We start from the raw sequence: 144,179 nt of genomic DNA on the forward strand, positions 1-144,179 counted from the left end.
GTATCAAACATCAAAAAATAAAACAGAAAACAGCTGAATCTAGCCATTCACATGACAAGCTGACCTCAATCATTTAAATATTATTCAAATAAGAATTTATTTATTTCTTCACCCCTTAAAATGTTTCCAGAGCATACTTATTGCAGAGGCGCCCTAGGATCATTGTGCAGTCAATTAAATGCAGTAGCACCTGGGATCTTGTTGAGCAGAAGGAAGGATATGAGGTTTTTCCAAGACTGAGGATCAAAGTGGACCTCAAAAGCATATTTGTCTAAGGCATGCTCATCACTGCATGGTTCTGAGTAGACTGCCTGAAAACTCTGTGACTGCACATCCCACAGAGTTTTACATCACATGAAAGAACATTCCAGGGAGATACCAGAATAGCTTTCTTGATGCTATGACAGAGTATCTGACATAATCCACTAAAGGAAGGAAGGGATTGTCTTGGCTCATAGTTTCAGGGGATACAGACCACCATGGCAGGAAGTCATGAGGTCAGGAGTCTAAGCCATGTAAGACAGCTGGACACATTGCTTCTGTGGTCAGGAAGCCGGGAGAGAAGAATGCTGGCATTCTGTTTGGCCTCTCCTTTGATCCCTTTCAATCAATTCAGCACCCCAGCTCATAGAATGGTGTTGTCTACATCAAGGTGGTGAGTGAGTTGGCTGATCATAGTTATCAGCTTGACTGGATCTGGAGTCAACTAAGAAACATGCTTCTGGGTAAGTATGTGAGGGTACTTAACGTAAAGATTAAAGAAGAGAGGAAGACTCTCCAAGTGGATAGTACCTTCTGGAGGTGGCCCAGATGTAACAAAGTCTAAGAGAAAAGTGCTGCTACTTTTTACCTGTCTACTTTCATTCCTTGCTGTTAAATGCTTCTCTTCTATTGTCAATATTGCTGATATCCTTTTGACATCCGAATTCACCTTCTTTGGCCTTCTACCATGAACTGAAGACATACAGCTTTTTAGAAATCTATCAGACCTTCAGTGACAGATTGGGACTGCTGAGGTATCTAGCCACATGGATTTGGAAACTAGTATATTAACAGCTTCTCCAATGTTCAACCAGCCATTGTTGGATGACCCAACATATTGTGTAAGCCAACAAATCCCCTTTGAAATATATTCATTAAATTGTTTTTATTCCTCTAGGAAACCCCAACTAATGCAGGAAATCTTCCCTTCTTGGTTAAACATTTCCAGAAACAACCACATGGACTTTGCTGGGATAACCATCACAGATACACACTGTTCACATGTACACCATACACATGAAATATGTGCACATGTAACATGTACTATGTGCAGACTAAGCCCCTTTTTCCACATACTTGCACATTACACTATAGATGAGAACCCATGTTTAGTGGTTTCTCTGAAGGGATTCAGCAACCCTTCTGAGGTCTAGTTGTGTCTCTGTCATTAGTGTGTGGAAGACTCAATTCACAGACTCATATAATTCATGGTATCTTGGGTCAGAAATTTGTGAGATGTTAATATTAGATGAAGTCATGAGCGTGGAGCTCCCTGGGTAACATTGGTGGCTTTATATGAAGAGGAGAGAACTAGGTGGGTGTACTTGCCATGTGTCCATGTAAGATATCCCCCTGACTAGGACACTATACAAAATTCTCACCAGAGGCCTGTGCTGGGCTCTTGAACTTCTATGCAATAAACAGACCTCCTTTCCTTACAGATTATCCAGTTTATGTTATGCTGTTAATAACAGCATAAAGCAGAGGAAGCCAAACCCTTGACTACATCATACTCACTGTGGACTTTAGGTCTACCTGGAAAGGGGAACATCTCTCAGGCATTTCTCTTTGGCCCTGCTTTCCTGTGTAGTTCTTTGCCCCAAGTTGCACTTTGGGGTTTGTACAAAATCCATCTCTAATATTGTCGAGACTTATCTCTGCCAGGGTCATGATTCTGTATTGTTAATGTCAATAACACTACATTGATGATCAGATCTGAGGCCACCGTACCTGCACTGGACAAAGCTTTTTCTATCATACTTGCCTCTTAATCTAGCATACCCAGTAGATCTGGATGTTCTTAGCGTGGACTTAAATGGGCTGTAACCTTCACAGGGAATGGCTTTGAAGAAAAATCTTTTAACTCTCTCCACCTCTCCCAGCTCCACATTGGCCTTCTGTTGCTCTCACCACATGGCCTTTCAATTTCCGGTTTGCTTGATACTAGCTTCTCTTTATATTTTCAAATCGTTCTTTATAAATCAAAGAACCATTAAATATTGTTCATCTTTAACATGTCCATAGCATGCTCAAATCATAACTGTAAATTACATGAACTTTCACAATGCACTGTTCATATCAATAAATAAAATAACCAGAACACTGGCCTCTCTCTGCTCTATCCATATATACTCCTCTAAGGCAAGGTTAGATTTGAGGTAAAGCTGGCTTGTGCCCTGGATAATGTTGTACTTTTGTTTAGTTTCATCTCTTGTGGGTGGTAGATGGTGACACTCATCAGAGCTCAGCCTTCCCAGGCTGTGCTCAGTATATTTGCCCTCAGGCTTTTGTCTGTTGAGACTCATTTGGGTTCTCTTTCAACTGGATATGAGCTCCTGCATAAAGCCTATTCTAATTTGTCTTGTTTTCACATTTTATTGGAAAGGCATTTGTGTGCTAATAGTCCATTGTTACGTTTTTATGATACTATCTATCACTGTTGTTTTATAATGCATTACTGTGGCTGAGTGACCTTCTGCAGGCTTTGCAGGTTACTCTCCCCTACAGCTGAATCTATTTAAGGATCATGTTATATTCTGCCATGAGGGTATTGCAGTGACTCTGGACCTGTTTATTGAGAAGGCTGCAATAATCACCCAGCTTTGAATCTCTTCATTGTTTGTGTTTGTGGACTTGTTTCCTAGTGAGGTGCTCAGAGCTCAGTTCTGTGTCCATCCTGGAACCAGTTCTTTCCAGCCAAGTCTGCATCATCCCCAAGGTTCTCCTCCAGGATTTTAACTTTTAGAGTTATGTTAGGATTTTGCGTTTAACCCATAGAACACACTGCAGAAAACTGACTACTTCAACTCAAGGCAACCTTTTTTAATTTTTCAGTTAATATAGTCTGGATTTTTCAATAAACGTCTGTGCATCATTGTTGGATGGATCTCTATATAGGTAGGTTTGTTAGAATCCTTTCTGGTTCTCTCATTATTCACTGTTCTTGTTTTGCTTTGAAGAGCAGGATCTCTAGGTGATGTCAACTATAGGTAGTGGGGTAGACCCTTCTGCTCTCATCTCTATCTAGGGCTGTTCATATTGGACATGAACAAATGACAACTGGTTCTGGTAGAATTGCTCTTTATTACTAGCTGCCCAGATCTGTTTTGTCAATTATTATTAGATACTGCATTTTAGAGAATATTCTTCCCTATATCAGTGCATACAATTTTTCTTTATTCTTTTACCCTGGTAAATTATAAGGTTTTTTTCTTAGAATGTTTAACTCTTTAATGTCCTGGCTAAACTGTGTGCCTTTTGTGTTAGCTGGAGATGGTTTAAAGCCACACAGTACAATTGCAGGGTTTTTTTTTGTTTGTTTGATTGTTTTTTTACAAAACTGCCTTTTGCCTGACAGTGCCTGCTGTATGGAATGTGAGCTGAATGGCTTAGGGTTGTGGTACAACATTTGTGATTTTCATCCTGCTGGTGTGAGTTTCCTCTTCATCTATAGCCATGCTCTGTGCTCGGTTGTGATCTCAAACTAACTGGCCTGGTATGTATGCCCACATCTGTTTATTTCTATACATTTATGTTGAACATATGCCTCCTGTAAACCACATGTAGTTAAGTTGCTAAGCCCCCATCAGAATAAAGAGCTTTTTCAACTTTTTTGTATAGTTCCTATCATTATAAATTGTTTTCATGAACCACGATGATACCAGAACTCAGGAACTGTTCTTCTACACCTTCAGGACTTCAGAAATCTGCCATGGTCCCCATGTTTCAGAACTGGCCCAATATTGCCATGTGCATCAGCCCTTAAGTGCTGGCTCCCCACAGATTCCTTGTCCTTTGGAAGCTGCAGTGCACTTGCATTTAGCCCTAGGAACTCTCTCCAGCGTGTCTAGCTAGATGACAAACACATTGTATGCATCTTTTCAAATGCTACTGGTTAGGATGTTAAGCCTGCAACTACTGTAAGGAATAGAATTTCTTGGTCATAGAGTGTGGTGGTTTGAAAGAAAATGGTCCCCCAAAGGGAGTGGCACTATTAAGAGGTGTAGCCTTGTTGGAGGAAGTATGTCACTGTGGGGCAGGTTTTGAGGTCTTTTGCTCAAACTTCTTTCAGTGTGACTGAGAGTCAGTGGACATCCTGTTGCCTGCAAGATGTAGTACTCTCAGCTCCAGCATCATGTCTGCCTGCAGGCTGCCATGCTCTATGTCATGATGATAATGGACTGAACCTCTGAAACTGTAAGCAAACCACTTCATTTAAATATTTTCTGTATGAGTTGCCATGGTCATGGTGTCTCTTTAAAGAAATAAAAATCTAACTAAGACACAGAGTATACACAATTTCTCTACCCTTCCTTCCTGGCCTGTGCTCAACTCTCTGTGGTCTTGGTACTCACTGAAAGTGTATGTTTACTTCTAGCATATACTATACCATTTAGGGGAAAAAATGGTTCCTACATGAAACCATCTATTTGTGCTTAGAGTTAAGAAGACCTTGTGTTCAATGAAACAAGCCAGACTCAGAAATACAAGTACTGCATGTCTTCTCTCAAATCTAGATTTTTAACTTCAATTTTTTTAATTAAAAGTTTTAGATTAAAATAAATCTACATTACTTCCCCCCTTCCATATGCCCCCTCAAATCCCTATCATGACCCCCTCACTCCTTCTCAAGTTGATGGTCTCTTTTTTATTATATATTCAATATATGCACATATATATATATATATTATATAGTATATACACACAAATATAAACATACAAATACAATCTGCAGTATCTCTCCTCTCTCTCATCAATTGGATTCCCGGAACTCAGCCTGGTGCCTGGCCGTGGATCTCTGTATCTGACTCCATCTGTCACTGGACAAAGGCTCTATGATGACAGCTAGGTTATTTGCTAGGCTGGTCACCAGAGTAGACTGGTCCAGGCATCCTCTGGACCACTGCCAGCAGACCAAGGTGGGGTCAACTTTGTGGATTCCTGAGAGCCTCCCCAGCACCCTGCCTCTTCCTATTCCCATGATGTCCTCATCTATCATGGTATCTTCCTCCCTGCCCTCCCACTCTGTCCCTGTTCCAGTTTGACCCTCCCATTTCCCTATATTCTCATCCCCACTCCTCGCCCTCTGCCACCCCCAAAACACACACCCAGTCCACTCATGTAGATCTCATCCACTGAGTTCCGGGAATCCAATTGATGAGAGAGAGGAGAGATACTGTAGGCAAGGGACATCGAGATCATGATGGGAGGATGTGCAGAGATGATAGACCACACTAGTGGAAGCCCATGAACTGTGGACTGGTGGCTGTGGAGCCCCCATGGGACTGGACTAGGCCCTCTGGATACAGAAGATGGTTGTTTGGCTCGAACTGTTTGGGAGGCACCCAGGCAGAGGGATGGGGATCTGTCCCTGGTGCATGGGCAGGCTTCTGGGAATCTGGTGCCTGTGGTGTGACACCTTGGACAGCCTTGGTGCAGTGGGAAGGGGCTTGAACATGCCTAGTCTTAGTGAGCTGGGCTCTGCTGATTCCCCATGGGAAACCTTGATTTGGGGGATGTGGGGATGCGAGGTGACTTGGCGAAGAGGGCTGGGGGGGGGTGAGAAGAGGGAGGAGGGGGGACTGTGGATAGCATGAGGAGTGAGTAGAAAATTTCTTAAGAAAAATAAAATAAATAAAAAAATAATAAAAAATGAATAAATACAATCTGCTAAGTCTGTTCAGTGTGGCTTGTGTGTATGTGATTTCAGGGCTGGATTTCCATATAAGGTATGAAAAGAGGAAGAAAAGATATAAATAGAGATGGAGGATAGAGAAAGTAGTGGGATATATACAATATGAGTATAGAAGTGGGAAATAATTGGACCACTCTACATGTTAGATAAGTGCTGTGGGTTGTATAAACTGGAAATGCAAGACCCATAGGAAGGTGACCACCAAAATTTGCTGAAACAAGGTGAGATGGTCCTTCAGGTTCCTGCTTCACAGAAGAAACTGTCATACATTCTGCAGGACACAGAGGAAAACGACTGATGAATTTTGCCAATAGGCAAGACAATCCTTCAAATTTCCTGCTTCACTAAAATGTCTGCCAGCACTGAGTGGTGGTGGCACATGCCTTTAATCCCAGCACTCAGGAGGCAGAGCCAGGTGAATCTCTATAAGTTCAAGGCCAGCCTGGTCTACAGAGTGAGATCTTGGACAGGCAACAAAACTACACAGAGACACCCTGTCTTGGAAAAAAAAAATGTCTGCCAGAGACTCTAGGCCTGTAGGCTAAAGACGGATGCCCTAACACTGCAGAGGAACTTTGGATGACTGCCCAGGCAGCCAGCTGTCTCTGTTATTTCTAGAATTTTGGAAGTTGCACTTACTGTTTACTTAGGTAATATTATATCCCTTTGGGGTCTTTGATGGAGTTGAAGACTAGATAATTATAATTACAGTTTTCCTTAGTTATGATAAAAGGTAAATTAGATATAAAACTTTAGACTCACAAATATAGGTAGATGATAGAATATTTTCTTTAATTTTACCAAATACAAATATACTAGATATTGTAACTGCAATTCTTGCTTGTCAACTGTTTTGTTATATATAATTTTACTATGTTAAAGTTAAAACCTCCCATTTTGATTAGACAGAAAAGGAGAAGTGCTGTGGAATGTCTTTCTGTATGCTGTGAATGTGTTGCTCTCACTGGTTGATAAATAAAGCTGTTTGGCCAATGGTGAGGCAGAATAAGGTTAGGCAGGACATTCAAACTGAAGAAGGGTGGAGCCACAGCAGATGCTGCAAGCTGCCACTGGGAGAAGCAAGATGTGAGAGAACAGGTAATGCCACGAAGCCATGTGGCAAAACATAGATTAATAGGAATGGGTTAAGTCATAAGAGCTAGTTACTAATGAACCTAAGCCATAGGCCATACAGTTTGTAATTAGTCCCTGGAAAGTCTGTCACTGCCTTTGGTTCTGAAATCCTCTCTAACCTAATAGTTCCATCCCTCTTTTAGGGATGTCCTTTAAGAAACAGTCTCGATGATGAGGTTAGTACTTGCAAAGTGACTTTTATTTTAGCAGGATGAGCCTTAGTCAAGAAACACATGACAAACAACAAGAATACATCTGATGTCACAAGCAATGGGAACCACAGATCCTCTGGGATGACAGGCCATCAGGCAGCATATGAGCTGTGTTCTCAAACATGTTATCCAGAGTCTGAAAATGGTAGAAATGTTTACTTCTGGCTCTCATGTGCAATTTCTTTTAAATTTCTCAAAAATAAATTATAAGCAGGCTCCAAACTTTGTCCCTTTAAAACTTCCTTAGTTAAAACACTGGAACAGTTAGATAATTCTTGGCCCCATCCTTAGAGGCTAGGGTAAGAGGCCTCACTGTCCCAAAGCTGAACTTAAGACCAGGCAGGGCAACATATAGAACTGTTAGCTGAATGGATGTGCTTCTCAGCTTAACCACACACATAGAGCCTGCCTGCTGAGACTTTTGATACCATCTATAGATTTACACAGTCTCTCTACGTACATTACACGTTTTGCCAAGAGAATCATGAAAACTGGACATGTAGTGAACACTAGTGTTGGTGAAGTACACGAGAGATGGGTTGCTTGTCAGATGTAAATTCTAAAGGACTGTGGGTCAGCTACCTCTCTAACTTTAATAAGTCTTAACCTGGGACAGAGAAAATAGGACTTTGTGGCACTATTCTTGGTCCCTAGGGATTCCCTTCACATGGTGAACAGCATCTGCTGCCAGTAACAGCCACTCCCTGTGGCTGAAAAGGCTCTGTCATGAAAGGGGATGAAAATGCCAATTTCCTCACTTGAGGCTGGGGTGATATCACAGGGTTTTCTTTTCTGAGACTCTCTCGTTCATCTAATTTGGTTAAAAAATTATAGCACACTTTACAAGCTCATGACCACACTGTGAAATTAGGTTATTATCATTATGAAGGTAAGGAGACCAAGCCCTGGTTCTGCTGCCCATTGTAACATGGGCCTTGCTTGAAAGTGAACGCCTTTGCCTTTGTTACAGTTGAAATAAGGCACCCTGTGTTGATTCCTGTTGTGGAGAAACTGTGTGGTGCAACAGGGCATGTGCACCATAAGCCAAATGTGCACAAAATCTGGATTAGATAAGAGTCAAATTCCCAGGGGGGCCTTCTTTGACCTGAATCCCACGAAGCCAGGGGTGTTCAGAAGTCCATGAGAAGAATATTTGAGTCTGTCTTGCAGAAGGCATGACCATAGCAACACAGGGCTCTTGTTTTGGTTACAGAATCAAAATCTGAATGGATACCATGTAACCTTGGAAGGCTCTGGCCTTGGATAAGATAGTTGAGTGGGCATAGGTACTGGTCCCCCCGGGCTTCTTGCTTAAGAGGACGTCATGTGGCTTGGCAATGCTCTGTCCTAAATGTTTTGTAATGTCATGGGGTCTATAGAATGTCATGGTCCTTGGCCATGTCTGATTCCTATTATGCTAATTTCATTCACAGAATTATTCACAGCTTCTATATCCCAGGTCTTAGCTAGTCATCCTCAGTCTTGGAGATATGCTATGGAGGGAGCTCCTACTCTCAATTTGTAAGGAAATGAAAATACATTTATCTTCCATACATTCAGGACATCCAAATGTGACTCTTATATGAGGCAAGAACAAGTTGAGAGTACAGGGCAAAGGGCTCTACACCTGGCAGGGTGCGGACACAGGGGCCAGGCAATCAGGAAATTGGATCCTGAGATTGCAACATACTCTCATGCAATGATGTAGATGAGGAAGCAGAATTGCAAGACCCACTAGTTTTCCTATAAGATCACAGGAGTGGATCTTTGCAGACAATTTATTATCCATGTTGTGGTGGTTTGAATTATAATAGACCCCATAGGCTCATATATTTGAATGCTTATTCATCAGAGAGTGGAACTATTTAAGAAAGACTTGAATAATTAGGAGGTGTGGCCTTGTTGGAGGAAGTGTGTGACTGAGGTGGACTTTGATGTTTTAAAACTCAGGCCAGGCACAGTCTTTCCCCTTCTCTGTCCCTGTCTCTGTTTCTGTATGTCTGTCTTTCTCTCCCTCTCTCCTTCCCTCCTCTCTCTCTCTCTCTCTCTTTCCCTCTCCCTTCACTGGAAGCAAAAGAGTTCTTCCACAGTCCTCTAAGTAAGCCATGCTGCCTGTGCTCTTAATATACATTCTACTTTATTTTTCTATTTTAAAGCATTTGGTCCAATGTTGAATAAACAGACATGGATATAATTTACCTCTATTATAGCTGTCAAGAAAGGTAATTTTAGACATCAACATGGCTGAATTACAGAGTACCTAGAAGCCCGGGAAAGTATTGTTTGGAGCATTTGTGGGGGCATTTTCCTGAGAAGGTTGGGTGTGACTCTAAAGGGACCAGGAAGAATGCTCCCACTGTGTGTCAACACGGCATCATGGGCCTGAAGACAATAACTATAGAGCGTGAGTTGGTGTTTCTCCCAAAGCTGGGGCATGCCTGTCATGCCTGCCTTATTTTGACATCGCAAGCTTAGCTCCCAACCTATGTCTGAGAGTTACTGGACTGAGTCTCACTACTCTCAACGCAGAGTCTTCACATTACAGCTGTCTGTCGTGGGCCTCTCCAGAATTCCTGCTCCATAATCATCTGAGCCAGTCTTCCAATTATGACTCTCAGTATGTCCTGCTGATTGTTTCTCTGAAACCCCAGGCAGTATCCTAGGGTGGAAACCCAGCTTTCAGCTGTCCTTTCCTTCTAGCTCCCAACTCCCTGCAATAGAAAACACTGAATTCCAGCCAGTTACATCCTGTTGTACTTAAGTTTCACTGGCTACTTATGGGATTTTCCTTCCCCCAAAACGTACACTCACAATTCTTCTTTTTGTCCCCTCATTACCAACCTCTAATTCCTGGTCACAGCTTCTCCATGAACCTTGCCTTGCTGGAAAGTCTATTATGAAGCCTCTGAGCTCCTGCTCCCATTGTCCATCCCAGGTCTAATATCTGCCATGTTAACTGGAGCTGCAAACTGTTATTTCCACCTCCACTTTGAGGAATAAAAATGGCATTTACCTATTTCCATACTTATCTGAACTTCTCCAGACAGAGTAACAGTGCATTGTATTCAGCTTCCTTGCAGATAATAGACTATTTTCTCCAAGTTAATTGACAGAAGATAAAGGTGCTCAGTTTGGACAACTCAGTTTTTAGGAAGAAAGGACACCATTGAGAAAAGTCCCATGGGATAGAGCACCACACTAACAGGTGGTCCATGAAGGAGCTGGCCAGACAATGTCCAGCTTCATGATACTTTTGCAATAAGTCAGGGCCTCTCATGGCTGAAAGCAGACAGGAACCACTGAAAAGGGTGGCCTTTCTGTACACTCAGGACTTGAGGGATGAAGGTAAGATTGAAATAGTTGAGAGGAGACCCATCTCTCATTGTAACACTGGACAGGAGCTACATACTGAAAAAACAATGTTAAATAATGCTAAAATTGCTATTAATGTGACTGATAAATCTTTATTCTAAGTACTTCTTTTGATGTTTATCTTCTCTTACATAAGCTAAGATATTGGAAGCTGGAACAGTTTGGCTTTCCTAGCAAACAGCTGTTAGTCTCTTCCCTGGTGCCCTGGATACCTTAAGTAAAGGAATTTCAGTAAAGCATCTATCCAAACTACCCTATGCCATCACTGGTCATTGTGCACACTCTATGGATAGCCTGACTAAGCTGTACTACAATCACAACTGCTTGTTGCCAAAGCATGATTCTAACTTCTGGAGGCACAGGCCTAGCAACATGTATTTCACATAGCTTATGCCAGACTCTGAAATCTTGTTGACCATGAAATTATTTCCACCTTGGGTGGGGGGTGCTTTTTTTTTCCCTTGGGAGACTAACAGAAGTCTATGTGACTGGTATAATGTCATATTTGGAATGAATTTTCATGAAAGTCTGATATGATTGATGCAAACACCCTTTTTCTAGCTATATAAGTAGGATGACTCCCTCTGTTTTTGAGACTTCAGGAGACACTGTATAGTCCTGTATGCCCTAGGTTTTATAATATTACACCCAAAAATGTCTTCTCTCAAGTAGTCTTCCACCACCTGGTTTTACTTTCCATTATAATTAAATTAAGGTTATAACATAAATCAAGAAGCAATGACAACAATGACTGCAATAGAGACAGTGTCCGTATCAGGTGACAGTGGTAGCAATGGTGTCCAGGGTAGACGGCATGGCAGTAGCAGAAGGCAGTAGCGGCAGCCACCTAGTAGAAGCAGCAGTGGGGGTATGTATCAGTAGTGATGAGAGGTACCTGATAAGTTTCATATGGTTGCTGGGGCAGAAACAACAGAATAGAAGTGGTCAAAGCAATGAGGAATGGTAATAGTAATGAGAAGCAAAGAGAGTGTAGAAAGCTCTGACTGGGGGGTGATATAAGGCTGTCAAGAGCTGGAGAAAAGACACTGTATGCCAGGGTCACTGGAAAAATTCCAGAGTGCTAACAACCTGTAAGGGCCAAGAGCCTAAGAGATTTTGGTCCCAGGAACACCTAGAACTACCATAGGCTGAGAAATCCTCACTTCCTAGGCCTATAAATGAGCTGTAAATCTAACATTCTAGAGTTAAGCATCCCAGTAATGCAGAGTTGCATGCAAACTGCAACAGTAGAGGGTGCCACCTACTACTGTTCATAGCTATCAGAATCTGCTCTGCCAGAAACTGAGGGTTTCAGAAGCTGCCAAGGATCAGTACTGCAGAGGCTTCTCATCTATCTCCAATCCCTAGCTAGATAACATAAAAACATAAGCCAAATGATTGGTAACAACAAGAATGTAATTTCAATTAAGTGAGACTTGAGAGACTATATTGTTACCAGATCCATACTACAGAAATACAAAAGAAAATTTCAGGACAAAAGAAAACGATAGAAATTGAAAATTTAATTCTACAGAAAGGATTAAAGAGGTTTGAAAGCAAAATAAGTATGGGGGGTTGCTACTGGAATTGTATTTTATTTTCTCAAATGTTTATAAAACAACTTAACGTTTAAAATGAAAATAGATGGTATCCTTTGGGAGCTAGCTTATTTTAGAAATAAAATCTATGACAATAATAGCACAAAAGACAAGAGGAGGCAGAGAGTGGGGTAAGATCTTTATATCATACACAAAGTGTTATGATACTTATTTAATATGTTAATGTAAGTAATCATACTAAAAATCCACTAAGAAGAAAAATTAATCTTAGATTTAAAAATACTAATAAAACCAAAATGATTACTAAAACAAACACAAGAAACCCATAAAACCAACAAGCAAACAAAACTAAAATAATCTAAAAGAAGACAGGAAATAAGACCAAGGAAGAAATGGAAAACAAATCAATGCCAGATGGCAGACTTAAGCCTAGCCATATCAACCAATAAATTATATAAATAAACTAAATGCTGCAAATTAAAGAGACTCAAAGTGGATGAAAAAGCAAGCCTCAAATGCATGCTTTTAAAAGGAAACAGATTTTTAAACCAAAGGTACAAATAGGTCCATAGTAAAAGACAGGCAAGTATATAGCTCTCAGCACTAACATCAAGTTTACTGGGTGTTCCAATAATACACCATCACGTTACTGGAGTCCTAGCCCAGAGGCATTACTCCAGAGGATCTCAATTTTAGGTTCAGCTACTTGCACCAGCAGCAAATGGAGAAATAATAGTGAAAAGGCAGAAAGGAATTTAATCAATATGTCAGTGTTAGGAAGAGGAGGAAATCAAGCATCTCAGCCATATTGAATCCAGACATAAGCTACAGAATCTGAGCACAGGAGAAGCATTGGAGCAGAGAAAGTTCTGCATAACCAAGCAACTAAAGTGTGGTTTCCCAAGATGTCTGTCTTCTGGGAGATTCTTATTTTCTGTGGGGACAATCTGGTCCCCAAGAGATGATTAAAGCTTTTTGGAGTAATCTAATTGTGGAGTGATTTGAAAGACTCTGCTGTACCTGGCACCCATGATAATTTAACCCATGATAACTAATTTGTAGACAGCCATTCCTTGAACAATGAACATGCCTACATGTAGAGTTGCATAGGTATCTGACTCAAAGTTCAGAAGACAAACGAAAAGGCAGAAACTCTAGGTTTCTATCCTGCCCTTCAATACCTTGTGGGGCCAAGTGGGGAGTCAATGCTTTTCAGCCAAAGCAGAGCTTAAATCCATTTTATAATTAGGAAACTATAGGAAAATCAAATATCACTCACAACAGGAAGAAAAATTCTCAATAATGGGTTGATTTTCCCAGAGTAAACAATAGATTAAAGCAAAATCTCAGAACCTGTGGATCAAGAAGAGGACTAAATATGCAAATCCTCAGTTTAGAGTTTAATACCCATGTCTCATTAATTAGTGGAAAAACTAGACAATAGAATCACCAAAGATAGAGGAAACTTGAATATAACCAGTCAATTTGATTTAATTAATATTTTTATTCAACAAATCCCAAAAGCACACTCCTTCTCCCATGAGTCACTGCTAACAGACAGCAAGCTGCCTATTAAACAAAACCCAGGAAATTTCAAGAATGGAATTCACAACTGGCTCTTATATACATCCTGAAATATTAAAAAATAGTTAACTACATGGTCCCCAAAACGCATTGAAGTTAAACAGTTGACTTGTACAAGTAGCTGACAGATTAAAATATAAAACAGGAAATTATAAAATTTTAACTTAAAAGGGGTTAAAATTCAACACATCAAAACTCTTGGGATGTTGGGGACAAGAAAGAGTAGTGGGGACAAATCAGAACAAGCGCAATGACAGATTTGTGACAATGTCACAAGGAAACATCATCTTGTATACTAAATAAATTAATTTAAAAAGCTTTATTCTGTGTTCTTGGTAAATTTAATTTTAAATATTTTATAGTTGATTTGTGCTTTGTCATGAGTCAGCATGTCAGATGGTGGAGGGAAAGGGGAAGAAGAAGAGGAGGAAGTAAGGAGAGGGAGTAGGAAGGAAAGGGGAAGGGAGAATTGTAGACACTTGAAAGATGTAACCTAAAAAGTCGAACTGTGAGCATCAACTGAATTCAACACAAATACAAGACTTTAGCCTTAGGCCAAATTTAGAATAAAACATTGAGGGCTAAGGCTCTGGGGCTCTGGTGCGATCTAGACTTCCTGAGGGGAAACGTAAGTTTCAGTGGACAGCCATGTTCCAGGAGCACTGGTGCAGCAATAGTACTTACCTTCGAAGCATCTTACAAGCCATAAGCTACAGGTTATAGGTAGAGCTCTAACAAGAAAGAAGTATGATCTACATTGTGTGTGTGTGTGTGTGTGTGTGTGTGTGTGTGTGTGTGTGTGTTACTGAGAACACTGAGTTCAATTAGTGTTGCCTATGTGTGCATGGGTGTGGAACTGCCCACTGAGGCTTGGGCAACCTATTATCAGTCATGTCCCCAAAGAAATGTGACTCCTCCTCCCTCAGCAACCATCCACTGTCAGTAACTCCTCCACCAAGGAGGGTATTTCTTTCCCCTTCTCCCATTCATGTTGAAATTTTTGACTGGCTTGAAATTATATATGTCTTATATAAGTTGAGGGGGGAATTGGAGTCAGGGGAACTAAGGAGAGGTAGAAGAAGTAAAGATGGACATATGTGGACATATGTGACCAAAATGCATTCTGTGTCAAAAATGTCAAAGAATAAATTTTTAAAATGTATATGTTAAACTCTTAACTGTAAAACATGTTTAAGTAGAATTCAAATCTACATTATCTATGTGATTCTAACAGCCAAAATGTATTTCTGTAAGTGAGTAAAGAATTGGTGCAAACTATAGGACTACAAACATGCAAATGTAAAATTACAAGTGTACAAATTTCTATACACAGGGAGCTGTAGGACTACAGTGAGGTGAACAAGCTCATAATAAAACTTAACCACAAAGACTAAAAATAACTGAGATACCAGATAAAGTAAAAATAAAAATTAATATTCCAACAAATTTTTTAAGTGCTAATGCAGGTGGAAAGAGACTTAAAAATGATCACCAAAAGCTCTCAGGCACTGGAATAGAATTTTTATAGCATTTCCAATTGATGGTTTAAAAAAGAAAAAAATTTTAAAAGTATTTTAGAAAGAAAAAGTAGACCCATTTATAGAATAGTTGAATGAAATTATATATGTCTGAAACAGTGTATCACTTGTAGCCTAGGCTGGACTAGAACTCACTTTGTAGCACAGACCTTGTTATGTCTCCTCAGTAAAAGTCTGTCACACAGCACTAACCTGATGGTCCTCCTAGGAAAGCCTCCTAAAGGCCCATGGCTACCTTGATAGGCCTTCCCAAGAAAGCCCTTCCTCAAACCATATTTTTCTAAAAAAAAAAAAAAAAATCCTCTTTAGGACATGTCTAGAGTCCTCTTCCACTTCTGTGAGGTGAGCCAGATTGGAACTTGAGGTCCATTTCCAGAGTTTACCTCATCTGCAGGTTCGTTGATGAGTTTGTCTTTATCTCCAAAAGAGTTTGGGCTAGAGGTCATCTGTCCAGATAGTCAGAAAGCCTTTCAAACAGGAAGTGCCTGAAATACCACTGGGGAGCACTCTTCTTGTCTTCCTACTCCTTCTCCATGGGGCTTTGAGCAGCTCTTCCAGCAGTACAAAGGCCTGGCATGGAGGGCCTCTACAGGTTGGGGGCGGGACTCAGCCTTTTCTGAGTGAGAACTTCTCAGCACTCACAAATAAAGGAAAAACTTTTTAATTAGCACACAGCTGTAGCCTCTAGTTATTTCTTAAAGAAACCCAGCCCTGATCAGAAACATCTCGTGGTTTATATAGGGTTAGGCATCATCATAGTCTCATGGTCATCTTATGGTGATCTTTTTATCCTTGCCCCAAAAGAGATTTTTTTCCCAGAACTAAGCAAGTTTTATAGAAGCTGAGATTTGCAGTTTCTAGTTAAGACAGTTTTATCTTTAGCAAACAGAACTTGCTGTCTACATGGATATTGGTGGTGGTCACTTCTTCGTGGAGATAAGCAATGTTATCCTTTTCAGAAAAAGTGGAAGGGACAAGCAGGTTTACAAAAGCAGAAGTTGGTAGTTCAGTGTTAACTTTGTTGTCTCAGATTAGAAACAGTTTCTTACTTTTTTCCTGTCCTTATGTAACTTAAGTAAGCTTGTTAATCATACTTAATTAATGTTAAAGCTTGCTATTTTCCTTTTATTCTTCAGTGTGAGTAAACCTTCACCTACATTCCTTTTAGTAACACCAGTCAAACCCCCATTGTTCACTAAGGTGACTTTGGTACAACTGTCACTTTGGTCTTTGTGGGTTCTCTCTCTGGGGTCAGTAGATATCTGTCTATGTCTTCCTGAGAAAAATCTGTAATACAACAGAAGGCCATAGTGACAGGCTGTGGACACATCAAACAGGATCTCAAAAGAAGGTGCAAAGTTCAGGGAAAACAACAGTTGCAAAACTCCAGTATAACATAAAACATAGATCACAGAAAATTCTGGTCATATAGGTTATACAAAAACAATTCTGCACCTATGCACACTCTAGGAACTTTTCAAAGTATCCCAAGCAAAGTAGAAGAATTGAACATGACCAGAGAGCAAAGACAGATTATTTATAAAGAAATAATAGGTTGAAAGTAAAATTTTTATTATCTGTAGTGGTGATTAATAGACAGCATAATGGTATCTGTATATTATGAAGGAAAGAAAAGACCATCTTATCACTGTGTACCCAACTAGGTTATCATTCAAGAGTTAACTGTACAAAACACATTGTCAGGTAGTTAATTTGATACTCTCTAACAACCACTGTAGATGTAACAGACCATCTTATTAAATAAGAAACACAGAACCAATGCAAAGAAGAAAGCCAAGAGATCAGAGCTAAGAGCCTTACCTGCCTGCTGCAGCTATCCTCTTCAGCCAAGAGACCTCTCCGAAAGAGACCTACTTTTTGTCTGTTTGTCTTTATATAGACTTTCTGTTCTGCCTTCTCATTGGTTGTAAACCCAACCACGTGACTGCCTCATCACTGCCAGTCTGTACAGACCTCCAGACACACATTGGTGCCTGTGTCTCCAATGCTGGCTGTATCCTTGAACACACAGAGATCTACCTAGCTCTGCCTACCAAGTGCTGGGATTAAAGGCGTGCACCACGAATGCCCAGCTCTGCTATGGCTTGCTATTAGCTCTGACCCCCGGGCAACTTTATTTATTAACATACAATTAAAATCACATTTCAGTACAAATAAAATACCACCATAAACCACCCAGATAACCCATCAAAAAGAAGGAATTTTATTATAAAGTAGACAAGATGGAAGAGACTGAAAGCTTTGGAAGAATGATGGAATATCACTTAAGTTGATTTGGGAGGCTGGAGTGATGGTTCAGCAGTGAAGATCATGGTTGCCTAGAACTATAGCTCCAGTGGATCCAACATGTTCTGGCCTATGCAAACACAACAGACATTCACTTGCACAAATCAACATTCTAACACATACATTTCAGAATAAAACAATTAAAAATAAAAATAAAATATTTTAAAAATTGATTTTTATAATGAAATTATTTTTAAAATATATCACATTATAGAAAGGTGAATAAACTAGAAAAAAACTTATGAACCAACAATGAAAGTAAGAGAGTAAAAGAAACATCAGTGAAAATAGATCTGGAAAAAGAAACTCACACTAAAGTCTTCCAGATACACAATCCAAGCATCATAGAAATAAGTTCAAACATACCAACTTCTACCAAAAATTAGAAGATCATACTCAAATAATTAAATGTGAAATTATCAATTGCAAAGCAACACTTTTAAACTGAAAAATGTAAAAGAATTAGAACAAAAATATTAAGTAAAGATTTAAAGAAATAGATTTACTACAAGAAAATTAACCTTAGTTTAAATAAAGAATAAATTTGAAAAACTAATAAGACTGTATACTGATAATAGAAACAAAAGGATAAAAGAACATAAGCTCCAAAGTACCTAATAATTTCACCTCTAACACATAAAGTAAAACTAACAAAGTTATGCAAATCCATAAAGGAGAGTTGAACTCAAACACTCTGAATTTAAAAGTGCAATAGACTAAAGATGTGATTTGATTATTTAAGAGCAAATAACATATACTGACTTTATATGATTTTCTTTTATCTTTGTATCTTTTCCATTATCACAATAAAATACTCTGACAATAGCAACTTAAGGGAGAATAGATTTATAGGTATAGTTCATCATGGTGGGATACTCAAGGCAGGAGGAGCTTGACGTAAGTGGGTCACATGACATCCTTAGTCTGAAGCAAAGAGCAATATAAGCATAGATGCTACTGCTCAGCTTGCTTTCTTCACTCTTACACAATCCAGGATCCCTTGCCTAAGGAATGGTGCCACTCACAGTGGGTGGCTCTCCCTACTTCAATTAACATAATCAAGATTATTACCTATGGGCATGCATATGTTTGGCATAAGTTGGTATGTTTGAACTTATTTCTATGATGCTTAGATTGTGTATGCAATCTGCCAAATGATTCTAGATTTTATCAAGTTGACGATTAACACTAACCATCACATCTTACTTGAATTGTTTTGCAAAATGGAATCTACATCAGGCAGAAAAACAAATTATAAAAAACTGGAGATACAATTAAAAATCAATATATAACAGAACTAATAAAAAATTATTTAAAAAGTGACATAGGAAAAAATGGAAAGTCATTATTTAAATTATTATTAAAAGGACTTGAGTTTGAAAGTCCGGTTACTAATTCAAAGGAATTTGAGATTCAACTAAAATGGAGATGAAGTGCCAGAATTGGAGAACACAGCTGTGTTAGTACATGTTTCTGAAAGGAAGCTCTTCTCCCAGGGACTATATATGTAAGGAGATTCCTCTCGGATAGTATGGTAAAGATCTCCTTGCTTCTCCCAAGCTGAGGCTGCCATAATTCTGCCCTGTTAATGCAAGAAAAAATATATTTGTAGGAAGAAAAATGGAATTACATTCTGCTTTCAATGTTTTTATTTAAATGATTTACAAATTGTAAGTTTTGTTCTAGATATCTAAATACAGTGTAATAAAATAGTAGACATAAAAAGTATCAGTTTGGCTGGGTTTAGTGGTGCATGCCTTTAATCCCAACACTCAGAAGGGAGAGACAAGCAGATCTCTGTGAGTCTGAGGACAGCCTGGTCTGTGAGTTCCAGGACAGCCAGGGCTGTTACGCATAGAAACTTGTCTCAAAACAACAACAACAACAGACAATTCAGTTTGTGATAGAGTCTCCTTTACTCAGTATGTCTTCCTGTGTTTGGGTCTGTGAGATGTCTCACAGGGTAAAGCACCTGCTGCCAGTTCTGACAACCTGAGCTGTTTAATTCCTGGGCCCTACATGGTGGAAGCAGGAAACCAACTCCAGTAAGTTGTCCTCTGATCTCCTTATCTGAGCAATCACACACACACACACACACACACACACACACACACACACACACACAAATAAATAGATAAATAAGTAAATAAACATATAATAAAATTGTTTTTAAAAGATGAAAATGTTTATCACATAATATAGAATAAACACCAAATAAAATGTAACTCTTTAGAAATTATCTTGTTCTCTTTGCTCCTACCAGATGCTATATCATACAAAAATCACTGCTGAGTCTTTTTTATCACAAGTCAAGGACTACTGTAGGACAACATTCTATTTTGTTTGTAATTAGAGATAAATATTAATTGAAATATTTGAACAAAAACCATGGATCTAAGAGATTATTCCAATTACTTTTCTACTGACTTAAATTCTACCTTCTAAAGGCACTCTGTATTTCATATCCTCAAAATTCAAGAGCAATGGTATTTTTATCTCCTGTCAATAATCTGTCTCATTTATCTTTTTCCATTGCTTGATATTTTGTAGAACTCTAAGGGAATTGTGTTTTGACTTCATTACACCCATTCATTATGCATTCAAGTCCTCAGCAAGACCATATCAGGAAACCCCAAACCACAGAGCCTTTGCTGGCTTGGACTTAGGCTTCTGATACCATGTCTGAATTATGAAGTATTTAATTTAAAAAATTCCTCACAGAGAAAATAAGGATTCTATTTGCAATCCACATTAAAAATTTAGAATTAATTATTTCCTTGCAGTTTCTAGGACATTGCCTCATGAATAACTCTCTTTAAAAATACTGTATCTCTCATTCTACCCTTGTTCTTTATTCTCCAAAGGGTGAACCCTAAACTTTTTGCATAGGAAACAGGCAAACATGCAAAACCTAGTAGGGCAATAGAGGTTTGTAAACCATTATAAGAGAGGGCATTCTCAAGCTGAGATCATTATTTTATTATTCTTGTCTTAATACAAATGTAATATCCTCAAAGATGTCTACTTACTATTCCTTCATTTTTTTTAAGTGATAAGAGATATGTTTTCAGGTAATAATGTTTACTGAGTTTACTGGGCTAGAGAAGGGCAGAGTGGAGGCTCAGTGAACCTCATGAAAGGTGACACCTGTACTTCCAACACCACTAGGACTGTGTGCTGCACAATGATTGGGGTCTGTGGTGGTCTGTGGTGGTTTGAATAAGTATAGCCCCCACAGACTGCAATATTTGAATGCTTGACGCATAGAGAGTGGCACTATTAGGAGGTGTAGCCTTGTTAGAGTAGGTGTGGCCTTGAAGGAAGTGTGTCACTATCGGGGCAGACTTTGAGGTCTCATATGCTCAAGCTATGCCCAGTGTGCCAGACAGTCTCCTTCTGCTGCTTATGAATCAAGATATAGAACTCGCAGCTCCTTTTCCAGCACATGTCTGCCTACATGCTACCGTGCTTCTAACCATGATGATAATGGACTAAACCTCTGAACTATAAGCCAGTTCCAATTAAATGTTTTCCTTCATAAGAGTTACTGTGATCATGGTGTATCTTCACAGCAATAGAAACCCTAACTAAGACAGGGTCTGAATGAGATTAGAGATGCACATGTTCTCACACTGTAAAATACTTATTTTCTTTTTATTTGGACATAGAAGAGAAGCAAGGCTACTTTTTCTTGTTTCTAGGATTTAATGTAGTAAAGATTTTTACTTTAAAGATTAAGAGGTGAAGAAAATCCTCTTTGGTAGGCAGAATAAGCCCAGAGACAGACAGTGGAGCTCAGTGACCTTGGGCAATGAGGAAAAATACAAGTACAGACCAAGAGCTAGGCAGCTTCCAACATCATAGGCCAGTGGCGGGGGTGGCGGGAGGTTGACATCTACTTTGAGATATATATGAAGCCAGAACAAAAGGAAGACAAGACCTAATGGTGGAAAATCCTCTCTTGGGTTTTGTGGTGAGAAGATGATGAGAGGGCAAAGGTGACAGAGAAGCATTTTGACCAAGAAGGTCATGGTGTGGGCCTGTGTGGCCAGTTAGTGGGATTCCACTAAGGAAGGGCAGTGTGGCCTAGGATTCTGGGATTGCTGGGAGATAGCATAGGCAGATAAGTAGTGGAACAGACCATAGAACGAGAAAGAGGGAGCCTTTAGTTATCGACTTGGGTGAGCACAGTGCCATCTTCCAGGAAAGGTATTGATTTCACAGTTCCTGAGTAGCTTGTGCTGCTAAGAGAGATGCCATGGACATTATACCAGGGCACTAACCATAAGGAACACTATGGACTTCATGTTTCCACACAGTAACCAGGAGAGATACTATGACCTTCACATCCCCAGACAGCAACTGGGAGAGATGCTATGGGTACCATTTCCCTAGATAGCAACCATAAGAGATGTCATGGACACTGTGTAGTCCACAGATGATGAACATGAGAGATGTCAAAAACACAACACCCATATACAATGATCAGAAGGTATGTTGTAGACACCATGTCCACAGAAAGTAGCCAAGAGAGATTCTGTGGGCTCCATGTCTCCAGGCAGTCACCAAAACAGATTTCACCAGAAGAGATATTGGTTTCATACTTCTTGAGGGGAAGCTTGACTCTATCCTTCCAGAACCCCAGCTTTTTCCCAACTTGAAGGCTATTTATTTTTGAAGTAAGAGAGAAAGTTCTGGTTAATTGCAGTCAGCATGTGGAGGTAGTCTTGGAATACGGTTCTAATCCAAATACCACCTCCTTCTAGAGCTTACCTATGAGCTGAGCACAAGCCCCCTGATTGCTCAGGCATTACTGCCATCTGATCTACAGCTGAAAGTTTGCAGAGCAGAGATATGCTTACTGTTAGGGGAGAGCCACCTGCCCAACTACTACCAAGACTTTGAGTACCAAAATCATGTGGGAAGACTTACATGTGAGGAGGAAGCAAACCCATCAGTTTCCTGCTGCCTAGGACTACTTGAGCAAAGAACAGATAAAGTCTATGAGCACCACAGGACAATCCTGATGTACAATTTCAAGGCATTTACACTTCTATGAATAGTAACAAAACACAAGACAGTGAAGACCAACCCCATTCAGCTGAATAATCAAGCAAAACTGTAAAGATCCAAGGCTTAGGCAAATGTAACATCTCCCACAAATGAATATACCTTCCAGTAAATGTCTTGCAAGACAATCTCTAAGATGGAAAACTTAAAAAAAAAGAGTTAAAAATGTCCATGGAACTCAGGAAATTTTCATAATTTGTTTTTAGTTTTTCTACAAATATGTGTAATGATTCTGTCTGCGATGTGTGTTGGAACAGTTTTGAAAGTTCTTGTGAAAGACAAAATCAAAAGCAATGCATGTGACTGAAGTTTTAATCTAGATAATCTTAAGAAAAAATTATGAAAAAAGCAGAAAGGATACTGTGTTAAGAAGTTGATGCAAAGAATCTTTGTGTTTCAAATGCCAGATACTGAAACATTTCTTCAGCTGGTAGACAGATACACTGCTTATTTGGCTAGTAAGGAAGATTACCTAATCTTCTTTTTCATTCCTTCCTCACATTTTTAAACTGGGGCTGGAGGAAGGTAAGCTGGAGAAACCAGTACCATGGCCAGTGGTGAGGCTCTTTTAAAAGGGGAGTTTTCATAAATGTTGTTTTTGGCAAGATCTGTGACTGTTACTTCCCTCTCCTGTCTGTCAGGATAATGTGTAAAACCTGTTTCCACACATCTCCTAGGAGAGCATTCTGTTCTTTGGATATGCAGAGACTTTTGTCATTTAAAACTAATTGGTATATTTCAAACCAGTGCAGGTTGCAGCACTTAAAGTGACATGTAAATGTGGATAGGCTCATGATCCAAAATGCCCTGACCCATCTGTACTCACAGATGCCTTTGTCCTTGGGGGGGGGGGTGTCTGGAGGAAGTAGAGGCTGGGGATGAATGTCATCCATCCTGCCCAAAAGGGTCTCAAGTCTGCTGTGTGTTGAACATGATCCTAGTTAAAAACTGACAGTGATAGTGATTCCATTTCTGAAACTGAGCTAAAATTAAGAATCTGATCGTTCACTTTTTATTCATTTGTGCTTTTAACTCGCATTGAGTCAGGTATGGGCAGCACAGGAAAACTATTCTACCCTCCTTGACACACATGTGAAATAGGCCTAAGCAAATGAAATTATACTGACCTTGTGGGGGCAAGTGTGTTTGTATGTGGGCATGCTGTGTATGCCTGGATGTTGAAGTATGCATGTGTGTGCATGTATAAGAATGTGTTTATGGATAATCATTGGTATATTGTCTTTGCCACTATATTATTGTGGGAAAAAGTCAAGTACATTCAAGTGAGTCTCCTTAGATTGTGGTTTTTTTTTTTTTTTTTTTTTTTTTTTTTTTTTTTTTTTTTAGGCTTATAGTGGGCACCAATCATAATGGCATGGCATTTAATGCTTTATTTATTTATTTATTTATTTATTTATTTATTTTGTATTTTTTTTTAATTTTTATTTTGCAATACAATTAAGTTCTACATACAGGCACAGATTCCCTTGTTCTCCCCCCTCCCGCCCCCCCTCACCTTCCCCCCAGCCCGCCCCCCATTCCAATCTTCTCCAGGGCAAAGCCTTCCCCACAGACTGAGATCAACCTGGTGGACTCAGTCCAGGTAGGTCCAGTCCCCTCCTCCCAGGCCGAGCCAAGGGACCCTGCATAGGCCCCAGGTTTCAAACAGCCGACTCATGCAATGAGCACAGGACCCGGTGCCACTGCCTGGATGCCTCCCAAACAGATCAGGCCAATCAACTGTCTCACCCACTCAGAGGGCCTGATCCAGTTGGTGACCCCTCAGCCATTGGTTCATATTTCATGTGTTTCCGTTTGTTTGGCTATTTGTCTCTGTGCTTTATCCGACCTTGGTCTCAACAATTCTCTCTCATATAAACCCTCCTCATTCTCGCTAATTGGACTCCCAGAGATCCACCTGGGGCCTAGTCATGGATCTCTGCATCCAGATCCCTCAGTAGTTGGATGAGGTTTCTAGCACGACAATTAGAGTGTTTGGCCATCCCATCACCAGAGTAGGTCAATTCGGACTGTCTCTTGACCATTGCCATCAGTCTGTTGTGGGGGTAATATAGTGGCAAAGACAATATACCAATGATTATCCACCTTTATTTGAAGGAAGCTGTTGTTTCTACGCAAAGTTCATCAATCCACCAGAACAGTGGCAGGGTCGGAGCAGAGATCTGCTGAAATGTATGGGAATTAGCCTCAAGTGTGCAGACAGAAAATGTCAATAAAGGGATTAAAAAGCATCCAAATAAGCAATCCTCCTCAGGGCCAAAATCACTGACGAATCAAATGGCTGAAGACATTCAAGGAGAAGATATTCTTCAGGTTGGACCTTTGACTACGATGTGACTACAAGAAATCGACAGTTAGAAACAAAGTGGTGTGGTAAAGAATTACTTCAAAAACAATGTGATTTATCCATATGTATTCTAACTTGTTTATTTTATGGTTTTCTTTATAAATAAAGTATTAAGTGGAAAAAAAGAATGTTTATGCAGGCATGTACATGCTGTGCATACAGCAGGGAGACATAGGCTGTGAATGACTGATCACATAACTGTGTGAGTGAGGTATTGTGGAATATTATCTCTATCTGTAGTCTAGCTTAAGTTGAGGGTTGGGCGGGCTGACCTCAACATCCATTGGCCTTCTAGAACGTCAATATTTATAGGTGGCCTGAAGCATACCATTGAAAATTACACCAAGGTTTAAGAATGAAGAGACAACACAGTATTAAACTTCCTCCTTCAATCCTTTCTACCCCATGTCTTGATTACAGCTTATATGGGGAAAGTCAGAAAAAAATTTGGGGAAACCTCAAATTCCTTAGTTGAAGAAATATTGCCTTTATAAAACATGAAAAATTAAGGCAGCATCCCCCCCAAAAACAATCATTTTTTCCTCTGTGCTGAAAAAAAATTTACATGTTGTATTACAAAAGAAAACTTTGTCCAAATATAATATATATTATTTCTGTGTAAGATTATGTGTTTAAAATGTTACTTTTCACAAGTATTACGAAAAATAGTTTAAGATAAAAATTAGAAAGATATCATATTATATCTTGGTCCTAACATAAAACCCGTGATGTTATGCTTAGAGAGACCCAGCTGCCAGTTACCCAACAGTACCACTAAGAGCCAATGTTTGCAGAACACACAGCACAATGCCTTTTTGTTTTTATGTATAGAAAGTCTGAGCCAGGATTCATATAAAAGTTCCATTTCTTACCTGAAGTCATTTATTTTTTTAAAAAAATACTTTATTTGTCAACTGAGCACAAGAACATATATCTGAGGCACACACAGGATAATGCAGGCCCACCTGGGGAACAGAGGCCTCACCTTGGTGTGTCCCTGTTTCCCACTCCAGACACAGTTGTGTGACAACTGTAGGGAGTCAGGCTCTGCACTATGTGCCTGCCAGTTGTGCCTGTTCTGCTCCATGCTCCTGGGTGTCCACACACTTAGGAACATTTGGGGACTGAAGTAGGATTTTTCATAAAGGACGGAAGGGAGGGGCAAGGGATGAACCCACTACTCTGCTTTCTGGCTGACAGATCCAAGCAGACTGCACTTACGTCTACAGAGCCAGAAAGGACAACTGAGGAGCATTTTCTTCCCTGAAGGGACAAAGAATCTGGGAGAGAGAAAGGAACAACTTACTTGCTGTTCAAACTCTTCAGGAACCTTCACTGTATTGTTCTAGAATCAAATAAAACATTGCCAAATGCATAATAAATGCAATGCTATAAAAAGCAAAATGTAATTAACATATTTAAAGTATGTATTATTGGTATTGACATTCTTGTTTGTTTGTTTTTGAGACAGGGTTTCTCTGTGTAGCCCTGGCTATCCTGGAACTTGCTTTGTAGACCAGGCTGGTTTCAAACTCAGAGATCCATCTGCCTCTGCCTTCCAAATGCTGGGATCAAAAGCATGTGCCACCACCACCTGGCTGGTAATCATATTCTTTAAAAAAGCACAAATATTAATTTTGTTAAAAGTACAACAGACATAATACACTGAAGAACATTGAATGTGCTACCCTTGCCTCCACAGAAGTTTTATTATCATTTGGAACACTCCCAAGGGTTCATGAATTGATAGTCTGTCCCTGGATTGGCAGTGCTATTGAGAGTGAATGGGCCATGAGAGCACCAACCTCATGTATAAACTAATCTACTGATGAATTCATAGCTGAACTGACTTTTGGAAAACATGGCCTGGTTAGAGGAAGTAGGTCACCGGGGTATACTTTTGAAAGACACCTTGTCTCTGATACTTTCCTGCCTCTCCTTTGCCTTCTGGTGGCCATGATTTCAGTTGTTTTTCTCTACCACATGCTCCCACCTTGATGCTCTGACTTACTGGCACAGGTCACAGAGTAATAAACCAAGTGACCTTGGGATGAACCCTCTAAACCAGTGAGCCAAAATAAACATTGTCTTCTTAAAGTGGTTTTTTTTTTTTTTTTTTTTTTTTTTTTTTTTTTTTTTTTTTTTTTGGTTTTCGAGACAGAGTTTCTCTGTGTAGCTTTGCGCCTTTCCTGGAACTCACTTGGTAGCCCAGGCTGGCCTCGAACTCACAGAGATCCGCCTGGCTCTGCCTCCCGAGTGCTGGGATTAAAGGCGTGCGCCACCACCGCCCGGCCTTAAAGTGGTTTCTTTAAGGTATTTGTCACCGCTCTCACACATTCCTCCAAAGGGCCATCCACATGAACTCCAGGCAAGGAATCTTCCTGAGGATTCTCCCAAGGGACACCCAAGCTCCTCTGTCTCAGGAGCTAGACTGACTTCACAGAGTAGCCAGAAGAAAAGTCAGGGTGCTGATCATGTGGGGGAATAATTGCTGCTACAGAGTTACACTGAAGAGTGATAATCCATGGCCACAAATGGAGGATGGAGTCATCTGAATTGATTCCCCAGATCATCTGCCCAGAGTATCTAGAGCACCCAGTCACTGAAAGGACTGGACATTTGCTGCATGGGTCACAAGTTAATACTTCCTATCCTATCACAAATTAATACTTCCTCTGTACACCATTCCTGTGGTGGAACAGACTTTGATTAAAGAGTTCCTACTGTGGGATGGTCTGTATATAAAATGTGTTGCTCTGATTGGTTAATAAATAAAACACTAATTGGCCAGTAGCCAGGCAGGAGGAAGTATAGGCGGGACAAGGAGAAAAAGAATTCTGGGAAGTGGAAGACTGAGTCAGAGACACTGCCAGTCGCCGCCATGACAAGCAGCATGTGAAGATACCGGAAAGCCACGAGCCACGTGGCAAGGTATAGATTTATAGAAATGGATTAATTTAAGATATAAGAATAGTTAGCAAGAAGCCTGGCATGGCCATACAATTTGTAAGTAATATAAGTCTCTGTGTTTACTTGGTTGGGTCTGAGCGGCTGTGGGACTGGCAGGTGACAGAGATTTGTCCTGACTGTGGGCCAGGCAGGAAAACTCTAGCTACAAGTTCCTGTCAAAAGTGGATGTTCCTACAAGTGTTTGTGGGCTTCACAAACTATAAACAACCCCAGGTGTTCCCAGCCTTCTTTGGTCTCCTATTTAAAAACTATATATACTTACAGTAAATGAAAATTTTATAGTAATAATTGTCTTTATTCTTCCCCAAAGTATTTACCTCAGTGTAGTTATGACTATCCCAGTGATAGGTCCCCTGTCCTATCATTGAATGACTGCTAGTGCCTGTGTTAGGCAGACTCCATAAATGAATTTACAAACACTACTTGTTTATAAGGTATTTTAAACTTTTCATCATTTCTTCCAAGATGAGTCTAGATGAAGGAGAAGGCAAGAGGAAAGGAAAAATGCACCTTCATTATCCATCACACAGGTCAGTCTCTATAGGGTCTGTGAGAAGACCACAGACACAGGTGATGAGTCTCTGCAATTCCTCACAAGATCCCCAAGCCTATAGAGATGTAATGTTATAAATCTTCAATGACTAACTCATGATTTCTTGATCACCAGGGTACAGTGATCCTTGCTGGGGAAGATAGACTGATCCTTGAGTAAGGAATGGTCTCCCTAGGAAGGAAGCCTCCACTTAGCTGACCTGGGAAAGGTACCACATGGTCTTCTACTGAAAATTAAACCACAAGCCCCATGAGAACTGGCATCAGTTGGCCACATATGCCCATCGAGGAGTATTTCCTATGAGTGAGGTTTGCAAGGTCTTCTCTAGATGCCACGAGCCAGCTTTGGATTCTTGACAAAAGCAAGGAAGCGATGCAAGCCAGGTTCAGCACAAGATGGAATGATATCACCTCTGGTGTTTCATGAGATTGAACTAAGAATGAGTGAAATCATCCAAAGCCAAAGTTGAAGTCTGAGAGCCAGCCACGACTTGTATCTCAAAGTTGCCTCACAGGCTCAGTTATGTTCTACTACTCAGCATTGCTGCAAGGGCCTGACACTTAGTGAGTCTTCCAAGGAGCCTTCACCGTGATTGCCAGTGCAGGAGTTGGCCAGCAGGACTCTTTCCCATTGAAAATAAATTGCATCCTACCACTTGGGGTGAAATAAGAAACGTTTGCAAGGGATAAACTTTTGAAATGAGACCTATGTGACATATAGTACATTCCTACATGCTGTGGCATGTCATGGGAAATTCTTAATAGCTGAAAGTAGAAATTAGATACCCCAATGATCCATATGCATGAGGAGCAGTCGTGGTCCAAGCATATGGTAGGGGCATATCTTGTGCACATTACTTATTTGGGACTACATCTCATTTTGGCATCCAGACAGACCTCCAATCAGGTTGAATTAGGCCGGTAATAAATAGGTTTGCCTTTCTGTGGAGCAGAATAGCTAGCTGGCCTAGCTTGGGGCAGGTGGAAGGAGAGGAAGTCACCATTTTATTGCAAGCTGTCTTCAGAGAATCCTTAAGCTACACAAAATGTATATGGGGACTCAGAAGCTTCAGCTTTAAAAGGTGCACTTTGTCTTCTGCATCCATTGCATTGCAGACATAAACATTTGTAGCTTTCTCCAGGCAACCAGAGTAGACTAGAACAGGGAAAGTTTGCTTTGTTTATATTAAGTTGAGAGATTGGTGCTACTTGTTTATTGTGGAAATGTTTTGTTCATTCATCAACTGTAATGAAAGCCTCAATGGACTATATATATATATATCAATCTACTAAGGGGTGCTTTCTTTAGCAAAGCTATACCACACCAACTAGGGACCAAGTGTTCAAAAGCCTGAGACTATGGGGACATTTTTCTTTCAAACCACTACAAAGTAAAAGTATGTAGTTACAAAGATTGTTTCTGTACTTTTAAAGATTAATCAAAACTTAAGCTTTTTTAAAAAATAAACTTTATTATTTTAAAAAAATTAGAAATTAAAAATATTACCCATGGAAATAACCAGACCAAGGGTCTGTAATATGTCTCAATAAGCATAAATACAATTATGAAGGAGGCTATTAAGCTAATTGTGTCTCTAGTTCTATCTCAATCGATAGAGCATAGGACTCAATCTCAGGGTTGTGGGTTTAGGTCCTACATTGGGTGCCACTTGTAATGAAAGACTCAATGGTCTATATCAATTTATTAAGGGATTCTATGGGGAAAACAGATTCATTGATACAAAATGAAGTGACGCTGTTGCCTCATTGTCTCCCAGGGAAAGATGGGGAAAGCTCCAGATTAGGTCTCTGAACCACATGCCAGGAAGCCTTCCATGTTCAAGAGCTCACGACTCCTCCCCTTTCCCTTTGAAGAGGTCACATAGGCAGGCAAGAAGTACCACCTCTATCATGCCAGATAACGCAAAGTCATAGGTGGAGCAAATTCCCACTGCAATCAAATATTCATTGAGCCCCATTTTCCAGATCTCTAAGATTCATCATGGCATAAAAACAGACAACATGTGTCTTGTGCAACTCTGTTTTGTTGGCTGAAATGGTAATAAACAACAAACATATGTAGTAAAAAGTCATATAGTATATACCAAACGGACTGGTGCTGGAGTTTTTGTTTTGCATTTGTATTTGTGTGTGTGTGTGTGTGTGTGTGTGTGTGTGTGTGTGTGTGTGTGTGTATGTATGTGTTAAAATAAATGGAAATAAGGACATGGAGAAAGGGCATAAGCTAGGCTGCTATCCTAATTGGCCTGATCAGACAGCTTCTTGGAAATGTAACATACCAGTTAAGATTTTGATAAGATAATGTTGAGGAAAGGGGGTCCAGATAAGGGGAACAGACATCACACAGCTCTGGGGTGGGCGTCTTGCCCAGGAGACAGATCAAGAAAGAAAAACTGGTCATAGAGGAGTGAACCAGTAGCAGAGCACAGAAGACATGGGGTTTGTACTGCCTTGCCATAAGCCCAGCAAGATAGAGGACAGAAACAATTTTATCAGGAGGGAACTGGGAGCCTCACAGGGTTTCTAAGCAGAGATGTGACACATGACAAAGTTTCAAGTGTGCCATTAAGCTAAGGAGCTACAAAGGGCAAGGGTGGGGCTAGAGACAAGCCATGGAGCTTCGGTTGTGAGCATTCTGTACTCCAGGTCAAGGTGGCTAAGATGAACCATGAGAGCTGTAGCTTGAATATGTTTGAAAAGTAAAGCTGGTAGGAATTTCTCAAGGATTAGAATTAAGGTATAAAAAATAATAAAGATTATTAATTCAAATGTTTGACCTGAGCAAATGAGAAATGGTATTAGAATAATCCAGTGTACCAAAGGTCCTGGACTAAGTTCTTGAAGGTGTCATGCATGTGTCTCTATGCATCTTACTTCACTTGATGTAGGTGAGAGCTCTCAGACTTGGTACATCCATGGATGTGGCTGTGAGAAGAAATAGCTTGTTTACCTTAATACCTCTAGTTCATTGAGATACCCACAGGAATCTCAAAATCATCCTTCATAACTGTGCAGCTACAGTGTGGTGTGCCACAGCCTAGTCTCTTGGATCCTCCAGTGGCAGATAGTATCTTCTACTGGATGGTGCCCTGTACTAATGGCACCCCCTATAGACAGCACCATCTGCAGATCCCACCCTCTACTGACCTACACAAGCAAGATTCATACTATAAAGTAGACTTTTTCTTGCTTGGATATCTGAGACACAGGATGTCTATAGATACTGGTGGAGGAGGCTATGAATGGATATTCCTTGTGTGTGGAAATAGCAAGCTCAATTTTGTCTTCAGGTATAGACACCAAGCAAGTTCCTGGATATATGCATGGAAGTTTGGGGTTACAAGGACTTCATAATATAGAAAAGTACAATTTCAATCCATGAAACACATATCAGTAGATACATTTAGTTGTTTTAATTTCAAAAACCCATTTTCTATAAAGAAATCTACAGTAATAAATTAATGTGGTTAATTAGTTTAAAATTTAAGACTTCTTTTTATGGATAATATGGAAAGTCATGGCTTAAAAAAAAAAAAAGGAATTGCCTCATGATATTTGAACTTAGGAATACACCATACTCTTTAAATTTTCATGTTTTTGCTTCCTTTCTGAAGGGTGTTTCATTTTCAGCAGCCACCTGTATAAATAATTCATTGTCTTTAAAAGAGCTGGAAATACAGCACCTGACAATGGACAGTTTGGGCAGGAAGACGAGGAGCATGCTTGTTATAAAAAGGTTTGGCCCTAAGGCTTCATGTTATGGTGAATGAGACACTCTTAAATCAACAAGGTATTTTCCTTGAAGGTCTCAAGAAATCACAAAATAATATTCCTCTTATATTAATTCACAAAGAAGTAAAACATATAAAATACACACTACCTGTGTTTCTGTGAGAAGACTATTTTAATCATATAGATCAAATATATGATCTTTTAAACAAACTGGTTTGTTTCTTTGTCTCATGAAAACTAAACACAGATATGTCTGTCAACTCATCACTTCAAATGTCTTCAGGAAGAGACTGGGCACTTATGAGTAGTCAGCACAGAATCTACAGATGAGGTGGGAGCTTTTGGGGTGTCAGCTGCTGGCTGACAAGGGTAATCAATGACTTCTGGGCCATTTTGGACCCTTTTCTGTTTATAAGGCAACAGCAGTAAAAATCCAAAATATCAACTGGGTTGCTTAAAAACTTCCTCTACATTCCCTAAGAGTAAAACCAGGCAGAAGAAAAGACAGTAGAATGAGTAGCAGCATCTCCTGTCCTGTTTTCAGGGCTCTGTGAGCAGCTCAAGATACTGGAGATCATGGGGAGCAGAAGAAAAGGAGATCCAAAACCTCTGACCAGTTCTTTCACGCACTACATGAGTTTTCTACATAATGTGCCTTCCAGATCAATAGTTAAGATTCTCTGCAAACATTTAAACAAGCTAAATAGGTGAGGTGACTCCTTAGAAAACCTGAGCCTTTTGTTCTCCTGACACTGTGTTTCTAGATTGGCATTTGCTGACAACATCTTCCAGAGTGATTTGCCAGAGGATGGGCCAAAAAGAAATGGAAAAGTATATTACCACCCAAACCAAACCCTAGGAACTGGGGAAAGGTTCTAAATCTACTCGCAAATGAACCCAATGTCTGGCCAACAAACCTTTCCACATCTGGCTGGTTGTCAGTGATGAGAGAAAGAAGCAGAACCACTCATTTCCACAAGAGTGCAGAAAGATTGAGGCCTCAGGAAGGCACCTACACTATGGGTCTAAAGTTTACCTGTAGAGAAGCCAGCAGGAGAAACCACAGTGTGTCCAGTAAAATATCACATCATTTGTCTAAAACCCATTGACTATGATATGAATGAACGTAGTCTTATGAAGCCTGCATGTGAATCCTTTGATTAATCTAGTCTATCCTCCTATTTTAGAACAAACATTAAGCAATAAATGCCCCCAAACAATCTCTTTGGGGCCATCATGGTTCAAATATGATGTGACCCTGAGAGGCTACCAGGTTATGACAAGGAGACAGTATGCTCACAGCATTGTTCTCAAAACTCCATGTTTGCACACATTTGGTGGAGATGCTAACACACACACACACACACTTTTATCATTCTCTTTGGCTTATTACTAGAAGAAATAATACTGTTCCACCTAAGCATTTAAAGAATTAAATATAATTAAGTGGAGGATTTGTACCTTCCTTAAAGCAACCAGTCCTGCCTTCAGGTATGGAAAGTTCCTGCTGTGTTCTGACTTTAGGGAAAATGAAACACCTGGAGGATCTTCTTATCAATGAGGAACTTGCTACTCCCCAGACTCAAACTGCATGCTCATGAGAACAACACCTGGCAGAGGAGACAAGGTTCAGCTGAGTGGAAGGCACAAAGTAATTAAGCATTTCCACAATTCCTCTGTATTTAGCCTCACAAGAATAGTTCCTCTAAGTCCAATCCCATTTTGACAGTTCTAGTCTGGCTTCCTGTAGAAACATTATCACTGGATCACAGTTCAACGTATTCAATCTACCTGCTCAAAGGATGTTGTGCATCTGTCTAACAACTGCCACCAGAGGTTTTGGTGCCCTTTACACACAGAGCTATGCTATAATCCTGTCTATAGCTAATATCAAAGAAAGCACTAGGAGGAAATCCATATACCTGAGCTTCCTCAAATCAACAAACATCCCTCTCTCTGTCTCAGCCTGTCTCCCTCCTCTCCTGCCCTTCATTTTTCTTATCCTCCTGGTCCTTCTTGTCCCTCTTTTCTTCCTCCTTCTCTTCACCCCATGCGTCTATTGCCACTTTGACCAGCTGGGATAGTCCATCCAGTCTCCTCCAGCCTTTCCAAGGAAAATTGAACACATCTTAATACCTGATTGCTAAGAACACATTTCTTAAAAACATTGAGCTCACATCTTTTAGAAAATAGTAATCAATTAATAGGATTCTTGCAATGGAGGGACTTCTAAGAAAATCAAGGTAAAACTGACAAGTTTGTGATATTCCTATCCCCTTCTGGAACCTAGGAAGTCAAGATCTGTGCTGAAATGGATTCTGTTTACTATTTTACAGTTGGAACAACTGTACAAATAATTCACAAAGAATTTGTGGCCTATGACCCCTGACAGCAAGAAAGTGAAGCAGAATGCACATGGTAACACATTGGAGCCTCCTTGGGTGGAGAAGCAGACACAGAGAGAAAAGCCAACCATGCTACTCAAACTTCAGATAACTTAGGAAAGCATGTGCATTGTAATAGATTAAGCATGTGGAATTAACGGATTAAGCTGAAAGCCGCCACTTTGACTCATAAAACAGGCAAGTATTGAATGGATGGCATGTATATGCACACACATACACAATCATACATTCAGTTTTACATCTGTAAACATATACAACAGGACATGGAAGGTATTGGCTGGTTCCCTTGGATAAAAAGAATCTGGGTGAGTATAGGAGGCTAATATTTTGAAGTAAATTGTGACTGTTTTCTCCTGAAGCATGCATATATTCCATAACTATGACATCATCCCCAGTAATTTAAAAATGTATATGTATATATGTACATCTGTGTGTGAGTGTGTGTATATGAGAGAGAGAGAGACATCTGGACCCCAGTATTTTTTCTGTAGTAGTGGACACAAAAAGATGATCTCTTGGGACAGCACAGTTCATAGCTGGATGATATCTTCAATATGTTGTTTGTCCTCTGATTCTCAGTTCTATTGTGTCAATATACCAAAGCTTTGTAGTAACTTTTGAAATAAAACAGCATAAATTCTCCTACTTTATTCTCTTTCAATATTAATTTTGTTTCTGAATCATTTCCATTTCCATATAATCTTTAGAATCAACTTGTCAAATTCTGCAAAAGAAGCCCATAGAAATTAGGAAATCAAATTAAATTTACCAATCACCCTAGAGAATATCACATAATCAACAATATTAAATTTCCCAAGCTGTGAGAATTAGGGTTTCTTTTGCATATTTGGATTGCCTGTAATTTTACTCAACAATGTTTTATATTTGCTTATTACTTGAGTCTTGTAGTTTTAAAATTAACTGTTCCATTTATTTGATACTATCTTTATAGAATTTTTAAAAAAATTATACTTTGATCATTTAAATCTATTATATATTATTATATTTGTATGTTGGTGTATAAATATATCATGAAATCTAATTTTTAATTTATTGTAGAATTTTTTTAGAATTTTGTACATTTGCCGGGCGGTGGTGGCGCACGCCTTTAATCCCAGCACTTGGGAGGCAGAGCCAGGCGGATCTCTGTGAGTTCGAGGCCAGCCTGGGCTACCAAGTGAGTTCCAGGAAAAGGCACAAAGCTACACAGAGAAACCCTGTCTTGAAAAACTAAAATATATATATATATATATAATTTTGTACATTTAAAGTCATATTATTTGATAGAGGGAGACATTATGGGGTAAGGGATAAACCTGATGCTAGGGAAATTCCCAGGAATCCACAAGGATGGCCTCAGATTAGAGTACTAGCAATAGCAGAGAGGGTGCCTACCCTGGTAATCAGATTAGTGAATATTCTAATTGTCATCATAGAGCCTTCATCCAGTAACTGATGGAAGCAGATGCAGAGATCCACAGCCAAGCACCAGGCTGAGTTCTGGAAGTCCAGTCGAAGAGAGGAAAGAGGGATTATATGATCAAGGGAATGGGAGGGAGGGTCAAGATCATGATGAGGAAATCTACAGAGACAACTGAACCAAGCTTGTATGAACTCACGGACCTTAGAAAGACAGCCATGGAACCTGCATGGGACCAGACTAGGCCCTCTGCATACAGGAGACAGTTGTGCAGCTTGGTCTGTTTGAGGGGCCCCTGTCAGTGGAATCAGGATCTATTCCTGGTGCATGAGTTGGATTTCTGGAGCCCATTCCCTATGGTGGGACACTTTGCACAGCCTTAATGCAGTGGGGAGGGGCTTGGTCCTGCCTCAACTGAACATGCCAGGCTTCGCTGACTTCCCATGGGAGCCCTTACCCTTTTGGAAGAGGGGATGGGGGATGGGTCGGGGGTGGGGAAGGCTGGGGGAAAGCCGGAGGAGGGATGAGAAGGGGATCTGTGGTTGGTATGTAAAATGAATTAAAGAGTTCTTTTAAAAAGATCATATTATTTGCAAATAAATGTATTTCTTTTTCTTCTTTTGTAGCCTGGATTAGTATTTTATCAGGAAAGAATACTGAATGCTGTCAATTATTTTTAATATTTGATGATATGTTATATTTTTTTTTCTCTTTTTTAATCAGTATGCTGTAGACGAATTTCTGAACAGTCTTATTAAATAAGAAACACAGAGCCAACACAGGGGTGAAAGCCATAGGAATCAGAGTGATAGCCACCAGATAACCTTAACTCACCACGTCGCCAACGAGAACCAGCTTCTTCCTGTCTAATCTGTGCCTTTATTGCCTTGCTGTTCTGCCTTCTCATTGGCTCTTAACCCAGCCACCTCACTTCCTTGTCACTGCCTGTCTATACAGACCTCCAGGTCTCTGTGGTTGATACTGGGATTAAAGGCATGTGTCACCACGCTTGACTGTGACCTTGAACACACAGAGACTCTGCTTGCCATGTGATCAGATTAAGGGCATGTGCTACCACTGCTGACTTCTGTTTATGGCTGGCTATGACCTCTGATCTCTAGGCAAACTTTATTTATTAACATACAAATAAAATATCACCACATTTCAGCACAAATAAAATATCACCACAATATGCTGTGCTATTTTGAGTTTGGTATGTCAAGCCAACTTTGCATTCTTGTGATAAAGTCCATTTACACTTGGTGTATAATTCTGATTGTGTGTTGCTGCATTTGATATGTAACCTCTGTGGAGGACTGTTCATTTTCATGAAGGAGAATGCATATAATTTTTAATTACTTCTGGTGTCATTCTCTGGTTTGGAGATCAGAGCAATATTGGCTTCAGAAAATTTGGGAAATGTTTCTTAATGTAATACTTATTTGGAAATTTTTGTGAATTTTTGTTTTTAATTGTTCTTAAATGCCCAATAGAATTTGTCAGTAAAGTCTGAACCCAAGGAAGTTTTCAGATTACTAATTCATCTCTTCATTTGTAACAATTCTACTTAGTTTGTTCAAAGTCTGTGTTTTTTGTTTGTATTTTATAAATATGCATACTTAATTCAGCCTATGTAATTTGCTGGAAGATAGAAGTTTGTACTGAATTCATCAGCCCTTTTTTCCCCATTTCCCTATCTGGTCTTTTATGATCTTTCTTTCTTAAACTGATTTAAGTTTTCTAGTTTTTCTTGTTTTATCAAGTAGGTCTGTCAATTTTGATTTCTTAAAAAAAAATACTTTTCTTATTACTGTATTTATTTCCACAATAAATCTTTATCATTCCTTTTCTTGTGGTTTCTCAGTGTTGAAATTGCTGGATATCTTCTCCAATTTTAGAAAATGGAACTTTACATTATGATCTGAAAATAAGACATTTTAAGGCTGGAGAGAATCCTCCCTAGAAACCCCCACCCACCATGCTGGCCCTTGCCTCAGACCTTTGGCCACTAGGCCACTATCCTGAGAGGTACACATTTCTGTTGTTCATCAGCCACCCAGTGTGTGGTGTGTTTGCCGTAGCAGCTGGAACTGATTAAGGCTGTGCCTGGAATCTCTGACTGTTCTTCATCCTTCATTATCTCTCCCCTTTTTCTTCCTGTGACTTGACACAGCTGATGTGTCCTCAAATATTCTTTATTCTGCCAACTAAGGCATGTAGTCAAGTCTTTAGTGAAGATTTTATTTCAGCTATTCAACTTTCCAATTGCAGAATTACATTTCTTATAATTCCTCCCTTGATGTTGATAATACTATATTTGGAGAAACATTGGTCTTACATGACATTTACTGCTGAATTCTCTAGGCATCATCATCTTTAGTTCCTTTCAGAACATGTTTTACTTAGGTCTTCATCTAGTAAGTACATCGGTGGCCCTCTCAGGCTAGGTTCTTCTAGGCAGTTTTTCTTCCTGTGTTAGGACAATGCCTTCTTGTTTCTGAGCATGCCTCATAATGTTTTGGTTTAAATGCATGTTGAAAATAATTTACCAACTTGGAAATTGTGTAGTCTAGTCCAGAGATTGCTCTTATAATCATTCCATGAGCCATTGCTACTTTGTTGGTTACTTTTCCAGCCCAACTCTGGAAAGTTGGCATGCCCGACTGTGTGACAGTGAAGTCATGCTCTGTTACATAAGGTCTTAGCCAATGACTGGCACAGAGTCTGTTGTATTCTTTATCAGCAAGTCCAGTGGCCAATGAGTCACTGTGTGTAATAGAACACACCTTGAGCCTTGTCTATTGCAACCATCCATGGGCCCTTCCTTCCTCCTGTGTAGTTCTTGAGGGCATCCATAAGTGAGAGGCAGCTCTTATTAGATCTCATTTCTGAAGTGAACATAGACTGGCACATTCACACAGCCGGCTACATCTCAGGAACTAATAAATGGTTTTTCAGAACTTTGTGAAGATCTTGTGTCCAAGTCTCTCTATCAAAACCTTTGGACACCTTATCATCCTCACAGGTTAGGACATTATAAACAATGTCCACCAATTATTTTTAATAAATTCCACAGAAATGAGGCAGGAAAATTCCACGAATATTTATAGTTATTTGAAATGGTTTATATATGTATAGGGCTTGCCATGAAAATTCAAACATCTTCAAATTTATCTATTTTTTTCTATTGCATTTTGCTTTTGAATTGTGGAAGAAAATTATTTTTTATTCCACATTAAAAGGTAATGCAATCATATTTCCCTCTCATACACATGTGGTTTAACTTTTTAAATGGTGTTTCCTGATACAGTTGTAGTTTATTCTTCACTATGGTGAGGGATCAAAGGTCCAAGTTAGTCTTTGTCTAAACAGCTAATAGTTATTAAAATGTTTATTAAGAAGTCCTTCCCTGTTTCCAAGATGTAAGATAGTATTTCTAGTATATGATAGAGTGGTGTGCTTTGAGATCTGTTTCTAGAAATGCATTTGATCTTACCTGCACCTGTGTTTCCTGACCCATGTGCCAAAACCATAACATTTGAACATAGTGGGTTTGTGGCATGTCTGAACGCCCTTTGTAGTACATTGAAAAACAGCACCAGTAATTTTTTTCAGTTTTAGTTCAATTTGTTTTATTTGTATTAAAAGGAGCATTAGGAACAATTGGTTTTCTTCTGATCCTTTCTTTGACATTTCTCAGGTATTGCTCATCATGTGAGGCATAGTGAACTTTCCCATTTAACTCATTTCTTGGCTGTGTATCTGTTTCTTTTGAATTGAAACAGTTCCCCTTGGAATAAGGAATGAGATGTCACCCATGCTAGGATGGGGAGTTTAGAAGTGCAGCTGCATGAGTCATCCATGCTTGGGTAAGCAACCCTGTGTAGGAATGAATGAAGTCCTAAGTGAATGTGTGTTATTGACAAGAGCATAGCCATGTCAAGTATCCCAATGCCTCAAACCCCTAGGAATGACAAGGCTTTCCTTTAGTCAGACTCAGAGGAATTGAAAAGCCTTCCTCTGCTCTGAGTATAGATGTTGACCTTATATACAGAAACTATCAACTGCAGCTTCCTCCTCTCAAATGACTGCAACCTGAGACTGCTCCCTTAACAGAAACCTCCTACTGAGGTTAGCTAGCCACCTCTTCATTGGTGCTATATACAATAAATGTGAGTTTCTGGGCTGCTGCTGCTGCATCTCCATCAGAGCACATGGTCCACTTGATCCTAACTCTTTCCCAACATCTCAGTTAATACCTAAACCACATGGTTTGGGACACAACCTTTCACCTATGCTCCCATGAGTAATTCTAAACCCATGCCCCTGTAATTTACCCCCCAAAGAACTCAATAGCTCACCAAGCAAGACTTAGATGGAATCAGTTTTGTTTTGTTTTGTTATCTTTCTAACTGAGGTGAATAGAAATGGTATCCTCAAGTAGAAATAATCCCGCATCCTGTTCCACCCTGATGCTCTTCAGTCTCAGGCCTTCAGGAGACACATTGATATACACCCCCACCACCCAACACATGACAGTCTTCATGGTAACTATCAATGAATGAAGCTCATCTCTTCACTCTCTTCTGTGAGAACTATTGAACATACAATTCCTTAAGTCTGTGTGTGCTTAAAACTTGAAGAACAGCTCTGAGGGATGTAATTTTTCTCCCTGAACTTTCTTCCTTTGAGTTCATATGTTATGTTACACTCTAATCTTGTCTTGCTAATTCCATTGCCTTCTAAATCATCTCAGCATGTTACCAGCGGCTTTCAGGCTATCTCTGTCTCTTGCTCTCTCTCTCTCTCTCTCTCTCTCTCTCTCTCTCTCTCTCTTTCTCTCTCTCTTTCTCTCTCTCTCTAATTCTGTATTATTCTGTTGACCATTCTGGATAAAATGCATAGATTAATGTTATCTATCAGTTTGGAAGCCTTCTTAAATTGTGATCTTACAGGTTTGTTCTGTTTCATTCACAGACTCCAATTCTATGTATGTTGTTTCAGCTATTTTCTCTATGGCCAGTTCTACATTTTCATTGACTTTTTTCACTGTATTGACCATTTTCTTAATGATATTCAATACATCTTTGAAAACTGCAATTAAATCAATTTTCTATAGGTCTCTTTAATTTATTTTTATGTGTAAAATATTTTTCTTCCATTTCCTTTCTGAATTCAACAAACTTTTTTATTGTGTTTTTTTTCATGTTAGTGCAAATAAAAGAGCTGTTTATGTCTAGCATGTTTTTTGTGTCTCAGATAATTATTGAGGATAATTATTTTATTTTGAAATAGTAAGTTAAAATTTTATTCTACTTCATGTTTCTTTGGAGGATAAAGGGGGACTTAGCATTGGTTTTGGCTATTGATTTTAATGTAGTACTTTCAACATAATTAATATATCCTCTTTCATTAATTTTTGGGGGCTTGGTGGCTTGCTAAATTCCTAGCTCAACAGCACCCTCTTCTGCTCATGTGGGGCAGTGTATGTCCCGCCAAGATTTCTGATGCGAGTGAAGGTGAAGGGTATTGATGTTTAAAAATTTCCTCATCCTGTGGCTCTGTAAACTCTCCCCAGCTTCTATGGTGTAGAGCCCACATAGTACCTCTGCCTTCCCTCACCTACCATTCTTCCAGAGCAACGCCTTTTAAGATTGATAGCTCACAACCTATCATAAGGCCATCCCCTGTGTCACTTCTCAGAAATACCAGAACACCTCTCCATCATTGTTACACATGAGTGATGCTTCTCACTGTGATGGTGATTTTATGGCAGCCAGAATTCCAATAGATTAGCTTTTTAACATGTCTGCTCACTGCAAAGGCTGGTGAAGGAGTGTGAAAGGTATGCGTCCTCTCTTTTCCCCCCTCACAGGTAATTATAAATTTGAGCAACTTCTGTCATCCCATATGTTGAGAGTGTATTTCTTTTTACAAACATTTATCTTATGGTTTTATATTTTTGAAGGTTATTTGGGAAGATGAAAATTTAAGACATTGCTGTTATTCTCAGCAGAGTATTTTTTAACTCAATATGTTACTTCTGAAATTTTGTTAGTATTTTAAACTTGCATTAATTGTAAGAAGTTCTCTATTGGGGGTACAGGTCCTAAAAGAGTGTGTATCTAGTGTATACAAGCCCCTGTGTCCTATCCCCAGCTCCCAAAAGAAAACAGAAAAAAGAAAGAAATCATTAAAGATAAAGGCAGATACTTTGCAAAATAACAAATACCAATAACCAATGGACATGAAAAAATTATTCAGTGTCAACAATTATTGATGTCAAATTAAAACAGTGACAGACATTCAATTTTTTATTGAAAATGGATATTTTTTGCACAGTATATTCTGATCGTGGTGTTTCCTTTCCTAACTCCTCCTATATCCTCCCCATGTCCCCCCAACCCAAATCTACAATTTTTACCCTCTCATTACAAACAAAAAAACAAAAAAGACAGAAAGAAAGCAAACTATGGACTACCAAGCATCATGCTAATTAACTTTAACAAAAACCTTTAGTGAGAGTTGATTCTTTTATCCCCCTCAGGCCAGCATTCACTGAGCTTTCCCAGTGTTGTTGAGGCCCCCAAGTCTAATGAACACACACTTCCATTCTTTTCTGTTAAATGTGCACACACATAAATGCACAGGTGCAAACATACATGTGTACTCAGGCACACAGGCATACCCAGACACACACACACACACACACACACACACACACACACACACACACACAAACACACTGGCATACTCATACACAAAGTGCACAGAGGTACACACATGTATGCACTCATGTATACACAATGCATGTACACAAGGATTGTGCAAACGCATACATACATGCATGCACACACATGAGCATACATATACACAGAGTTACACATGTGCACATGTACATACACGTGCACACTCTGGGCAATTCACATGCCTTTATACACTGGCTCATGATACTCTGATTCCTTGAAGCTGCTCATAGTATTTTCTGTGATTTGGCATATACTGGTTAGTGAACATGCTTAGTACATACAGTCTCTTCTCAAAGCTACAATAGGAGTTAATTAGAAACACAAAAATACAAAATAAGGAAAATAAATCCATTAAACAATTACAAGATTATGACAAAATTCTTATATGTCTGGAACACTATCAATTTAAGCACATATTATCTCCTTTTTAATTAGGGGATATTTATACTACTCTGAAAATAAGAGAAAATAATTTTCACATACTGGATATACAGAAAAAACAAACAAATGTGAAAATACTTTAACACATTGTCTTCTGGCTTTATTATTTAAGGAAATGAAGCTTCCTTTATGTTCCCAACACCTCTTCCATTGTATTCCCAGTATTTTCCTAATGGGATGAATGGTGCACTTTGAAGCTGCTGAGTCATCTCCTAAGATTCTCAGTGTTTTAACTCTGCATGTGAGAGAAAGTTGACATAAATAGCTATGCATGCAAATGCACATACATAGACATGCACTGCTCTTTGGGGCTTCTGTGTGATATTATACCAAATAGCTTGGATGCTTCTTCCATCTGTCTCAAGGCTGTGGATATTTGGCTTTTTCTGACTTTTCATCTTGCAAACCATCCTTTGTGAGAACCTATGGCCATGCCTCCTCATGCACAGATGAGCACATCCTGTCAGAGGTTAACCCTGGGCCTTATCACTCGTGTGTCCCCCTGTCAGCAGACAGAGATGTGTTGGAGCTGAAAGCTACTTGTTGTTGTTTTTTTTTTTACTTTGTTTTTTATTTATTCTTTGTGTCTTTCACATCATGTATCTCAATCCCATTTATGTACCCATCCCTTTGTATCCATACTTTGCTCTTGCAACCTGCCCCACAAAATAAAATAAAATTTAAAAGAAAAAAATGAAAACAAAGAAAAAATCTTGTCATGGAACCTGTAGTATGACACAGTGAGTCACATAATTTACCCTTTTATCCATATATCTTTACTTGCAAGTGTTCATTTCAGAGAGACCTCTGGTTTCTGCTACACTACCAATACTGGGCCCTCTTTGGGACTCCTCTTGGATATCCTGTTGTTGACCTATGTCATGGAGATCCTGCAGCTTTGGGTTTGCAGGACCGACCCCTTCATGTGCTCCAGCAGATCAAAAACAGGGTGGACTTCGGGGTGTGCTAACTCATAGTTCTGGGTCTGAGTAGTTGTAGGGTTGGTCAACCTACCAGCTCTCCCTCATCCTCAAGACCATAGTGAGCTCTCTGTCATTGTCCTGGCTCGTTTATCCCTTGTAGCAATGGGCAAGGGTGTGTCCAGTTCACCTGCTCTGAAAGCTACTTGTATTGTCCTTGGTCAGTTTCCCTGTGACAATCTTGACTGGAAATCCTCTGATATTATTCTCTCTCACATGGAACAAGAGTGAGCCTTGTCTCCCTTTCAGTTGACAGATCTTAGCTGTAAGAACAACACAAACTGAGTATCCATAAAATGCTGACAATAAGAACAGCTACATGATCCACCCCACCTCCCCCATAAGAGGGCTATGGAGGAATTTGGCATCTATCTAGGTCTCTTCTTGATGGGTCCAGACCTGTCTTAGATCAGGCCTATACATCCAATGTGAGTGAGCTACATCTTGCTCAGGGTTTCTCTGTCAGACAGATTGTGTTATGTTGTCCTGCTTACCACCCTTTGCACAAAGGTGTCCTTGAGGTCAGGGGTCAGCAGAATTTCCCATAAATGTTCACCTGTAAAGATTTTGGATCCTGTTCATCTTCCCATTTCTGCTATGTTTCCTCAGCTTAGCTTTTGAAAATTAGCTGAGGACACTTGGGAAAGACAAGATGAAATAAGGTCCAAGCATATCCACCACTGGACCTGAACTTGACCTGAATCATATATACAACTCAAGGAATTAAGTTTTCAAATCACACTGTCACATAATGTGTACTAAGAAATTCCCACTTTATGGAAGTCTTTAACTCAGCCACACCTCTCAGGATCAGAGATCTACAGCACCACAAATCTGATAATGCCTTTCATCTCCATTATTCTTAAAGCACTGAATAATTTCCTCCAAGTTTTGTGTACTTTCTTCCTCTAATTTCTTTAACAATGCCCTTTACATGTCTGTGTGACTCTTGGGAGCTGAGGTGAGGGAGGCCCCTCCTTTGCATTAGTTTCTTTTCCCTGTTCAGGGGACAGAAGTGCATTGTTCTTGTAGGATTCCCATCCTGGGTGTGTTGACAGCCTTAGCTAGACGGTGTCTGTATCCCTGCAGGCCATTCCTGGGCCATGACAACTGCCCTCCCTCTTGTAAGTTCACAAGTAAACTGATCTCTTCCAGCATCACTTAGCCAGTTCATGCCAGAATGTTAAACTGAGTCATCACTATATCCTATCCTGACCTGAAACAGCCCCCAACCTCGCAGATCAAGAATATGTGATGGACAAGTCCTGTCTACTGTTACTGTCCACTGTCACTCAACACCTTCACAGGATTTGTGAACAGAAGGCCCCAGTACACATGTCTTTTATTAAAACAAAGACATTATGGGGCTTGAGGAGTATCCTTTTTTTCTGCATTCTAGTAGCAAAATCATGGCCTGTAAGTATGAAACTTAAACTTGATTATTCTTTAAAAGTATGGCAGAGTGATACAAAAAGATAACACCATTACAGCGATGTGGACTTTGGCATTGGACCCAGCTCTGCCATCAAACACCCTGTTGGCCCCAGGCAGGACAAGGCTCCTGTGCACTCCAACTTTCTGCTGTAAAAATACCCCATTACTTCCTGTCCTCTGGCTATGAGCCACAGTTGCAAATGAGCTTAGAGACTAGACTCAGTACCCATTCAGTTATGCAAAGTAATATCCTCCATATTTGACATGACCAGTGAGTGCAAAGGCCATGTTAGAACCTAGGGCAGAGGCACCCAGCAGCTAGCCCAAAGCTTTCAGCAAGCAGTGCAGGCCATCAGGAATTCCCAAGCCCTGGGATAGATCTTGGCATCACTTCATTTGCCTCTGTTCCCAAGAAATGCCACCAGCTCACAGTATAAGTATCTACCATATACACAGCTCCCATCACACACACACACACACACACAGCTTCAATCCTCAGTCCTGGTTCCTTGGTCCACTGAGCTCTTGCTATGGTTTGGATTTACATGTCCTCACATTATAAGGACATAGGACCTTTGAGAGGCACAGTGGGGACTCTTTGAACATTAGAAAAATACACTGAGAGATGATATTGGACCCTAGTCTCTTCTTTCTGTTTATGCTCCAGCATTAAGTGAACAACTCCACTTGGCCATATGCTCCTGCCATGATATGCTGGTTCCCCCAGAGTCCTAAAACTATAGACATTATCATAGATTGAACCTCCAAGACTAACTGGTGACACAGTCACCTTCCTGGAGATCTGTGACCTGCCACCCATCTCCTTTACACTATTCCACAGGCTTTTGCTGAACTCTATACACCACACTCATCCAGTAGATTCTAGACATAAGGATCCTAGTCTCATCTTCCTTGAGTCTGGGCCTATCTATATCTCAGTGCCTCATTTCTATTTCTACTGGTAATGACTGACTACACTGGTTGTCCTCCATGTCATCCCAAAGGAGGATATCACTTCTTTGAGTCTCTTAAGGATCTTCTGCATCACCCCTGGGACCATCATCCATATCCTTCTTCCCCTGACTCCCAAATATTTGTAAAATAATCCAGAGCATCTAAATCACATCTTTTCAACCAACCCACTATCTTCAGTTTAACTTTACCTCAGAAACAGTCCTTGAGACTCAAAAATCTGGATAATGATACCTGCTCTCCAGACTCTGCTCCCTTTTCAAGGCCACTGAACCATAGACCTGGAGCTTCTGGCTATCTACAATGATCACTTCTCATGGGGCGCCACAATCTGGTCACTCTGTATCCTTCCTTGTGGCTGTCTGTTTCTTTCTTTTCCATTCTACCACTTCAGTATTTCCTCTACACTCCTCAGCCATAGTCCCAGTTTTCACTGTGCAGTTCAGGATGTTCATGCACAGCCTCATGCCAACAGATAGCTGACTCTCACATGATCTAGTCCACCTGACATCTGAATTTTCTGGTGCAAGCCTAGCAGGTACTTAGTTTGCTAAGCATGGAGGGAGAGTTATATGCAAGCTCCACCCTGACCTCTCCTGTGTCTTCTTCCTGACCCTAGGTTGCCCCTCTCTAGAATCTCCTTGCCCATCCCACTCAACTGTTGCTTCTTCACGAGCCACATAGTGGATAAAGCTGATCTATTTTACATAAAAATTAAAATAAAGAACTTCACTGAGTTTGGAGTCTTTCTGCTTCCAATTTTTACAGATCATTCTGCAGCCAAAGCAAATAGACTCTGCTCAGTTACTGTTATAAGGTCTCTTTCATGGGGCCTTCAGAGTCACTGACAACCAGCTCAGCTTCCATGTATACAGAGCAAGTAAAAACTGAAATGTTTAGAACAACAAAATGCAAAGGAAGCTAGGCACCGGGGCACATGTAGCATATGCGTCTGAATGGGTATGAAGAAGGCAGACCCTCTGGTATGTCACTAAAAGCCACTGTCTGAGCATGGACAAGACACACATGGAAAGCTGTTCTATTCTCCAGGACTTTTCAGAAAAGACAAATTATAATCACAGCAGCCAAAAACAGATCTTTTTCCAGAGGAACTGAGAAAAAAATTCCAGGGAACCCCCTGATCTGAAGTACCATTACTAGGCCCTATGGAGACCATCACACATGTGGGTTTCCCCCAAGGATCAAAAAGGCCACCTACTCCTACCTAAGCACACAGATGTTGTGTGGCTTTTCCTAGAGGGAGAAAAGAAGTGCTATTTACTCAGATAGAGAGAGTACACATAGACCAAAGAAAGGATTTCATCCAAGTCCAGAGTGGCGAACTTGAGGTTACTTACATGAACATAGGCATGCAAGGGCACCATTAAGAAGTCCACTGTGCAATGCATGGCAACTACATTACAGAAGAGTCCCACAGTTTAGCTTTTACTTCCTATATAACTCCAGAGATGGAAGGGCCTCCTGAAGATCTCCTGTAGGTCACAAGCCTCTTGGGCCTCAAGATTCCCACCTTACCCTACTCTCTCTTCATCAAGGCATGTTAACAGGCTTGATCTCATGATGGTGTTGTGTGGGTGATTTCAGCTACTTTGACTCAGAATTACAATGATCATACACAACTCAGAAGAAAGAGATAAACAATGGGGCTGTAACAGGACACTGGACAGCCATGTGACCACCTAGTAAGTATATAGGCCTGGAGCAGAACACAAGGCAAGACACTGTAATCCAAGACTGGATGGAGATGCAGGACAGACACTATGGCTGATTTTGAGGTTCTGCAGTCCTGGAGGATATAGGAAAAGGTTATTAGAGTAGGAACACTTCATGGTATTGTAAGTTTGGCTGTAGTCCCTAGAGAGACAGCCTTTTGTGGGATCATCTATGTTGCTTAAATTTTCCTGCCTGGCCCACAGTTAGGACAAATCTCTATCACCTGCCAGTCCTACAGCCTCAGACCCGACCAAGTAAACACAGAGACTTATATTGCTTACAAACTGTATGGCCATGGCAGGCTTCTTGCTAACTGTTCTTACAGCTTAAATTAATCCATTTCCATTAATCTATGCCTTGCCACATGGCTCGTGGCTTACCAGCATCTTCACATGCTGGTTGTCATGGTGGCGACTGGCAGTGTCTCTCTGACTCAGCCTTCCACTTCCCAGCTTTATTCTCCTCCTTGTCCCGCCTACACTTCCTGCCTAGCCAATGGCCAATCAGTGTTTTATTTATTGACTAATTAGCAATACATTTGCCATACAGAACATCCCACAGCACATCTACATTCTCAATGGGATGAGGTGGACTGGGGTGCTGTTTCAGTCTCGGCTCCCCAAATCTACTCTTAGTCTAGTGATTTGGCTCTTCCCATGAATTCTACATGTTAACAACTGACACAGATTTAATTTTATTTATATGTGTGTAGCAAACTGAAAAACTATGACAGAAAGTGATGGATGGATTATGCATCTTGATTAGGAATCAAGAGAGATCCATTCCTCCTGACTGAGGCAGTGAGAATAGAACACTTCTGTGGCTAGTTTTGAGTTCTACAGGTCACGCATACTGCTGGCCATCAGATATCTCGAGCACTACCAGATCTTCCTTTTATTTGTTTCAAGAATGAATCTGTTTGTAAAGTATCATTTGGTTGATCCACTCAGGTAACACCAATCTTTTGGATGAGGCTTTTGTTTCAGTGTACTAACAGTGCAGTGATAGCGTTTTTAGGAATTTTTTAAAGCTAGAACTGACAAGTTCACAAGTTAATTCCTCCTAATTTTTTGTAAACAGCAGTTAGTGGTAAAGCATAAGAAGAGTACCTTCTTTCACAAAAACAAGCTGGCATCTCAAGCTTTCAGCACAGAGGCCCAAAACCATGATGGGGCAGGGTAGTACTAGCCCCACTCCAGACAGAAGAGGGACTCAGAAACATTCACCTTTGATTTAATTAGCATTTTTCAATATGGTTTTTCAATATAATTTTTCAAATTGGTGCCTTTGTGCATGTGTGTGAAAGATGGAGGTGGGGTGGATTTAGCCAGACATGATGGCACATGCTTGCAATCCAGAAATTAATTGGGAAGCTAAGAACCAAGAATCAAGAGTTTAAAGACAGCCTGGGCTGCATAGTGAGGTCATGTATTAAACAACAGAAAAAGGAAAAGTAAATACTTGACACAAGAAGTTGCAAATTTAAAGTACTGTAATAACTGAAGATATATCACATAGAATACCTAATTCATAAAAATGGCTCAGTCCATGGTCTTCGGTGCTGGGTCAAAGTTCTCACTGGGTGGAAGGCTGAGTGGACACCTTCTATTCCAAGCAACCCTTTTCTGCCTCCATAAACCAAATGATTCCTTTCAAATATGCTAGGAGACTGTCATACAGACATTCACAAAGAAACACAAGAATCTTTGAAAGCTGGAAGATTTTAGCATCTATTCACAGCCACATGCTCACACACCCAAAATACCCATAGCATTACTTGATTAAGGGGGCGTTGCAGAAGCAAAACAATTCCAAACAAAGTCGCTTGACGCAGGAAGTCCCAGTTGGTTCAGCTCCTATTTAGAATCCTGTGACTGAGCTTCTGAGCCAGGATGGAGCCAAGGAGCTGCACAAGTCAGAGCAGCAGATGTGTCTGTGTGAGCGCCATTCACAGAGCTAACCGTGAGCTGATTGTCCACTAATAGCTGTGATATCACTGCGGAGCCAGCTGGAAAAAATAGCAAAGGGAAATTTAGAAAAAACTGTGCAGTAGTTATGTTTTGAATTCTGGAGGAATTGTGTGACTAGAGATTTTGCTATATCCATTATACAAGTGAAATGCTTGAATGTAAGCAAAGATTTTAAAGGACATTTAAAGACTGCAAACTAAATTACCACTTTATTTTTAATTTTTCAAATTTCTTAAATGTTTTCTGGAATCTATTAATATTTCACATATAAAGAGAAGAAATCCAAGTTCTGTCAAACCAGCTTTAGAATGAGCTGAGTGAAGCTTCAAGGAAGACACCAAGGCCGGGTGTTAGCTGCATGAATAGCACGCGGACCTGAGTCAGCACAGCCACCTATAAGATTGTCCTCAAGCAGGATGAAAGTAAGAAGCACCCACTTGTCATCCTCCAGGTGTGCCAAGTGACATGTCAGGTAACACTTCTCACTCAAATTGGTAATGAGTTATTTCTTGGATTCATCAACCACTGCTATACTGTGCTCAGACCTGTGCTAGGTGGGGATAAACCCTGCTTTGAATATGTAATTTAAGTTGTGAACAATGATGCAGACAAACCTTGTGTGGGTACAAGTTTTTCCATGATGTCCTTTGTGCCATTGACTTTGTTTGGCATTTCCCTCTCTAGTACCATAGTATGAAATCAAGTATAGACATGATGTCCCCAGTGCCATAGCTCTTGGAGACTCTTTTCTATACACAGAGAAGACTCTTCTCTATGCTCCGTCAAGGAGGAGGAAGTATACAAGACTCCTGCTTGCCCTTGCCCTGCCATGATACCAATCAGTTTTCAGCCATATCTCTGGGCTTTGCAGTGGGGCAGAGGACAAAAGGGCTCCAAGGCTCTCCAATCATATGTCATTGTTCAGCTTCCTACCTTTTTAATCACAGTTCTGGAATGACCCTCTCTAACCACACAAAGCTTCTTTTGCCTGCAGAGTAAACATGATTGATCAGGCTGCTCATTATATTGGAAAATCAGAAACCTCAGTCACCAGGTGACTAGAAGCACTCTGTGCTACTCTCCGTGTGTGTGTGTGTGTGTGTGTGTGTGTGTGTGTGTGTGTGGTGCGGGGTGGTCTATGAGTCTCTGAAGGCCACAGGCTGACTGGCTTGTGCATGTCCAGTATGTATATGCAATCCTGGCAATAAGACATACTTTCTATACTTATAATGAATTGGTGTGCTTTCCTTAGTGATTAAACCATTATGTGAACTTAAACATTTTCCTTTTTTTTTTTTTTTTTTTGCACTCCCCCAACCAAGCCATCATTTTCCTAATAAGCATTTGGGTTTTTTTTATGAAACAAAAGTGAAATGCCTCTTTTTTTAGAAGGTGCTCATTTTTGTGTTCTTCTGTCATCACAGTGCTCTGGGGAGACTCTGAATGCAGAGATATAGGAGGAATGATTCCAAATGTGTTCACCCAGCCTCAAACATTACTTATTATCTCAGACAAAGAAATTGTAACTATGAATTTTAAAATGCTTCCATATGTTTTGGCAATATTAAGATTGACAAATGTTTAAGGAGAAAAAATCCCAAACTCAGGGCAGTTGCATGAAGATGGTTCAGATCTTCAGCATCATGAACATGTTTAGAGAATAATGTCTGTAGAATCAGTTATTGCAAAGCAAAGAAGATCACAACAGATTAAGTATTTATGTTATTTCTTTCAGAACCTGGGACTGGTGAGACTGAATGTGTGCCCTTGGAGACATAAGCCACAAAGAAGGGAGGATGCTCCCAGCTTCTGGTCCAGCAAACACAGCTGTCATCATAGACAGCTGAAATTTACAAGAAGAAGATGACAAATTGAATTCAAAACTTTCCACGGGCATTTCAGGAAACCAAGACTATGTACAGGTCAACTGCCACCCTAGAAACTGGAAAGATGGATGGGAAAGGGCAGATAGTCACTGTGCAAAGGAGCAAAAGTTTCCAATGCCAGCATAATAGGAACATGGTCAGAGTGGTGGACTAATTGCTACAGACTGAGATTGGATGAATTAGGAGACAGAAATCCTCTGGGACCAATCAAGAACTCTACCAGGTTCTCTGATGCAGAACGGAGGAAGTAAGGACGGAAGATGGCAGCCCTGAAGACTGTGCAGCTTCATTAGTTGAGAGGGAGCCTCATCTCTTGGAGAAGGAAAGCCCAACTACTCCTATGCACCTTCCTGCATACTCTCAGAGAAAGGAGCAGGGGTACCAGTGAAGGTCATTGGCTGGTAGGATCTTTTGTGATTGCATATCAATTTTAGGAAGTTTTTCTATTGTTATGAAGAATGACAAGGAGATTTTGTTAGGGATTTTGCATAGTATAGATATTTGGCAACATTAATTATTATAACTCATGAGTTCAGGATATCCTTCTATTTATCTATGCTGCTGATTTCATTTACCAGCATTTTATAATTTTTTAGTACAAAATTATCTTAATTAAATTTATCCTAAATCTATTTTATTTTGTAATTATTGTAAGTAAGCTTCTTTTAAAATTTATTTTCAGTTACTTTGTTATCATTATTATATATAAGTGCTATCATTTGACAAAAGCTTAAGAATTACTAGATCAGGAATTTAAAACAACTATGATTAGTTTACTAAGGGATCTAATGGGAAAGTGAACAACTTTCAAGAACAGATGGTAATATAAGCAACGAGATGGAAACTCAGAGAGTGAAGTAAGTTAGGCAGGCAGAAGGGATACTGGGGCAAACAGACTACATGTGGGCTCAAGGCTGTAGCAACCACAGAGCCATGTTACAGCAGGACATCGTGTGACTTCTCAAATAGTCAGTGCACGAGACCACTTCAAATCAACTGGGACCCACATGGCTGACTGAGATGAGCACTAACTGCCCTCTGCTTCATTACAGGGCATTTCCAAATCATCTGCATGGGAAAACTTGTTACTCCATCATGTATCTGACACTGTGACACATCTGAAAAAACCATGCAAAGACAGATAAAAGGAGTGAATTCAATATCTTAGCCTATTTGTAGAAACTTCCATGGTGTAAAAAATGTAGAAACACTGGGTAGAGGTCTTACCATACTCTTTCTATCTCCAAGGCCTCCCCAGCCTTCAACAACAGCAATTGAAGAGTTGAAAAGAGAAACTACTAAGGTTGATGTAACAGAAATGGAGATTATCATGGGTAGCTTGTATGCATATTGCACATGGCTGAGGAAGGACTCATAGACTTTAGGACATTTCCATAGCTTCCAAGCCACAGCTTTAGAAACTCAAAAACAAGATAACATAAACCCAAAACTCTTCATATAAGATTCGTAGTCAAGCTTCAGAAAACCAAAGACAAATAGAAAATTTTGAAAGTGTCTTGAGATGGACCTTAACCTACAGAAGGGCAAGGATAATAATTGCATCTAGCTTCTATTGCAAAGACACACAGGTAGAGTGAAACAAGAAAGTATTGAAAAAGTCATTAAAAGCACTGGTCGAGAATTATGCTCCTAGTAAAACTGTCCTTTAAAATTGAAGATGAGAGAGATTTTTCTCAAATGAAAATAGATGGATTTAGTGTCTAGAGATCTTCCCAGTGTTGACAGTGCTTCAGAGAGAAACAGAACAGTGTGGTATGAATCTCATACTATGTAAAGTAACTCTATAAAAGGGAAATTAATGAAGGGGAATTTTATGCAGTGGAACTATTCTGCCTCATACTGTATGGTGGATATACAACATAGTGCATCAGTCAAGACTCAAGGGGATGTGATCTCTAACACAGATAATAGACTTTGTATAGTAACAGTGTCCATTTTGAGCCATTACCCATTATGATGGGCTTCCAATACAAGGTGCTAATGACAGTGAAGACTAAATTGTGAGGCCAGAGAAGTATATGAGAGCACTGTACTGTCTGTGTGATTTTCTGTAAGTATAGAACTGATCTAAAATTAAAACCTACAACTCATTCTTTAAAAAACAAATACAATACATAAGGGTAACACAACTATTCCCTAGGATAATTTACATCAGATGATCTTTCTCCTGGGAACTCCAGGACATTATAAATATTCCTGTGTCTTGGAGAGAAACTCTTGCCTTGTATGCTCTATCGTTCTGGCCTGCCAGTGCCCACATATTTGCAGACACATGTATATGTGTCTGACAAAGGCTCAAGACCTTGCGAGAGTATATTATATAACATGTCAGAGAGATCTTGCTGCAGAACTAAAATGGGACTGTTTTAAAAAAAAAATTATAATATCCACGTGGAAGCACTTCATCTCCATTGAATTGCATTTACATATCTCTGCTATTCGGGGAGTGGCCAGGGGGTCTGTTGAAACATTTGGTGATTATTAGGCTTTGGGAGCTAAATTATAAATTTGGCTTCATCACTAGTGGAAATGACAGATGGGGCTCAGATACATATGTCCTTGCTACCCACATTGAACTGCTACAGACTTAGCAAAAATCATAAACTTCAAAAATTGCTTTTAGCATAATAAAGACTGATTATATATGCAAAAAAAGATTCAGGCTGCTTCATCTACACCAGGAACCAGGAATATGAAGGAAAAATAATCTCCTCATAAGAAACAAAGAGATCTGGGTTGATACGTTTCAGATTGTGAGGTGGAATCCCAGAGGAAAACTGTGGAACTTGGAGCTCAAGTCCTTCTTCTATTCTTGCAAAAAGCTCCTTGACTTTTCAGAAGTGTTCTTGGGGGAGTCCTGTCCCAAAGCAGAGACATAGCATGTCATCTCAGAAATTTCACCCATGGAGGATACCTCAGGCTCTAGATCAGGTTCAGAGTTGGGTGGAAGTTGGCGGCAGCAGCTTATGACCTCAGTCCCTCCTTTGTTATCAAGGCAGCAAGCTCCGTGACTGAAACTCCATGTGTCTGTTTCCTGCATCTGCTTCCTTCTCATCTCTTGAAAACACTACTATGGTACCTAACATGTATGTAGAACTCCGCATACCTGGAAGCACTCACATCCATGTGCTCCATATACCAGATGGACAAGTATAAATTATCTACTGACTCTCTGCCTTTTAGCAGCTATAGAGAAAAGGACTGAAAATGATGTGTAAAACATCTTCTGCTAATAGGAAAAACTATAGGGATGCTTCATATGTTTCTCTTCTTGGTAATATAAAGAATTATTTCAACTATAATTTTATTGTTGGACTCCTAAAGTATCCTACATTTAATCTTATCTGCACTGTGCTTGTAGTGACCTGCTGATTCAGCCTCATTATATACACATATTCAGTAAATACTAACTTCTGATGTGCCAGCTTATCCCTAGAGGCTCTAACTCCTCACTATTGTTGACTATGATAGTAGCACCACTAAATGGAAAGACTTTTCCTAACACTATCTTATGAACACAAGCTAGTGACAATTTATGAAGGCAACAGAGCTGACAACATAGAGAAATCACTTGTGTTTGGGGTGTTTGCATATGTTCTACCTGCTGCCTGATCTCCTGGGAAGCCTGTGGAACTCAATCTGAGCAGATTTTAGGAACCTCTGTTTTCAAGGTCCCAACCCACCCTCACTTCTGAGCACATGTAGGCCACCTGCCTTTTCTGATGTTCATTACAGATTGGGCCAAAGATTGCTTCTAGAACTTGATTTTGAAGAACCATGTGGCTTTGCAGCTAGTTGCAAGGGAATTCTTGGAGCAGCTCTTTAATATGATGGGGTCGTTATTACCATCCAATCATATTATGTCCAGGTCCTCTCAGCTGCTCCAGAGGAGTGGAAAGTTGGAGCATTCTGGAGAGAGTCAAGACCTTGAAAGTGTATCCTGATTCTAATCATGCTGGAAATTTTTCTACAGTGCAGTGTGTGGAATGTGGATAAGTGGTCATTCCTTAGAGCAAAATTGACTCAGACTAGCCATTTTAATACTTTGAATTTTATTATTATTATTTTAGCATTATCACATTTATCTTATAAAAATGAAAACATAAAGATGAGAATGGTGCACATCAACAGACGATGTAATGAACACAGAAAGAAATGCATATATCAAAAGGAGGACAAAATAAATAGGTGTTAGGGTCATCTTCCCAGCCCAAGTCAGGAAAGAATGAGAAAGTTGTCCTGATCTTTGTGTCACTCAAACAGAACAGAATACAACTTCTCTCTCCAATGTCTATGCTATGCTCATGTTAGTGGCTTGTCTCATTTATTTAGCTATTGCTGGCGGCGGGGGTACTAAGGATACATTCATTTTCCAAATGTTTGTTGGGCACTAGCCATAGGTAAAGAGAATCCCAGTGCTGGTCTGCACCTTCGCAAGGAAGCTGCATTGGGCTAGAACTGAGAGGGATGCTGAGCCACACTAACTGTGCCTCATAATAGCAAGAAAGCTCATGCACTTTTCTAGCCAGTTCTCCTGCTTTAGTTTTGGCAGGCAACAGGACACCTTTCATCCTCTGTAATACAAAAATCACAAAAGTTTAATTTCAAGACTTTCTTTGGAGATATTGATTGTGGCTGTGCTATAGAAATTGTGGGAAAAGCACTAAGCTGTCTGCAGAAGGCCACACAAAGAAGCCCCAGCCTATGGGCTGTATTGATGGCTCCACAAGGGACAGTACTACATTAAAGAAAGAACACATAATGTGTCAACACAACTACCAGGAGTTTAGAAATTGCCTCCATGAGATGATTTTTTCCTTTCAAGCAGACTGTGCAGCAGGTCCACTGTGGAAGGAAATGTGGCCTGTTGGAGGGCATGGATAACGATATCTTTCAAGCTCCACATTTAATTTAATTACCTGTGTGTTTAGGGGACACTCTTGTGCAAAGGTCTGTACTAGGGGGAATACAAACACAAAGTAGTAGTGTGAACAAGCTCTAGGGGCCTCATAACCTTTCCAGGAAGTTAGATTATAGGGCATAATTACAACAGAGGTGCACACTCTGACCTCAGTGGGGCACTTCATGTCCTGACACTTTCAATTAGAGAGATCTGGCTTTCACTCAGTGACATTCAGGATCACTTTGTGGAAAATATAGCATTTTGAGCCAAAAAATTTGGAAATTGGTGAAAAAGTGATAAAACTAGAACCCCAAGTTAATATAAACAGAAAAATAACAGCAAAAGTTACAACTTGATTGTAGCAATATTCCAAATATATTTTATTGGCTCATTATATGATATCTATGAGGAGGATGTTCCTACAAACATTTAATGGAAGAAACCAGTGGAGGAGGCTCAGACTTTCTCACAGACTTTTATTTATTGTGTAGTACTATACAAGCCTAGATCTTTTGCAAGGGGAATGATTTTTTTGCCTCTTTATACATATATATGACAATGTCTTTTGAAATCAAGGATAAAAATGGCATTTTCAAATAAAGAAAATATTTCTGAAAGTCTCATGAGGCACATGTATATAGAGTAATCAGAAAGGGGGATAAGGAAATCTATAAGAAAAAATGTAACCCACATGTCTTGGTTACTTTCCTTTGTAGCTGTGACAAGATATTTGATAAGAAGCAACTTGGGAAAGGAAGGATTACTTTTGCTCATAGTGTGAGGATACAGTCCATCATGCTGGGGAAGTCATGACATCTACAGCAAGACATACCAGTTCACAGTACATCCCCAGTCAGTCATTACAAAGAAATGAATGCTCATGCTAAGCTACCTTTATCCTTTTTTATGCAGTCTGGGACCCTAGCTCACGGGCTTATGCTGCCTGTATTTAGGGTGGGTCTACTCACATCAATTAACCTAATCTAGAAAACCCCTAAGAAATCTGTCCAAAAAAAATTTGGCTTAAAAGTGATTCTAGATTCTGTCAAGTTGACAATCAATGTAAACCATAACACCAAGTTTCATAGCCACGAAGACAGATTGGCATTGGCACTGGCAATGATTGATATATATATATATTCACAGAATATATATATATATATATATATATATATATATATATATATATTTCAGAAAAAAAATATATATATATATATTCACAGAAGCCCATGAACTACTGAGGCAGAAGCTTGTGCTGATGGGACAAGGGTTACTGGGAACAGGTCAGGGGCTGCTAGAGATGGTGCAGGGATGTTGGGATGGGTCAAGTACTGTTGGGGACAAGGAAGAGGATGCTGGAATGGAGCAAGAGCTTCTGGGTCTGGCCAGTGCCTCGACCTGTGCATCTTGTATCTGGAACCCTGACGAGAGGCCGCAAGGAATGAAGAAATGACAAACACACACATACAGAAAAGCTGGGGTGAAGTGGGGTACATGCTCTTATGGGTACAGCACAAGGAGAGGGGTTAGCTTGTCTCAGTAGAAGGTGTGTGTAGGCAAGAAATCTCAAGCTTCAAATTATCAGGGAGGAAGCTGCAGTTGCTAGTATGCATACACACTGGTCACTCCTTCTCATTCGGACCTCCAAAGAAAGATTTGTTGTCTCTCTGAGCTTCACTAAGGGTAAGGCTTTGCCACTGCCATGGGGCTGAGGCAACAGAGCCTTTGATATAGCTATGCCCATGTCAATAATACATGTTCACTCACCCAGGACTTCTTCAATTCCTTCAGGACAAGGGCTTCTGGGGTAGGACAGAGGCTATTAGGGATGTGGCAGAGGCTGCTAGAGGGAGACTCATAAGTTGTTAGTTCCCATCTTCTATCTATTTCCTAGAAGAATCAAATAAATTATTTTTATCAAAATGTTGTGGAACATCTCAGTGAATGTGTGATTTAATTTGCTTGATGGATTGATAACTGCAGATTCCATATATAGAAAATAGAGCATTGGCCTTTCAGCAAACCCTGGCATTTCATCAAATATACCAATGCATCTTCAAAAGCCAATTAATTATGTGTTCTCAGACAATAAAGAAAATGAAAGGTGGGAGAGAGGAATGAATAAAGGAAAAAAGGAAAGAGAAAAAGGGAAGGAAGTAGAAAAGAAGCAGGAAGGAAGGAAGGGCAAGTGATTTGAGCATAATGATGCTGGACAGATGCTTGATTTGTGTCTAGAGTGAGTACCTGACAGTAGATAAAGCTTTACAGTATGTAAAGCTATGGAATGGTAGGTAAGAGCAATGTGTTTGAATAATATGGAGAAAACAAGTCTGTCTCCTCAATTCAGATATATAAAATAAACACTCTTGAGTTTCCACGACATTGTTGGTCCACTATACTGTGATGCCCACGTAATCCCAGCTTTTCTGTATGTATGTCTATGTGTCTGTCCTTTCTTCATTCACTCATTGACCCAATGTCGTCAACCCTACTAAAGCCATGATGTAAGCCACAGCAACTCTGCAAGATGGCCTGGTAGCAGACCCAGCATTTATGGAACTGTAGTGCAATTCTTACGAGCATGTTAGCAACCAAGTCTGCTGTCAATAAGCAAGGACTGGCTTCCACATGCTGCTGGAAGGAGACTCACGTGAGCTGACATGAGCACATGAGCTGCACCATATGAGGGCAGCAATGTGCTTGAGATGTAACAAAGACAACCCATGTGTGTGGCAGGGAGAAATTATTTTTTCTTTTCTGGTGAACAAACTACTGGAAAATACAACCTCCCACATTGGTAGAGCTTCTTCTGGGGACAATTTTCAGCTCTGTGAGTCATATCAGGCATAGAGGTGGGATCCCTGACACTTCTGATGTTCCTCTGCTTTTAAGATGCCTGAGAGGCACAATTAGAGTTATCAACCATGAGACACTGAGATGTCAAGGAAAGGACTAGGAAAGGGATAGTGTTTATAGGGGAAGTTCAGACTTAATCTAATTGCATGATAATAAATGCAGATTCACAGAATTGTCTCTCCAACACTCATCTTTTCCTTGGTCCTTGTCGTAATTGTTACTTAGCTGTCTGCTTTGGGTAACTGTTCTACTTGTCTCAAAGAACGACAAGGAGCCTGTTACCAGTTCCCAAGGTACGCCACCTCCTAGTATCAGACCACGTGGCTCTGCCTCATATTTCTGCAGTCTGTCTTTCTGCTTGGCCACATATATATGTCACTTCACTGAAGAGTGGCCCTTCAAGACATGTGTCATTGCAAATAACAGGAAAACTGCTTTTGTTAAATGAAATAAAAATTTTTACAAAGAAGTCCTATTGGTAGTTTGATTATTGAAAGAAAAACAAAAGCATGTTTCTTCCTGTGTATTTTTTTCCTTTTTTGATCTGGATATTACTATAGCTATTCAAACAGCTGTTTTTAACTTTTGCTATTTTTTTTTCATCTCATTGAAAATATAACTGACTGGCTTTTCTGTGATGCACTTTGGGACACTCACTGTCTGGCATAATAAACTAGGTCATTTTAGCCGTGAGCAAAGACTAAGCAGTGACATGTAGGGGTTTCTGCTCCACTCCGGGCATTGATAATCCAGAAGGAGGACAGACTGTGGATCCAGAATCAGTAGAGAGGCCTGCTTTCCTCCAGCCAGTGACCTTAAGCAATTGTTTGATCTCTGTGTACCTCTAAGTCTCCAACTGGAAGAAGAATTGGCAAAACTGACAGGATTGAGGGTCAAGAAGGAGAATGAATAGCATTTATAAAGATTATGTGGAATAATGGCCCTTGACACATAGCCAAAACTTAAGATATACCCAAATGTAAACTGTTTTTAATATAATTTTCATTTTATTACTGGGATACATACATAGTTAAGTCATAAGTATCTGATAAGTAAAGGAGCCTGAGTTGATCTCAAGGCATTCATGACCAGGGACAATAATTACTCAAGAGACAGCAAAGACTGTGGCCCAATAAAGAATGAAGATTACCTGCAAACTGGCCACACCACAGGAACAAACGTAAGCTGTGAGAGGCAACCATGCAGAAAAGCAGAGTCTTTGCTACTTAGATGAACCAGAGCACGCTTTGTGGGCCACCTGGCATTGGAGAGCACCTTATCTTGGTGTCCCTAGCATCATGTTAGAACCAAGTGGACAGTTCTCAACTGCAGCAGAGGTGAAAAAATTAATAATAATAATAATAATAATAATAATAATAATAATAATAATATTCTGAGGAAAGGATGTGTAAAAGGCTCAGGTGGTAAGGTGTTCATTGTACCAGTCTGACAACCTAAATTTGGATTCCTGAACCCACATAAAAAGTATAAAAAGCTAGGAATGGTAGCACATGATCTCTATTTCCTGTGTCATGGAAGATGGGAAACAGACGGAAGTATTATTAGAAGTTCATAGGCCAGTTAGCCTAGGGTATGCAGTGGTGAATAATCAATGCCCCTTCTTCAAACAAGGTGGACAGTGAGGACTAACACCCAAAGTTGGTTCTCTTGTCCTGAGCCATGTCATATACAAACCCACAGACACAGACACACACATACACACACATATACAAACATCATACATATAGAGACAGCCCCCCCCCTTTCTATTTCTCTTCTCTCAACATCCCAGGACAAAAGCATGTAGGGGAGCAGAAAACTATCTGATTTTTAAGTGATTTCATTTACAGCATCTTTAGCTAAAGGACAAGCTTGGGTATCTTACCGACCCTGCTCATTCTTCCCCGAAGCCTGCCCCATGTCTAGTATCCATCCCACCAAGCTCTTTTACTAGGAGTTCTCAGGGAATTCTTCTCTGGATCATTTTCAATTGGCTCAGGACAATTCCACTCCCCATCACAAATCACACTTCATCATTTACTATTTCCTGTATGAATTGTACATATATAGGCTTAAATGCTGACTGTACCTAAGAAAGTTACCCATGTATACTGTTTGCTTTTTCAAATTTTTGTTACCTTTTATTTATTTATTTTGTGTGTGCAAGGGCATACGCATACACTGTGTGTGTGTGCCTGTGATGTGGCATGCTTGTGGAAATCAGAGGACAGTTTCTGAGTGTTGGTTCTCTTCCTCCACTGTGTGGGTCCCAGGGCTTGAACTCAGATCATCAGCCTTGGTGGTAAACACCTTTACCCACTGAGTCATCTCTCTAGCATTCTGAACTTTTTAAAATGACTGAAAAATAATTACCTTTGTAGGTAGTGCAAGGGCATATTGTCCATACACATACATGTACGTGTGAGCAGTTGTAGGTACACATGAACCTGCACCACATGTGTGTTCATATGCAGCTGTATACATACACATGCATGTATACACACAGATATGCACACACACACACATATGTATGCACACACAGTGTTACATATCTATGCATGGATATGTGTGTGTATATGCACACACAAGTATACAGACTTATATGTGCATATGTGTCCATACCACATGTATATGTAAACCTTAGTAAACATCAGACCCATTTCCCTTCTGTTTATAAGAACATAATAAGTAAAAATAATATTTATAACGAACTCATTCAATCCAGCAGCATAATCTGCGGCCTAACTTGAATATCTGCTGATGTTCTTTCCACCTTGTACAGACATACATGGGCCCCAGAGTCTGCTGAAGGAAAGAAATTTGTCTTGAGGCCCTTCTGGATCAGGTCCCACTTTCTAGAGTCTTTAGAACATCAGAACTGCACTGCTACAGGATGGCAGAGGCTGGGTAAACAGAGCCCTCATTGTTCAGTTGTAGAGCTGAGCAGTCTCAGGACCCAAGTCCTCAGGCATCAGACCACGTCATATGAGGGTTTGTATCATAGATTACTTATGCACACATGCAGATTGACTTCGTTTTTAGATGAATGTTGGGCTAGCCTTACTGGGGCAAGATGCGTAAGCCTTTCTGGACAGGAGTGGGTCACTGCAAACAGACCTTGTGCTGACCTGAATAGTGAAAGTGACTACCCTAGAAGGGTTTTTGCATATGAGACTCTGTTAAACAGAGGTTCTGACCACACACTCTGCTCACAGATCAGCTTTCCCAGGGATGCACCCAGAAGTTCTGAGCATTTGGCACCCAGATGTTGGGATACTTTTTTATTTACAAGTATGTGGGGGAAGCAGATGGAAATCTCTCTAAGGAAAATGTCCAACCTTGTTAGAGAAAAACCTGAACAGCTTTTTGCAAGTTCATCATTTAAACGGATTTTTAAAGCAGCCATATTCCCACTGGAGGTAGCTGAATTAACACTGGTCCCCTAGGTACCATGCAGTTGAATCTGAGGGTATAAGCCACACTATTCCCTCATCACGTCAAGTCCTCACTGAGACGTGCTCTAAACATCCTGAGTAATGTTATGGCCTTGGATTTAAACTTTAATTGCCAAATATTTTCTTAGTTTGTATTTTCATCCAAGCTACCAAGAACCACTTTCAGAAACACTTACGTGTAGAACACCAGTGTAGGTGGGAAGGAGACTCAGTTCCGTGAGGAGACAGATGGATCTCCAGGAAGGGAAGTGGGTTGATTACAGGAAGAACGTGACATGGATAATGTCCAACCCTGTGGAGGCAGATTTGGACCTTAGCGGTTGGGCCTTAGTGACCTATTGATGCTATACTGTCCTCATCAATATTTACAGGGAAGAGGGGGCATGCCATGAAGACTGACTGTTGTCCTGTCACTCTCTTATATATAGACTTTCCTTATAAAAATTGTCTCTTCACTATCACTCTCACTATTACTATCTGTAAGTTAACTTACAGAATTCTTTAAAAGGTAAAATTACTGATATTTTTGTTTATTTCATGAAAACATGCTCTCCTTCTCTCTTCCTTGTCCTGTCTCCAAAGCTAACTAGAGGCCAGTTCTCCTGATCCAGTCCTGAATCCAAATTACTCACTGGAGGAATAGAATCACTATTTTAAAAAATCTTCTAAGAGCTGCATCAGCTGAGGTGGGTGGGGGAAGTCTAGTCCCCTAAAAGGGCATCTAGGAAGGACACCAGCAAAGAATGTGGCAAGCAAGGTCACAAGGTCATCTGGAGACTTTAGGATAACCTATAGCAGTGACCAAAAATCAGGAGGGCCGCAAATCACAAGGAGCAGTTCGGAGGTTACCAAGATGAGGAAACTGTACGACAGAGCGCAGGCAGCAACTTAAAAATGCTGGGTCAATGCTGAAACCCAAGTAGCCTTTCTGTTAGAGTTCAAAATGTGAATTCAGAGTTGCAGAGAGACAAACTAGGCATCTTACCTGGGCTCTTTTGGGAGGTGTTATGGAGAGCTTGGCTCAAACAAGTCACACGGAGAGTGAATGAGGATGAAGGCAAGGGCAGCCTGAAGCCAGCCTCTCTGCCATCCTGATACTGTGAAATGTGAGGGGTGAGGACAATCAGGCTAGGGAAATGAGAGCACCAAGGAGTGAAAGAGTGGTCTTGGAAAAGGACTGTGTGGCTCATGGGTGATGCTGTCGATGTGGGCTAGCACCAGTTCCTGGACCCACTGTATTCAGTGTTCTGGGGCTATCCACAAGACTGACAAATGGTTTTGGAGAGTGCTGTAATTGCTGACTGGAGATTGCTTCTTCTTGGATAGTTCTTGCTTTAAGGAAGAGCAAAGATGAAGCTTCGTGGTCAGTATCAGCTTGATTTTTCCATGTTCTATGACTCAAGTATGTGCTATCAGTACTGGAAGGTTCTATACACACTACCATCAATCCTACCCAGATATGAACCCTACAAGCTACAATAAAGGAAAGTGTTGGCAAGACATGTTGCAATAGTAGCAGAAATGTCATAGGAATAACCAACCATTTTCTAATTGGATTTAAAGCATACTCCACAATATAAAACCCATGCCTGTTACTTATTAGAACCCAAAACTTGTATTTAGACAGGCCATAGCCCTTAGGGAAGAATCTATTGCGATTGTGCTGCTAAATGGGCATAGTATTACACTGATTCCTGATGACTTATTGTTATGCGTATGGACTGATTTGTCTCTCAACACTCATCTGAGAAGCTTCTATTTCCAGTATATGGTGATTAACACAGAGACCCACAACTGGCCAAAGTACATAGAACAAGAAGCTATAGAATGCTCAGCCCTAAAGGGAAGAGATAAATATATATGCCCCTACAAGGTTAAGAGTTAATTGTAGAAGAAGAGGCCGTGAGAGTGTAAAAGCCAGAGCTGATGGAAACATCTGGACACAGCATAGAAGTTACATATATGAACTCACAGAAGTTGCCACACCATCACAAAATCTGTGGAAGTCCAAATCCCAGCATTGAGAGGGGAGTCGGGTATACAATCCCACCCACCGCCATGATACAAATGGCAGTTTTTATCTGCTGGGAGAAGGAAAGATAATTTTCTATAATATTATATACCCTGATAAATTGGTCACTCTTCAATATAACAACACACATCCAAGACTATTTGGTCAGGGGAAAAAAGGTCTTGAAGGTTTTTAAAAGGGAACAAAGTTGGTAAAAAAATAAGAAGAGGTATCTGAGCAAGCCGGGAGAAGCAAGCCAGTAAGCATTGCTCCTCCATAATCTCAGGTTCAGTTCCTGCTTCCAGGTTCTTGCCTTGAGAGCCCCTGCACTGTCTTCTTTAGGTGATGGAATGCAATTTATAGGTTAAGGTAAACCCTTTCCTCCCCCAAATTGGTTTTTCATCATAGTGTTTATCACAGCAACAGAATGAAAGCTGGGGTAGCCAGCCTCCTTAAGTCACTTAGAATTTCTACTCCTAAACCAAAGGGGTCCAGCTCACTGTCTCTTCTCTCTGTTTGTCAGGAAAAAACACAAAGTTGAGATCATATTCTACCCAAAACAGTTTGGCCAGGCCCAGCCCATGACAGATGGTGCCAGGGTCCCAGAAACAACCCAGAGGCAACCCAGGCCAAGATGTCATTAGGTAGAAAAGGAGACCAGTACCAGAAGCAGCACATGTATGTTTCTCAGTTTCTCCTGTTTTCTTTATTTTTCTGCCTTCCTACATTGCTTCCTATCATGGTCTATTACTCTACACCCCTTCAAAACACATATAGTGAGGTGGCTCCCAACAATGGATGCTGAGTCTGGATGGACAAGTCCGCACTGTCCTATTACAGTCTCCCCAGTAAGCATTTAGACCCTGCTTTTCCTATACAGGAACCCTCAAAAATTCATTTTCAACCAATTTTTAAGTTTGCTACCTTTCTTTTTATCTAAAGTGCAATCATTGCCATGGTGTAGGAACTTCTTGAGTCCCAGAAGTGAAGTAGCTGCATTTTAAACTCCACCAAGACAAAACTTGTCCTATGCTAATGGAGGAGAGCAATGGGAGAAGGAATCTGCCAAGGCAGTCAGGGAGGGATGGTGATACAAATGCAGCCACTAGCTGAAGGATAGGTAGTAACGAACACTACTGTCTACTACCAGCTCAGAGATCTCTCTGGCATCCCCACTTCCTATAGCATCCACAGCTCACAGGTCATCACTGTTCCCATCACTGCAACCACCACCAGCGGCATCATGTCACAGCATCATGTGTACAACTACCTTTGTATTTTTAATAAAAACCCTCTGGGTTAGATCTCATTTCTGTCTGACTCTGCTATTAGCAAATGTTTGTTTAAAATTCTCTGTGATAGGAATGGGAGAAACAAAGTGAGCTATCATTGGAATATGGCGTGACTCAGCTTAGCTGTAAGACAAACATGTTAGCAGATATATGGTAAGACAGACTTGCGGAGCTCTCAAGCAGAACATAGGTCTAACACAACCCAGGCAGAGGACAAAGCTCCCGAGAAGAGCTCTGGGTATGCAAATACAGAGGAAAGATAGCACAGCACGGCTTGTGCTGGAAAGCTTTTGTGTTGTTTTGTTTTTACGTCAAACTGACACAAGCTAAGGGCATCTGAGAGGGGGGAACTTCAACTAAGAAAATGTCTGCATAAGATCAAGCTGTAGGCAAGGCTGTAGGGCATTTTCTTAATTAGTGATTGGTGGGGGAAGTGCCATGCCTGGTCTAGCGGTCCTGATTTCTGTAAGAACGCAGGCTGAGCAAGCTATGAAGAGCAAGCTAGTAAGCAGCACCCCTTCATGGCTTCTGCATCAGTTTCTGTCTCCAGGTTCTAGCCCTGTTTAAGTTCCTGTTCTGATTTCTTCTAATGATGAGCAGTGATGTGAAAATGTAGGCCAAATAAAGCCTTTCTTCTCAGTTTGCCTTTGCTCATGGTGTTACATCACAGCAGTAGTAACCCTAACTAAGACACTGCTAACACCCAGGTATGGAGTGAGAGCCCACAAAGGAATTACATATGGTCAAGTTCAAGATCATGAATTCATGATGAAGCAGGTAGTTTGGGTGGGGAGATAGACTGGTTAGGGAAGGGCAGGGCTATGCAAAAGGATGAAACTGCCTACAAAGAAACAGCTGCTCATGTGGGTTTTCAGCTGATGCTTGAAAGCCCCTTTTTACATACCAATAAAATTGGTAAGAGCAGAAAGAGACTCTTTAGAGGAGGGAGTCCAAAACTTCAGCAAGCCTGAGGCAGGGTAAGAACCTACCCCTGAGCAGTCATAGGACATAGCTAGAAAGAATATCTCTAAGACATGTTGAACATGGGAGATAAGAACTCAACAAAAAAAACCAGCAGAGAGCTTTGTGGCTCCAAAGTTGGGAGAGTGACAGGGATGCACAGATGTGACAAAATAGGTTGAGGAACAGGTGAGGCCCTCATTACCAGGATACCTGTTCCCTTGTCATCCAAATATGGTCTATGAGCCCAGAAGGAGGCTCCCAGTAAAACAAGGCCAGCATGCCTCCCAAGATGACCATGCCTGAAGCCGACCTATGTGAAGAAGGAGACCAAGAGCTATGTGAGAGTTGGTGAGATAAGGAAAACCACAAAGATCCAGCTATTCTGAAATCAAAAGAGGTGGGCTTATTGAGGTAAAATCAGACAGATAGAGGGACAATAGTAGCAGAAGATAATTTTAATGAAAGAGATAGTGTGAGCAGAGGTGGAGGACAAGAAAACTCAGGCAGTATTGGGGATGTAACAAGAAATTCAGTGTGACTGCATTAAAGCTCTACACAGTGTTATAAAGTAAAACACAAAACAGAAGAATGGTGAGTCTTGAACAGAATACTATGCAAATGAGGGAAATCAGTTACAAATAATGCAGGAAGTTTATATGGTAGACATAGGAAGACAAGGTGGGTAGAGAACAGGCATACAGACACCTTTAAGTGCTCACTCTTCCATAGCCAAGGGTTCCTGCTCAGAAATTAGTGCACACCAGTGACAGAGCCATGAGAGAGCACTGTGGGGGAGCTATGCAGAGTTTCTGTGTGGAAACCAGGGAAGCGACCTACAACTCTAGAGAGTGGACTAGGAGCTGGGAGGGTGGGTGAACCCAGCTGGAGTGAAAATACCTCTTAGAAAAAAATGTGTCAATTGTCAGATTCTCAGTTAAATTTGAAATTTTGAGCAACAAATGATTTCTTAGTGTAATTTTCCCCCATGCAATATTTTGCCATAGTTAAACAAAAAATTACTTGCTAGATATCTGAATTTAAATGTTAACTGTTTTGTATTTTTATTTGCAAAATCTGGCAACTCTACTTAAAGCAAAATATAAAAGCAGAAGTAAAATAAAAAAATCAGCAAAAATCATTTGAAAATGAAGGTGAGTAGTATTCCAGGAAGAAGAAGGTGGGGGCGGGAGGAGATAAGTAGGAAATGTGAGAAAAAAGAAAGAGAAAAATAGAAACTCAGTAATTTCAATATTTGAATAACAATCCGAGAAGGAAAGAGCAAAGAAAGTCTACAAATGGCAAAGTAGTATCTTGAGTAAATTTTAAATAAAAGTTATTATGACTTTATATATATTAGGGCTGGAGAGATGGGTTGGCAGTTAACAGGCCCTGACAGCTTATAGCAGTTTCTAACTCTAGTTCCAGAAGGCCCACCGCCCTCTTCTGGCCTCCTAGGGCACTACATGCAAGTGATACATGGGCATACATGTTAGCAAAGCGCCCATACTAACAAAATAATTTTAAAAAAATAATAAAATAAAATCCCTAATTTTCTAGATTCAAGGTCCTGGTGATTTTCTATAGAATAGAAAGACCTTGGGTCAGAAAAACATGGCATTTCACAACAAAATAAAGGAAGATGATTATAAAGCTTCCAAAGTATAGAAACAAGGAATATGTGAACAGATTGAGGTTGAACGGTGCTGGACCTCAGTGAGAACATTGTTATAGATAACCTAGAGCAACTCCTGAGTTGTTCTGGGAGGTCTCCAAGGACATCACCAGAAACACACCACCATGAACACACTTAACATCTCTTGAAAATGCTATTATCTACTGTTCAGCACACTTACGTAAGTTTCAGAATCAGCTTGTCAAGTTCCCCTAAAAACCATATGAAAGGCTTAATATTTTTAATTGAATTAATTTTGAGATTTTAATTAATTTAGTAGGTTAATTTGAGAAGAATTGTCAGCTTGAAAATGGTAACCTATTCTACTCTGTAGCTCTTCAGTATATTTAAAGTTTACAGAGCTTATAGTTTTGCATAATTGTATGCCTTGCATGGTTCTTGCTAAGATGACTTCAGCCAAGTATTGCAGGGAAATTTTGTAGCCTTTACAGTTCAAATAGAAAGTTACTTGTCTGTTCAGCTTTCACTTGTCACCTTGTATGTATGCCTGGGTATATTTCTCTAGCTGGCTGGAACATAAATTTCCTGTTATGTTTGTTTTCATTGGTTAAGTTTCTCCCAAATTGCTCACACAAACTCCTGACTGGTAGCCAACAGAGAGGGATGGGGGTTTCCCTCTGCAATCTATAAAAGTCCGTGTTGCCTCCATTCCCACTGGGAATGTGCACTTACAGCCATGAAGATGCCCCTCTTTCAAGAGTCTGCTGTCTTGGCAGACAACAGAATCACCAGGAGGGTGGGGGTGTTAAATTCTCAGCACTGGACCACACACTATGCCAATTAAGTGGATTCTCCAGGTGGGTCTCAGCCATAGCAGTGTTCAGTACTCCACAGGTGAGCCACTGTCTGACCCTTGACACTTAAGTGTGATCTTCCAACCAGCAGCAACAGGCCCCACAGGAGCTTGTTAAATTCGTTGTTCTAACCACAAACCAGCCTTCTCAAATCCAAATGTGCACTTTAGCAGGAGTTTTCATGCATACTCGAGATGGAGAAGCACATCTCTAGAAACTAAATCATGCATCATGTCTGCAGGCTCCCAAGAAGGTCGGGACGGTTAGTGGCTAAGCTTTTATGGCAAGAAAGAGGCTTTCCTACCCAACACAGGGGACTGTGGTGTTGCTATTGCCTCCACCACAACTGAAGCCTCCAACTACACCTGCTGCCAATCCACTGAAAGATCTATGGATGGCTCTGATTCCAGCCTTTCCTGTGGGGAACTTGGCTTTCAGTTTTCTCTGGTAGTGATTCCATTTGTCCTTCCATTTTCCTGTTTTTACTATTAGGCTTATACTTCCCACACACATCCCACTTTCCCTGTGCATTTTATTCCTTTATTGTTATTTTGTGAGATTTGATCACAATAAAGCATATACCTACTTGTCTATAATGAATCTGAAGTCCTCTGTACCTTGTAATCCTATGTGACAGCCACCAAAAAATCACTATGGGCTTGTCAATTATGTTTTCAAGTCATCTTTTGTTGTTGTATTTCCTCTTTTTAATTGGATTTAAGCTCCTTTTCTAGTTTAATTTGGTGCATTTTGTTTTTTCATGAAGAAATGTTTCAGGTCATTACAGACTTACATGTTGTTAATTAGACATAGAGACCTGACAGGCCCTCATCCAGTTTCTCTCTGTGGTAACACCTTGTGAATTACAGTAAGAAATCATAACAATGATCTTGACTGGACAGAGTCAAAAATAGCTCCACCCAAAAAGATGCCTCCCTGAAAACTACTAGTCTGCAAGCCATTTGTATAATTTTTTTTTACATTATGTAACATTATATATACAGGTCATATGTAACATTGTATTATATGATATATAACATTACACATTATATATAGTACTGTGCATAGAATTTACAAATGTACAATATAATTATACATAACATTATAGTATGCTATAATCTATATACATATATATGAAGTATTTTCTGTATTTTGTTTTAAAAAAACTGTATAAACCCAATCACAAAATATGTGATCCTTGAAGTTTTACTTCACTCAAGATAATTCTTGGCTCAGTCTTTTAAGTGCTTACTACACAAACATAAAGACCTCAGTTTGATCTGCATATAAAAGTCGGGTGTGTTAAATAATGCCTATAATCCCAGCACTGGACAAATGGAGACAGGATGAACCCTGGGGCTGGATGGCTAGCTAGTACAGTCAAGTCAGTGAGCTCCAGATTTGGTAAGAGACCCTGTCTCAAAAAATGAGGAAACAGATTGAGGAAGACACTCAATATTAACCTCTGGCATCACATGCACCTAAACACACATGAATACACACATGTGCACACACACACATACAGACACACACAAAGATAGTTCTGTCCAGATTTCATCCAGGCCCCCTTCTTCTTGTTCTGTTTCTCCCAACATCTCCTATCTATCTGTCTGTCTGTCTGTCTGTCTGTCTATCTGTCTGTCTGTCTGTCTATCATCTATTTGTCTGTCTATCTATCTATCTATCTATCTATCTATCTATCTATCTATTTTCTATCATCTATCTACCATCTGTCTGTCTACCTATCTATCATCTATCAATCATCTAATCCATCTATCTGTCTTTCTTTCCTGTGTGCAGATGGAATGTAATCTCTCTGCTTCCTGTCTGCCAGCCTGGCCTCATGCTGCTACCGCCACCATGCCATCCAAGCCCTGATGGGGTGTATTTTCTTTAGAACCATAAGCTAAAATAAACTCTTTTCTACTCTAAGTTGCTTTGGTTCCCAGCAGAAGAATAACTAATACACAGTCCTTCTCTGTGAATTCAGCACTCAGTCATCTCAGTATCATTATCTATAAATTATCTCTCATTATATTAAAATATTGCTGCATTTTTACTTAGTGAGTAATTTTACCATATTCTGGAATTTCATGTACTATACCAGAAGAATCTGGGTCCTGTTTGTCTCTTCTTCCTAATGGTCAGTGCTTCTGACAAAGGACAGTGAAGCCTGAATAGATGTTTATGGTTGACTTCCCACAGAAGCCTAGAACAAATGTGCAATCATTTTGCTACCTGTTGCCTTTCCATAAGAATGAGGTCCTAGGATACTGTTGAGTGTATTGTTACTATCAGATAAGAAGGAGATAGTAGGACACTAGGCAGTGCCACCTCAAATGACCTGCTTAGGCCCCACTTAGGCCACAGCCAGTGGAGATAGGTGATTCAGCTCTGTACTTGGTTTCTACTGTGATGGGAGATGAGTAGGCATGCTCAAGAGACAGGAATCAATGGGTATGGATGGCCCCTGAACTACTGGCAGAATCAGGTCACCACTTTCTTCTAAAAAGGAGATGGAGAACTAGGCCCTGTATCCCAGCAGCCCAGCATTAGAGTCTCCTGCAACTGCCCAGTTGTGATGGAGTCTGAGGCCCTCTCAGGCCCTAGCTCCATCTCTAAGAAGTGATGATGGTTGTTGGAAAGAGAAAACAGCTTCATCTTCCATTGGGTAAAAACATGTGTGGGGAGGGTATCTGTTCATTCTTCTAGAGAAGAACAAACACTGCTCTTGATTTTCTATGGTTGGTTTGTCTGGCCCAATCCATACCCAAGGGGACAGCTCCCTGGAATTCTGCTTTTGTGATGTTATCAGCTGGCCTGGAAGTTTATTCATAACTCATTGGGAGGTTGGAAGCAAAGAGATGCATGGCACTGGATTGTGGAGAGCTATGGGACCAAGGAAGATCAAGAGCTGAGAAATCAAGAGCTACAAGGGACCACTGATAATCTGTGCTGGAAAGACTAGAGGCTGAGAACAAGGTGGGTTGTCTCTAGGTTGTTCCTTAGGGTCCAAACCCATAGACTGCCTGTCCTCTTCCTTGCCTTTGAGAGATTTTCTGTAGTATTTATGATATCGAGTGCCAGATATTGTAAACAAGAGGACCCAAGAAGAAGGAGGCAGCTCTGTCATAGAGGAAATGGGAGTCCTATGCACCTCTTTCTATATTAATGTTTCTCAAATATTCATTTTGTGTTTTCAGCTCTCTGTTGAGTGCATTTGGCTGCTCATTTTGAGCACCAGAGCTCAACATTGTGATTATGGGGTTGGTGATCCCACAGCTAGATGTTTTGGTACAAGGAATTTCTGACTTCTTGACATCATCAGCCTTACCATTCACACATTCTACTCTGGCCTATTGAAAAAATGTCAGAACACTTTCTCAAGAGTTTATTGAGGAGAGAGCCTGGCTAGATACTCCAGTCTGAATGTCTTAGCTGAGTGCAGGAATGATGATTTTTCTCTCTTGCTTTATTCTGCCTGTTTCCTCCCTCACTGCCCTCCAGCCCTGTCTCAGAATCACCTCTTCATAGGTTACCCATCCATATATAGATATAGATATAGATATAGATATAATATATATAATTTTAATGTTTTTCATTTTACATACCAACCACAGTTCTCCCTCCCTCCCAGCCTAAATAAAGAAATTGCAGATTTGGTTTTCAAAAAAAGTTACCCATCTTTGCCTCAGTTGGAAGACTATCTTGATTTTGTGGCATGCTGATAGTACCTTTTATAGTTCATGCCTCTCAGAACTCTCCTGGAGTTGCTTTAATTGTTTTTTGACATCTGTTGAGTCCAAAAGGAGAAAAAGGATCAATGTGTGTATTCAGTCAAGTTGTAAAGTTGCACAAACTTTCTGTAAAGTAGTCGTAAATTTTATGGAGAAAGAATTATACTAATCTAACATTCCAGTCTTCTTGAATATATATGAGGCACTTATTTTTCTTAAGATGGCCACTGTGTTTAACAGAAATAATCCTTATTGGCTCATGATGGGGTCCTGTGAGTGTCTGAAGCACAAGCACACCGAGGTAACATTGACATTCTGAAGATGCTAAGAAGTTATTTCAGCAACTTCACTGTTGTACAGAGGATGTGTGCTATAGTTCTGTGTGTCTGTCCTAATAAGGATATTTTTGAAGGAAAGCGCATGGGTAAAAATAGGCCAATCAGATCCATCCCACTGCTGCTCACAGCAGTGCAAATGATGGGACAAATGTTAGTTTACAATCTGGATGCAGATGAAAGAGTTCAAGCCTCATCCATATGCACCATCTTAGAAGGTGGAGAAAATATTTGTAAACATCATTATAAACTGGGCACATGGCTAGTCAGTTGGATAAAGCAGAACATGTGATGGTCATGTCTTCTGTGGTTGGCTTACTTCCTTCACCGAGGGAGCCCAACAACAGGTCTGTTGATAAGTCACTACAGAGGCTGGTGCAGCACAACTTAGTGTCTTACATGCCCATCTTGAACTTGCGGACCTCAACTGTGGACTACCTTATGGGAAAAAAATAAAAAAATCTTATGATCAGCTTCTTCCATTCAAAGGACAGCATGTTGAATGTATCGAACACCTCCCTAGATGCAAATGGAGCCAAATAGCCAGACGCTGGCATTGGGTTTATAGTTATCAATGTTAGGTAAAATTATAATAAAATTTTCAGTCACAGTAAGGATTTTAGTTTAAATTACCTATTTTTCTTTGTAAACAATAGAATTGTATATGGTTCATAGCACTACTGTGATTTATATTTTAATGACTTTAAAAAATATCCCTAACATTTTTTTGATAAGATAGTCACCTTTGCATAAAATAGCTATCTATGGATTAAGACCAAAAGCTGTAGGTTCTAGGAATCCAAGGCAAGTCTTTCTACTGGAGATATTCAAAATAACAGGATAGCCATACCATGACTGCACTCTACTGACTTGCATGGTGACCACACACAGGCTGCTGCCCTATGTCTCCCAGAGTGAGGGAACTCATCCAAGACAAGGCTGCTTGTTATAATGTAATGAGAATGATGAGCCCCAAAGCTCTTTCCTTCTGTAGTTTCTTATCTGTGGCATCAAACCCCAAACCCCTCCCCCGCAGAACTGGGCTAGAGTGTCTGGCTCACCAGCTTCCTGCCTAATGGATCTTGCTACAGAGATTGAGCGTTTCAGGTTTTATTGCCCCTGAGGGTATGGCTGCTGGATTATGTTCATTTATTCTTTTTCATTCTTTATCTATTATTTACACAAGGAAATATTCCTGTTTTTCTTCCTGAAAATTCTCAGTCATTCCTGGCATTAGAGGAAGAATTTTGTCAGTTTTTAAAAATACCTATTACTGTGTATTTCCAAGCCAATGTATTAAGAAACTTTAGCCCAATCTACTGTAAGCTGCAATTCACAATGTACAGTAACTGAGACAGCCACTGAAATTACAGATATTGGTAAATGTCCTGTAATAAGAATTGTTGGTGGATCTCTGTGACAGGAGTGCTTTGGGCAGCGTGGAAGCATCTGCAGCCATGACCCCTCCCAAACCACACCTCTTCAATATTCCACTCTCACCCTTTCACTTGCCTGTAAAAAGTTTCCAAAGGTGAGCTCTGCTACTTGGGGAATGTCTATAAGCACAGACCTTTGTGATGCTCACATATACAGGGTATAGAGAAGCCCAAGGGTGAGAGAGATCATGAGCTACTCTCCTGCTCATTTCCATCCCCTTTCCTTTCTAATAATGTCATAATAGAAGGGACATGCACCCTGCTCTGGTGGGACATGTGTAATTCATACACAAACACTACGATGTTCTTCCCTTAGACAATCTTCAGAAGAGAACTTGCTTCTGCCCTCTCAATCCTTCTTGCATACCTTGAGGTGCTTGTCCTCCATTCTCTGGGCACACACCTTGCTGGGAGGACTCTGCCAAACCTGTTATCCTCCTCTCTCTTCTATTTCTTGCTGTCACTGCCCATTCAGGCTGTCCCTTGTCTCCTTAACCCTTTCTTCTCTTCATACTCCATCTTACCTCAACCTGTGTCACCTTTTCTGCTTGTTCCCAGATCTGATAGGAAGCCCCAGTGCAGAGTATGTTCATTGGTATCCATGATGTCAGCACCTAGAGAATGTCAGGTGTGCGAGTGTGACCTCTAGCCTCACACGCAGTAATTTTAATTGCTGGCTCCAATATGAACTTCTGAACTCGGTTCACCTAGTGTGCCCTCTATAATGATGTATGCCTTTGTGAGTCATATCTAAACGCTGCATCGCACCTTTCTCTAGGGTGTGATAGTGTACTAGGGAAGGGAACAGCACATGTGAGGTCTGTCTAAATGGTTTTTGTGATGTATGGCTGTGTGTGACTTGCTGCAGCTCCATCAAGCTCTAAAGGAACTGGTGTGCATTCCTATAGATTATCCATCACAGCATTAACCTGTGAACATAAACTTTGCCTCTGGGTAAAGTCTACTCTGGGCATTACTAAACTAAATAAAAGAAATGAATTCTGTGGCACAGAAGAATACTCTGTCAAGACAGACATAAATGTATCAGGAATCAATTGTTTACACAAAGATACTTTATCTTTAAACATTTAAACATGTTATGGGAAGCCTAGGTCTTCATTCATACATTATTCCCACAGACCATGGCAGAATGCCCCCATAGTCATCACCAGGTGGGCAAAGGGACAGATCCAGTATCTACTCCTCAGAGGTCAGTGCAGGGAGCCTTATAGCACCCTGCTAGTCCCAGCTCAGGCCAAGTACTCTCTAATCTTGTCAAATGGTAGAGTCTAGGCAGCCATGGCCATATAGTAGGAACAGAAGTTGTTTTCAGGTTGAGAATGAGTGAGACGTGGCATAGCTCATGGAAGAAAACAAGGATGAGGCTGTGTGTCTCACTGGAAATCCAGAAAGAAAGAGCAAACTTGACCATACCAGACTACATGGTTAAGCACTGACAGTCTACATATATTAATGGGACTGTTGTAAATCAACAACATGAGGTCATTTGTAAAGGGATTTATGAGAGATACATGCTTTGGGAAAGAGTTTAGTAGACAAGAGGTACTACATAATCAGTCAATGTTAAAAAAAATTAATCTTAAAGGATTAAGATTTGTTTGGGGTATGAGTTTTGTTTATGGCTTGAGTTATAATGAGATTAACTGAAAAAACAAATCTCATTGCTAGGAGAAGAGATGGCTTGATTGTGAAATAATGGTACAATCGATTGCATAGCCATAAACAATGAAGTCCAAAGCCACCTGAAATCACAGAAGTCCATCTTATGAGAATAGCCATGATTATAATCTGTAGTGCAAGAGCTGAATGAAGTCCTAGAAGCCAGCAAGGTCCCCTTAACAGATGTGAACTGTGGAGCTGAATTCTTCATGGTGTGCCTGAGCAGAGAGTCAGTTTGAAAGACAACTGCTAATTCACACAGTGTGCTCAGTTTTCCATCACTGAACTAGGTTTTGTGACACCACTGAAGCCTGACCATTACCCTATGCTGGGCTAGAAAAGGGTAGTGAGGGGCGAAGTCGTCCCTGTTGTTTAAGCCAAGACTGGAACACAGGTATTCTCATATCCTTCCTTTAATGGTGGTTAGGGCAAAGGCTTTGATAAACTCAGAGTTCAGATTTATTTGGATATTTCTCACATCCTGGGATGGAGCTGTGTACAGAGAAAGCCTATAAGAAGCAGATATGAATGTGTGTACCTTGTGAGTCCTTCATTTAAAAATAAACCTTATAGGAATATAAAACCAATGGTTTTTCACATAATGGCCTTTATTTTCAGTTTTCTAATTTTCACTGTGTATAATACAAGTGTCTATTTCTTTATTTCATGTAAATTCAAGGCTGGATGCCAACTGTAACAGCTTTTCTGTTCCAGAACCACAGCCTGAGTGAGTTGATCACCATGAGTTCCTTGAAGTAGTAGGGACCCACACCAGAGTATCTGACTTTCTGGCCTTGTGATTTCATTCTGGTAAAATACTAGATGGATTCAGAGAGATGGGGGAGTATGCAGACAGTTGAGGCTGTAGCACAATTCAGTTAATGAAAACAGAACCACCCACTTGTATGTCATCCTTCATACCTGTCTAAAGACCTGACATGGTACATGCCTCTGGAAAATGCACATATGATCTCAGAGAAATCAACCAGCACTGGCAACTTCAAGATGTCATGAAAACCTAATCTTCTAAATTGGAAAAATTCAACTAATCATTGGCTCTTGGCTCAGTTTAATTTAATCAAAGAGTTTAATACTAACTAGTACTTGGAGATGACTAGCAGCCAAACTTAAATATTTTCTAGCAAAACTGTGTCCAACAGAAGTCAAGAGGCTATTTAAGGTTAAGACCAGGAGTCTAGAAAAGAGCTCTGGTTTCAGGAGTCTCCATTTTGCATGACATCAAATCACTCAGTGCTTTATGATTTTGATGTTCCATTATAGAAGACAGTGGTGTCTATGCCTGGACTTTGCAGTGAGTTTTATAATGCACCCATTTCACCTACCTTTGAGTAATGATCATTTATCTGGTTAGTCAATGAATAGTGGATAAGTAAAAGTTAGTATATAATTTACTTGACACCTGTTTTAATTTCCACAAAGGTTGGTTCCTGGAGCTTGCAGGGGGATCTGATGTTAAACAGCAAGACAACTGGGCACCTGGAGACATTCCAACAGGACCAGAGTCCCCAGTCTCTCATCACAGAACAGCTGTGCAGCTGGAACCCCATGTAATTTGCATGAGGAAATAACTCCACACAGCTTTTCCAGTTTAAGTGGGTCGTTTATAAACAAACTGATGTTACCCTCTCCCTGAGGACATAAACTGGGTGACTTCATTGCTGTCTTGAAGGCTCTGGCAGAGGCTGTGACATATTTTGGAGACACTCCTGGGCCTGAGTGAGTTTTGAAAAATTCATTCATATGACATTGGAAACAAGTTTCTTTTTTTCCTATACAACTAAATAGAAAACAAGTGAACGTTGCACTAAACATTAAAGAAAACGTCCAAAGTCATTAGAAAGACAACAGTGACTGCCAGTCTCCACCTGTCCCTAAAGGATATGTTCTCACGGGAGCTGGGAGAACTTGCCGGGATGGTGGCCTGTGCCAGGAATTGCTACAAATGGAATTGAAACTTCCTTCCTCCCAAAGTAAAAGCTGTGGGTATTAGGACTCCTACTAGGACAAGAAGGACATTCAATAAATAATGACATAAAAATGAACACCAAGAAATCTATAAATTGATACAATTGATTTGGCATTCTGTCCAAATAGCTTAATAACTCACAGTATGTAAAGATATGAGTTCATATCCATAGGTAAGTACTTGTTAATTATTAAACACAGTTAAGATTTCTTCTTAAATAGGTCTTCTAAGAATACTTCAATAAACTGCAACTAAATAAATAAGAGCTAGAATTACTGTCATATTCATTTATAAAATAACAAAACTAAAACATTGGATCATTATGATCCAAACCAGGATAGTCAGGGTCTTTATCTCACTTGACACAGGTATTGACACTCAACCAAGTTAGTCTCTGTTGTGACAGCTGTCTGTTACTACAGAGGCTGATCCAGACTGAGGATTCTCACCCATCTTGGTGAGTTTTGTGTATGGGGGTGCTGGACACATATTTGGGGAGGTTCAGAGAGAATGCCATCATGTCATCAGGAGCTGAGAGGAGGAACCCAGTGGGCACAAAATGTACAACACACACAAACACAAAACAGAAGCCATCTCAACGGTAATGTCTGTTTTCAGAGATGCAGGTTCAATGGCTAAAGTGGGAAATAAAAAAGAACATTTTTATTTATTCTTCATCATTTTAAAATTAGCACATATTAATTGATCTTCAACATTTTTAGCTATCAAAATCAAAAGTTCACAAGTCAAAATTACACTGAGGCTGGATGTAATGCCAGCACTCAAGGGGTAGATCACTAAAATCTGAATTTTAAGGCTAGCCTGGATATCAAAATGAGTTCAAGGCCAATGTGAGATGTGAGCTAAAGGAAGTCTCTCTCCTCTCTCTCTCTCTCTCTCTCTCTCTCTCTCTCTCTGGTGCAAATAAGAGAATCATCTGAAAGCTTGGAGCCATCAACCCTGGAGTACTCTGCACAGTGACGGAAACAAGAAGATACCTTATCTTAACAAGGTAGAAAGAGAGGACTAATTCCTGAAAGCTATCTTGTGACTTACATGTGTGCACGACACAAACACACACACACACACATACACACACACACACACACACACACACACACAGAGTAGCAACAACAAAACCAAATGTTGCTTAGGGTGTGGTAGGAAAGGAGCCCTTACACACTACTGGTAGGTCTGTAAATGTGTCCAATCACTATTTAAATTAATATAAAGGCTCATCAAAACACTAAAATGAAACTATGAGCTGGCTGTAATATTCCTGGGGAAACACAGGAAGGAATCTAAGTCAGCATATCACAGAAATATTATCAGTTTAAATAAAAGTACTCAGTCAATGAACCCTGGAGTGGCAAGCCATTCACTCACTGTCCATGGCCACTATCTTCAGTCTCTTGTTAAAACTCAGACCTCCACCTGACAAAGACTTTGGGAACTGGAGACCAGACATGGAAGGCTGTGTGCATGTAGACAGCTCTTAGATACCTGGAGTCACTAGATACTTAAAATTCCTCTTTGTATGTACATTTTGAAAATCACACAAACTTCTGAATTTTCTTCCAGAAATTACACACACACACACACACACACACACACACACACACACACACACACGCGCGCCTGAGAGAAAGAGAGAGAGAGAGAGAGAGAGAGAGAGAGAGAGAGAGAGAGAGAGAGAGAGAGAATTTGTCAAACTCTTGAAGAGTTTGTAGTGTGAAGAATTTGTGGTAAACTTGAGGACAGCTGAGTGAGGAAGGTGTGTTCTGCATTGGTAGGGGAGGCCCAATGGGGAGGTAGGATGGATTCCATACTGGGGAAAGGTGGATGGATGATGACAGCAGGAAATGCAGCATTATTAACCTCACACAATTTGTGTGTGACAGGCAAACAACTTTCACTTTTCATGCCAGTTAAGCTCTAACAAATGATAGATTTTCTTCAGTCTGGCACTTGCTGATATCCAAGTAACTAATGTTAGTAAATCACAAACTTTGGCATGATATAAAAAAAGACTAATGGCTGCCCTTAACTCATGAGTCAGTTCCCAAAGGCTCTAAGTCAGGAATTTTTTTTTTCTCCAAGTTGGTCTATGCACCTTTTCCTGTGACTTGCCCCTTTTGGATTTTAGCTCCCCAAGGCTTTCAACCCAGTTTATACCAGTCCTCTCCAGTCAGACCCTCAAGATCTCCAAATTGGCCACCTATTTCTTCTTTCTACTGGGTCTTCTCACACTCTCCCTTGGTGACCTCACAGCCCTCCCATTTTAAAGCATTCTCCAGAATTGTTCAGGCAACTGAATATACCTGACGTCATGTAGGCAACAACACTGAGCATGTTATTGTGTAGAGAAATATATTCTATTGAAGACTGAAGCAGTAGACCAAAGAATTAAAATACACACATGGTTTTGGCTGTCAGCAGTCTGTAGGTCTGGCAGCCTGGAAATCTTCAAGTGCAAACAATGACAGGTCAGACACACAAGTAAGAGAATCTTTAAACACATCCATTAATTAAAAGAAAACTTATCAACACCACAAAGACAAAAGGTAATTTAAAATATGAAAGCTTAGTAGAGAGATGGCATTTGGTTTCCAGTCCTGGGACTGTGAGTTCCAGCAGTAATCTTAGGACCTTCTCATACCCAGTCTAACACAGGTGGGACCCCAGAGGACAACACTTTTCTTTTACTTAAGGATGAGCAAGAAATGAGAAGATCTCTGCCTTCAAAACACTGTGAGTAAAACTGTTTCTTCAAGCTAGTGACTTTGAAGAGTGATAAATAATTTCCTTGCAGATTTCCAGCCTGAGATCAGCATTCTCTAGCACACAGACCCCGATCACATTGACACAAAGGCTCAAAGGAGTATTTGTCCAAGTGGGCTTGAACTTGATTTACAGCCCAAATATAAATCCTTGCTCAAGAAGCTGGAATTAAATCCAGGCTTAGGGCACTTCCATAAATAAGCATCCAAGAAAGAAGGCCTGACCACAAGAACTTTATGACATACAATGAAGGACACACAGGGAAAACAGAGCAGAAAATTTTAACTAGAAAAGTCACCAGGAAAAAAATTTCTCCCTCCAGGACCCAAGGAAAGCACAGACTTCCTGAAACACTGCACATAAACCTAGAAAGGAGAAAAATCATAAAAGCCTTGAAGTAACTGCCTGATACATACATTTAAAAAATCAAACTCAGTGCAGTGAAAGAGTATTGTGAATTAAAAAAATATAGATAAATAAATAAGTGTATCTAGAGAAAATTCAGAGAAGATGGAAAGAAAGGTGAAGAGTAAAATGCATGTGATGCTTGAAGTTGAAACTTTTAATGTAGATCTGAAACATTTTAATAATATTTCTAGGCATAATCATATTTATTTTTTTAATTTATTGTACTCACTTGCTGTTGTAAATTGATAATTCCATCACACTCTCTACCTGGCTTTAGTCACAGTGAGTACATTTGAATACATAATGTACATTAGACTTTACTTCATTCTGTAGCTTGATAGAAAATCTTTCCAGATGCTAGGGAGATGATTCAGTGGGTAAAATGCCACACAAATAAGAAGACTTCAGTTTGATGTAATCCAAGTGCTGGGTGAGCAGAGACAAGAAGGTTCCTGGAATTTGTGGGCCAATCCAGTCCAATCAGTGAACTCCCAGGTTTGATTAGAGAACGTGTATCCAAAAATACGGTGAGACTGGAGGGACAGCTCAGCAGTTAAAGGTACACACTGCTCTTGTAGAGAATCCATGTTCAGTTCCCAGTACCTTTACCAGGTGGCTCACAACTGCCTCTGACTCCAGCTACAAAGGACTCTGGATTCTGCAAGAAGCCGCGCGCGCGCACATACACACACACACACACACACACACACACACACACACACACACACATACACACGAGAGAGAGAGAGAGAGAGACAGAGACAGAGACAGAGACAGAGAGACAGAGACAGAGAGACAGAGACAGAGAGACAGAGAGAGAGAGTCAGAGAGAGAGAGGAGAGAAAGAGACAGAGAGAGACAGAGAGAGAGATTGATTTTCAAAGCAAGGCTAAAGTTGTCACAGTCACCTGTGGGTCACAGTTCTGTCCTTACATCATATCCAATGAAGACTTCCAGGAGACACAAACACATAATCCCAGCTCTGCTTTATCTTCATAAATCAAGATAGACTTTCAGGTCAGAGGCAGAATGGACATCTGATCTCCTCAAACCTCAATATTCTCTCCCTTGGTGCTTCTGATTTTGCATACCAAGCTCTTTAAATGTTTTCTTTCAAACTTAAATAATTATTTTCTAAAATAAAGTTATGAGTTTCTAGATTTATGTCTAAAATTCTTCAAGCTTCAAAATTAACACCTTCATTTATTTCATCATATTCAGCTCCCTTTCCACTGTATTTTTCTCTTTTTGCATGTTCACTTAAACACAGTTAAGGCTGGTGTGAAGCTATGCCTGTGTGTGAATGGAGCATAAAGGCATGACTTTTTGTATTTTATGTTGCTTTGCTCTTCCAGGGTCCACATTAGATGGGTGTGGAAATCCTTCACCTTTATCACATTCCAAATAAACATTGTTTTTCCTTTTTGAAATTTTCCTTTTAATTTGTTCAGTTTAATGTAATCTCAAGATCTCTGAATGAAGGGATTTGTCTTAAAAAGCATTTTTGAAAGGCCACATCAAGCAGATGTCTTGCAGTTTTTCCTGTTGTATAAATTTATAACACTGTGAGTTAGATGATCTACTTTGGCCTTTTCCTTGATCTTTCCTGTGACAGAGACTTGTGGCTGGTTTCTTTTGTCTGCTGAAGATGGCAGCAGGATGGTGGATGCAGGAATCTCCAATGTTCAGGAATTATCTTAGAACCCTAAATGGAGGGAATGGTGTCAGAACCTTCTGTGTCTGTCATGCCCTCCTCCCAAGGAAACTGTTCTTTGGACAAAATATTTAACTTATCTTCTCCAGGATCTTAAATGTGTTTATACAAGACCTCAAGTGCAAGTGTCCTCTTTGAACCACTTTATGATGCTTTTTTAAATTATTATTTAATAATCCATTGAATCAACTTTGTGTTGTTCAATATATTTCTGGTTGTAGAGCCCTCCACTGGAGTGTGGTTGACCTACCAGGAACCATATTCTTTAAGAAAGCTGAAATTCTCCCTATCCCATCACACTCCCCATAAGCCATCAACTGTCCATTGCTCCTCAGTTAGGGGTAAAGTCTCATGAACTTCTTCCCACTCCATGCAAGAATGTTGAATGATTTGATCTTGTGCAGTCTTGTGCAAACAACCACAGATGCTGTGATTTGAACCACCATTTGTTTGCTTGTTTATTTATTTTAAATCCCATCCACAGTTTCACCTCCCTCCTCTCCTCCCATTCCCTCTCCCCATCTCCCCTCTGTGCCTCCTTAATCTACTCTTCCTCTGTTTCTCTTCAGAAAGGGACAAGCCTCCTATGGGTATCAGCAAAGCATGGCATATCAAGTTGCAGTAAGACTAAGCACCTCCCCTAGTATTTAGGCTGGGCAAGGCAATGCAGTATGAGGAATAGGTTACCAAGAGCCAGCCAAAATATTAGGGACGGTCCCTGCTCCTATTGTTACAAATCCCACAAACAGAGCAAGCTACACGCCTGCCTCATATATGTAGAGGGCTTATGTCAGTCCCATGTAGGCTCCCTGGCTGTTGTTTCAGACTCTGAGTTCCTATGAGCCAAGTTAGATGCTTCTGTGGGTTTTCTTGACAAGCCCTTGGCCCCTCTGACTCCTGCAACCCTTCCTCCCTCTCTTCAGCAGGATTCCCTGTGCTTGGCCTGATGTTTGGCTGTGGCTCTCTGTATCTCTTTCCATCAGTTAATGGATGAAGGCTCTCTGATGACAATTGGGGTAGTCACCAATCTGATCACAGAAGATGGCCAGTTCAAGCTATGTATCCACTGTTGCTAGGAGTCTTAGCTGGGATCGCCCTTGTAGATTTGTGGGAGTTTCACTTGCATCAGGTTTCTACCTGACTCCAAAAAGCACCTCTTTCCAGTCATCTCTTTCAGTACTCTCCTCCACCACCCTCAAGTTCCCATGCCCACAGCCTCTAGTTTTTCCAGGACTGAACCATTTTTAATGATAATATTCATGAGCTTCAATTTTAGGAGGGCAAACTTTGACCAGTGTACATAGAAGGCCTATCCTGTCCCTATGGGGTCATTCCTCTGGGCTTGAATGCAGAGCCTGACCTCTATTATCACCTCACCCCCTTTATCTCCCCCCAACACTGGTCTCTACATAGTTCTTTGTTATTTCCATGTAGAAGAAGAGCCACGTTAGCCATGGTAGAAGAGAGATGCATGGACATATGAGTTTTACAATCTTCCATCTCCTTCTGGAGCCAAATGGACTGAATGCTTTCGGTAAAATATAATGCAATTGAAATTAGGGAAAATATAGTGTAATTATAATCAAATGCATATAAGTGGTGGAAAAATAGTATAAATACTTTTTGAGCCATAAAAGACTCAAGGTAATAATAGTCTGTGAGTTTTAGCAATATGTCACTCTCAGATCCTATTGTTCCTTATGAAAATAGATTCAATTAATGACTGCCATGACAAAATATAAAACTGTACTTTGAATTTCCAATAATACTGAGAAATTCTAAAAATTTTAATACATTTCTAAAAGAGGCATTCCTTTTAGCCAGGAATGACCTAAAACTGACTTCTACCTTGAAGGGAACATTGCCTGGAACCTGGGCCTGGGAAACAGACCTACATACACAGTGTGTACTTAGAGCTACAACCACAGGAGCCAAAGCCTGCTAGCATTTGCCTGTGGTCTTCTTATAAATGTTTTTTGGGGAACAGAATGGAGTCTTAGGGTTTTTTTCTTTCTCCACAAAACGTATAGACACAGTAGTCTTTAAATGACCTGGCAATTAGCCCACTTGGTTCAGCTGATGCATTGTTCACTGGAAGAAGTGCCACTCCCTCCATCCCCACCCTTGAAGGCTGTTATCAAAATCTGAAGCTGATAATGTACAACTTTGCCCTTTCACATTCATTAATTGATCAAATATTTACTGTTTGCTAAATACATGCTAAAAACTACTAAGAAGTGGGTGAGCAATGAATGAGAAAGACAAATAGATCCAGGCACTAATGAGGTCCTTATGAACTATATAATAGAGTGAGCCAAGTCATCAGCCAGCAGTGGCCTTGTCCTCCTTCCCCTAGACTGCTGCCAAATGATAGGTGAGAAAACTAGTGAATGGCAGACTAATTGCTGCATAGTCCAGGGGCCCAAGTCATTTTGAGACTATAATTTAAGGTATACAAAAATGATACATCTGATAAAAATTCCCATTGGAATTAATCAAGGAAGAACCCTAAATGATGTTTTTCACCATCTCATCTCAAACTGAGACAACCACAGCAGAGACCATAGCAGGACCTGGAAACCCCACCTGTGTGTGAGCTATGTAGATCTTTACTGTTTGCTGAAGCCCTCCAAAGTAAGATAATGGGCTGGTATCTTCATGTAAAGTGGGCTGGTATCTTTCTTTTAACTTCAACAGAGAAAAAACCAACCATTTTGTCTAGAACCCACAGAACTAGACACAAATGCAGACTGGAAAACTTGAGGACAAAAGTCATCTACCTATGGATGTTAGTATACAGGTGACATGTAAGAATACTGTGCTAAAGTCTGGTTAAGTAAGAGATCATTATAAGAATCCAAAATTACACACAATCACATCAATTCAAACATTTACATACAAACTTTATCACCATGAGGGCACATTTTCTTCTAAAAATAATTGCAATTTAGTTTCAGCTGAGATGCATTAGAAGAATATGGAAAAGAAGCACCTAAAATTTACACCAGCATGAAACAACTGAGTAATGGCCCATGTAATGGTACCTAAGTTACAGAGTGGGGACCAGCTTCACAGTGCTATACCAACAACCCACATTTCAAAGCTTCATACCAGCACTTTATTGAAAAGCTGGATAAACAGGGAAAGTGTTTTCTATTTAACCTAAGCCATAGTTTCCCAGTTTCACTTCGTCCACTGCTTATCAATAATTCACCAAGTGTAGGTCAGCTTCGTTCTAGTGCAGCTGGTGTGGAGGCAGGAAGAAGCACATTAGAGTAACCCTGTGGGCAATAATTAAAAAAGAATCTGGGCTCCTCAGAAGGAGGCACGAGTCAATCACCTAGGGATGCTCAAAAGAGTGCAAGTGTAATATAAGACGGAGCAGGCACTGGATCTGCACTGTTGAGTGCTTGTTCATTCTGAGGATCATGTGGCTATCTCTGATCCCTTTTCTAGAAAGTTTGTAATGGTAATTATATTGTGAAAGGATGAGAAGGAATATGTTTCATCTTGCTATTTCCCAACACATCCCCATTCCTGTGGTTTGGCTTACCAGAGCTACTGTCCAGAAAGCTTTACAGTAACTCTGAAGAGGGATGTGCCCAGGTCTTACAGTCAGTGATCTCACTTCCTGATCAGGAGGAAATGCACCTTTCCCACCAACAGCTCAGCCCTTGGGGAGGAAGGAGCTTCCTCCCCTCTCCCTACCTTATGTACTCAAGTGCTCTGCCTCTTTCCCTTCTTCCCAATAGAAAGAAGTTTGAATGCAATCTGGAGCATAATAGAATGCTGATGCTCCAGCTTTGAAGTGAGTTGGGCTGCTTTTGGAAGATCCCTCATTCATTTTCATCTACATTGAGGAACAAAATATGGGTACCTTCCCATATCCTCATCTTCATACTCTTCCCATCTCCATCCTTATTGCCATCCCACTACCTCCATTCTACCTTCATTCCTCATCTCATTCCCTGAGAGAATTCCTCTTTAAAGAATACATCCCTGGTAGCCTAACTTCCTCTCCCTAAACCCTACCAAATAAAGCTTTGAGATCTCCTAATAGTGTACAGTACCATGGGCCATCAGCATATTGGCTTTGAAAGGCCACTCCAGATGCAATCTACAGCAACAGGTATTCCTGGGTAATATGTTAACATCATAAAAACCTATCTTTAAATTATAACAATCAAGAATGGACTTAAAATTAGAAAGATCAGAATGGAACAAGATCTCACACATATAAACTAATTCTATCTTAAAGTCAATCTAACCTCAGAATAAAAAATTTAAAATAGCAAAAGAATATATATGGACTCAAAGTAGACAATAACAACCATAATAAAAGAGGCAGAAGCAAATACACAGTGTTCTCAACACTTCAGCATATGTACTGAGACCTGTGTTCAGCCTGTCTCTTGTATTTTAAATCATGGAATGGGAAAGAGCTTCTGTTTCATTCATCTTCATTGTTTCTAAGTTCATCCACAATTTTTCAGGAAATGCCTTCTGCCCTGTTAATGTTATTGCATGCTGGACTGAACAGTGGTATTGGCAGTACAGATAAGGGACCACTCAGACTGAATCAGGGTATATGTGTCTTTTGTACAGAACCTTGAGGTGTCTTTTGAGACTTTCCACATACCATACTCTTCATGTACATGTATTATTAATAAGTTCTCTCATTTCAGGATAAATGAACTTTTGATTTCAAGCAAAAGGAAGTTCTAAGGAGAGACATTGAACAGAAGCTAGAACCTGAGGTTCTTTCCTGGTTATGACTCCCACCTGTTCAATACTCCTGGAAATCCATCTGCTCGCAAGAGCTCCAATACCATGTCATTTGCCTCACCATCTGCATCAGGTCTTCCTTCTTTGCTTTGATCACAGTGTCTGTGACTATCACCATATTCACCAACTGTGTAGCCAGAAACTTGAAACATTTTTCTCCTCTATACCCATGTTTAACTGATGCTGTTGCATGAATCTAGGGACATTTTCAAGCCCTCATGTCTGCTCCTGAGTCAGTCTCATGGTACTGTCTTGAGGAAGACTCTCAAACCATTCTGCTTGTTTACTCACTTGGAATGCCTTAAAACTTGACTTTCAGACAAGGCTCAAGCACCAGCCGAGCCTCAAAACTGCTTCATGGCTTAGAAGCTCTTACTTCTATATCGTCTACAACCTTCCCTTTCTCTACTTCACTCGGTTTTCTTTTCTGGGTGTCTTCTACCATGCATTTTCCATATTTGTGAAATACAATGGCACCTTGCTTTCTTTGGCTTATTGTGGTCTTCCACTTAAAATAGACACATAGATATGTTTACAGCATCAATGGGAGGCCAACATGATACATTTGATACCAAGATGTATTAGTTGCTATTTTTAGTAGAAGGTATTATACTAAGTTGTGTTCTTAAGATGTTGAACACTAGTAATAGAACATAAGATTAAGCTCAGGACAAGGGTAAGGGTGTAGGTCTGGTCACATCATCATCTTGAGTGCTGCCCTCTGTATGTGCTGGTAGAAGATGGAATATGGTCACACAACCTCGTGTTTCCTGACTGTAGACAGGCCTCTGAGACTGAAGCAGTGGCCATGGATGTCAATAGTATCTCTTGAGCCCCCTCTATCCTGTCTTGTTCCATCACAGCTCTCCTGATTATAGGAATTGAGTCACTACAAAGGGTAGACTGCCATTCCTATTACACAGCAGAGCCCAACACAAGGGTACAGACCCAGGAAGCAAATCTCAAGATCAAAGCCAAACAGGGACTGTGTAAAGCGGGAAGAACACCATGTTCTTGGGTCATTTTGGATGCACATGGATAGGATACTTGCATGTGAGAGAGGTCAGAGATTGTGTCTGGCAATTCAGTTTCCAGTTCTATGTGGATAGGATTTAGCAGGTAATAACTAATAAAGAGCTGTTATCAGTCATTAAGGTTTAGTATAAATTCTTAAAGTGAATGTCAGTTAATCCTGATGCAGCTGTTTTCCTAAACAGTCTTTTGTGGAAGCTCTGGGCTCAGGGGTTAGTAGGCTTTTACCAAGGCTTTTGAGTGATGGCTCAGAGGGACCAATGAACCTTTCTGCCCAACACAAACCAGAGGCTAGACTACTCTCCTGCCTTCTTATTCCCTACAGGAGACTGACTTAGTTGGTGAGCTCTGCTTGTGTCAAGACCTCAGCTGTACATGTGTGTAGTTTGCCCTTCTCCTATGTGCTTGTGACTCTGTTAGTTGCATCTACCTTTTTATTTTCTTTTCTCTTCCTTCCTTCCTTTCTTTCTTTCTTTCTTCCTCCTCCTCCTCCTTTCTTTTTCATCTTCTTTTTTGCTTTTTATTAAGTACAGATTTAGTTTTAAATTTTTAGCAAGTGATTAGAAAACCTACTTTGTTGGTTCTTAAATTTTAAAAATCCCAATGTCATGTTTTCAACCTGGATTATAAAACTAAAGCCTATAAAATGAATTTAAAAATTTACATGATGAAAATGTTAACATCACGTATTCAAAGTGATGTTTTGTCCATAGGGTGGTGTTTTTTTATAACCTTGTGGTCACAATGAAGAACTATTTTTCCATTCTATATGATAGAACTGCAGCAACGTCACACAATTCTAGATTTGCTAGTGGCTCACACTTCTGAGTGAGTACCAAGACTGTGAGTATCTACTGCACAATAGTGTCCACGACCATGCAAGCTGAAGCCAGGGCATGTGTGTGGTAATCGTGGCCTCATCCTGAGGTAGCCAGTTTTCCTGATATTTTAGAGTTGGGATTTGTGGTAGTATGTTGCCTTCATTATAAGAAGATGGTAAATACAGTGCATACATAGTAAATAGGTCAATAGTTAATTTTATAAATAGCAAGTTCCTCAGGGTACTGTGATTGTTTATTAGGAATATCCACATTCAGGTGTGAGACTCTCTACGTGGCTGGAACACAGCATAGGTCTTCATGAAAGAAAGGGGACAGCAGCATAAGAGCAAGAGAGAAGACAGTGAGTCTTCATTGTGACCACAAGGTTATAAAACACCACCTTCTATACATCCAGAAATGTGCAAAAATGTCACTTGCAATTCAAATTGATTTTTAAAAATTTATTCTTCTCTCATATATTATATCCCCAGTTTCACCTCTATCCACTCCTCCCAGTTGCTCCCCACCACCTCCCTTTTCCCCCAGTACTACTCCTTCATTTTCTTTACAAGTTTCACCATGGAAATTTTTCTCCCTTTACCTCTGGCAGCAAAGTGTCAGCATAAGCATGAACCTGCCCCATAGATGCCTTCCTCCAATGACCCTGTACTAAGTGACATGCCAGCCTCCATCCCCAGGAAGCTTGTAATATCTTTCCTCCAGCTGAGACTGCCCAGAGTCCCACACCCTTGTCAAATGTGTCCTGGGGACAGAATACGTCTGGTCAAACAACTGTGAGAAAGAGATCTATACATCAGGAGTATTTCATGGGGCTTTCAGTATTTAAAAATGAGATGGGGCCAGGCGGTGGTGGCGCACGCCTTTAATCCCAGCACTCGGGAGGCAGAGCCAGGCGGATCTCTGTGAGTTCGAGGCCAGCCTGGGCTACCAAGTGAGTTCCAGGAGAGGCGCAAAGCTACACAGAGAAACCCTGTCTCAAAAAAATCAAAAAAAAAATGAGATGGGATGTAGTGTGATAATATATAGAGAGATACATACATATACATACATACATACATACATATACATATACATATACATATATATGAAACCATAAGGGGGCAGCAAATCCACCAACACCTGCTACTTTTCTATTTCTGTTTCCTCACCTATAAACTAGTATTAAAAAAACTCAATCACAAACTGTGATAAAATGAAATTGCTTGCTTCCTAGTAAATGCCAGTTTCTTTCTGACTCTAGTCTTGAATCTGGACCAACTGTACTCAACCTAGAGCTCTCCTCTTGGTTGACCTCTCTCCTCCTGCCATACACAATGAGAGATTAGCAAAATAACCCTAGCAGAGTGGTATCTTCGTGAAACATCTATGGGCAGAGTAGAGTTCATATTCCCACACATAGTGGAATCTCATATCCACACATTCATTGGGAGGGTGTGTCTGCCCACATAGTGGGACTCATGTCCATGCATGAATCCAGTGTAAGAATCTGTCAAATGGGCTAGATAGTCAGTAGAACTGACCATGGTTATAGAGATTAAGAGCTTTACAGGAAAACATAGCAAAGAAAATGTGTGGCTTCAGGGTAAAGCCACAGTCTATGTTTATAACAGGAATGAATATAGTGAACACTCAGAAACATTACAGTTATTTAATTTACTGAAAAGGATTATTGTAAAAATAGATGCAATGTTTAAAATTAGCACTAAATAGCAAGAACTCACTCATTACCAATATGAAATATTAAGTGGTCTGAAGGAACAATGGGAAGGAAATTATAGAGCCAAAATCACATTAATATCCAAAGAAGATGCTTTAATAGAATTGTGTTTTCCTATTGGAAATGGATCACTAATTAAGAATGTGCTAGAAGTGATCTAGACAGATTTGTACATAGCAAATGCTGAGTTCAGGAAGTCAGAAGTACATTGAAAAACTTGCTGCCTGATCAGGGTCACTGCTATTTTCTATGAAGTGATTTTCTCCATAACAAAATCCTTCCCAAATCTCTAAGACACAAGGGTAAATCTCAGTTAGTAATGTCATATGAAAGCATATGGCATTAATAACCCAAATTTAAAGCTCTGCCTTGGTAAAGTTATGTTAATTCAATGTACACTGATTAGTTTATGAACTAATACAGAATTTTTGAAAAGCAATTTTGTTTTCTATTTGTCAGTTTGTGTAAAGATGCCTGTTACACTCTGACCCACTGTGTGGACTTCTGGGAATAAGCCGTAAGGAAGTGAATAAATAACCAGTGGCTATGAGTTTCCCTTTCATAGGAAAATATGTATTATGTACACTATGTAATACTTTGTGGCTATAAACCATCTGTGAGGGGCTATCACACCTAGGATAAAACAGCATGAGAACATTCTCTAAAGATAGTTTAAAACAATAATATCAACTAAAAGCTAGCTCTTCCACATGTATGTTAGAATTTTAAACAACGTCCAGAATCTAAAGGTTCTTCTCCCAAACCACCTTTCAGTAGTGTTAGTTCCAAAAAGCTGCTGAGATCACTATAGAGCTTCAAAATATACCTGAACTTTCACTTTACATTTGATTTGAAATACATCCTTTCATAAACTTTTATTCTACATGGACTTGGCTCTGAGAATTTGGTAGCATGGGCACCTGCTGTTGGATATCCATCACACAGGGCCCTCCTTCAACACCAGGTGCTCACAGAAGCTCCATCCCTGAGGCCACACTCCTGTTTAAATCATGGATAGAGAAAGCTGTGGTGACACCAGAATTACATTTTCATAAAGAACACAGAGTTTGAGTTACTACCAAAAGAAAGAAATTTATTTATGTATATTTTTACAGGTGAAAGTGTGAACTTCTAGGAGTTTGTTTGCAAAATGTAGTGTTTGGTCCTGCAATAAATTTTGAATAAGTACTGATTTTCAACAGTACCTTTAAAATTGAAATGTGTCCTTTCCCCAAGCATTAGGTGCTGCTTTAAACAACAACAACAAAACACAAGATCACTGTCATCCTAGCTGATTGTTACATGAGTGTCAACTGGAGGAAAGTTTATGTGGGAAAGACGTGAGAGAATCATCAGCCCCAAAAAGAGCAATGGACCTGCACCAGGTGCCGGTGAGTAGGAGGAGGAGGAAGTGAGCAGAAGATCCCGGGGGAGATTCACAGTCAAGAAAGCTGAGAGGGTGTAACCAAGGCCAGGAGCTACCTTCCAACATAAAAGAGCTGTAGATGTGATTTAAGAGAAGCAAACTGTGATTGACTCGCTACAAGTATGCTTTTAAAATAGCTTTCATAAAGCCAGATTGAATTTTAGGTAAGTGTTAAGTACAGCAAGGAAGGATCAATCACCAAATGTCTATGGAGCAAAATAAATGGTATTTATGACAGTGAGTCAAACTGACATTATTCTAATTGTCCATTTTTATATTTATTACTAATACACTATAACATCACAATAGTAGATTAATAAGACATAACAATTATCAAACAATTAATAGTCATTAAATATATGTATAGGCTCATTTTAAGCTTTTTCTTCTTTAAAATTTAAAATATGGTCAGATGAAAACAAGTAAGACTGTTTCCCCCCCCCCAAGAGTATTAACATCTTGCCTGAAGCATCAGAGGTTATGGTTGTGTTTAGGGACAGGGTAAATTGCAGATACAACGATTTGAAATGAGCACTTGCTAGATGAGAGTGAGCCATGATTCTATTTAGGGGTATTGGACAAGAAAGAAACTTAGGTACAGGTGCAGATGCTACACAAGGAGTGTCCTATGAAGTTTGAGCTGAGGCTGGAGTGACAGCTCCACACCGGAAAAAGACCAAGACAGAGCAGCCTGAAGCTGTAGAAGGTGAATGTCTCAGCCTGTCTGAAAGGAGCTAGCCCTGTCTAATCTCAACCTCACTCTTCAGGTCTCTAGAACTGAGGGAGTGTAAGTTTTGAAGTCTTAGTCACCTGGTTTATGTTCAGTTCTCACAGCAGCAATATAAGGCCAATGCAGGTTGAGTTTCTGTTGTTAGTTGTTTTTGCTCTTTTGGGGGCCCACCACTCAGCTCCCAAATAAATCACACATGGAGTGTTATACTTAATTATAAATGCTCAGCCTTAGCTTGGCTTGTTCCTTGCCAGCTTTCCTTAACTTATCCTGTCTACATTTTGCCTCTGGGCTTTTCTTGTTCTCTTACTTCTGTAAATCTTACTTTTACTCCATGGCTGGCTGTGTAGCTGGGTGACAAGTCCTTGATATCCTCCTTCTCTGGCTACTTCTTTTTCATAGATTTCTCCTTCTATTTATCCTCTCGGCCTGCCAGGCCCACCTATGTCTCTCTCCTGCCTCACTATTGGTTGTTCAGCTCTTTATTAGACCATCAGGTGTTTTAGACAGGCATAGTAGCACAGCTTCAGAGAGTTCAAAAAATGCAACATAAACAAAAGTAACACACCTTAAAATAATATTCTACAAGTTTCAGTTATAGAAATGCCCAAGCCAGAATGTTTCAGATTGTGTCCTTTTTATTACATATATAATTTGTATAGGCTTCAATGAATCAAAATCCTTAACCTGAAAGTCTTAAACTCAAATTTTTAAATTGATTTTGGAAATTTTCAGATTTGGTATTTTCTTCCAATCATAACTACTAGGCCTGCATAGTTCCTGTCATTTTTTTTATCAGAGTAATGAGGAGAAAGCATAGATGAAAGAGAAATAATATGAATTAATGGCTTTCAGAGATTAGTTCTGAGAAGCACTTCATATATGACCTATCATTTCACATTTTCAATATAAACAAATGAGATATGTTTGTATATTTACTTGTCAAGGAAAAATACCTTTGATGCTATATACACTTTCTACCCACCTCAATTTTCCTGTTAATGTATGCTAGAAGTATTTCACTCATTTTTATAGCTTTTCACCCACATTGCTGATATTCAGGGCTTTAATCATACTGAAAAACATGATCACATTGAGTAAGAAATTCACCCCCTGGTTGATATGTATCTGAGCTGACTTTCTAGTGGGCTGTCACTACATGCCTCATTGTGTCTACTCTTGAGTCTAAGTCTCTGGTGTATGGATTGCTTTCCCTATTTAAAAAAAAAAACAGTGAGATATCTTGCTAGACATTGCAAATATTCCCATTCACAGTGAGTTTACCATTTTTTGTTCCCACTAGAAATGTAGAAAACTCTGAGTTTTACCTTTCAAAGAAAATGGTTTTGTATCAGTTAGTTTTAATTTCTTTTATGATAACTAGGTATAGCATTTAACGGTCATTTAATTTATTTCTCTATACACAGTCTATATGTACTCTTAAGGTATTTTATAGTGTTATTTGTCTTTCAGTTCTATTTTTAGACATCTTTGACATGTCTATGGGATATTAACCCTTCATGTGCTATTAACTTGTAAATACTTTCTCAGTTTGTAATTTTTCTAATGCTTTTTGTCATGAAATTATTTTCAATATAATAAAACTTACCACACTTCCCTTATTGTTTATAGATTTTGAGTCATAGCTCATAAATTGATTTATCTATGTTTTCCATAATGCTTATTAAGGACTAGTTTCTTCAGGTGAATCTGGTTCATTTTTATTTTTACCTACATATTGTATAAGAAATGGATCCAGGTTTTCCTTTTTACTTAAAATTGGTCCTTATTCACAGATGGAGATGGGCTACATTTGTATTGTCCCTACAGAGGCCATGTTCACAGCCTGCCAACTGGGATGTGGTATCAACATTGCTCCAGACTCTGAGAAGAAGTAGACTGTTAGGCCTCACCTAACTTACTGAGTGAAATATAAATATAGAGGCTCCCTAAGTTTGAAGCAGATTTGAGTTGGGTAAATGATACTCAAAATACAGCTCATCTCTTTTTGTATGTTTATTTCATTAAAGAATAAATTATCACAAATATGTATTGCCTCCCATCAGTGTTGGTATTCTTGAAAAATATTCCATAAATAGCTGGTGTATTGAGTACAGGAAGGCAGGACCCTTCCTGTATTCCAAGAATGTCAAAGTCCAGGGTATCAACACATGAAATACTAACCTTTAGGATGAGACATTTTCTGCATGATATAACTGCCATATACTAATTTTGTGCTTCTTTGGTAATTAATGTATTTGTTTCCTAGAGCTATTATAATGCCATTCATTTGATTAGCCTTCTCCAGTCGGCATGACTTCATTTAATCCTGCCTCCTAGCAAAAGCTATTTCAAAATTAGGCTATACTCATTGGCACAGGACAATCTATCTTCTATTTTCCTTTTTGCTCTTGTATTTTAGTGAAAACAATAATTTGCATCCACCCTATACCTTCCAAATGTTGTTTGGAAATGTACTCAGTCATATGCTAAAGCTTATGACTTAAGACCAGTTCTGTATCTGTGATGGTAAAATTTTACTGTCAACTTTATTTGGTTTGAAACCTCCTAGGAGGTGCATCTTTGAATGAATTTCCAGAGAGGTTTAACTGAGGATAAAAGATCCATTCTAAATGTTGATGTCACCATCCCACTGACTGTAGTGTTAGACTAAATAAAAAGGCAGAAAGGAAAAAGCCATTTGAGAGTTGGCATTTTCCTGTCATTGCTTCTGGATCTGCCCAAATGTGATCAAGTTTTCATTGTCAAAGCTGCTAGACCTTCCATCTCCATGCCTTCCACATTATGATGAACTATATTCCTTGAACCATGAGCCAAAATAAATATTTCCTCTATTAAATAGTTTTTTTGTCAAGTAACTTCTTACAATGATGAAAAAAGTAATCAGTATAGCATCCAACAGTGCAAAGTACTTATCCAAGTCCTCTGCAATATTGTGACACGCACCATCATCTAGTAATAGTGGTTCTCAACCTGTGGGTCACAACCCCATTGGCAAACCTCTATCTCCAAAAATATTTTAAATCACCATTCATAACAGTAGCAAAATTACACTTATGAAGTATCCAAAAAATAATTTTATGTTTGGGGGGTCACCACAGCATGAGGAACTGAATTAAAGGCATGGTGGCTATGAGTAAGTGTCCCACTTAAGAACCTTCTCTCTGAGTGTTTTCTGTCCTCTCAAGGGTACCAACCTCATGTACTGACTTGTTTTATGACTAGTTACACTCATCTTTTCCACTCTGTCATGATGAAAGATCCCTGAGTTCATGGTGTATCTGAGGCTTATGGTTTCCCTTTCAGTCCAGATGGGTTCCCCAGAGATAGGAGCTTCAAGATTCAGTTCTTCAAGAGTGATATATGAAAGGAGGTCCTTGCTTTTAAAGCATGTGCCTGGAGAAGGAAAAGTGAGCATACACACAGTCCCACCTCCAGATTTTGATGTTGGATTTATTTTCTAAAATAATGCACACTATTTGGAACAAAAGTCTATGACTGGACAATGAGTCTCCTGTTTTCATGGAATTAATTACTCCTATAGATCATCCAGCAAGCTATAAGGTAAGCGTAGGAGATGTACTACCCAAACTAAGTCAATATAAAACACAATGTTCCCTTCCCACTGTCATGATTCTGTCCTTGTAACGGCTGTACATCAAATCATAAAAAGTAAAAATTGAGGGAAAATGGGACTTCATTTTACCCTAGGAATGCATGATCACAATTGCAGGCTTCCTGTTTACCCAGACCTAACTTCTATCATGTCCATTTGCTGCTCTCAGGCTGATGCTATGATGCTTCCATAAAAGCAGATACTTGCTATCTTCTATTAGAACCCCTCCATCCAAGTCTGTTTTGAAACATTTATTCTATTATGCTATTCTGTCCTTTACTCTGAAGCTGTGCTCTTTGAACTAGCTCCTCAGCATGTAGATAGATGTATGTGATTCATGCATATCCCCACTTCTTGCCTTTCTGTCACTGGATGTCCTTGATCTTGCTAGACTATGCTCTGAACAGGCAGATTCCCCTTGAATGGTAGGGCTGCAGGTTCAGCAAACACAGTTGCCCATGACAAACTGTCAGGGAGGAGGGTTGGAAGGAACATAGTGATTTCTTTCTATTCACTAGAATGCCTCCTTGGATATTTATGCAGGAAACAGGAAGTAGCTTTGTTGTCATTGAGCTAGGGACAGTGACACTACATGGGAGGTTTCATGGTATTTGTGCTAAATGTGGTATGAGCCAAACTGGATCTCTACCTCTGTTGTTCTAATTCCTACAGACACAGTTTGCAGTCATGTGCTGAATCTATAGAATTCTGGTGGGAGTGTTTGGACCTGGAGGGCAGGAATGGAAGGGTTGATGGAGGCCTCTTGGGCTGTCTTACCAGAGTAGGTTAACATACTAGGAAACAGAAACACAAGGAACTAACAAAACCCTGAAAAAATATTGGAAGCAGCAGGTCTGGAGGCATCCAGCAGGACAGAGGGCCATCAATAAGCTTGGCAGAGCCTAAGAGATATTTTCTGAGTTCAAGACCATGAAGCAGCTCCTACCAAGGTCTTGGTCCCCAAGAAACTTCATCTATGGGATCCCTCCCAGCTATCCCAGGCTTCCAGTTTGCAAAACAAAGAATCTGTGTTCACAGCAGAAAGACAGTTACTGTTCTAATCCATCCTGTCTCCATGTCTCTGATGAAGACTTTAGTATAGATTTACCCCAGTAAAGCCAAGCAAAAGAGAAAAGTGGTAAGATGCATACACAGCATGTGGACCTGTAAGTTAACTTAATCACACAGATGGAACCAGACTATAGCAGTGGACACATAACTGAATAGAGACAAACTGAATGCTCCTTTATGACTTATGAAACTTGCCATGGAAGGTTTCTAAAACTAAGCAGCATGGAAGATGTGGATTTTACTGGCAATGGTTGTGAGAGGACAGCCTTTTAGTCTTGTCAGAAACCATCCATGTTGTTTCCAGATTGGTAAGTGCCATCTTCCTGGGGCTTATGCCTGTGAGGCTAGGGTCTACTTACAGGATCTTAGCCTCTTGCTTTTCTTTCCAATAACTTGCCTGATTTTTTGTTTCAGGTATATTATGCTTTTCTGTTTGAATTTTGACAATTCTCCTATTCTGTATTCTTTTTAGATTAAAGATCTATAAAGAATAAACCTTCAACATACTTTGATGGCAGATATCTTCACAAAACTGAAATGAAATCATAAATCAGCTTTGTTATGTAAAAATGTAAAACTTTTATTTACCAAAAATGCCCCCAAACCAAAGACACTCACAAGTTAGACAAAGACAACTGCATCTAGCATTTGCAAGATGATATCTAAGCACAAGGACAGAAGTAAATGATGAGATTCTCAGAGACTGAGTGCCAGCTCTGTGCTGACTTTCATCATCATAGTAATAGATACTGTGGGTCTTCAGTTAACCATTCACTACAGCAAGAAAAATATTTGCAAGATTAATAGCTCTTGGATAAACATGGGAATAATAACCATGGGACTCCTCTGGAACCCATCAAACAAAACTTCCCAGGGGGTTCACTGTAGCAACTTTCTATGTAGTAGGATTCATGCTCTGTAGAAGAAAGATGAGCTTGTCTAAGACTTAGCTCTGTGTGGAAAACAACGTACAGCAAAGACTCAAGGCTCAGTAAATAGACTAGCCTTGCTTCTGGGATGGAGCTGCAAAGCCCTATTGACTATCAGAAGACCAGAACCATTAGGAGTGACATTTGGCCAGCGATGTGAGGTGGCTTCCCATTTATTTTAGATAAGTTGAAATCATGCCAATTTGCCTGCATTCTGTTCATTAGCATCCATGATCAGATGAAGTGGCTGTAACCCAGCAACTTGGGTCCCTCAAGTTGACCATTTATTGGTCTTTTATACTCAGAAGATAATGTCTAAGAACTTCAGTGTGGAGGTCATCCACATGCCCCTTGCAATGCAGCCATACAGTCCATCATATAGACAACTTGCACTCAACTCTGTTTGCTTTAATGTTTTATATTCTCAGACATGCTAAGATTTACTTTCCCCACAGAATAGAATACTTCCTAAGAGAACTACTAGTCTCATCCAAGAAAGTCAGAGAGAAGGTGAAGGGACAGGAAAGAAGAAAATTTACTCCTCCAAGCTATATCATGCACTGAAAGAAAAGACAGGTTTTAATTGTCAGGTACTTTCTACAACTTTCATTTTCACTTTATAAGAAAACACAGACAAAAGAAAGTTAGTTCAATAAAATTTTACCTGAAAGTTTGTCTAACAGTCATAAAATAAATCATTCCAACTTAGAAATGAAGAAACTGAATTCTAGAAAGTATAGCAATATGTTTAGAAGGAAAACCTTTTTATGTAGTGTAGGTTTCCAACTAGACAAGATATTTTCAGATATGTGAATGTAGGTATTGATGCATCATTTCAGATGCAGTGAACAGAAGCTGATAAATGACTCTAGAGAGAGGGAAAATGAAGGTTAGGCATAGAAAGAGGGGTAGGTACAATTGTAGACCTGGTATATACATATATGAGGTTATAGTGTAGTGTGGCATAGGTATTAAGTGTAGGTGATAGGTGTAGTACAGATTACATATAAATATAACTGTTGCAAGTACAGCTGTATATGTATATGTATGTACAGATATAAATTAATTCTAGGTGTAGAAACAGATACAGCTATTAGCATAGGTACATGGTTAGATATAGGTAAATTTGTAGAAACAGGTGAGGGAGGTGTGTGTAATGTGTGTGTGTGTGCATGCGTGTTTGTGTATGTAAGTAGGTAGGTATAAATGCAGATACAACTATAAATGAAAATGTAAATGTAAGTTAGATATAGATATAACAGTGGGCATAGGTGTAGATAAGTGTTATTTATAAGTATAGATACATCATCTGTACATATCAGTGCAGGTATGTGGCAGGTCTAGGAATAGGTATAGATAGTATATGTGTAGATGTGGGAGTACAAAGATCTGGCTACGTGTAAGGTAGTACAGGAATAAATGTAATCATAGATACAGGTGTACATATAGTTGCTGCATGTGCATGCATAGTAGTAAGGGTATCTGGGTAAGTTTAGGGTGCTATAGGGGTAGCAATCACAGATATAAATAAGTATAGATGGCATGTGTGTTGGTATGGGGGTTGGCATAGACATTGACATGAATATGAATAGTAGACACAGAACATAGATATGTAGATAAAGTCCTCTTAGAGTTTTTTCATTAACTCAAGAAGGTCCATGTTACCAGGTAGGCTGTCATATAGTTAACAGAGGCACACCTAGGCTGTGGTCCAGTTTGTGTGATGCTGCAGATTTATATCACAGGTTACAGCTGCCTTCATTCTGTTTCAGCAAGGTGTGTTTGTCAGGGATATTTCTGGTCCACATTTTCATCGTAGTGTTATACTCTGTCCCTCTATGGATGTCTTTTGTTGTCTTGGTCCTTGCTGTCCAAATGTCAATAAGGCACGTCCTGTTCAGTATTTCTCTCATTCAATAAGATAAAGACATGAAATACACTGTCATCAAACCAGAGATGACATTAAATGCAAAGTTTAGCAGTCATATAAGAAGTACAATGCTTTGAAATAAGAACAAATTCTAGCAAAATGAAATTTAGCAGGGATAAAACTGATAGTTGAGTTCCCAAACCCAACCTAGCAAGTTGTGCCAGCCACAAAAATGTATCTCACAAGCTTCCAGCTACGGTATGTGATTGAGGACCCTGTTTTTGCATTCTGAAATCTACGTGAGATACTCAAGACAACCTGTAGTGACTCTGGGTTCTTCTGGCAGCTGTGCTGAACCCACTGGAGACTTCATAGCAGCTTCAGATTTCTCTCTCTCTCTCTCTCTCCCCCCTCTCTCTCTCTCTGTTCCCCCCCCCTCTCTCTCTCATCTCTTCTACTTCATTAATCTCTTTGCTTCTGGTCTGAGAGTTCTGAGTCAGATTTCTCCTCACTGTTTTATTAATTTTAGATATATTCTCTTCATTAAAACAAAATTAGAAAACACATATAATTCGATTCTGTCTTGACACATACTTCTTAGACAACCTGGACTAAGCTTAAAGGTGAAAATTTAAACAATATACACATGTGAACAGAACCACACTTGTACAAACTGTGCTTACTTCGTGATTTTGTACTGTCCTCAGTGGATTACAGATAGGTCTCCACAAGTGTTCACCTCAATACAGATTTGACCTACTGTATACCAGGCTCTGTGGTGGCTCAGGTGATGCTGAGAATATCTGCTGAAGCTCCCTTTTTGTGGCTGAGTGGAATTCTAGTTCTGCTATCTCTATGACAACCTTACCAAGCAAGAGAGTTGCCTCTGGCTGAATAGAACTGTACTTCTTAATACATGCACCTTGGGTGTTTCTGGAAAGAGAGGGGGTGATAATAAAGAATTGTGTCCTAAGAGAAAGGAAAGGGAGAATTGGAGAGGAGATTTTATTCATTATCTTTGAAAGTGGAAAAAGCAAATGGAAATTCCAGGAAAAATAATGAGCTGTTAAAACGGGGAAGGTTCAATGGGGCTTAGGCAGTTCTATCAGGGCTGTCTCAGGAGGAACATCTGGTATGAAAGCATTAAAACATGCTAATGGATGCATGGACAAAGAAACAAACTGTTGCAAATTCAAACATGAAATCAACAATTGTCTGGGACCAAAACCATGTCTTTTAGCCACTAAAAAAAATCCATGTTAAGGACTTAAAGTTATCTGTATAGATAGGCTAATTTTATTACAGTATAGAAGAAATAATAAACTAATACAGATGGTAAATTCTCAATTTTTTTAAAAGTATTTTATGTGGTTTTAGTTAAGCATATCTCTAAAAATAATGTGTGTGGGTATTTGATTAACAGTTAAATTACGTATGCCTAGCTAGAAATCCAAACCTTGGTATTCACTGGCATAACTACATTATATTATTTCAATGTTATTCTATAATATGAGAAATTATGTTACTCAAGAAAATTCAACAAAACACTGCTGAGTCTATATGCCATGGCATGGGCCCTACTCATGAATTCAGGATGTAAGGGGCTGGTATCACCCCTGACTACAAGGCTTGGGTTCTGGAGAGGAGAACACCCACCAGGATGTTAGGACACATGACCAATGTTAGAGATACAGATCAAAAGAATATTTTGCTGTGGTGTGCAAGAGACCTCACCATGAAGAGGATTTGAGCTGGTTTGTAAAAGCTAAAAGACCAATAAAGGCAACTATCTCACCTCTGTTATTGTTTCTGGCCCTCCCACAGCTATGGAAAGTGTAGCATTTGCCCACCTACCTCAGATCAGTTGGTCTTGGAAACTCTGGATTAGGTGATCTTTAGAAGATCCCATGTTCCTATAGCAAGCTGTATCATAATATTTAGGTGAAACTAACTAGCACTGAACCCACAGAATGTTGTGCTTGGCATAAATCAGATTTGTGGATGTTTTCTGTATTGATTCATGCACTGAAACAAATATTATCAGCCAAGCTTTAATAAGAATGGAAACAATTCCTCAGAAGCCAAGTCCACTGAGGTAGTAGAGTCTGAACATGAGTCCAGGTCTCAACACTCAAGAATTCAACTACATAATAAATGGCCCAAGCACTTACCATAACAAGGGCAAGAATACTCTATAAACACATATAAGTATGTCTGTTGCAATTGTCACCCATTCCAATGGGACATGACTGGAAGTCAGTCATGGTGGCCATTCAGTAATAAGTATTCAGGCTCATAGTAGTTTCCTCATTCAAGCGTTTTCAGCCTTACATTTTCATTCTATAAATGAATACTAATCATGTCCCAGGTACCAGGAGATAGTGGAAAGGAAAGAGAAGACATGAAGGGTGAAGAATAAGTCTAAGCATCTAGTTCCTCCAAAAAGGCTGGCCTGTGACAATATCTCAATTCACACTTCCCAAAATAAACAAGCCTATTGGACAGAAATATAACTATACTGGGATTACAGTACTTATAGCATTATGCTTAACATGCTTTGACTTCATTTTAGTCATTCTCTTCAAAACAACTTTTTCACTAAGTAACTCTTATTTTTTAGCATGTGACATTATAATTCTAATCTTCCCTTAACTGACATTCAAGGACATGCTATGGCATGTAAAGTTAGTGATGAAAGACAGTTACTAAACATAACATGTGTGACTCGATCATGAAACTGAGTCATGGGTGAAAGAAGCAAGAGGAACAGAAAAAAGGGGAATTATATACGATCACAGATAGTGGGGATGAAGATCATAGATGATCTATCTGGAAGTCATGGAGGAGAAGGTGGTGGTTGTGGATGGTGTGGATAGAGGTGGTAGATGGTGAGGATGGAGGTGGTAGATGGTAAGGATAAAGGTGGTAAGTAGTAAAGATCAAAGTGGTGAATATTGAGGATAGACACGGTAGGTGGTGTGGTTTGAGCTCATTGACTAAGCAGTTAAGTTCATGGATAATGGACTAAGCATCGAGTTTTGACAAGCACAGTTTTTCTTGAAGACTGAGTTGTTCTTTTTTTGATTATAGAAGTCACTCATTTTTGGTCAAAGAAATAGTAATGATGACCATAGTCATTAAGTTCAGAGCATACACAGGGTCAGGTCCTGATTTCTGTTGATCATATCAAGGTGAGGTTCTAATCATTGAAAGTAATTGGGTACCTCAACACAGTATGGTAGTCTTTGGCCCCTTGAATGTGATAGAGAGTGGCAGAACTAAACAGTATAGAGAAATTCACTGAGCCTGATATAATGACTGGCTTCTTGTGGGGGAAAAAAAGTGAGAAAGAAATCAGATATGAGGCTCCAATAGCTAGCTCCAAATGCCCAAAGTTCTTTCTTGGATAACAATAAGTTACTGTATGCTCCACAGCTATAGGGATGGAAGTGGGAACAGCATTTTAGAATTTCAAAAAAGCAGATATTAACAGGGCCTACTAGTGTAACTCTATAATCTTAGCTTCCAGGAAGGCTGAGACAAAAGGGCAAAAAGTTCAAGGTCTGGGCTACTTAAGGAAACCATGTTAGGAAAAAAGTAAAAAAAAAAAAAAAAAAAAGGACTGGGATGAAAATATGACTCAGTGATAGAATACTTGCATACCATGAGTGAAGCCATAGGTTCAAACACAAGTATCACAAAAAAAAAGAAGAAAGGAAGATAAAGGGAAGGAATACAGATGTACAGAGAGTGTGGTAGAGAATCACCAAGAAATGAGAGTTGTTTGACATTGAAAGTGCTTGGCACAACCTCAGCTTCCCTAGCTTGATCTATAGAGGGATGATCTTAATAGCATATATAGAGGGATGATCTTAATAGCATGAACACCAGGCAATCCATTCTCAACAACAAGCTTGTCTGTGTCCACAGTGTATCCATAGATACATAGACAAATATCTACTGGTACCCTACTTCAGTACACCTGGAAAAAAACAGAGTATTGATAGCACAAATGACCCCATAGGCAGTATATATCCAAATAAAATTACAGTACATTAAAGCTCCCTCAGGCTCTAGAGAGCCTGGGAAGAGCATAGAAATGTTGGTATGGTGCATTTTGTATCCACTAATATCTGGGCCTTGGGTTCTTTATCAGTAAAAAAGGTGATATATGCTAGGCAGCACTAGATTGTGAGGACAAGCTAAGGACATGTGAGATCATGTCTTTAAATGAATGCTTGTGCATTATACATGTGAAGTCTATAACCATCCTGTCACACCAAGCTACCAAGTAATAGAGCTTATCTGTCTCTATTACATCTTAGTCCGAGGGGACCAGGTGAGGGTCTTGGCCAGAGCAAGCACTTGCTATAAAAATCTGGTTTACTGAAGTGCAAATGGGCACACACTTTCCCATTTCATATTTGAAGAGGCTGTGCCTGAGATGAAAACAACATGCCCTATTCTGAGATAAGAAACACCCTTTCTGGATCCCCCACTCTGGAACAGACCATTGAAACAGAAAGCCAAACCACTCAAGCCCTTCCTGATGCATACTCTGTACTGTGGTTCCTCCAGGCAAAGCTTTTGATTTTCTTTGGTTTTGTGAGTTTTATTTATTATTGGGCTGAGTAACTTAGCTTCATGAAGCTAATTCTTCAACATGTTACAGTTCATAGAAGGGGCACATCTGGAGTAAAATTTTGAATCTATCTGAATCCATATGCTTTAAAAGTTGCTTGTGACTACTCTAGGTCTTTTGCCTGAAGTTATGCAGTATTTTCAGATCCAAAAGCAAGTATGATGAGTTAGCTTCATAATTTGCCTCAGTCTGAAAATCTTATCTTTGAGCAGAGGTTCTCAACCTGTGGGTTGTGAACCTTTTTGTGGATGGGAAAGTCAAATGACCCTTTCACAGGGGTCTCCTAAGACCACCAGAAAACACAGATATTATGATTCATAACAGTAGGAAAATTACAATTAAGAAGTAACAATGAAAATAATTTTATGGTTGGGGATCACCACAACTCGAGGAACTTTAAGGGTTGCAGCATTAAGAAGGTTGAGAACAACTGTCTTAGAGGTCTACACAGCTCCTAGAGTCATTTAATTATGTTTTAAGAGTGAGTAGTGGTATTTTAATAAGAATTTAATACTCGAATGAGAATATAAGATTGGAGGTCAAAGACACACATTCAGACTCCAGAAACTTTCCAAACTTATTGGTAAGTCATTGAAGTATCCCAGGCTAACCATTCTACAACAGAGCATTTACAAGGATTTTTCTTGAACTATTCAGAAGAAATGGGAATTCAAAATACAAACCTTCAGCTGTCTAGAAATTCTTTCCATGACTAAGAACCCTTTCCTCTGAATTGGGTCATCTGGCAGAGCTTCTACAATATAAACTTCCTTACAATATTAAAACAACAATAGTTAGATACGGTGATGCACACCTGTAGTCCCACTGCTTCAGAGGGGGAAGCAAGAGCATCAGGAATTCAAAGTTGTCCTCAGCTACATAAAGAATTTGAGGCTTGACTAAGCTACAATAGGAACCTGAATGACAAAGGCTAAATCCTATGTGATCAATACAAATCGAGAATGATTTCCTCAGTGATGACTGAAATAAGAAGTCTAGAGTTGAATGGTTTCTGCAAGCTGAAGAACAGGCTCATCAGCAATCTAGAGATACAGCAGTCAACCCACAAGACCCAGAATTAGCCTGCCACATTTCTGTCTGGTTTAATTTCTAGAATTTCTCTTTTAATAGATAAAGAAATATTCCCATAGATCATAGATAAAGAATTCCTTCTGTATCCATTGACTTCTAATCTTGCAGTAGTAAGTTTTACTAGTCTTAAGATTTTCTAAATTTATTTTGTTTGTGTTTCTTTTCATCAAAGAAGACTAAAAGAAATGAATGAATTTCTGGATTCATTCAAATCATCAAGATTAAACTAAGTAGAGATCAATAGCTTAAAGAGATTCAAAACAATGAGGATATGAAAGAGTGATAAAATGTCTTCCAACTAAAAAAAGCTCAGGTCCAGATGGATTCACAGAAGAATTCTACCAGATTTTCAAAGAAGATCTACAAATAATATTTTTATATTGTTTTAAAGATTAGAAACAGAAGTTGCACTTTAAAACTCCTTCTGTGAAGCCAGCATTACTCTAACACCAAACTAAGTAAAGACACAACAACAACAAAAAGAAAACTACAGGTCAACACACTTCATCAATCTAAATGCACAAGTACTCAATAAAATACAAACTAAATACAGGCATGTATTAAAAGATTATACACCACGACCAAGTAAGCTTTATCCTTAAGGTACAGGGATGGCTCAACATATATAAGTCAATAAATCGCATAAATGGGCTGAAGCATGTATAGTAGCATGGGTCCCTGTACTAATCCATTTCAGAACTCCTAGAGCCTAGCACTTTCTAGATCAGATGACTTTTATGGTCCTTAAGTTGTGTTTACTTCACTTAGTTGTTACACTAGGGCTATTTCCGTGGGGCACATACCAGAACCACATGCCAGATGTGCACTCATTTGAGTTTGATTGTCGTCTATCGCTCCTTCTAGGGCATCAGACAACAGAAGACCCTGTAGGAGTAATGTGGGTGGGTATGAAGACAAGAGTTAGTGGGAGGGTGCTGGCCATGTAGAGTGCTGTTCTGCTTTGGCAAGAAATCCTACATCTGAACTGTTGACAAGAGCCAGAGCAGCTGAGTCAAGGACAGGATGCATAAGGCTACAGTCCCTTTCCACAAGTCTGACACAGAAGAATTCTTAACATCGTCCTTGACTAGGATGGAGGATACATACAGGCAGGGAGATGCCAGCTGAAGGAAAATAATTTCAGTAAGAAACAAGAGAGTAAGCATTCCTAGTATTACTGTCTATCTTGAAATAATTTAACCCTAAACAAGAAAGGACATTAAAATAGTCAAGCATTCTCCATACCAATTTCTAGAGTGGCTGTTGGCATTCCCACCACCAGTAAATTTGACACCCTCTTTCTCCACAACTTCAACATATTTTTTCTTAGTTATTTTGTTGACCTTAATAATTCTGAGATGAGATGAAATCTCAAAGTTGTTTTAATTCACACTTCCCTGATTGCTTAGGATGATGAACATTTTTTGAGGTATTTCTCATTCAGTTTTTATTTCTTCTATAGAGAACTCTCTGTTTAGATCCCTAGTCTATTTTTTAATTGTGTCTACTCTTTCCTTGATTCTTTGGGTTTTATTTTATTTCTTTGTATATTCTGGATATTAATCCTTTGTCAGATGTATGTCTGGTAAAGATTATTTCTCATTCTGTGTATTTCTTCTCCATAAATTAATTGTATCCGTAGCTGAACAGAAGCTGTTTTGTTTTATGACATCCCAGTTGTCAGTTGTTGATCTTAATTCCTTGGCAAATGGAGTCTTTGGCTAAGCCTAAAGGCCTCAACATCTTACTCCACAGAAACGTGTTCAGCAAAGTTCATTACTGCCCATTCGCAATAGACAGAAAATGTAAACAATCTAAATTTCCTTCAGCAGATAAATGGATAATGAAACTGTGGTATATCTACACAATGAAATACTATTCAGCTATAAAAAATGATAAAGTTTGAAGGTAAATGGATGAACCTAGAAATGATTATATCTAATAAGATAACCTAGACCCAGAAAGATGAACTCTATGTGTTCTGTATCATCTGTGGTTCCTAGCTCCAAATGTATAACATGGAGTAAACATAGAAATGAGAAAAGTATAATGGGGCCATATCTGTGAGGAGTCTGAAGGAGAATAGCATGATATAGGTGATATAAAGTGGGAAGTGGGAAAATGGTGGGGAGACTCCAACTGGGAAGGACAAAAGGAAGTCAAAACAGAGGAGGGATGAGGGGGAAATAACATAAAGATTATTTGATAAAGCCCCAAAGAATCTTATATTTACCTAAGCTAATACATAATACATTTAAATGTACATACACAGACATAGACACAAACACAGACATACACACACACAAACACACACATACACACACACACACACACACACCTTAAGAAAGTTATTTGGCATGACGATGCTCTCAAAGAACCATAGATTAACAAAAACCCAGTACCAGGCTCTAGAAACCTCCTTTTAAATGTTTTGTCAGAGTAGTCCAAGTGACTCACAAAATAGTATAGATTACAAGTGTAGCCCTTGGATTTCCCCCAGAAGTTGAAGGTGAGACCCTATTGCTAAAAACACTGCATACTTAGGACATAGGGCTCAGATGATTTGGGCTGTCTCTGACCTAAAAGCCTCTTTCCTGTGGTCTACATTCCATGATTCCAGAAAGTATTTGCAAGTTGCCAAGGGAGGGAAACAAACAGCAGCAAAACCTATGAACCAAAGCAATGATGAGCATTACAAAATATAAAGATGTAATAAGGGTCACTCACCTGTCAGTGGCAACCAACAATTACAAATGGGATTTAAGGCTCATTCAAGAAAAGGGAAATCATACTCAGAACTGGAAACTTAACCGGATTCCCATGGCTAGTTAGGTCATGGACCTTAGAAAAGAATCTACTACCCTCACTTTTGCTAGACCAGCACAATTCCTTAGTACATTCTATATCTTATCCTTATACTCACAGATTATGTAACTACCACCTCTCATCAAAGAAGCCTCTTTTTACAGAAAATGGAGACCATCACAGAAAACCACAACTGGACACCAAGTTGTGGGGAGTCTACCCTCATGGATGTATTTACATCACAGCTCTTGCATATATAGCTCAGGCAACATTTTTGAAGAGGGAGCAGAAAGATTATAAGAGCCAGAATACCAGGAAGTCTGCTATGAGACAATCTCCCCTAGAAATGGATGCATGAATGAGACTGGAACAATGGCAATAGCCCTGGATGTGTTAACATGGAAGGGGAACTAACTTTTTCATGGGGTCCCATTCCTGGACAGAGAACTGCTGCCAGAAGAATTAGCTGCAGCCAGGTGAACTCTCTTATTGGTTGTCCATTGTAAAGTGATCAGCCTTGACATCATAACAAGCAAAACCTGACTCAGCAGTTGTATATATATATATATATATATATATATATATATATATATATATATATATATATACATACGTACAATAATCAAAAAGTGGCTATCAACTTGAGAAGTGGGGAAAATAAGGGAGTTCAAAAGAGGGTAGCTGGGAAGGGCTGGAGAGAGGAAAGGGGTAGTGATATAATTCTGTTTCAATTAAAATCATATATATAATATATATTGAAATAGAATCTCTCTATTTACTCCTGGCTAGTCTGGAACTCACTATGTAGACCAGACTGGCCTAGAACTAAAGTGATCCACCTGCTTCTGCCTCTCAAGTGTTGGGGTTAAAGGCATGTGTTAGCATATCTGGCTAAAATCATATTTAATATATATATTTATATATATATAACTTTATATATATATATAAGTTAAAATTAGTTAGGCAGAAAAATTATGAAGCCATGTGTACCAATTACAGCTGAGAGAGGAAGAATGAAGGAAGTGGTCTCAATTCAAAAATATATATAAAGGTTTTTTTTGTTTTTTGTCTTGTTTTGTTTTTCCATCTATAATGACTTTATTTCCAAATAATGTCCAATTCTGAGATGTCAGGTTCAGATTTCAACATAGGAATTTGTTGTACATTGAGAGATTCAATTCAATCCAAATACCACCTAATATGAATTTCAAAGTTAAATAAGTTATCTTCTATAAGGAACTTGAAATGGTGTCTCACATTTAGGTTTCACTATGTGTTAGACAGTGACAGGCTGAATAAAAAAGCTCCCAGGGTAGGGGAATATGTTGAGATACAGTTGGTTTTCAGCTATCAATTGTAGTCAAAATTTTTCTCAGGTCTTGCCTGGCCCCATGGTCCCACATTCCTCTAGTCCTGCCCAGCCCCACAGTCCCTTGGCAGCTCACTTGGAGGCTTAATATTATTTACAAACTATGTGGTCTATGGCAGACCTCTTGCCAGCTAGCTCTTATATCTTAAATTAACTCATTTCTTTTTTTATTTTATTTTTTTTAATCAAGAAATTTTCTACTCATTACTGTTATCCACAGTACCCCCCTCCTCCCTTCTCCTACCCCTCCCAGCCCTCTTTCCCAAGCCACCTCGCGTCTCCACATCCCCAAAATCAAGGTTTCCCATGGGGAGTCAGCAGAGCCCAGCTCACTGAGCCTAGGTAGGTCCAAGCTCCTTCCCACTGCACCAAGGCTGTGCAAGGTGTCACACCATAGGCACTGGATTCCCAGAAGCCTGCCCATGCACCAGGGACAGATCCCAATCCCCCTGCCTGGGTGCCTCCTAAACAGTTCGAGCCAAACAGTCGTCTTCCATGTCCAGAGGGCCTAGTAACAGATCTGGGTCAAGAGCAGGGAAATTACAGTCATAAAGGCAGATTGGGAAATGACAGTGTTAAGCTCTTGGGAGCAGCCACTCAGGCCAATAAGGAATGCACATGGAAAAACAGAAGAAGGAAAAATATGCTTCCACACAGAGAACAAGGGTGTGGTCCCTCTTGCCTTATGATGGTTTTCTTGGAAAAAGTAGGTGTTTAGTAACCTGTTGTTAAAGAAATGAAAATGTGACTGATGATGTCATCCTACTCCTATACACATATCTCACAGAAAGCTCCAGACAACAGGTTCCCCAGAATGTCTTAAGCAACTCAACATTGTGAACACACCCAGGCCCCTGACTTCCAACACAGAATACCAGACAGCCACAAGATGAAATCCTTAGTGCCAGAAAGTAGCTCCAAGGAGGCTGTGGGCTCCCATCCCTTCCCTCTCTACCTTCTCTTTTCAAGGCCAGTTGATCCTGTTGCTCTGTTTCTCTAAAAGTCAAACAATAGCTGTCCATAGCTCTCAAGTGCAACAGCCTATAGATTCTAGATGTTCACTGAGGCCAAGATGACCCCATTAGGTTCCATGAGAGAGTGCACAACATTTGCTATAGGTGGATCTCAACTTAAGTGTTTCCAAGGTATACTCACCCAAGGTTACTGGAAGATAGAAGGGACTTTTTATGCAATACAAACTTCTAATAGTTTGAAAATTAAAATTAAAATTAAAAATTTCAAAATAGTAAGAGATGCATTAAGTGATATGTTTGTCTAAACTCTGTAATAGCTTTCACCAAAGATATACCCTTTTTGTCCTGTTCCTACTGGGGATGACTACTTCTGTTGATCTGTATTTATAACAGAAATTCTACAAGAGTGAATTCTACACCTGATCACAAATCATTCCATCAGAAAACCCCAAGGCAAAGATGTGGAAGCCACAAATATAATGGATCTCTGTAGGGTGGCAAAGAAGCTGAATTTGAATAAGGATGCAGGAACAAGTAGATTGCAGCTTAGAGACACACTCCAAGTAAACTGGCAGGCTACTTGGAGATAGACATATATTAACCACCTTCTGGTAACCTCTCTAGTATTCATCTAAAAACCAATGTGTGCTTCAAAGATTTTTTTTTACTTAATCTATGCATAACAGAGCTTTACAGAAATGAAAGCAGAGGCTGTTAGGATGTGGGAATCTTCCCATGTTCATTTAATGTTTGAAAATGTGATAACTATCTCCACATCTAGCTACAGAATCATCTTCTTAGTTCTGCTTTGCTCAACTCCTTTGTAATAGCTCCATTGGAAACAGAATGCAATAAACTCAAGGATAAAGAAAGGTCCAATAATTGACTCATTCTCATCTTTCCAGTTACCTAAGAACAGTTTTAATGAGGCCTACATTTGGACTATTTCACACCACTGACAAAACAAAGACTGTTAGTAGAGGGAGGCCATCACAAGAACTCTTAAAGAACAATGCAAACTTGGGGCAACTTCTATATATCAGTGGCACTGATTTCATTTAAAACATAAAAAATTAGGTTCCTACAATGTGCTCAGTATGTATAATATAAAAACAATTATATTAGCAAAGAACTTTTTTCATTTTGATGTGAGAAGTTATTGTAGTTCAGATTTCCTGTGCTGGGATGTCCTTCAGAGGAAGCCCTGTGTGTTAGCACCCCATCGTGTGGTAATGGGACATATTTGAGACTCTTTGAAGGTAGAGGCTAGTGGGTGGTCCTTAAGTCATTTGGAATGCATCCTTAAAGGGAATTGTGGCACCATAGTCTCTTCCTCTCTTTTGCCTCTTGGCTACAAGTTGAGCAGCTTTGCCCTAGCTTTGACTCACCCCAGACCCAGAGTAATAGGGCTAACTGATCATGACTGAACTTCTAAAATATGAGCCAAAATAAACCCTTTCTCTTTATAGTTTACTTATCTCAGACATTATTTCATGGTGGTGAAGGAAAGCTAGCTAATACAGAAGTTACATATTGTTCCAAGTTCATATGCCTTAAAATAGTAAATTAATCATGTGAGAAAATAAAATAATACCTTAAATAAACAGGTAAAAAATGCTAGCCCAAGGACTGTCCTATAGTAAATTCCACTATTTTTACCAAAATATATTCACTATGATCAGACCTCACTCTTGAAAAAAATCACATGGTACTGAGAGTAGTTGGATTGTTATATCTTCACTTAGACAAAGGAGAGTGATACCCAAATGATATTATATATTATATTTTGGCCCCTACCACAGATGAAGTTTTCTTACTTGTATCTCAAAGAAATGTAGTATAGACTTTAAGTTTGTAACTAGCTTTTTTTGAAGTTATCATTTTCCCATGACAGTGTCTCTCCTCTTGTAAGTAAATAACTGCAATATTCAAGTACAGAGGGCTTGAGGAGGCATAAAGCTGACTGAAACAGCCTGACAACTCTCTTACAGCTCATTCTGAAGTGAATTTCCTTGTTCACTCAGTGACCCAACCAGATTACAGGAAATGATTTTTCCTCTCTCAAGTCCCTACACAATCATGTGGAGGCAAGACCCCAATAAACACAGACACTGTCTGCTTCGAAGACAAGCACCTCTCAGCACTAGAATTCAAGGCCTTCAGTGTGGATTATTTCCTCAAAGCAGCAAAATTGTTGATCACAGTAGATTCTAGGAATATTATTTGAAAGACCTGCTGGCAAAATTGATTAGTGCATTTTAGACATGACAGACTTGCTGACTGACTTCCTGTTCTAAACACAGGAACTAGAAATACAAAATTAAGATCAGCTGTCACTAGTTTAAAAATTGAAATCTGTTCATGTATATGTATAAATAGGATATCTGACTGGATTTTTTGCATTAAACTCTCACCCATGATACAAGTCCTTGTTTGCATTTTGTTGCTGTGGTAAAAACCATGACCAAAAGGTTGCAACTAAAAGCAACTTGGAGAGGAAAGAATTTATTTGGTTTGCACTTTCTGATCACAATCTATCACTGAGGGAAGCCATGTAGGAACTCAAGGTAAAAATATATAGGTAGGAACTCAGAAAATTACCTCACAGACATGCTCACAGGCCAATATGATGAAAGTAATTCCTCTACTGAGATTCCTTTATTATTTACACACACATACATACACACATACACACACACACACACACACACACACACGCATACACACACACCAGAAAGGGGAGAGAGAGACAGAGAGAGGATGGCAATACTCAAAACTGTTAAAGCCTACCCAGCTATGAACCCTGTGAGTGACTGTAGTGACCAGCATGGCACAATATGCCCATGTATGCAATATGCCATGGATGTTATAGTGGTAACCAGCCACTTTCTGAATATCTTTAATGTCTGCTCCATAGGAGGAAATGTATGTCTATTTCTGTAAATCTTGCAAAGAACCCATAGTTTGGGAGCACATTGGCTCCAGAGGTGAATCTACTACTATTATTCTGCTAAATGAACATAGTATTGATTACTCTCTACACTCATATCTCTATACCTATAAGTTAGTGCAGTTCTCAGATTCTATCAGACAAGTTTTTTTTTTTTTGGTAATGGACAATGATTAACACAGAAATTCACAACTGATTGAAATGCAGAGTATAAGTATCATTGGAGTGCTCAGCCACAAAGGGGACATCTATATCACCCCCATATACAAACACACACACACACACACACACACACACACACACGCACACGCACACACGCGCACACACACATGCACATGTACACTGTAGTGGGTAGCCATTCCAGCTTTGATCTGGAAGTTCCAACCCCCCATTGAGGCTTCAGCAACTGTCACGCCTACAAGGCGGGGCCAAGGGAGGCGCCTGGAGACCCGAGATCTGGATGGGCCAGCGCTCATTCTGGGTTCTGGGACCCTGGACGTGGAGGTGGGCCAAGTAGAGCTCCAGAGAACACTACTGGACTGCGATACACCTTCCCCAGACCCCGCGACCTACCTATCCCTTAATTTGTAAGTTATGCCATTAAATAAATCTCCTTTTAACTACGTGGAGTGGCCTTAATAATTTCACCAATAGTACACACACACACACACACACACACACACACACACACACACATACACTTAAGGCTCAAGAACTGGAATAGGATGGGAGCAGAAAGATTTTTAAAGTCATAGATCAAGGAAGACTGGAGTTAACTGCTTTCTGGACATAGTTGCACTCATAAACTCACTGTAGCTCTTGGTGCCTGCACAAGATCAAGCCAGTTAACATTCTGGTATGGAGAAGGAAGAGGTTCATGAGATCCTACCCCTAATTCAACTTATGGCTTCTGAGGCTTTTTAAGTATGGATACTGGTAGATCCATAATGTTCCAATGCACACCCCACACCCATGAGTATATGAGTCACACAAATTGGACTTTGTATGTTAAAAAAATTACAAGAGGACAGGAAACTGGGAGGGGATGGGGAAGTGAAGGGTAGATTTTTTGAAGGAGGTATAAAGAAAAATGAGCATAAATATCATCAAAACATATTGTATGAACCTTTCAAAGAATAAAAGTATGCTTCTTCAAAGGCTCAGATAAAAGGATCTTCCAGGCTCAGAAATGTACACGTAGTGATGACATAGATAATTTTAACATTGAAAATTCATGAAGACTGCACTAGTGTGTGACACAAGTGGTGTCAGCAGTGTAGCAGAAGAAGAACTTTCTAGTGTCACCCTTCATAGAAGCATTAGTGTTTAAAACTAACAACTCAGGTATGTTTCTTTCTGAGTCTAAGAAGGTTTTACACAGAGGATCAGTATTCCAGCAGATCAAAAGTCTCAATTTTCTGTATCACTCACCTTAGACTGCTCAGATTGGTGGTAAGAAGTACCCCAGATTGTCATCTCTCACATGTTGTAAAGTGATGGCATAGTGTGAATACCAACCTCGACCAACTGTGCAGGACACTGCCTGAGAAACTCATTCATTTCTTTCTGTCATGAATAGCAAGGGACCAGCACAGCTAAGTGACTGAAAGAGGCTTGGATCAAGAAAGAGAGAGCATGGACCCAACGAATTATTCATCAATGAGGCACTGAGGACACCTCATCTGTGGACTCTCCATCTGGCTCATGGGCACCCCAGAGATTGGATGCAGCTTTCCTATACTATTTCTAATCTGTCTTCCTATGTCCTGCAGAAAGCCAGTTCAAATATCTTAAGTAGTGAAATTTAGGCCATCCCCATGGGAAAGGCATAAAATCTTAAGAATTCTACACTTAGAAGCGATAAGTTCAAATATCCACACTACAGCCTGAGCAAGTCTCAGATTCCAAAGCTCAAGTGGATAATGAAGATATTTCTCCCCTGAAAACAGTGAGCAAAGACCAGAGGAGGTAACTGTTTCTTCAAATATAATCAGCAAGGGAAAACTCAAACTAATAGAATATAAAAGACTAGGAAACATGACAACACCAGAAGAACATAATATTCCTGTAATGAAATCCAAACAATTGAGGATCTATAATTTGTCTGAAAAACGTACAGAGATACTCAACAAAATAAGACAATAACAAGATCAAAATTATAAATTCACCAATGGTATAAAATCATAAAGAGAACCAAATAGAAATCCTAGGGTTAAAGAATAAATGAATGAAATGAAAAATAAAAGCACCAACATATGGTATGTCAAGAAGAAGAAGTGTGTAAGTTTGGAAGATGGTTTATTCAAAAATATGATTGGATAGGGAAAACTACAGAAAATAATGAAGAACTCTGATGACACAAGAAATAACTGGGAAAGCAGACAATTACATTATAGAGCTCTAAGAAAGAAAAAGGGGATAGAAAGCTTATTTAAAGAAATAACTGTGTAAAATTTCCCATATCTGAAGAGAGATATGGGCATTCAGCATATAAAAGGGAAAAATCTTCAATTATTGTTCTATGAAATCTCCTAAAACTAGAGTTATAGATGATTGTGAGCCTCCATGTGGGTACTGGGAACTGAACCTGGATCCTCTACAAGAGCAACAAGTAATCTAAGTTGCTGAGCCTTCTCTCGAGCTCAGGAGTCACATTTGAAAATGTGTAATTGCCTTTCTGGCTCCAGAAGACATCTGTCTCTAGAAGCTCATTGTTCTCTGTGTTTTATACATTGTTCTCTGTATTTCCCTCTGATATGAAAGGCTGTATCAAAATTTCCTCATACACTAAGCAATGTCTAAGGCAACGTTCTTTGTGTCCCCTTCATGAGACAACAGAGTTTAATTTCTTGGTGCCAAAAAGTAACCTTCTTCTAGTTTCTGCCAACAGGAACATAGACACATGTCCAGGCAATAGACAGAACAAAGGATTACATTGAAGGCAGGAAGTAGGCTATCTTTGGTTGCCTTGTGGCCCTAAGGTATCCATGAGCTCAGAACCAAGTTGAGTAAATTGCTCTACAAGGAAACCGCTTATGTTTTCATAGCACTCAAGGCAGGTAGGGTACTAGATTAGCAGTATAGCACAGCATGTTTTAGGACAGTGTGAAGATGTGGCTTCCATAGATGTTTACCTCTGTGAACTGGGACAACATTGGCTCAGAGGAGGCAGGAGGACACCCTTCAGTTCCAGGGTATGCAGAGTGACTATGACTTCTTTAAGTAGATCTTCAAGGGGTCTAAGATAAAAATGGGAAAACATTCAATAATAAATGCAATCATATTAAGTACTAGGTACATTTGTCTAAAGCTTCACATGAGAGCTCACAAACTATTCATTAGCTCCTATGCCTTTTTTTTCTGCTTTTCACTAAGAAATTGAGGAAAGCTTCACTAGTTCACTATGAGATAGTTATGGAGAAAATATGAAGGAGGGAAGAAACCTGCTGATTTCACCATCTGAAATGCAACACAAAATAAGATGAATTATTTAAAAGGCAAGGGGTAAATCAATGACTGACAAGTGTAATTGTGGGGACTGTGAGTGTAGAGTTCAGACACATGCTGGAGGTGAGGAAGGAAGACAGACTGAAGATACCTGTTGGTGAGGGAGAATAATGTCAGAAAGATGCCTCTTGGTTCTTCCTTTAGTGACTTGGCCTTTTGAAACAGGGTAGGTACCTTACACATAGCGTTCTTTGATTTTAAAGCCCTGTTCTTAGAAAAATCTGTCTTCCTTAAATTCCTCCAGATGTCAGTGGATTACACTGATACTCGCTTTCAGAAGAGATACATGTTTCCTCTGTGTATCTTCTACATATAACAGTTGTGTTCCACATCACAAGTTGATCCTAAGAAATATGCATGTGTCCTGTGTTCTCTGGACCCTAATGTCTCCATTTCTGAATATAGTACTATACATTAAATAAATGTTGAATGGATTTATTTGCACACACTTTTGATTGTGCCATACATTGGCACTCACAGCTACTCTGGTGCTTGCTCAGATAATACTTTGGCATAGATTCCACTAGAGGACTTGCAAATAATACTTATTCTAAGTATCACCACTGTAAAAGATTTCTTAGGACTCCTCCAGTCCTCATGGCTTTCTGAAGATTATGGTTTCTTGGTAATCTTGAATCTTCTTTACCTTCTTCATAAGTAGTTTTGAAAACGTCACTTGTTCTGGGTTATACTGCAACATCTGTCTCCTTTCATATGCTCAGAAATCTTCCACACTGTTCATTTTCTCAATAATGTAACTCCTACTCACACATTTAAAACTTGGGAGATTTAAAAAGAAAGTTTTTTTTAAAAAGCCACAATTCCATAAACTCAGCAAGAATTCTATTTTTAAAGTCTCATTTACAAGAACTTGAAAAGATTTAATTTCTAGTACCATCAAAAGATGCCTTCAATAATTAGAAAACTATTTCCTTTGGAAGCAATCGAATACAACATATAATTTAATTGCTGTCCATTACATGAGTGATAATGCAGCAGCAAAATTTCAAAATGCAGCTGCTTCATCTAAGCTTTATGATCATAAAATCATGCACTTCAGGACCTAGATTTTTTTGCAAGATCTACACTTAATATCTTAAAAGCCAATCTTTTATCCAAAATATTTGTAACTTACATGATCGTTGCATTTTTTCTCTGTTGCATAGTCTCATGCCTATGGTTGAGGTTGAATTAGAGTAAAAGTGCTCTTCTAGCCTTCTACCTGCATGTACACTTTGTACTGCAGACATCCTTTGAAAACTCAGTATGCTGAAGAAAGTTGCAACTGATGACCAGTAATGGAGGAACAAAGTCCATACAATCATCCTGAGTGGTGATCCAGGGAATGATAGTGGGCGTATGGGAAGGTTGTGAGAAAAGCTTTCAAGAATCACTGGTATGCTCTTGCTCATGTATACATAAGGCAGCCTAGATACAATTCTACTTACTGTCCAGAGCACCATGGTATCATATCTATGCCCATACAACATTCTAAATCCAAATGTATCCAGTCCAGTTCCAGTTCCATCCAGTCTGAGGTAACCTTACACTGAGAATAACACTATCTGTTGGTACATAGGACCAGAAAACCACAAATACCTTGAGATCAAAGCAAGGATAGAAGGTCAATTAACTTAGGTCAATATGGTTCTTAGCCAGTCAGCTAACCAACATGCACTAATAATAGTTAATAAACCATTAATATGCAATTACTTAACTCCTTTATATTTCAATAGGGCATCACCACTTCTACATTACATGTAGTAAGTCAGCTGGTGTCAAGAGCTTCCCACCTGAATTCAGTGATAGAACTAGATTGATTTCACATGACACTGTACTGAGTACTAAAGCATCCCTAAAGAAATGAAAAACCTGTCATTTTACTTGAGACTTTAGAAATGAACAACTGTCTATACTCAGTAATATTCATAGCATATTGTGTCTAACTCACATAATCAAGGATAATTTGGGGGTTGTAATACTATTAATGCTTCCAGATAAATAATCAATGAATATACTTGTAGTTAGAGCATTTTAGGTTGCATATCATGGGTTGTCTCAGTGAGAGGGAAAAGGAAGAACCTTCAATAAGATTTGATTATGTTTGGTAATTTACAAGGTTTTAATAAGTAGAACTCAGCTTGCAGTTGTCTCCTCTCAGGAAGCAGACACAATTTTAAGATTTGGCACATCATTTAGTTTTACCTGGAGTGGGCAGGACTAGCATAAGCTAAGGATATATCACATAAATATGTAATTGATTAACATGAAGAAGGGATATTTGGCATTCTGTGGTATGACCAGTGCTCACATTCTGTGTTCATCTGAAATTACTAGGAGCTCTTTTCTTTTATCTCTGATGGATTCAGCCTGGTGCTGATGCTCTATGGGTGATTTATGTTCAACAGAAGAGCACTTGAGACTGAACATATATACTCTTGGCTGTCAGGGCAGATTTTTTTTCTCAAAATCCATAAACATGTAAACATCCATTTTGAGAAAATCCATAAACATCCAAGTAAACATGATGTCACTTACTTTACTAAACCTAGAGTCACAATGGCCAAGTGTGAAGGAATATGTGGATGGGCCAGGGCATTACCAAGATCTGGAATTCAGTGTCATTGTATACTTCCTTGAATGATCTGTTGGTGACACATTCATCCCATGCATCTTGTAGACTCTGAACACTTACGAATTTAAGGAATAAAGAATGGTGGCCCCAAAGTGGGATTCTATGTCCTCTGGGTCTTCCAACAGGTCATTTTAGGTCTCTTGTTTTGAAGTTACACTTAGAGAACAAGAGCTCACTTATCACATGGATGACCTCACAGTACCCCGTTGAACAGTTAAGAAGCCTCTGTCCGGTCTGCTGTGTCTCTTTAATAACCAACCTAAGCCTAACTCTTAGCCATATTCTCTGGGGACAGATTAGTAACAGGTGTGTTTTTAAAGATTTACAGTCATTCCAATGCTACTCAAAACTGAGAGTCACTAGCCTAGGATCTGACGGTAGGTGTCTAGCTTTGCCAACCAAACCAAACCATTTTCTCTGGTTATCATTATGAGACTCAATTAATAAATGAGCAATTCTTTCCTGATCTATAAGGTGTCCAGAAACATGATTCACAGACCCTTTAAGAATATTGGGTGCTAAAACTGAAAGGCTATTATATCTGCCCTACCACTGCCTTGCAGTGAATTCTTATACATTCTCGGCTCTTTTACCACTGGGGCTCTATGGAAAACAGCGTTTAAGAATATTAGCCAGAGATCTGGAGAAAATCCTCATCTGGCAGCCTTTCCAATCCACCAGCAGAGAAACTAAAATTCCCAAATGCAGAACGACCTCTTCTCAGGACTCCTGGGTAGCTGGCACCAGTAAAATATGTCCTTCATTCTAAGTGGTAGAAGCCACTCTGTCCATAGACACCAATCCTCATTGTCTGCTACCTCCATGGATATTAGCAGACAGGCAAAAAGATGGCATTTGTTCATCTCAAAATTCTTCAGGCAACAGGAGTAGCTATTGCTCTTAAATAAGAACAGAGCTGACTGTTCCCAGAACATACCATTTGTCCCTCAGTATTTAAATTGATCGAGTGATATCCCAATTTTTTTCTCACCTTCAATTTTTAACACAAACTAGGAAGTTATATTTCTGGTCAGAAACATTTCTTCTGTCCACACTTCTCAGTTGTCTGAGGCTTCTCAAGGGAAATTCCTTTATCACTATTTCCAGAATTATATGAGTATTTTGATAACTAAATACAGATGAGTACCAAAATTTATTCAGTCAACATTATGAAGTTATAAGGACCAGGAGTCTCTGGGGTCCTTGCTATCCAGTTGATGGATATAGTCATTTGCTGTTATTATTGGAGCTAAGGCTTTGTCTCTGAGACCAGAATTTGTGCATGCCCAGAAATTGAACTTCTGGGGTCCCCCTGAATTCCTTCTGTCGTCTTGGTTCCAAGGACATAGATTATGTTCAGTTTCTAATCCTGTCAAAACATCAGCTCACATTTGTTCATCACCCTGTACTTGCATCTCCACTTATGGTGTTTATGAAATTGTTTCTATAAGTGTATGAAGATTAGCAAGTGGTCATCACCAAGTTTTATATATTTTTTTCTAGGCTCAGCATATGCGTCGTTTCACCCAGCCCAGAGTAAATGGGGAAACTGATGGCCGGGGAAGCTAAAACCTTGCCCACCACCATAAGTTGAATTGAGTGGCAGGGATAGTTTTTGCTCCCAAAGCTTTTGGTATTTTGATCTAGAATGTTATTAATCTTGGTATAGTGATGTTTATGTCTGAGGATCACTGATGGTAAGACATCATTGTTGTAATCTCCATCCTACATGTGGCTTTTGCTTTCTTTCTATTGGGCAATGTCTGGTGATTTTTCAGGCATTTCATAACAACACCTAAGCACAGATGTCTTCATGCTTCTTTCACTGAAGCATAGAGCTATCTTCTCAGGATCACACAGTCATAATGACCAGAATCCAAGTTCTCCCTGAAACCACACCAGCTTCCCACCTATAGGTTATATTATAAATTGTTGGATATTTATTCCACAAATTTATTTTGCATTTTATATATCCCCCTATTCACCAGTTAATTTAAAATATACCTGAATGGTGATGGGCACTGTGATAAATGCAGAAATATAGAAACACACAAATAAGGCACAGAATAAGCAAGCATAGACCCAGCCCTAGAGAAAGTCTATCAAGATCACACCCCTGGTGTTGATCTGGATTGTGGACTCAGCATGCTAGAATATGTCTTCAGAAAATTCAGAAAGACTGAAAAGAGTGATGCTGACAGGATGTGCTTCTAAGAGATTGACTTGACTAGGTATGTACAAATCAGCTCTCTGGGTATGCACAAATCAGCTCTCTGTTTGAATTCCTACTGTCTTAGTTACTTTTCTATAGCTATGATAAAACGCCATGATCAAGGCACCTTATAAAATAAAGCATTTAGTTGGGCTTATGGTTTCAGAGGATTAGAATCCTTGATAGAGGAACAGAAGCGTCGAGGTAGGAATAGCTGAGAGCTTACCTTGATCCACAAGTAAGAAGCAGAGGGAGCTAACTGAAAATTATGGGAGACCCTAAAACCCACCTCCAAGACACACTCCCTCCAACACCATGTCTGCTAATCCTTCTCAAATAGTCCCATCAACCTGAGACCTAGCATTCAAACATATGAGCCTATTGAGGCCATTCTTTTTCAAGCCACTATACCTATATTCCACCTTTATGGGACACATAGACCTTTTCTCTGGGTATATGGACTTCAACTTCCCTGGAACATATATTCTACTGCTTTGAGGACATGTATTTTAGTTCTTCTGTATGTTCCCCTACATATGTGTACTCTAGGGCTCTGGGTTCTCCCACCACAGAATTTTGATTCTGCTTCATAATCTTTCTAATCCTGGGTCTTGATGGATGTGGCATAATTTTAATAGGATGATCTTTCCATCTACCTCTTGAGTTCAAACTCGACCTCCTTGTAGCCTCCTACTTAAGTTTGTTGCAGCACTAGGGTATACACTATTTTAGGCTTCCATATTGCAATCTTTGCTTCAAATGTGACTCCCCATCTGATTTCAAATCCTAGGGATTATCTTATAGCTTTGAAGGGTACTTTTCACTTTGGTATCCACAGCTCTTTGAAACAGTAAGCAAGCCCCCAATAAACCCTTTCTTCTGTAGGTTGCCTTGGTCCTGGTGTTTTGTTGAGGCAATTGAAAGTCCTTAGTCTTTTCCATGTCACCACCTGAAACCACAACTGTGAAGAAAAGTGCACAAAGTCTAACTTTTTGTATTGCAAAGTTCTGCAGGACAACACCTGGAGGGCACACAGTGACATAAAATCATTAATGAGGGAAGTAGCTTGAAGTCATAATTCTGTGTAGATCATGAGAAAAAAATCCACTTAGAAGTCAATAATGAGTCTACTACAATCTGTGCTATCTAAACCCAAGGAAAATACATTATTTATGTCATTCATAATGAAAAACATTTATTTATATATCACTAAGAACATACCTGAGATTCAAATGTTATCATCCTTACATTGTGGACCAGAAACTAACAGTTCAAATTCCTGAAATGTAAGTCCATTGTTCATTGCTGTTTAAATTTGGCTAAAAATGACTTCAGCTCTCATAGGTACCATTTATACAAATTTATGATAAAAATCACATTTATTCAGAAGTTATCTGTAAGAGTTTGCCTTCTCATGACAAATGATTATACTTTTCATAAAATATATAATTATTTTTAAATTCTGATTTCCATATAAATAAAATCAAAAAATTAAAGTAAGAAATCTTATCACCTGAACATGAAATAAAAAGAAACCAGAATTTAAGGTCTTCATAATGCTTGAGTTTAATCTAAAAGCAGTGGGAACATTTTAAATTTTTTACTTTAATTCTTTCACTCTAGAAATTAAATACAGAAGAATTAGACCAATATAACAAAATACAAATACAAATAAAATCTAACAAAGAGATCAAAGAACCTCCCAGATGACAAGTAATTAAAAGTCTGGGAAACAAGAACCTATACATGTGACCTGTTTTGAGGGTCACCACTCCTTAGGAGGCTCACAATAACTAAGTATTTAGAAAACATAGCAAACCTCTTGACAAACCACTAGAAAATGTCTATTAAAATTTCCTGAAAAATCTTTTGAACAAAAATGTTTAATAACTTTTATATTTTAATGCAAAATTTGGAACCTCAGGACAGTCACAAATGACTGACTGCGTACAAGTAGTATGCATATGATATTTTCCAGAAAAGAAATAAAAATCACAAAACAGCATAAAATATTAACTCTCTGGAACAAAGCTACAAAATATGTACAAGTTCACTAATCAGAAAACCAATAAAATTCTTCAGTGAATTTTAAAAGTACAGAATCAAAGTTATAAAGATATTAGTAATTCTCAAATAAATCTGTACAGACAATGAATTATCAGTTAATATGCTATCAGGATTCATACTCATGCATTGTCCTCTAATTCTGAAATTCATACAGAAATGAAGAAACTCAAAGAACTGAGACATGATTAAAGAAACCCAAGAACAAGACCTACCCACTGGTATTCAGTTTACAAAGCCTAAATATAACCTACTCAGGCTGTATGTTACTTATATGTATGCTTTCAAGGCTAACCATTTGTTATTGAATCACCAATTGTTCTGATGGTTCCTGGGGAAGAATTTTTCCCACTCTCAGCATTCCTTAGTCACCTGTAGTTCTTTTTGTAGGGTTGAGGCCTCGTAGACCTCTCCCAGTTCACTTTGGCTTGTCTATTGGTATCACCCTCGTTCAGTTCATGTTTGGGTAGTCATGCTGGTGAGACTTTCTGAGTATACTTTTTGACATTCCTAGGAGACACAATCTCCCAGCAAATTTCCTGATATTCCAGCTCTTAAAATCTTTCTGGCCCCTCTTCCGAAATGTTACCTGAGCCTAGGTGTAAGAGTGTTTTGTAGATGTATCCACTGGGACTGACTGGGCTCCACAACTCTGCATTTTGACTGGTTGTGGTTTTCTGGAGTAGTTTTCATCTATTGCAAATGAATGTTTCCTTAATGAATGGTAAGGACTACATTTATCTGTGGGTATAAGGACAAATGATTAGATTGTTGTTAGGGGTTATGCCAGTTTAGAAAAATTGAAATCTTTGTCTTTTAAAAATATTCAAGGTTAGTGCAGAACCCAGACCAAGAGGCTGCATCTAGTGAAGTCTTTCTGCTGACAGAGTTTTCAGGTGAATTAGTACCTCACATAGCAAAATACAGGGGTGGTCCATGTGTGTGTGTCCTTTCGGGTCTATCTTACAGAATCAGTAGGATTTAATCACGAGGATTTCATTTGCTGGTCTTAACCATTACCCAAGGGCTCCCTTGAGGCATCACAGTTGGATTGAATGTCTATCTTCTTCATACCTCACAGAGGAGATTAATTTCTATTCATGATGAACCATATCCAAAATCACAGCATCACCTCCATTTCATTAGGGTGAAGTCTCCAATAAATGAGTTTGGGAGGCATACATTTAGTCCATAATACCCCATCCAATTATGGGTATATTTTTCTTATGTCATTTACTGAAAACAGAAAGCACGCTTTTGAAGATATGGTGAAAGAATCAAGATCTTTGCCATTCTGTTGTACTGTTTATTTTCAAAAGAACAAATGTACTGAAGCTAAAACTTAGACACTCAACTTTTATTTTCCCTAGCTCCTAGTTATACAAATTCAGCTGTAAACTCACGTGACTTTCTGGGGGTGTTCATCCTCCACTTTAATTAGCATTAGGACAGCCAAGACTTTTGCATAAACACCTTGAAAATGCCATCTATTTCATTTCTAAAGGCACTATTTGTAGAACTACCCTGTGACAAGGCCAGCATAGTACATCATTAATGACTTAAGTAAAAGAAAAATGTATCAATTAAAGCATGTTCTTTTATAAAAAGATAGCAATTAACTAAAAGCCCACGTGTTGACATTCTCTGCTATTTCACAGCAGATTTAATGTGATGGCAACACCACTGATTTTGGAAGTGAAAATAATTGATGTTTCAGACATACATAGCATTAAAAATAGGATTTTCTTCCATTGGAGAGTTGAGATACATTGTTGACTAAAAACATCCACTTCTATATCCGGCACCCTGAAGGCATCCTCCCCAGAGTAGGACCATAGGGTTCTTTGTCTCCATGGCAGCTTATCCTGAGCATCTGAGCATCTGCCTCAACCAGCTCCTGCCTTGAGATACAGATGGTACTCAGATGAAATAGTCTGGATGCAGAGTCTCACCACACCTCAGCTCTGATCAGATGTTACAGGATAGCAATGCAAACCCATTATATTTAAGCCCATATTCTCCCAAAGCAGTAGGCACAACTAAGGTAATGAAAACCCTGTTTCAGCTCTGTTATATGGACCAACCTTAGCCAGGTACATGCTATAAAGGAAGCTGGGACATCAACAGATATGCCCAGCTAACAGAAACACAGCTATAAAGTTCTATGCAGTGTAAGTAAGGGATGGAAAGAATCTTGTAACAGAAAGAGAAAAGTATCAGCAAAGTTTTCATAAAAACTAAAAGTAAAAACGACCTTCACTTTGGAAAATAAAACATCCTTGTCCAAAGGAAGAATGTGGGAGAGACAGATAAACTCATTCTCAGTTCCTGGTAATTGAAGTATAGCATAATTAAGGGAAGTAGGACAAAATATAATTTTGAAGGAGAATAAGCAATCAGGAATTATTTTAAAAGTCAAGTTATTCTGTCAGCCTTCAACATCCACAAATTCTATCCACAGATTCAATAAACTCACAGATCACAAATATTGTTTGGAAAATGTTTACCTATGATGCATGGCATTCATCCTATATAAGGTACTACAAACAGCCTGGAAAGTACTTAGAGTAAATAGGAGGATGTGTGTGGGTTCTGTGAAAGTACTATGCCATGTGAGGAAGTTAAGTATCCTGGGTAACTTAGAGATAACCTTCTGTAAACAGGGTCAGGGGAATTTCTAGATTAATATTAAAGAGATTAAAAGTTGGTGACATTCTTTGAATAGGGAGTTCTAGTATTAGAACAAATACATTATATCAGATAAGCATGAAGAAACATTTAAGATTTCTGAGGAGTCTAGCAAGACACAATAAGGACCTGGATGTGAGGGGAGTACCTGGGTACAGAGGAAGAATCCCTGAAAGGAGAAGGAGGTGGCTCACATTGACGCTTTGGTAGAATCTAGGAGCACGGAGGCCAAGAATGCACCAACAGGCTTCTTGTCTCCATAGCAACTGCACATTCCAAAAAATTGATCTTTTATCCAGTCACTTCACTGAAGTTGTTTATTAGCGGTAGGAGTTTCCTGTGGAATTTTTGAAGTTGCTTATGTATACTATCATATCATCTGCAAATAGCGATATTTTGACTTTTTCCTTTCCAATTTGTATCCCCAAGATCAATTTTAAAAAAATCAGTATACAAACAATAAATGGGCTGAGAAAGAAATCAGGAGGAAAAACACCCTTTACAATAGCCACAAATAATATAAAATATATTGGAGTAACTCTAACCAAGCAAGTGAAAGACCTGTATGACAAGAACTTTAAGTCTTTGAAGAAAGAAATCAGAGAAGATATCAGAAGATGGAAAGATCTTCCATGTTCATGGATTGGTAGGATTAACATAGTAAAAATGGCCATCTTACCAAAAGTAATCTACAGATTCAATGCAACCCCCATCAAAATTCCAACACAATTCTTTACAGACCTCAAAAGAACAATACTCAACTTCATATAGAAAAACAAAAAGCTCAGGATAGCCAAAACAATCCTGTATGATAAAAGAACTTCTGGAGGTACCATCATCCCTGATTTCAAGCTCTACTACAGAGCTATGAAAATAAAAAACAGTATGGTATTGGCATAAAAACAGACAGGTGGATCAATGAAATCAAATAAAAGACCCTGACATAAATCCACACACCTGATTTTTGACAAAGAAGCCAAAATTATACAATGGAAAAAAGAAAGCATCTTCAACAAATGGTGCTGACAAAATTGGATGTCGGCATTCAGAAGAGTGCCAATAGATCCATATCTATCACCGTGCACAAAACTCAAGTCCAAGTGAATCAAAGACCTCAACATAAAGCCAGTTACGTTACACTGAACGAGAAAGTGGGAAGTAGTCTCAAATGCATTGGTACAGGAGACAGTTTCCTGAAAGTAACAACAGTAGCACGGACAATTAGATCAACAATTAATAAATGGGACCTCCTGAAACTGAAATGCTTCTATAAGGCAATGGACATTGTCAATAAGATAAAATGGCAGCCTGCAGAATGGGAAAAGATCTTCACCAATCCCACATCTGACAGAGGGCTGATCTCCAAAAATATATAAAGAACTCAAGAAACTAGATAGTAAAAAACCAAATAATCCAATTTTTAAAAAATGGGGTACAGATATATAAACATAGAATTCTCAACAGAAGTATCTCAAATGGCCAAAAGACACTCAAAGAACAACATCCTTAGTCATCAGGAAAATGAAAATCAAAATGACTCTGAGATTTCATCTTACACCTGTCAGAATGGCTAAGATCAAAAACACTGATGCTAATTTATGTTGGAGAGGATGTAGAACACCAGTGGGAGTGCAGACTTGTATAGCCACTTTGGAAATCAATATGGCAGTTTCTCAGAAACTTGGGAATCAATCTACCTCAAGACCCAGCTATACCAATTTGGGACATACACTCAAAGGATGCTCAATCGTATCACAAGGACACTTGCTCATCTATGTTCATAGCAGTGTTATTTGTAATAGCCAGAACCTGGAAACAACCTAGGTGTCCCTCAGCTGAAGAATGGATTAAGAAAATGTGGTACATTTACTACTCAGCTGCTAAAAACAATGACTTCAGGAAATTTGAAGGTGAATGAATGGAACTATAAAAAAAAATCATTTTGAATCAGGTAACCTAGACCAAGAAAGACAAATGTGGTATGCACTCACTTATAAGTAGATATTAGCTGTAAAGTGAAGGATAACCAAGCTACAATCTACAGCCCCAGAAAGGCTAGGTAACAAGGAGGGCCCAAAGAGGGACACATGAATTTCCCTGAGAAGGGGAAATGGAAGAGATGTTCTGGACAAACTAGGTGATTAAGACCTCACTTATTGAATCTCATTCCATTGATCACCGTTCCCAGTTAATAGGAAAAACTTTGGTTTGCCTTGAAGAAGATCCAAAGTCAGTAACTAGATGAGTGATGCTCTAAAATCCTTTTTATTTTTCATGTAATTCTTTCAATAAAAGGTAGAGAAAGGATGCTCAAGCACCTAGCTGGAGAGGATCTAACCTCTCTCCACACTGCCCAAGACACAACACTGCAAGGCATTTGAAATCAAGCAAGCATGTTCATAACTGTTTGATTGTATTTCATTTAAACAATAAATCTAAACACTTTCCTTTACCATAATATGCTGTGTATGACAAGACACCTCCAAATCCTCTCTATTACGCTTTACATGGAAAGAAAGAATAATTAAAAGAAATAGAACTTCACCACCAACATGCCCCTTGGTTTTGAAAATCATAGTCAGCCCATTGCCCTGGAGGAGGAAGGTGGGCTCCCAGCACATGAAGCTGCCTGAGTTCTCATTACCCTGGATATAGGCCTCACTACTTTCCTGCTTTTTGTCAGAGGCCTCATTCTGGGCCCATGTCTACAAACCCTCACCAAGGCTTATTAATAGAATCACCCTAGACATCTTAGTGCCCTGAGTAAAGTCTGGCTGGGCCTACATCTACATGGAACCTCCTGTCCCAGTGATTTCTTAGGATATATCTGTACAAAGCTTGGCATTTGGAGAATGAAAACCTTGACCGCAATTATTTCTTTGCTAAATGATACAACTTCCCACTTTGTTTTTCAAAGGGAATGCAGCTTTTACACTCAAGTGGAGATATACAGGGCAGCTTCTTACACAAACTGAGTTCTCTACCTTTGAATCCAGTAAGTCTGTCATGAGAGTCAACTGGTGCAGATGATGTACATTTTATGGGCAGAAAGTACAGTTAGGTTATCTGGATCAGTGTGTACATATGTCTTAGCACAATACATTTAACATCTTGAAAGCCAGCATTAGCATGCTTTGGTCATAGTCCCACACAGCCAACTTCTTATGGTTTCAGATTGCTGGAATGTCTTAAATCACATCAACCCACACAGAAACAGAGTTCAGGAGGAAAACACAAAAAAGCAAAAAGACAGAAGCAAAGACAAGTTGGAAGCTGCTGTCTTTCTTCTCAGAATAATAATAAAGAATACAAAGTTGTAACTAGTGTTGACACTGAACATTTTTAGAGTCGTGTTTCATTTTCGAAGTCCCCACCACATATGAGGCCAAAGTGATCTTCCTGTGGATCTGCCTGCAGTTTGACATTCAGTCTTCAGTCCTAACTTAATAGAGTAAAACACTCCTTACTTTTTCTGCCTTCCAAAAGCTACTATAACATTGACATTCTCCTTTGTGTTTAATTTGATTACTGACTTCAGGTTTTCCTTCCCAGATGCTTTTATATCTGTCTCTCCTATTAAAGTTCAAAGTTTGTTGTATGGCAGCTATGCAGACAGCATCTCCAATCCTTCCTCACGTTTGCTAATTCCAAAGTTATTCATTGGTGCCCTTAAAATCTCATCAGGTGTTTTAACTGGTACACTTCACAGTTTTTTACTTTTCCATTTGAGGGGGGGGGAGGATAACCAAATAACCAAGGCAAAAGAATGTGCTTTTTCTTCTTTTCAGTCTGGTGTTGAGCATTGCAATGAACTGCCCTTGGACTAAGAATGAAGATTCATTATGAACATCCAAGAAATAAGAAAATAGGAGTGGGTGTGTATAGCGGCAATTAAAGAGGCAATTCCATGTAGTTTATCTGGTAATTAAAAGAGGTTTATTTCAGGGTAACTTACAACCAATAAAAGGTCAGTTAAAGGATCCGGGAGAGATGAGGTGTAGTACAGCGTAGTTCTTTGGAGAACTCTGACTTGGTCTACAATCCAGCATACAGGATCACGTGGAGCCAAGAGAGCCAGCTTATACACCTCGGGTCTTAAAGGGTCTCCTCCCAGCCATATCTCAGGGGCAGGTCATAGGCAGGTGTGGCAGTTACCCGCTGTCTCACTGAGGGCAGTGCTTCAAGGTCAAAACTGGAACAGCTACCCACTACATCTCCCCCTTTAGTCTAAATAAAAAAGTTTTAACCTAATAAAAAAATTATATACAACAGGAATGATTATCAAATATTGTCCATGAGGAATAAGGGGTAATGACCTAGACAAAATGGAACTACAACCAACAAGAACAACACCAAAGAAGAGACACATACTAAAGTCCAGAGAAGTCTGGAGCATAGGTAAATGGCACACCACAGAGATCATTCCAAAAAGTGTCCTATCCTGAAGAACCTGAATCTAATAACTTAATATGTTCTAGCTAAGATACAAGAAGATTGTAACTATAACTGTTAGTCTTCAATCCCATCAAATACCTGAGAAATGGGAGAAGGACACAAGCAACTTTCGGGAGTCTTGAGAGAGTAGATAGAGACAGCTGGCAGCCTGGAAAGTCAACTAAAGTTTTTCAGTATCATTGGTGCATTCAAATTGACTACAGGCCTAGAGTATCTGTTAGATCATTTTCAGAAGCAGGTATTTTGAAAGACTATCTTACCCTGTCTTGGAAGAGTTCAATAGTCATTTTTCCTTGTGTCCCACTCGTTCAGAAGGGACAGTATTTGCACTGTCAGCAGTCAAGGCAAGGGCAGTTCTTTGCCCAGTAGGCCATTTTGTGCCAAGAAGAAGACAAACTTCCAAACAGAAATGTCTCAGAAGTCCAACATTCTCTCAGGATCAGATCGGTGCCGCCAGGAGCAATCATGTCTCACATCAGTGGAATTCTAAGTTATCAAAGCATTTAAATGCCATATTCTCTAGGTCTATGAAGTGTTTGAAGATTACCTATCTATCTGACATATGTTTCTGTAAGTCTGGAGAACCTAACTAACATAATTATAGAAATGACAAGCAAGAGTGACTATAGGTCAGTAAGTCTTCTCTACTAAAATAACTTAAGGACTAAGGCTTCACATTAACAAGATAAACAGTCTGTAAGCAGATGTACTTTATAAGGACAATAACCTCAAAATTGTGACAATACACAAAATAGCTTAAACAGAGGTAGGAATGTATATATAGTGCAATATGCAATATGACAATAATCCTAAATATGTATCAATATACAAAATATCCTAAACAGAGGTAGAACATACATATAGTATGACAAATATAATTTTACATTTGTGTCGATATACAAAATATTTCAAACAGGAGTAGAAATATGGGTACAATACAACAAATATAGTTTTGTGTTTGTATCAAAATACAAGAATCCATATTAGTGCAAATTATCTAAGGCTAATATTTTAATGAATTAGTTTACTAGTAAATACAATAATTTACCTTAATATCCTATACCTATCCATTCCCCTTTTTCTTTTCTAAAAAAGAGAATACTGAGTCCAAATTTTATTGTTCCACCCCCAACCCTATAACCATTCATCCATAACCATGAGAAAAATGAAACATTTGGGAGAGGGTTGTTGTTTCCTTATAATTATTTCCTGCTGTTGAGAGGGTGACAGTATCTCTGTGGGGTCCAGTAAGAAAGCTTAGATTGTTAGATCTCAGTAGGACTAGCCATAGAGTCTTTAGCCAGTCTCAGAAATAGATAAGATTGTAGTATGACGGACCATCTCATCTTAGAACTGTCCTGAAGAGTTTTTAGTCCAAAGCTAATCATTCAGTAATGTTCTTAGGTACCATGGCATCATTTTGGACTGGGTAGAGTTGTTGTGGGATCCCATCTTCCTTCAGTATCGTTCAGGGTCCTGATGCTATTTTAGAAATACTGTAGCCTTTAAGAGACCAAACTTTATCATAGTATCACATTCTCCAGTTTCAACTGGGTGCTCTTTGGGCATTCTGCAAGAACCTCTACCCCTATCAATGTCTCTTGGCTGAACCTAAGCAACAGCAGTTTTAAAGAGACCTTTCCCAAATGTCCTTACCCAATCAGTGAGAGTTCTCTTTTTGTGCCTTTCTATTAATCATGTGCACTTTTATCTCTATGAGCCTGTTTACACAGAGCTGTCAATGAAATTCCAAGCAGTAGAGCTTTGAACACTAACACATACAATTTCTACCTTCTCTCAGCTCACCACATTTTGTTTAAAAAATAATGCAAAATATCTGTCTCTCCCATATTATACTTGGACTAAATCACCCATGGAAACATGGGATTGAGTGTGATTAAAGCAAAGGGTAAAGGTCAATAACATTTTTAGTTATTGTTAGCCTCTTCACTACAGAAAAGAATCCAGTCATTGGGCTTACAAATAGTGGGCCAAAAATTTGGTAGAAATTTGCAAATGAGCTACATTAAATGGGCATGGTTCCATCTTGGAAGACCACAAATGATGTAGTAGAAGAGTCTAGATTTCAATATTTGCATGATTCTCATGCAAACCACAAACATGTTTGTTGTGTCTGAGCATACAAGATTAGGATTAAATATCCTAGGACCATGTCTGAGCTCTCCTGATCAAGGCTGAGCATTCAGAATCAGGAATGAGCACTGAGGATTAGGGATGAGCATCCTGGGACTAAGGGTGAGCATGGAGGAAGGAATGCCATCCACTATCAGGGCTGAAAACCAGGAACAGGGCTGTTATATAAGACAAAGGATGATAACCAGGGTTGAGCAACCTGGGCCAGCATATCTAAGACCAGTACTGAGCACCAGGATCCAGGCTGAGCTCCTGGACCAATGCTAAACATCCAGGATTAGGGCTTAGTATACAAGACCAAGGCTGAGATCATAAATAAGGCTTGGGCTTAATATTCAGGATCAAGGCTGAACATACAGGATAAAAGTTAGGAATCTAAGACCAAGACCCAGCACCAAGCTTAAGGGTAAGCTTTGAGGAACAAATAGGACTCGTTACTTATCTGGAAATTGAATGGGTTCATTCATTATTCCCCAAAGCTACTTTATCTTCAAATGTGTATTTTCCTGAGAATTAGTCAAAACCAGAAGGATACATTTCTTATGTAGCTCTTGAATAGCCTGGTATTCATGTTCTAAGTATATTCACATTCATTCTCATGATTCATTTACATGTAAAACAGCTACTTATTTCCAGATTTGTTGTAGTACAATTGGAATAAAAGAATATGTTTGAATGAACATTGTGGAAAATTGATATAAGTATTGTAAAATGTTTACCATAGTTAAATTGATGAACATACATTATCTTGTGTAGTTATCTATTTTCAGGAGTGGAGAGCTTAAGATATGTCCCATAATAGTCTGTAGTCCAAACCAGTGGAGGCCACTTGAGTCTCTCTGGCTTGGGTCTGAAGCTCATTGAGATGGGCTTGATGCAGGGCCTCAGCATAGGTAGATGAAGATTTTCCTTAATTCTTCTGCACATAGAAAACTTCTAGTGGGTGGAAGTGGGCTATGATGGCCTGAGGGAAGCATGATGTTGAGTATGTAGGCCTTTACTTCCAGTTACCTCTCTCTCTGCTTTGGATTCTACAACCTCTTGTGTCTTCCTTTCCTACCTTTCTAGGTGCTCCAAGGTACTCTGGAACTTACCCCATTGTTCAAGCTGTTCCTGTTCCATACTTCTGTTTGCAATCCCTTGCCAAAAGATAGCTGTTTCTAAATCCTTTTTTAGAGTTTACGGAAATGTATTAAATAAAACCCATTGCTTAAAGCTACCACAACATCCTTCATAGAGTTCTAGCCAGAGTTTCTTATTTGAAGAGATTTGGGAAAAATAACATTTGTAATTTAAATAAGATAGGAGAATATCTGCATCCTAGTCTTCCAGCTGCCATAAAGTTTGATGTTTTATTCATAAAAGTAGAAGAGCAAGATTGGAGTCCCTATTTTTCAGAAATTTGATTTTAAACATATAATAGTTGATGTTTTTTAAAAAATGTAATAGTTTTAAAAAGTTAAGTATCAATAGATAAATGCATACCTATACCAAAAATACACTATTTATAAAATAACTAAGAATAATAACAGGTCAACTGTTTAAGCTAAAAAAAATTTTAATAAGGAAATGGTAGCAGATTGAAGAGAGCAGGTAATATTCGCAATCATACTCTTTATTTCTCCAATAGAACTGTGCACATTTGGTTTTAAAGGGAACAAAAGTAAGTCTCAGGGAAGTTCTTGACTTTGCTAGAGCCAAAACCAGACTTATCTTCACGATAACAATGAAATTTTATTAATCTGATTTTGCACCACTATATAAGTACATTTTAAAAGTGGATTTTCAAGTCATAATAATAAGTTTAAAATCCAAGATTTCACTTTATTTTTAGCTGTCTAAACTTAGCCTTAGTCCTCTGGCTGGCTTCATGGACTTGAAAACAAGCCAGTCTCTCTTGAGCAAGAATATCTTCCTTAGGGAGTTAGTTAGTGGCTCAGGAGGTTGATAGGAGGATATGGAGCCTTTCTTTGTGTTACATTCAAGTCTTGAGCATGTCACATTTTATAATGCAGAGAAATATATTATGAATCGAATGTTGGAGAGCAGCTGTATGTGGTTGAATCTATGATATATATTCAGTAATTTTGTGTGATCAATGCTAGATGAAATTCTATCTAATTAGGAAAGGATGAACTACTTAATTCACATGTACTAGAAATCCTAGGATTTGTCAACATGGGCACATGTCTGTTACATACAGCTCAGTGTTATGTACAAAACCATAGGTTCTTTTCTGGTACCACTGTCCAAGGAAGAGCAGAAGCCACACTGAGGGCATGTCCTCCATGACATGCATAGGAAAACATAACTACACCCAGAATCTCCTTGGTCCCAACTCTATTTGGAAAACTGGTGTATTTTTACCTTGAATAATATGATAGCGAGAGACAGACAGAAATAGGTTTTTTGAATAAACAAAATTTAGAGTGCTGAGATTTTTGGACATAGAACAATTTAGAAAGATTCCATAGATTTACCTAAAAACAATTTGGCCTAATGAAATTTGTTTGGACTGACAACACTAGAAAACCTCTCTCACTTGGAGAAAACCCATCTAACACATCACTAATAAACCTAGCCTCATCTTTCAAAACTATGTTTTTGGACAGCAGAACTCCATAACATTGGATAGGATCCACAGTAAACGGATTCTTCCTCAGGCCTTGGTGAGTGTGTGGTCCTTCATCTCATGAAAATCACACAGTTTGGTTTGTTAATATTTATAATTAAATCAAATTCAAAATGTATTAAACAGAATAGATATCTGTGTGAAAGATTAATTAATGCTCAGAATAGTTTCTGGACACGCTATTATTTTCAGAATTAGTATTCTCAGAATACTCAGAATTAGTATTCTAAGTAACTCAATAAAAACATTTTATCTTTAGTCTTTATGTTGAAACTGTTTTTCAACTGTAATTACTCTTACGAGTTGCTCTTGATATTCATTTGTAAGTAATGTATGAAGCAAAAAAGCTCTAGAGGAATCAGTCTGAGACTGAGATTGCTGTCAATCCAAGAAAAACTAGAAGCCTTTAAAAATCATTCCTTTTACTCCAAGGCTTATACGTATCTCAATTAAAACTCCTATCTCTGAGGAAACATTTCCTATATAATCTGAAATTCTTATATTGTGGAAAACAGCATTTCCTAGGGATTAACTTCTAAATGCCTAACAGAAGAGAGTGGCACTTTAGAATTGAAGATTCCGGGATACTCAGGTATGTGGTCCTGAATGTTGGACAATGGAAATGGTTGGCTGTATAAAGGAGGAAGCAGGACACTAACTGTTCCTTAGAGGAAGAAACCTTATTTCAGGTTGGCTCATTTGGAAGCCGTGTCACAAAGCCTGAGACGATGTTGACAGCCACGTATGGGACAACAAAGAAACCCTTATAAAGGTGAATAAGCTAACAGTGCTCATCACCACTCAAAATGAATAAATGCATGTGCTAATGCAAAGATGTATGCGGCTGTCATCATGAGCTACTACAATCAGAACTTCACTTAATTCATTTGTCCAGTAGAAAGTCTTCAGTCCTATTTATCTTTGTACCCATCCTGTTTGTTTGTTGTTTGTCTGTTTTTAATCTCCAGAGTATGGCCTCCCATTTTTAAAACAATAGTCCTGAGTTGTCTGTGGAGCAACCTTCTTCTGTTTGAAGGCTTTTAGACTGAACTTTGTTTCTATCGCTATCTGTCATGGACATGACAACCAGGCTTTCATCTCAGTTAACAGAGATTCCTCAGAATATAATACACTAAAGCTGTTCATTGAAAGAACCCAGAGCCAATGTGAGAACATTGTCATATATGGACCATCACTGCCTTGAGTTAATAAAACTCCAATCATAATTTAGCTATCAAATTTACCTATAATTTTGGAGCAGTCATTTAAAATCCTGAACTGATTTTCTGGTTGCAAGACAGAAATAACAACAATAAACAAAAACAGGGTGTTTCCTGCTTGTTTATCAGAAATGCAAAAATGAACACCAATAGAAACACATACTAAATGTTAAGTGAAAATTTTACCTAAATATTTATGTACTGTTACTCAAAACAAGAATAAAATATGACAAATAAGTATCAACAAGCCACATATCTATGCACAAATCAAGAACTTCAGAGGCACCAGGGCGGTGGTGGCGCACGCCTTTAATCCCAGCACTCGGGAGGCAGAGGCAGGTGGATCTCTGTGAGTTTGAAGCCAGCCTCGTCTCAAAGTGAGTTCCAGGAAAGGCGCAAAGCTACACAAAGAAATCCTGTCTCAAAAAACACAAAAACAAAAAAACAAAAACAACAACAAAAAAAACTACACAGAGAAACCCTGTCTTGAAAAATCAAAATAATAATAATAATAAATAAAATACTGCTTTTCTGCATAGAGATATACTAAAGAAGTCAGAGCAAAACTACTAAGTAACCTATGACTATTTCACATGCCCTTGAGCTCATGAAATCTATAATGAACTTACAATCTCTATCTAAAATTTAAAAAAAAAAATACAAAAGAGGATCATAGCATAAAGTAAACCTCTGCCTGATTGTCTGCATGTTTCTTAGCTGAAATCTTGCCTTGAAAGACAGAAGAATTCTATGTTTGAAGTGTTAACAGAAAAAAAAAAAGATATTTAATCCAGCAGAGATACCCTTTGGATAGGGGGCAGAAATAAAGATGTTTCCAAATAACAGTTGAGAAACTTTATTCTCACTAAACTTGCCTTGTGCTAAAAGCTAAAGGGAGCTCTTCAGGGTAAAACAAAGAATTGTAAAATAACAGATACACACACACACACACACACACACACACACACACACAAATACAAATTACTGATGAAGGTGATACTTGTAGTCTAGACTATTGAATGGTGTAGAAATCATCTGTAACTTTACAACAAAAGTTGAAATGTAAAAGTGCTAAAGTGACTACAGATGGAACAACTTCCTAGTGGACACACAATGTGAAAAGATGTGGACTATGGCGTTAAAACGTGAAATGGGGGGAAATCACAGTTTTTGTATGAAATCAAAATTATCAGCTTAAAACAGACTTTTTATAACTAACATTTTGAAGTGAGCTTACAGTAATCACATTTTAAAACTATAAAAACTATAGTAGAAACAGAAGAAAAAATAAAGACACATCTATACTGAAAAGCATCAAACCACAAAGAAAGATTTCTAAGAGAAGATGATAATAATGAAGGATCCACAAAGCAGCCAGAAAACAAATAACAAAATATTAAATACTTACTGTTATGGTGTGGATATGAAGTGGTCACCAAAGTCTCATTATTGAATGTTGGTTAGCAGTTCATAGGGTTATTTTGAGAAGTGGTGGAAATTTTAGGAGGTGGGACCTAGGGGGAGGTGGCAGTTCCTTAAGCATGTAGCCTTCCAAATTTATACCTGTTCTCCAGACCCTTCTTCTCTTCCTACTCCTTCACACTAGGATGCCATCTGCTTTGCCACGCCTTCCTGGCCTTTCATGATTAACTTAAATCACTGAAATTACATAGTAAATAAATCCTTCCTCTTCTTGTTTCTCTTCTGAATGTGGTCATAGCAACATAAATCCTTTGGGCATCAAATAAGTTGGATCATTACTGTGACTAAATCTAACCATGTTAAGTATTTGGAACTAGATTGCAGGAGGAATTTGGACTAACTCTACTAGAGAAATCTAGAATGTTGTGAGTCAAACTTAGTGAACAATTCTGGTGGGAGTTTAGAAGACCAGAATGTCAACAAGATGTGGACAGTGAAGGCCAGACTCACGAAGTTTCATATGGGAACACAGAGTATCTTGGGAATTGAACTACAGGCCATTTTATGTTGCATCTTAGCAAAAACTCTATCTAATTTTGTATATGTCCTGAGCATTTGTAGAAAGCTATGTAAGACAGACATACAAATTAATCTGGAAGAAGAAATACTTAGATGTCCTAGTGTTCAGGCTTTTGCTAGCTGCCTTTCCTCAGGTTTATAGTGAGAATCAAATGGGAAAAGCAGAGCAGCAAGACTTGAAAAAACTTGAAGTTTGGTTTAAAATTTCTTGTAAGCTTGGGGCTCAGGAAAGCGTTGTTTTTAAGAAATTAACATTGTCAAAAAGAAGTCAAGCATTTTCCATCTTGGCACTAGGAAAGATTCTTTGAGAGAATGTTAGGAATTACCCAGACTCACTCAACTTAAACATATAAAAGAGTAAATTCTTTTGGGAAAAAAATCACTTAACAAGAGTATATACCTCTGGGAAATCTTTATTGTTAATATACTTGTCTCAGTCAGGGTTTCTATTGCTGCCACAAAACATCATGACCAAAATGCAAGTTGGGAAGGAAAGAGTTTATTTGACTTACTTCAGCACTGCTGTTCATCACTGAAGGAAGTCAGGGCAGGCTTTCAAACATGGCGGGATCCTGGAGGTAGGAGTTGATTCAGAGACCATGAAGGGTAGCTACTTACTGGCTTGCATGCCTTGGCTTGCTTAGTCCACCCTCTTATAGAATCTGGGAACAGCAACCCAGGGATGGCACCACCCACCATGGGCTGGGCCCTCCCCAACTGATCACTAAATGAGATAATGCCTTACAGCTGGATCTCAAGAAGGCATTTCCTCAGCTGAGGCTCCTTCCTCTAATGACTCTAACTGATGTCAAGTTGACACACAAAACCCCCCAGTACACTATATACAATAATGTTTCTCCAGAATCCATCTCACTATGCTATGTCCCCTAGGCATATCTAGAAGCCATTGCAGCCATGGTATTAGTTAGTCTGGTGACCACTGAAGCCAACAATAAATGGTGTCACAGTTAGCTTTAGTTGTCAATGTGACACAAACCTAGAGTCACATGGAAGAAGAAACCTCAACTGAAGAAATACATAGCTCAGAGTCATCTGTGGTTATATCTGTGAGAATATTTTCTTATTAATGTTGATGTGAGAGGGCCTTGCCAATTGCAAGTTGTGCTACCCCTGAGCAGGTGGTCCTGAATTGTATAATAAAGCAAGCTGAGCAAGCCATAGAGAGCAAACCAATAGGCAGCAATATTCTATGTGGTCTCTGTTTCAGTTCCTGCCTCCAGGTTTCTGCTTAAGTTCCTGTCCTGACTTTCGTCAATGATGAACTATGTTGTAGAAATGTTAAGATGAAATATAAACCCTTTTCTTTAAAATTATTTTGTATATAAATGGCTTTAATTTCCAAATAAAATAATATAGGGTATATTAATAAATAAAATACAAAAATCAACTATAAGATGCCTACAATAAATTCACTTCAACTTCAAGAACACTCATAGGCTGAAGGAGAAAGGAAGCAAAAGACATTCCACACAAATGAAAACAAAAACAGAGCAAGAGAAAGCTGCTATACTTTTGTTAGAAAAAATATTCAGTCAAATGTGTTATTAGAAGCAAAGAGGAATTATATAATAATGAAGGAATCAGTCCACAAAGAGACTCTAATAACTAAAGGTTGCTTTTTAAGGATATAAACACAATTTTTAGACTAACCAATAAAAATGAGGACAACTCAGATAAAAATAATAAAATGAAAGAAGAGACATCCCAGTGGCTGCTACAGAAAAGGATCTGCAATAAACAACTATAGGCAACAAAATGGGAGAGCCTAGAAGTACATAAAGCCCTAGAAATATACAACCTATCAAGACTGAATCATAAAAAATACAAAACCTGAACAGATGAATTCTTATTGAATTAGACAAATTATAAAAGATCTCCCATTAAAGAAGCTTAGAATTATGTGTTTGCATTACTGAATTCTAACAGACATTAAAAGAGAGATGAGGTGGTGGTAGCTCAGGGGTAGAGAACTTATATCACATTCACAAGGCTTTGGGTTCTACCAGTAGCACAAAAAAAAGGAAATATTAAATAATAAAGAAAGATGAAATCCAGTTAATTGACACATGAGTTATGAAGGAGAATATAAAAATAATTGTTTCTTCTAGTTTATTTCTGTCACTGATTTGTTTGTTTGTTTTTGGCAGGGGGAGGTGAGGATAAGTGTGATGGTTTGAATGAAATATTTTTCCATAGTCTCAGTCTTTAAATACTTGGTCCCCAAGAAATGGTACTGTTTGGAGGGTTTAGGAGGTGTGGCCTTGTTGGAGGAAATATGTCATCAAAG

At 39.3% G+C, this 144,179-nt stretch overlaps 1 long non-coding RNA gene across 2 annotated transcripts; it reads right to left on the reverse strand.

The window, feature by feature from the left end:
• Window positions 1-18,999: 18,999 nt before the first annotated feature.
• On the reverse strand, window positions 19,000-103,329 carry LOC131897656 (uncharacterized). 2 transcript variants are annotated; one of them, XR_009375758.1, is made up of 6 exons: window positions 103,155-103,329; window positions 102,301-102,540; window positions 74,089-74,147; window positions 59,058-59,180; window positions 33,837-33,985; window positions 19,000-19,244 (listed from the first exon to the last, which is right to left on the reverse strand). It is a non-coding gene; the product is annotated as an uncharacterized LOC131897656 (long non-coding RNA). The 2 variants fall into 2 exon arrangements; XR_009375759.1 differs by lacking the exon at window positions 74,089-74,147 and having other exon boundaries at window positions 103,155-103,327.
• Between the last annotated feature and the right edge of the window lie 40,850 nt (window positions 103,330-144,179).

Source organism: Peromyscus eremicus, chromosome 22, assembly GCF_949786415.1.
Source record: "Peromyscus eremicus chromosome 22, PerEre_H2_v1, whole genome shotgun sequence".
NCBI lineage: Eukaryota > Metazoa > Chordata > Mammalia > Rodentia > Cricetidae > Peromyscus > Peromyscus eremicus.